We start from the raw sequence: 142984 nt of genomic DNA, 5'->3' as shown, positions 1-142984 counted from the left end.
AGGGCCTTGGGGAGCTCCTGCAGGGGGAGGGGCAGGGGAGGAACTATCACAGCAGCCAGGGCCCAACACCTACTGCTTCCCAGGGGCTGTTTGGAGCCCCCTCCACAGCTGGGCCAGTGCCTGGAAGCCCAGATCCCCGCTCTTGGCCTACCGGGTTGGACGTGTCCAGCAGGGAGACATGGAGGGAAATGAGCCCTGGGAAGCTGGCGTCTGGGAAAGCCAGGCCCTCCACATAGAAGTCTGTGCTGTGATGGCCACCCTGGAGCTCCAGGGCGTGAGAGGGACGCTGTGGCCCCAGGATCATGCCATACCTGGAGGGCTGTTTGTCTGCTGGGAGAGAGCAGGGGAGGCTCAGGTCTGCGTCCCTACTTCTGAGACCTTGTCTTCTTGGTGTGTGATGCCTTCCCAAGGCCGTGGCATCTCACCCCTAAAGATTCCCCACAGCTGGATCTGGCACGAGCCTCCCCTTAGGAGGAAGGGACTAAAGGCCCCACCCTTGCCCTCCCGATGGAGGTCCAGGAATGGAGTGATGAGGGTGCCTGAGTCATTCACAACTTTACAGAAAGTCCAATATACATTATAGTTCATTCATTCATTCATCCATCCATGCACTCCCTATCACCTGCTCTCAGCTGACACCTGGAAAGACCAGGGTGACAGTCACTGTCCTGGTCCCCAGGGAGTGCACAATCTCCTGGGTAAGTAGGGAGGAGCAAAGACAGTCAAAATTACAGATAGTAGTAAGTTCTGGAAGGTCAGGGAAGGCTTTCTGGAGGAGGTGATACCGCCACAGAGGCAAGGAGTTGGTTTGTGGCCAAACCAATGTCAGTCTAATCGCTGTGGTTTGAATGGAAGTCAGATCAAGTTGCGCCTCTGCACAGCCCTCAGATGGCCCCACAGTCATTTCCTGCCTCCCTGACCCAGCCCCTTCCCCTCTGGCCTTTCTTCTCCACCCTCATCCCCCTGCTTAACCCTTGCATTATGCACTTCAGCCGAGCTGGCCTCCCTACATTCCTCAAGCCCATGGGCACATCCCACCTCAGGGCCTTTGCACCTGTGATTCCCTCTGCCAGGAGTGCCCTTCCCCTGAGTGTTCCCACACCTCTGTCTGCTCAATGACACCTTCTGGGGGAAGCCTTCCCTGGCCCCCCTTCCCCACACCCCTCGTTCTCTTCCTCTTCGCTGTTGCATCCTTCTGTGTAGCATTTAATGCCGTCTGAGGCACTAGACACTTTACTTAATGATTTTACATATCATTGCTCTCAACCCGCTGAGATGACATGAAAGTGACATGAGGGCAGAGACTTTGTTTTGTTCTTTGCTCCGTGCCCTGTGCCTAGAACCGAGCCCGGCACTCAGTGGCAGGTGCTCGCAAGCCGCTGAGAAGTTACTGATGTCTCTGATCACCAGGTTGTTGGAGAACAAATTATTACATATTAACAGTTAGTATGTGCAGTCAGCTTGGATTCAAAAACCTCTGTAAACAGCAGTCCTCTGTGTGTGTGTGTGTGTGTGTGTGTGTGTGGCAGGGACAGACACACAAAGAACAACTTCAACAGTCCTTGGGAGGGAGGTCATTTCCTTCTCAGTGCTCATCCAGCACCAGACATCACCTTGTTTGCCTGCATTGTGTCTGTGCCCTTTCTACAAGGTAGTGGGCAGAGATGTCCATCTTGCTCACTGCTGCATCCTCGGTTCTTAGAACCTGGCACAGGGAAGGTGCTCGGGAATTATTCACTGAAGTGTGTGTGAAGGGGCTGAGTGCCATTGGCTGGGCTGGGAAGGGAACACCAAGGTGACGGCCAAGGGCGACTCACCGTTGGCTCGAAACGCCCTGACTTTGTCCATCTCAGATTTGGCCACATGGAGCACCAGCTGGGGCTTGCTGAAGAAGTCCCTGGGGGTCTTCATGCTCAGGGTCACCAAGGACATGTCCTTCAGGTCTGGAATGAGAAGGGCGTGGCCTGAGATGCAGGCCCCTGAGACTACACCCCCCCCACCAAGACCACCCTTCATCACGTCACCTGGCTTTATTTTCCTTATGCTCTTTCCAGTATTTAAACAATATTTTTCATTTTAGAATGAAAGGAATTCAAGGTTTTGGTCCTCTCCCACTAGGATGAACTTAGGATGTAAGCTCGCCAAAGCAGAAATCACTTTTATCTTGTTTGTTGCTCTGTTCCCAGCTCCGAGAAGCATCTAGAACAGTGCCTAGCACAAAGCAGGTGCTCAGTAATTATTTGTGGGGTGAATGAGTGCAAAGGTTTCTCCCCGGGGCCTGCGTGGGAAGTGAGCCAACCTGAATAGTGGCTAGCAAAGGCTTGGGGAGATTGAAGCTGGACGAGAGTCAGAGGCTGGACAAGAGTCACGTGGTCAAGGGCACTGGAGTAGGCGGGGTTTGAACCCTGGATCTGTGTGGGCTTGGGGAGGTATTTCAGCTCTCCGTGCCTCTGCTTCTCATAAATACACAGGGCTAAGTGCAGAGCCCACACGGAGGGAAGGGTGCAGTCATATGTGTAAAGTGCATATTACAGCGCCTGGCATCCTGGGAGGGTACATACGGGCTGTTTGATTATTACTGTGTGCCAGGCACCATGTAGAAGCTGCTCCCTGGCATCAGGCCAGGCCAACTCCACGTAACTTTAAAATGCATCCATTTCTAGGCCATTCTAGCAACTCCCCAGGAAGGTGGCAGCTGCTGCCCTGGCCAAATGATCCTGCCCCACTCAGTGCCCTCCTCCAGTGCAGGTCTTCCACCCTCGCCATGCCTCAGAGGTGTGCCAGCAGGGACCCTGCGCCCAACTTGTGCCCCTAAACCTGCCCTGGTGTTGGGATGCCTGGGTTCAAATCCTGAGCCTGTGACTTACTAGCTCTGTGACCCAGAGCAAATTGCTTAACTTCCCCATACCTCAGTTTTTCCATCTGTAAAGTGGGGGAGAGGACCATACGTACTTCTGAAACTTGAGCTGAAGGATCAAATGAGTTAAGAATTCTGAACTGGTCCGAGCAGTGCCCAGCCTATGGCAGGGGCTCAGGGCTGCTCTGACGTGAATTTGGGGCTCTAGTCAGGCTTTCATTTTGAATTATTTTGGGCCCCAGGTTTGATCCAAGCACAGAAGTTTGGGTTGGTTAATGGGCTGGGGTTGGAAATTGGGCCCTGGAGGAGGCATTGGGAGACTCAGCATTGCTCCCAGCTCTTCCCTGGCTGCTGTGTGACCTTGGGCAGCTTACTTGCCCTCTCAGGACCCCTGTCTATTCCTTCACCTACATAACAGGCATGCTAAAAAGAACACGCTTCCAATAACCCTGGTTTCTGAGGGTTGTTACAAGGCTCAGGACAACAGGCTTCACAAAAAGGCAAAGCTCTATTCCCATTGGTTTTTGGGGGGTCTTTACCTTTGCTGTCAAGCTGGTCATCCTTGCAGTCCACAGTGGAAGACTTGGGATTGTCTCTGTCACAGTTCACTATCAGGATGGCGCCCTGCCCATGCGGGCCCCAGGTCCAGGTCCTCTGTGGACACCCAGCAGAGATGGGGCACACTTAGGAACCTGTGTCTGTCCCTCCAACTCCTGGGAAAGCCCAGCCACCTTACCCTAGCACCTCGATAGCCTTGCATGATTTACACATTTCGTTCCCACATCAGGTAATTTTTTGGTCCCAAGAGTGGATTTTTGCCTGCCCCAAAAGTCATAAGCAAATTCCATTCATCCACTTAAAAAAAGGAACCGAAGAGAGTAAAATTGATTTCAACAGCTTTTAAAAACTGTTGGATTAGCAAACCAAACTGAGCTAAATATTTGTGTCTAGATTCAAATCTAAATAGCTCCTCTTCTGAGAACCCTTAATTACTCGTTCACCAAAGTGTGGGCACTATTCTTAGCAGCCGCTTACGGTCTGCCCAAAGATGAAAGCAAATTGAGCAGCCCCTCCCAGCAGGAATCTAATAGTGATGACATCTTCTGTTTGTAGGAGAGCATTCTCCCCCCGGGGAATGACTGCGTTTTGGGAGGGACCCAAGGATGAATTCCACTCCGAGAGCTGTAATCCTTCCCCCCACTTTGACCCCACAAGGGGATCTTAATTTTTGACAGGTCATATCATCCTAAAGTGCACACCAGCATATGGGGAATTCCCTGGCGGTCCAGCTAGGACTCGGTGCTTTCACTACCCGGCCAGGGAACTAAGATCTGGCAGGCCACGCAGTGTGGCCAAAATAATAAAAAACAAACAAACAAACAAACAAATAAAATAAAATAAAGTGCACACCAGAACAAAAATGTGCAGGCAGCTTTGGGGTTTCAGGGACACCCTGAGGTTTATCCACGGACCCCAGTTAAGACGATTCATCACCTGTGTACCGCAACACCCTGTATTTCTGCAACATACATTCCCTTCCCCCACCTGGCTCCCTCCCTCCTCTACCCCCTGCCTCTTTTCTTTATTATTCACCCCATGTGAACCTCTCCCACCAGTAGCTAAAGTCTAGTATAGGGGATTTTTTTGGCCGTGCCCTGTGCTTGTGGGATCGTATTTCCCCGACCAGGGATCGAACCCGTGCCCCCTGCAGTGAAAGTGTGGAGTCCTAACCATTGGACCGCCAGGGAATTCCCCATAGTATAGGGGATTTTTGAGCCAGAGTTGAGACCTGCCTGCAAATTTTCTCTCTGCTGTGCATGAACTGGGTGAGTCTAGTTTCCAGTTTGTGGGAGAACCCATTCTCTGAACCCACAATCGTGAAAATCTAGTTTTGTAGAATAGATGGGACCTATGTAAACCAAAACGGTAATGGTATTCGTGATTTTAATTTTCTTTTTTTTCCTGTTCTTCTTAAATTTGTGTTTCTTTTACTATTAACATGGATACATGAGACAGATCGCTGTTCACCTCATCACCACCAGGGGGCGCGCTAGGAGAACCCAGTGGAGTTACGGGAGCGGTCGAGCCATACCTGGTCCTTCCTGCCTCCGGTGGACTTCTTTTGCCAGTGCGAGTGAAGTCCGCGCTCAAGGAGATTTCTGAAATCCCGGGGAGTAAGAGGAGAGAGTTAGCGAGGGTGCAAGGTGGGAGCACTCAGTCTGGTCCCAGATGGACAGTCCTTTCCCCAGGAGACCTATCTGCACAAAGGCTTCTTTCTCACCGGTTCAGAGGAGACACAGGTTCTAAGACACCCCCATGCCTCCCAAGAAGAAGTCTGGCTGCAATTCTGACAGCAGAGCCGGGGCTTCTAACCACACACATTCTCCTCTCATGGAGGACCTGCCACAGCTGTGATGCCAACCAGACCCTGCATGTCTGGCCACCCCCAGGGGTCTCAGAAAGAGTTCCCGGCCACCCCAATGGATGTATGGTACGAAGCCCCTGCAAGGACACCTTGCCAGGCTCTCAAAGGCCTCTGGCCCCAACTCCAGCCCCCAGTGACTTTGGGGTAGCGGACACAGTGGTTATTCCAACCCAACCTGGCTCTCCATTCTGTGTACTGTGACTGCACTGGGGACAAACCACAGCCCCAAACATACCCTGCTCTGTCCAAATGGCATGGCTGAGAAAGCATATGTTCGCTTCTGAATCCTTCCCCTCTCATCAGAACGCATGACTATATGGTCATTCCAATGACATTGTGTAGCGACCTCGTGAGCTCACAGAATGAGATTGACCTAGATGACATTTTAAACATATCCATAACCATGTATCGATGTTGGGCCATAGAGCATAGCGCTTGGTAGCCAGAACTTCCTGGCTCCTCTGCTAACCAGCTGTGTAATCTTGAGCAAGTCCCTTTACCTCTTGTACCTCAGTTTCTTCATCTGTAAAATATGGTAATAATAGTGCCAATTTCATTGGATTGTTGTAAGGTTTAATGTAAAGTCTTGGCACCCTGCCTGGCATAGAGTAAGTGCTATATAATAATAACAACAACAATAATAATTATTATTATGAAAATGTGTATTAATGAAATAAATGAATGAAATTCATTAATGAAAAGAAACCTGAAGCTTTCACATGCTGTTCATATATTTAATGTATGTAATAATAATATTATGATATTATTGCCCCAGATGAGGTCAAGTTAAAAATGTACTTTATTTAAAGAAGAATACTAAATAAATATGAGTACAAGCAGATCACTGATGGGGCAAAAATGGTGAAGATGGGATGTAAATAATGGAATTTGGGGAACACTGGTCTATATTATTGTGTAAAACAGTCTCATCATCTACTTTTTCTCATAAATATTTGAGGTTTCAAAAATGGATAGAGACTCGTATGTTGAAAATCCACGTACCACTTCCTAAGCTGAGAAATAAAATATTGAGATGTAATTGAAGCTTCCTGCAAATGCCCTCTCTCCCCAGCTGTATTCGGGGTTCACTGATTGGGGGAGGAATACTTATGAACTACCAGATGCATGACTGGCTAGAAATTATCCTTTTCTCTGCTCAGTCTAAAGTAAGCTTCAGGGTGTAGTTTCTTCTGGAGAGCTGCCTTGCATGGGTGTGTGTGTGGAGGGAGAGGGGTGGTGCTCCAAGATCCCTGGCGTCACTTACCGATCCTAGTGATGTAGAGCAGGGCTTCAGCTGGAGTGGTCTCGGGTCCATAGTATGAAATCTGAACCTATAGGATAGGAGCCAACCACTAATGATTTCCCTTAGTCATTCAACAAACACTAACTGGCCTGCTATGTGCCAGCTCAGAGCAGGGTGCTGAGGAGACGAGGATCAGGCTCCCAGCCTGTTAGGAACACGCCAGCTGGTGAGAGTGGAAGGGGAGCAAAACACTCGAGTGACAATGATGTGTAGAAGAGGGTCCTTTGGGAGACCAGGGAGGCAGCGGCTTCCTCTGCCTGCATGGTGTCAGGAGTTCAGCAGATGGGGGTGTGGTGGAAGAGGCATTGGAGGGAGAGTGGCAACACCAACCCCCACTGCCCAAGGTTAAAAATCCAGGAAGAACCCATCTGATTGGCCCAGCCTGGCCAGAGGAGGGCAGAGCGTCAGGAACCACACTTCTAAGCGAGTTGACGGAGGGGAGTTCCCCAAAGCAAAACCAAAGAGCTGCCGCCAGAAGAAGGGAGCTCCTGAGGGTCGCACTGAGGTGTCTCAACCTGTCCTGCAGGTAGTGGGAATCCAGGGAAGTGTCACAGCCACTGTCACCTTGCATCTGGACCACGGCATCAGCCTCCTGACTGGTTGCCCTGCCCCCAGTCTGCTGCCTAGATCTAACTGACTCACTACACTGCAGCCAGTGGGTCTTTCTAACATACATATGTGGTCTTGTTACTCCTGGATGAAAGGTTTTCATTGGCTTCCTGTTGTCCTAAGAGAATGAGGTCTCTGATGCCAAACCCTCTAATACTGACTCCCTCTCTCCCTCACCTTCCCTTCTACCTTCCTTTCTTTCCATACAGCTCTTCCTCAGCTTCCCCAACACACATCTCACCCTCTCTTATCCAGAGTGTGCACACAGGCCACATCCCCTGTGTAGAGCGCTCGCTTCTCTTTTCCTCTCTTAAGCAGGTCATTGATACCATCCATCAGCTTACCACTTCTTCCAGGAAGCTTTCTCTGATTGCACCCTTGCTGACCGGCTTTGATGCCCAAGGTCTGTATTCTTAGAGCAGGCAACCACTCTGCCCCAGGAGGTATCCTGCTTGGCCTGTCCTGCCGGGAACAAGTGGTTGTTGTCCCAGATCCCTGTGGGAATCCTGGAGGGTCCTGTTGAGTCCGTCTGTGGTCAGTGCGGCTACAGTGGGTTGAATGGTGATTCCCCAAAAGATATGTCCACGTCCTAATCCCTGGATCCTGTGAATGTGACCCTATTTGGAAAAAAGATCTTTGCAGATGTAATCAAGGATCTTGACATGAGATCATCCTGTATTATCCAGACAGGTCTTAAATCCAATGACAAGTGTCCTTATAAGAGTGAAGCAGAGGGAGATTTGACAGGTTGAGGAGGAGGTAACAGACCACGGAGGCAGAGATCGGAGTGATGTGGCCACAAGTCTAGGAATACCAGCAGCCACCAGAAGCTGGGAGAGACAAAGAACTGATTCACCCCAGAGCCTGCAGAGGGCTGGGGCTCTGGGTCGATTGAGTGGCTGACCTGTTATGACCTGCTGACCTCCTCCTACACATCCCAACCCACGGCTGCCACACTCACCTCCGGTCACCTGTGCTATCGCTGACAGCTCTCATCTTCAGGCTCACCTCCAGCCCAGGGTCCAGGGGCCACTCGGAGGAACCTGTGAGATTCTTCTTGGCTGGAGGCCAGTGGGCAACATCTAGGACCACTCCTGGGGAAGCATTGATGCTAAAGGATGTGCAGTCCTTGGGGGCAGAGCTGTGGAAGAGACAGATGGGTAGGACAGGGGGACACGGTGAGGCTGTGCCTGGCCCACTGCTGCTCTCCTCAGTGTTCTTCCTTTTCCCACCAGTGTGGACACCAGAAGGCAGCCAGACTGACCCTGACCATGGGAGTAAGTACTGGTAGGTTGTCAGGAGGTAGTGAGAAACAGAAAGAAAATCCCCTGACCTGGAGAGGTTACGCTTGAACTAGGAAAAGACACACACACACAGACGTATGCATAGAGTGATGTGTGTACCCAGAGGTTTATATTACACAAACATGCACACACAGTGTTGTGCATATATGAAGAATCACACGAACAGTACAAACAGAACTCTGAAGGACCTTCCCCTTACAAAACGACTGGATCATGGTTAGAATATACCTATTTATTTATTTATTTATTTATTTATGGCTGTGTTGGGTCTTCGTTTCTGTGCGAGGGCTTTCTCTAGTTGTGGCAAGCGGGGGCCACTCTTCATTGCGGTGCGCGGGCCTCTCACTATCGCGACCTCTTTTGTTGCGGAGCACAGGCTCCAGACGCGCAGGCTCAGTAGGTGTGGCTCACAGGCCTAGTTGCTCCGCGGCATGTGGGATCCTCCCAGACCAGGGCTCGAACCCGTGTCCCCTGCATTGGCAGGCAGATTCTCAACCACTGCGCCACCAGGGAAGCCCTAGAATATACTTTTCAAAGCATTGCTGAGATGTGAAAAGTAAGGGAACTTGCCAAGAATTCCCTTCTCTGCATACACACACATACACACACACAGACACACACACATACACACACACATCTCACTGTGGTTAAGAATACCAAGGACAAACAGATCTTAAAGGTATCCAGAAAGAAGAAAAGTCAGGTCACCTATAAAAGAATAATAATTATCAATAGATTGAAAGTAGACTTCACAACAACAGTAATGAGTTGAATAATATCTTCAAAGTACCTTGAAACAATAACTATTAACTTAGAATTGTGTACATAAAAAATTATATTTTAATAAAAACATTTTCAGATGAAGAAAAACTGATATTTTAAAACCAACACACTTTCACTAAAGCAACTTCTAAAGACATACTTTAAGAAGAAGATACCTAATGTCAGAATCATCTGGATGCAAGAAAAAATGATGAACAAATAACATGGTAAATATTTTGGTAAATCTAAAAAATATTGTCTGTATAAAAAAAGTTTATAAAAATATCAAAATTGTGAGATTAAAAAAAGAGCAGAATGTAAACTGGGAGAGGTAATGAGAGTTAAATTGATATGAGGTCTTCAATTGAAGAGAGAATTAAGATAGTGTTTAATTCTAGAAATGTAGAAGTATTCACCAAAAGAATAGAAATGGAGGGCTTCCCTGGTGGCGCAGTGGTTGAGAGTCCGCCTGCTGATAGAGGGGACACGGGTTCGTGCCCCATTCTGGGAAGATCCCACATGCTGCGGAGCGGCTGGGCCTGTGCGCCATGGCCGCTGAGCCTGTGCGTCCGGAGCCTGTGCTCCGCAATGGGAGAGGCCACAACAGTGAGAGGCCCGCATACCGCAAAAAAAAAAAAAAAAAAAAAAAAAAAAAAAAGGAATAGAAATGGAGTTCATAAATTTCTATACATGGAGAATGCAATAATTTTTATTTATTTATTTATGGCTCTGTTGGGTCTTCGCTTCTGTGCAAGGGCTTTCTCTAGTTGCGGCAAGCGGGGGCCACTCTTCATCGCGGTGTGCAGGCCTCTCACTATCGCGGCCTCTCTTGTTGCGGAGCACAGGCTCCAGACGCGCAGGCTCAGTAGGTGTGGCTCACGGGCCTAGTTGCTCCTCGGCATGTGGGATCTTCCCAGACCAGGGCTCGAACCCGTGTCCCCTGCATTGGCAGGCAGATTCTCAACCACTGCACCACCAGGGAAGCCCCAATAATTTTTTAAAAGAATGGATAATTCCATTCAAAAAGGCAATTACACAGAAAAAGGCAACATAGAAAAAAATAGACAACTAAAAACTAAAAAGCAAATGGTAAAAGCAAACTCACATATATAAATGATCAAAATAAATATAAATAATGTTACTAGTTAAAAGAGAGTTTTGGACTAGATAAAGAAAGAAAATCCAGCTCCATGCTATTTATAAGAGATGAACCTAAAATACAAGGATCCAGGAAAGATGAAGTTTTTTAAAAAAAGGAAAAAAAGATACATTAAGCCAATATTAGCCAGAAGAGAGCTGGGATGGATATATTAACATCAGACAAAATTAATTTTTAGACAAAACCCACACTATTAGCATATAATTTATATTAGGAAGAAATACTGTAAAGTACCTAGGGTAAACCTAACAAAAGATGTGTAAGGCTTTTATGGAGAAAAATGATCAAACCTTATTGAAATCAATTAGAGAAGACCCAAATTAGAAGAAAGAAATACCATGAACATGGTTAGGAAGGCTTAATATCATCATGGTATGAATTCTCTCCAAATAGATTCATATGGTCAGGGAAATTCCGGGGTTTTACTTGAACTTGGCAAGTTGATTCCAAGGTTTACTTGGAAAACCAAGGAGCTAAGATAGTCAAAGTACCTTGTAAGAAAAAGAAGCAAAAGGTGAGGGACTTGCTCTACCATGTATGACTTACTGTAAAGTCACGGATTGCACTGTAATGGCTTAGGTAAAGAAAATGACAGATGCAATTTAAGAGAGATTCTACTTGATCTATGACAGAGGTGGTCTTGCAAATAACTGGGGAAAGTGAAGATTGTGTAATAAATGGTGCTGGGACAATTGCTTATCCATATGGAAAATGAATACATTGAATAAATAATTAAATTGATCTCATCCTCACATCATATACTAAAGACTTAAGAAAGACAGAATTTTGCATCTTTTTTTAAAAAAATAGCTCATTTTCTAGAGAAGTTTTAGGTTCACAGCAAAATTGAGAGGAAGGTACAGAGATTTCCCATATATCTCCTGCCCCAACTCATGTATAGCCTCCCCTATTATCAACCTCTTCCCCCAGAGTGGTACATTCATTAGAATTGATGACCCTACATTGACACATAATTATCACCCAAAGTCCACAGTCTACATTAGGGTTCCCTCTTGGTGTTTTACATTCTGTGGATTTGGACAAATGTGTAATGACATATATCCACCATTATAGTACCATATCAAGTAGTTTCACTGCCATAAAAATCTTATGTGCCACATCTAAAGACGAGTTGGCTATATCTATGCGTGACCATTTCTGGTCTCTATTCTATTCCATTGTTTCATTTGTCTATTCCTTTGCTAATACCACATTGTCTTGATTACTGTAGCTTTACAGTTAAGTCTTTTTCTAAAAATAATTTTTATTAGGGTATAGTTGATTTACTTTACAGTAAGTCTTGAAGTCAGGTAGTGTCAGTCCTCCAACTTTGTTCTTCTTCAATATTCTGTTGGCTATTCTGGGCTTTCTTTTGTTTGTTTTGTTTTGTTTTCTTTGTTTTGTGTCTCCATATAAACTTTAGAATCAGTTTGTTGATATCCACAAAATAACTTGATAGGATTTTGATTGGGATTGCACTGAATCTACAGATCAAGTTGGGAAGAACTGACAATATTGAGTTTTCCTACCCATGAATATGAAATATCTCTCCATTTTTTTACTTCTTCTTTAATATCTTTCATCAGAGTTTTGAAGTTTTTCTTGTACAGACTTTATACATATTTTGTTAGATTTATACCTAAGTATTTAATTTGGGAGGGGTCAAATGTAAATGGCATTGTGTTTTTAATTTCAAATTCCATTTGTTCATTGTTGGTATACAGGAAAGCAATTGACTTGTGTCCTGCAACATTGCTATAGTTGCTTATTAGTTCCAGAAGTTTTTTTGTCAGTTCTTTGGGTTTTTCTACATAGATGATCACGTCATAGGTGAGCAAAAAAAGTTTATTTCTTCTCAGTAGGTATCCCTTTTATTTCCTTTTCTAGTCTTAACCATTAGCTAGGACTTTCCATATTGTGTTGAAAAACAGTGGGGAGAGGGAACACATTTGCCTTGTTCTTGACTTTAGTGGAAAACTTCAAGCTTCTCACCATTAAGTGTGATATGAGCTGTAAGTCTTTTGTAGATATTCTTTATCAAGTTGAAGAAGAGCTCCTCTATGCTTAGTTTACTGAGACTTTTTATCATGAATGAGCATTTGTATCTTTCAAAAGATGTTGGAGACATCTTGATGCCCATAATTAAATAAGACACAAAATCTATAAACAAGAAAGAAAAGATTGATAAATTCAACTAGATGAAAATAAATAACTTCTGTTCATCAAAAGACTCTATACAGTGAAAAAGCAAGCATAATCTGAGAAGAAGATATTCACAGCATAAAACCTACAAAGGCTTAGCATCCATAATATTTAAAGAACTTAGGCTACTCAACATGAAAAAGACAAACAACTCAATAGAAAAAAAAAAAAAAAAGCCCAGGGCAAAAGATACAAACAGGCATTCACAGAAATTGAAACACAAGTGGATGATAAACATCTAAAGAGGTGCTCCACATCACTAATAAGTAAGGAAATGAAATATTAAAGCCTTGAGACAGGGTTTTACACCTATTTGATTGGTAAAAAAACATCATAGACTATATGGTTCAAAGGCAACTTTAACACACCGCTCATGGGAGTGTCAAGTTAAGCAGTTTGTAAAAGAACTTGCTGTTATCTTGTAAAGTCAAACATTAGCCCACCCCAAACCCAGCCATTCCACTCTTGGAGAATCTTTTGCACATGTACACCAGGAGACACGTTCAAGGATGTTCAGAGCAGCCCTTTCTGTGACAGTGAGTGACCCACAGACAGTGAAATCCTCACAGACAGAAGGGCTCATAAATTGGAGCAGATTGAAACCATAGTGGAAGCAACTTAGAGAGGCAGCCCTCACTCCATGATGTCACAAGACGTGGATTTTATGATTACACTTTTCATTTTTATTTTTGTAATAAAGTTCTTTGTCTCCATATCAAAAGCTGTAGAGAATTAGGAAAATACGGGAAAAGTACGTGGCAAGCAGGCTTCTGAGATGTCTCCAATAATCCCCACCTCTGGTGTTCATGCCCTTGTGTAACTCCCTCCCCTTGTGTGTAGGAAGTCTTCCCAGAGACTTCCTTTCAACCAACGGAAAATGGCAAAAGTGATGGGCTGTTACAAAAGACCTCTTCCCCCACCTTTTTCTTTCTCTCTCCTCTCTCTCTCCCTCTCTCACCTTCGCTCACCTTGATGAAGCCAGCTGCCATGCTGTGAGCTATGGAGAGGCCCACATGGCAGGGAACTGGGGGAGGCTTCCTGCCAGCCACATGAAGGGAACTGAGGCCCTCAGTCCACAAGCCCACGAGGAGCACAATCCTGTAAGAGCCACATGACTGAGCTTGGATGCAGGGCTGCCCTGGTCAAGCCTCAACATGACTTTAGCCCCGCTGACACCTTGATTGCAGCCTTTGAGCCCCCAGGGCAGAGGGCCCAACTAAGCCACACTGGATCCTGACCCACAGAAACTGTGAGATCGTAAAAGCTATTGTTTTGAGCCAGCACGTTTTGGGGCAATTTGTTACATGGTGATAGATAACTAATACAGGATCAGTCCTTGACAAAGACACCATTCCACTTCTGCTAAACTCTAACAGCAGGTGTCCCTGTGTGTCGCCTGGTGCAGGCACTGGCTTTCCTACCTGCCCCCAACTGCTCCCAGCACAATAGTGGCCGGGGAGCAGGATGGTTGGGTTGTCGTCCCTGGAAGGCACTGACTGTCTGGGTCGGGGAGACAGCCAGGGTCAACGTGTCCGAAGTATACAAACTATGCCTGCCACCACATCGAATAGCCCAGGGGCCAGTCTGTCTACACCAGCTGGCTATGGCACATGCCTGTGGATGTGGTGTCTGCAGCCGGCTGGGACTCTTTGTGATCAGACACTTGCCTGCAGACTAGCAGGGATTCAGGGGCTCAGCTGCCCATGGGAAACCTCTCCCAGGCCAGCCCAGGAACAGCAGGCAGCCTCAAAGGGCTGGAGAGTGGCAATGGGCTTGGGCCACTTCTGACAGGCTGTGTGACCTTGGCCTAGGCACTGACCCTCTCTGGTCTCAGTTTCTTCCTCTGTAAAATGGGAATAATGTTTACTACGATGATGCTTTCTACGATGTTGTGCAGATTGAAAGGCCCACGTGTGGTGCTCGCCCCTCTTCAGTAGCTAGGTAATAATGTCAGAAATGAAGGGACATGAGGGTAACAGTAATAATAAGGAAAGCGTGGCCCTTGCTGGAGGAGAGTTCACGTCCAAGGGATGGTACAGCAGAACCAGTGCCCCTCTGCTCAAGTGCCTCAGTTGACCCTACACCTCCCTGGCCAAACCAAAACTTAAGAAAGGCCCTGGTTTCTCTGCCAAAGCCTGGAGGCCCCTTCTCTGCCCCATGCGCAGCTGTTTGCCTTTATGCTCACAAAGCCGAGGTGGGAAGCCAGGCGTCCCCAGCTGCTCAGGTGCTGGGGCAGGAGGATGGGGATGGGAGAGGGACACGCCATGTGTCTGTTACAACAGGAGAACGAACCAGCGGCTCAAAGAACAAGGGGGAGACAGAGACTTGGAGACAGAGACAGTGGGGGACAAAGCGGGATGCAGGACCTGCCCACGGGGCGGTGCCCCCCGGCTCGCTCTACCTGGCATGGCTTCCTCTCCAGAACCAAGAAAAGGGTGTGGACAGATGGGTCTGCTCCCTGCTGGGGCTCTACAGCCATCCTCTCTGCCAGACGGGAAACCAAGGCTCAGAGAGGTGAGGCCCTGCTGGGAAGTGGCACCACTAGGATCTGATTTAGGGTGCGTGTTCTTTCCTTTGGCTGTTTTCCAGACCCTCTCAGGTCCTAAACGAGGGACTTTCATAAACACACAAGGGTTTTGACTGTGTTGGGGGCTGGGGGACCCGTGTGTGCTATTATAAGATAACCCAGAGCTGAATCTTCTAGTAGCTTCCAATAGCCTCCATAGAGGCAGCACCAAGAACTTGAGCCCCAGACAAATGACATCATTCCTTCAGCTCCTGCGTCTAACATTTCCTTACAATGACCACCAGATGGGCAGCAGCGTCTGCAGCACTCTCATGTTCAACAACACATGCAGTCCTTACGGGAAAGGGGGACCTCTCTGCCAGACTCTTGGCATGCATTGTATAATTTAATCCTCACGGCAACTCAGCAGGGTGGGTGTTCATTTCCCCATTTTACAGATGAGTAAACTGAGGCTCAGAGACACTAACAATCTTGCCCTGTTCCCCACTGTCATACTGAGTGGTTTCCTGTTGAGAAGCCGGCGCCAGAGGAAAAGGAGCACCCCAGTGATTGCAGCTCCAGAATGCCCACGGTCCTCCGTGGTTGCCACCTCCTGGAACCCACACCCCCACCCCTTCTGGATCTCTCAAGCCCTCTGGAAGCTCTGGAAGCTCTACCAGCCAGGCAGCAGTGCCTAGCAAGGCCAGACCCACAGCACTGGGAGGCAGTGTGTGCTGGGGAAGCAGGGGGAGTTTTGGGGGTTCAAATCTCCTGGCTTTGACACCTTTAATTTGGGTGACCTTGGGTAGGTGTTTTCACCTCTTGAGGCCTCAGTTTACTCCTCTCTAAAATGGGCATGCCGATAGTGTTTACCTTGCAGAATTTCTGTGAGGATTAGAAACCAGGAACAGAAGGGCCTGGCACATGGTAGCTGGAGTCATGATCCCTCCCTGACTCCAGCTGCAAGCATCACAGAAAGCCCTCGACAGGTTTCAATATTCATCTCAGGTCAGCGGAATTTTGTTTGAATATGATCAGTGTATTTCCCATTGCAGACAAAGTACTTTCCAAACTCAGAATGAAAATCATAAGCAGAGCTTGTCAGAGCAGCTCTGGAAAGTCACCCATAGCCTGTGGTCTGTTCCTCTACAACCTTGTCTTTCTAACCCCTGGGACCTCTGAGCCCAGCTGCAGGGATACAGCTTGAGCAAAGGTACGGAAGCTTGTGCTGGGAGGGGGTCAAGGAAGCAGTGCTGGGGAGGGGGGATTGCCAAGCCCATCTGTGTTTCTGGAAGGGAATTCAGGCCGAGTGAGGGTGGTGGCTGCATAGGACATGGGTGCTGGCAGGGAGCTGCTGTGAAGTGCGGGAAGGGAATGTTTCTGGAAGGGAATTCAGGCCGAGTGAGGGTGGTGGCTGCATAGGACATGGGTGCTGGCAGGGAGCTGCTGTGAAGTGCGGGCAAGAAGTGACAGGAAGGGCTGGTCCAGGGATGGAGCGGGAGAGAGGAGGGTCTCAGAGCCAGGCTGCCTGGGTTTCAATCCTGGCTCCCTTACTAACTAGCTGTGTGGCTTCAGTGGGTTACTCAACTTCTCAGAGCCTCAGCTTTCCCTTCTGCAAAATGGGAATTACATCACCTCCTACCTCATAAGGGGGCTGAATGAGTTGTGTGTACCAAGTGTGATGTGAATATCAGCCATTATTGTGTGAGACATCACACATCACAAGGGCGCTTGAATACAGGGCTCAATGCCTCACTAATGGAAGGGCTCTCTCCTGGGAGTCGGGTGGCCTCAGATGACCGTCAGCCTCTTCTTCCTCTACTCCTCACCCTCTCAGTCTCTGCTGTTCTCCTACTGCTGGCTGGGGGCTGGAAGCGAGCGACACTTCCAAAGAAATGTGCCAGACACTCCTGTGGGCACCATTCTAGGATCACAGATGCTCAGCCTGGAACATCTGTGGAGCATCAGATGGAGGAAGCCAGGGACTGTCACTACTATTACTGACAACAGCAATGACCCCAACCATGCCCACCAAGAGCGTTCCTAGACCATCTTGTTTAGCCAGAGCCTGGCACAGGGCTTGGACATAATAGGTGTTCAACTGGTATTTGTTGAATGAATTAATTAATGGATGAATGAATGAAAAACTACCAGGGGTAGGCCCAGCACTGTGCTAAGTACTTAAACATTTTTATGGTTTTCACATTTAATCCCTACAAGCACCCTATGAAGTGGGTATAATCCCCATTTCACAGATGAGGAAACTGAGGCTCAAAAACTGAGGAAAAATCCTGACCAGATTTTTTCACCTAACAAAAAGGTATTTATCATATTACCATAAAGAGCTTGCAAGTTTCATATAATCCATCAAATGGAGGTACCACAATTTTCCTACCCATTCCCAAATGCTTTTACATTTTGACCAAGTGTTATTCTCATTTTCTGTTATTATGAATTCCAAATAAACATTTGTCTCTGAATAGGGTTACTTCCTTGTTTATTTTCCTGGAGGTAGAATTCCTAATATGTGAAACTGCTCTCCAAAGGATTATGTAAAATCACATCTATATAAGCAATTCACGCAACTGCTCACTTCATCCTGGCCTTCCCAGCAACTTTTGTTTTTGTTTTCATTTCTGCTATTTTGATAGTGGTATTTTGTGTTTAGTTCTTAATGAGACTGAGAAATGTTCCAGATGTTTGCCATCCAATCTGCCACCCATGTTCTCGTTGTTTTAGAGCAATTTTGATCAGGAAGGCTATTAGGAAGGGAAAGGACCAGAGCCAGGAGCCGGAGCCCTGCAGGCAATTCATCACGTCACAAGTTCATCACTTTGTTTTTTCTGGTTAGACTATGATTGCATCTCTCCAGCAGCAACTAGAAGTTTGAACCTGGAGCTACGTTAAAATAACGCTGCCATACAAACTTTTTTTTAATATAAATTTATTTATTTTTATTTATGTATTCTTGACTAGGTCAAGGGTCTTCGTTGCTGCACGTGGGTTTTCTCTAGTTGTGGCGAGCGGGGGCTACTCTTCGTTGCAGTGCGCGGGCTTCTCATTGCGGTGGCTTCTCTTGTGAAGCATGGGCTCTAGGCACGCGGGTTTCAGCAGTTGCAGCACGGGGGCTCAGTAGTTGTGGCACGAGGGCCCTAGAGTGCAGGCTCAGTAATTGTGGAGCACAGGCTTAGTTGCTCCGCGGCATGTGAGATCCTCCCTGACCAGGGATCTGAACTCGTGTCCCCCTGCATTGGCAGGCAGACTCCTAACCACTGTGCCACCAGGGAAGCCTTGCCATACAAACTTGAACCAAGCACTGGTTTAAAATAACACTGACACCTCACATTCTTCTCAGCCAGGCTTGGGTGATGATCTCTTCCCGGATTTGTTTGCTCAGGGGATTTACACCCAGCGGGGAAGCTGACAGGCAGGGCTGGAGAATGGTGTTGCCGAGGTCTAGGTAGCGCATGTCTGTTTGGTGACTGCCTTCTCTAGCACTCTTCTTCCTGGGTGCCCCAGACCTCACTGTGCATCCCTCTCACTAAGGAGGGCTGCCCAGACATCTTCAGCTGCCATTCAAGGGCCCTGTGAGTATAACATTAACATGCCTCTTTGTCCTATAAAGTCCAGGGCTCAGAAGCCATAATAGAGGAGGATGAGACCTGGGGCTGCCACTGTCCTCACATTTAGGGCTCTTGTCCTGTTTTCCACTGAGCAGGGCTTCCAGTGGCTGCATTATACTACCTGTGCACCATCCTTTCATGCAATTACTAGGCATTCACTATGTGCCAAGTCCCCTTCCCAGGTCTTAAGGAATCCAGGGAAAAAGCCTCAATTTTTCTGGGATATCCTGCTTTCAAGTATGGTATCCCAATATACGTCTTCTTAACTGCCTTTGTGCAGAGAATGTTCCAGTCCTGTGCTTCCAACCAATAGCATCAACTAGCAGGTCCTGAGCTCCAGGCAGGCGCCAGATGAAGTCCTTGACACACACCAACTCACGTGATCCTCATATCAACCCCAGAAGGAAGGGGTTATCACTCTCGTTGTGTAGGCAAATAAACTGAGGCTCAGAGAGGTTGAAGGACTTGAACAAGATCACACACTAGTGATAAAAGAAATCAGGACCTAAACCCAGATCGAGCAATGGCAAAGCCTTAACCACAAGGCTTCACTGGCCAATTAGGAGGGAAAATAAAAGACCCCAGACACACTGGTCTGCTGACTTAGATTCATTCACAGACATCTACTGAGCACACCTCTGTGCCTGGTGCTGTGCCAGTTATTAGGGACACAGAAGATAGAAGGGTCCTTGCCTTCAAAGGACATGAAACAAAAGTCAAAGAAACAGAACCAACAGGAGATTCTCTCTCAAAAAAAAAAAAAATATATATATATATACACTGTGTGCACATGAGAGAGAGAGACAGATTTTAAGGAATCAGCTCACATGATTGTGGAGGCTGGGGAGCCTCAAATCTGCAGGGCAGGCAGGAGAGAACCCCAAGGAAGAGATGATGCTGTGGGTTGAGTTTGAAGGCAGTCCGCTAGAAGAATTCCCCCTTCCTTGGAAGATGTCAGTTTTTTTTTCTCTTAAGGCCTTCAACTGATTAGATGAGGCCCACCCACATTATGGAAGGTGATCTGCTTTACTTGAAAGTCCACTGATTTAAATGTTAATCTCATCTAAAAATACCTGCACAGCAACATCTGGACTGAAGTTTGACCAGATATCTGGGTGTCATGGCCTAGCCAAGTTGACATGTAAAATTAACCATCACAGGACACATAGTTTAGGACAGCTGTTCCTTTTTTCTCCTTATCTTTTTTTTTTTTTTTTTTTTTTTTGATACGCGGGCCTCTCACTGTTGTGGCCTCTCCCATTGCGGAGCACAGATTCCGGACGCGTAGGCTCAGCGGCCATGGCTCACGGGCTTAGCCGCTCCGCGGCATGTGGGATCCTCCCAGACTGGGGCACGAACCCGTGTCCCCTGCATCGGCAGGCGGACTCTCAACCACTGCGCCACCAGGGAAGCCCTCTCCTTATCTTTTTTTTTTTTTTTTTTTTTGCATTATGTGGGCCTCTCACTGTTGTGGCCTCTCCCGTTGCGGAGCACAGGCTCCGGATGCGCAGGCCCAGCGGCCATGGCTCACGGGCCCAGCCGCTCCGCGGCATATGGGATCCTCCCAGACCGGGGCACGAACCCGCATCCCCTGCATCGGCAGGCGGACTCTCAACCACTGCGCCACCAGGGAGGCCCTCCTTATCTTTTAAAACAACTTTTTTGAACAGTAATTGACAAATATAATTGCATACATTTAAAGTGCACAACATGATGATGTGATATGCATATACATTGTAGAATGATTACCAAGATCAAGATAATTAACACATCCATCACCCGACACAGTTAACGTTTGTTAACTCTTGTGTGTGTGTATGTGGTAAGAACGCTTACAATCGACTCTCAGTAACTTTTAAGTATGCAATACTGTATTATTGACTATAGTCACCACGCTGTATATTAGATCCTCAGAACTTATTCTTCTTATAACTGAAAATTTGTACCTTTTGACCTAAATCATCCTATTTTCCACTCCCCCAATCTCTGGCAACCACCATTCTATTTTCCATTTCTATGCAATGGACTTTTTTTCTGTTTTTTAGATTCCACATGTATGTGATACCATCTAGTATTTAAGACAGGTGTTCTCCTTTTTTTTTTTACTTTTTTTTTTTTTTTTTTTTTTTGCGGTACATGGGCGTCTCACTGTTGTGGCCTCTCCCGTTGCGGAGCACAGACTCCGGATGCTCAGGCTTAGCAGCCATGGCTCATGGGCCCAGCCGCCGTGCGGCATGTGGGATCTTCCCGGACCGGGGCACGAACCCGCATCCCCTGCATCGGCAGGCGGACTCTCAACCACTGCACCACCAGGGAAGCCCCTATTTTTTACTTTTTTAAATTTTGAAATAGAAGATTCACAGGAAGTTGCAAAGATAGTACAGAGAAGCCCCATTCATTTACCCTTAAACAAGTTTGTCCCAATAGTCACATCTTGATAGTCACAATATCAAAACCAGGAAATTGACATGAGCACAATGTGTGTGTATTTAACGTTATTTTATGACACGTGTAGATTACTCTAGCTATCACCACAATCAAGATACAGACTATTCCTTCACTGCAAAGATATCCCTTGGTGCTATCTCTCTACAGTCACACCCATCCATCTACCCCTCAACCTTTGCAAACTGCTGGCAACAACTATCTGTTCTCCATCATCATAATTTTGTCATTTTGAAAATAGGACGGGTGTTCTTAACGTATATGGGTCACTTACCCTTTTGAGCATTTAAAGGAAGCCATAAAGATGCCCTTAGCTTTCCTTCCCTTGCGGATGGGGAAAGTGAGGCTTGGGGAAGAGCTGTAACCGGCCTAGGGTCATGATCAAGTTGGTGCAGAACCAAGATGGGAGTCTCTCTTCCTGACTCCCCGTGAGCGTTCTTCATCTTCTTGGGGCTTCTTAGTTTGGGTTACCCCAGGGGAGATTCTAAGACAAGGATCTGAGTGTAAGTCGTTTATTTGGGAGGCGCCGGGTACACTGGGAGGGAGTGGGAAAGTGAGACAGGGAGGGAAGAATCAGTGAAGGCATATTAGTGAGCTGGTCACCACCTGCAGGCGACTGGAGCTTAACTCACCGGGGAGCCCTGGGAAATGGTGTGGAGCTCAGGCTCCAGAGCGAGCCCTCCCAGGAGAGGCTGAGCCAGGGCATTAATACACCCAATCCCATCAGTCGTTGGTTAAGGGCTGCTCCTGGGGAGGGGCGTTAGTTCCCTGCACCTTGATGGGCGGGCTCTGGTGGCCAGAGAAAACCTCAAGCAGAGTGCTGGCCCTCGCGGGCTGGACCTCCATGAACTGAAGAGGGAGGGGGTGGGGGGCACCGACAGCATCTGTTACAGGAGGTGGGCCGTGTCCTCAGCCCTTCAAGGAGCAGGGCACAGCTGGGGACACATTTCCCCTGAAAAATACATATGGAATATTTTGCCCACAGTTTGATGGGTTCACAAACCCCTGGGGATTCTGCTTGATGATCTCCATCTCCAGTGACTCTTTCTTCCTCTCCCCCCACCCCCACTCCCCACACCCTCCCCGACCTGGAGATGGTCAGGGCTTTACTGACAAAGCTGTCCTCTATACACACACACGCGCTCAGGGACTCTTCCGGGGAAAGGGGGCTCAGGGATGACATTGTAGTCTGGTCACCCGTCTGTGGACGCCCTCCTATTCACTGAGCTTTGGAGCAGCTGGCCTGCTTGCAGCCCACCCCCAGAAGCCCTTCCCGAGGGTTGGCAAATCCTCCGCCATCTGCCACTGGAGGCGGGGTCTGCTCTTGTTCCGGCCAGTGTGAGCCATGTTGATGAACTTGAGTCACTCATGAACGCTTTCCGTGGTTGCCTTTATATCCGTGCGCACTTCTTCAAACTGCACAATGTATCGTGCATTCGGAGGAGCCTGTAACATGCAATCATTTTAAGGAATAACAACAAAGTGAACACCGTGGAAACACCACCCAGGTTGAAGAATAGAAAGTCTTCAGCACCTTTGAAACTGTTTGAGGACACCTCCCTCCCTCCTTCCCCCCAGTTGAAGAGCAAACAATGATGCACACTTTTGCCATCATCAGTCTGTTGCTTTTCTTTATGGTTTTTGCTTTATTGTTTAGTTTTGCCTGCTTTTGGTCTTTACGTAAATGGAAGCACACTTTATTCCTTTGTGATTTGCTTCCTTCCCTTAACGTGGTGTTTGTGAGATGTGCCCATGTTGATGCGTGAGCCATACATGGTTCATTTTCATTGCCCTCTAATATTCCACCATATGAATATACAGCAATTGAGTTATCCATCCTACTGGAGATGGGCATTGTTTCCAGTTTGGGGATAATTTGACAAATGCTGCTATGAATAGTCATGTCTCTTCAGGTACCAGAGCAAGAGTTTCTCTAGGTATATACCTAGGGAGTCAAGTTTCTGGCGTAGGGTGTGGGCATTTTTAACTTGCTGGGTAGTAACTATTTTTCAAAGTGGTTGTACCAGTTTTATCCCCATCAGCAATTTATATACGAGGGTTCTGTTGTTCCATATCCTCACTAACAGTTTTACTTAATGTATTTATTTATTTTTGCCCATCTGGTGAGCATGTAATATTCTACCACTATGGTTTTCCTTCATATTTTCCTGATTACCAATGAGCTTGAATATCTTTTTCATCTGTTTATTGGAAATCTGTGTTTTTTTTTGTGAAGGGCCTCTTCATAGTTTTATCCTATTTTTCTAGCAGTTTGTTTCCCTTTTTCTTTTTCTGATTTTTATTGAATGGTAGGAGAGGTTTATACATCCTAGATACTGGTCCACAAAGAACAAAATGATAAAGGAAAGGAAGGATAAAATTAGTTACACTAAAGTGAAGAACTGCTATTGACTAAAAGATAGATTAAGAGAGTAAAATGAAAAGCTACAACCTGGGAGAAAATGTACCTGTAATACATGTAAGTGGTGACAGATCAGTATATAGCCTTTATAGACAACTTCTACCATGCAATAATAAAATGTCTGGCCCTCTGTTCTGTGTAAATGGTCTGCCTATCTCTGCATAAATTCTACATTTTTTAATTTACTATGGCTTTATAATAAATCAACACCTGGTAGAGCAAGTTTTCACACCTTGTCACCTTCAGGAGTGACTTAGCTATTCTTGCCTCTTAATACTTCTATATACATTTTATAATCAGCTTATAAGTTCTACACACACATACACTGTAGCTATTCTAATTGGGTTTGCATTACTTTACAGATCTTGAGGAGAATTGGCATTTTTTTCAATATTAAGCTTTGAATTTATAAACATGGTAACTCTCTCCATGAATTTAGATCTTCTCTAATGTTTTTCAGTACAGTTGTATAGTATACTCCATAAAGGTTTTACACATCTTTTATTAGATTTGCTCTTTGGTGTTTTATTTTGTTTTGCTTTTTTATTGCTATTATAAGTGATATATTTAAATTAAAATTTTTTTTCTATTTGCTGTTGGTATATAGAAATACAATTGATTTTTGTATTGGTTTTATAATGATAGCCTTGCAAAACACTCTTATTGGTTCTTGTAGCTTGTAGATTCTTTTGGATTTCTACATATATAATCATTCTTTTCTGATCCTTAAAACTTTTATTTCTTTCTCTTGCCTTACCTACTACATGAACTTTCTTTGTTCAGTGCTGAATAAAAGTGATGATAGCAGAACCACTCTTGTCTTACTCTGATCCTAGAAGGAATGGTTTCAATATTCCATCATTAAGTATAGTTTTTGATGTGGGTTTCTTGGTTGTCAAACTCTACCAGCACTAGAGTTACCTGGAGAGCTTATTGAAACGGACTACTCCCTCACCCCAAACCCCAGAGTTCTGGATTCAGTAGGTCTTGGTGAACCCTGAGGGTTTTCATTTTGGACAAGTTCCTTGGCACTGTTGATGCCCTTTGAGATCCACCGTGATAGATATTCTTTATCCGGTTAAAGAAGTTCCTTTCTATTCTTAGTTTTTTATTTTAAAATCATAAATGGAAGCTTTATCAACTGTTATTTCTGATTTGTGGAGAAAATTGTGTAGTTTTTTTTCTTTGACCTGTTAATCTATTGAACTGATTTCCTAAGATGAAGCTTGCCTTCCTGGGATCCATTTAATTTGAACTGGTTTTGTATAATCGGATATTGTATCCTTTTTGAATGCAGTTTGCTAAGAGTTTTACTTAGAATATTTTTGTTTCTGGGTTCATTGCTGTGTCTATAGGTTTCCTTTCTCATGCTGTTCTTGTCATGTATAGTACTTAGCTCAGATTAAGTGCTAAAAAATGGAAGCCATTATAGTTATTATTATTATATGCCGATTATTATTATTATGCCCTTATAATCGTACTTAACCTGCCAGGTTGCCATTGTCTGTTTGCCTCGCTTCTCTGCTGATCTGTGAGCTCTGTAAAGGCAGGGTCCACATCTGCTCATTCGCTGCTATATCCCCAGAATCTACCACTGAGCTGGACACATAATAGGGATAATTGTGCCCATATAAAGTAGACATGAGGATTAAATAGCTAGATAATAAGGAACCAATAACTATAGGAAGGCGCTAATCCTGTGGGGAGTAAGTTGGAATAGAAAGTAAAGAAATGAATTTTGGTTGGGTGCTTACTGCTTGCCAGGGGCTGTCCTAGTCCTCAAAGAACCCAAAAAGCAAGCAGTGCTCACATTTTACAGATGAGTAAGCAGAGGCCCTGCCCCAGGCAGTCTCTCATCAGGTTTTTGCTGTTACAAGGTCGTCGAGGACACTGATTCCTCCACATCATTTTACAAAGGTCTGTGTGTGGCAGGAATCATGTGGCATGTTGCCTTCCTTCTAGTAATGAGAATCAGGTGCCTAACTCTGGTTCCCTTCTTGCATGGGCTGCTGGGAAGCTCAGATCCTAACTCTGAGCTTAACCACAGGTGCTAGTTCGATCCTCATGGTCATAGATATGTTTGTCCTTTCCCACGGCCTTTATGTCCAAGATTTTTCCTGCTTTGATGTCTTTATGTTTCTCTACTTTTTAGTCACCCGCTTGTTGAATATTTCCTTATTATAAGTGGCCTGGAATCCCTTGAGAAATGTGTCAAGGAAATAAAAAATTAAAAATAGAGAATAATAAGTAATAATAATAACTAAGTATAATAAGTAAGTAAGTATAATGACTGAGCTGTCCAGGAGCCTCTTGGGTCATGTTACTCACATGAAAACTCCTTTCTGAATGATTCCCTGCCCAGCCCTGCTCAGATCCCTGCTCGCCAGAGCCCTGGAAACTGCCCAGGACAGCTATAATTTCTGCGATTAAGGTAATTAAGATGTTCCAACTGATATAATTAACACTGAGATGCTGTTTCTCAAGATGCTGAGACTCATTTAAAGACCCAAGACAGGTTCAAAAAAGAAACTATGGAACTAACTTTACTGCTGGCCTTAAACCCTTCAAAGACAGCTCTGCTTCAGGGAGTTATCAATCGCGCTTCGTTTGCATGCACTGGCTCATGACACACACGTCAGATGAGCACCCACACCAACAACGCTCACCTTCGGCTTTCCAAGCATGCGTTCCTTTCTAGGAACTCCAAGGGTGACTCCTGCGCCCTGACATCCTGTCAGCAACCATCCCAAATCCTTGCTACCCAACAAGGAGACCCAGGACAGGTGCCCAGAACTGATGGGGTGGACTTGGGGGAATAGAGTCCAGCCCCTCTCCCACCCTGAGCCTCATGAAAACCTGCCCAATGTTTGTTTCAGCTTCAGATCGTAAGGGAGTGGCCACTGGCACATCGCAGTGGGCAAACGGGAGACACCACTGCCCACCCCCAGTGGGCAGCAAGTGCTTACACTTGTGGTCTTAATGAAGGCTTTGCTGGCACCTGACTTCTTATGTGTCCGGCTTCTCTTTTTTTTTGGGGGGGGGTGGCGCTGCATGGGGTCTTAGTTGCTGCACTCAGGCTCTTCACTGGGGCACGCAGGATCTTTCACTGCAGCGCGCGGGCTTCTCTCTAGCTGTGGCACACGGGTTTTCTCTCTCTGGTTGTGGTGCACAGGCTCCAGAGCACGTGGGCTCTGTAGTATGCGGCACGCGTGCTCTCTCGTTGAGGAGAGCGATCTCAGTAGCTGCAACACGCGGACTTAGTTGCCCTGCGGCGTGTGGGATCTTAGTTCCCTGACCAGGATCGAACCCGTGTCCCCTGCATTGGAAGGCGGATTCTTTATCACTGGACCACCGGGGAAGTCCTTGTCCGGCTTATCTTAAAAAAATATTTATCATCAGAAAAAAGCAGGCAAGATTGTTGGTGGGAATGTAAGTTTATACAGCCACTATGGAGAATAGTATGGATGTTTATTAAAAAACTAAAAATAGAACTACCATATGACCCAGCAATCCACTACAGGGCATATACCCTGAGAAAACCATAATTCAAAAAGACACATGTACCCCAATCTTCATTGCAGCACTATTTACAATAGCCAAGATGTGGAAACAATCCAAATGTCATCAATCAACATATGAATGGATAAAGAAGATGTGGTACGTACAATGGAGTATTACTCAACCATAAAAAGGAACGAAATTGGATCATTTGTAGAGACGTGGATGGACCTAGAGACTGTCATACAGAGTGAAGTAAGTCAAAAAGAGAAAAACAAATATCGTATCTTAATACATATATGTGGAATCTAGAAAAACGGTAGAAATGAACCTATTTTCAGGGCAGGAATAGAGACGCAGACGTAGGGAAGGGACATGTGAACACGGTGGGGAGAAGGAGAGGGTAGGATGAACTGGGAGATTAGGATTGACATATATACACTACCATGTGTAAAACAGATAGCTAGTGGGAATCTGTTGTATAGCACAAGGAACTCAGCTCAGTGCTTTGTAATGACCTAGATGGGTGGGATGGGTGGGGGAGTGGGAGGGAGGTCCAAGAGGGAAGGGATACATGTATACACAAAGCTGATTCACTTCATTGTACAGCAGAAACTAAAACAGAACTTTGTAAAACAACTATACTCCAATAAAAAAAGAAAATTAAAAAAAAAGAAAAAAGCAGGCAAGAGACTCCTTAGGTGGCAGTGCAGAAAAAACGAGGCTTTGTAGCCAAACATACCTGTCTTTTTAGCTTACTCACGTAAGTTACTTCAGGTTACTTTCTCCCTGTCACTAGGCTGCAGTTTGCTGAGTGCCAGGCCCTATGCCCATCACCTACCTGGATCTGTCACACTGCTCACAACACTGCCCTGAGATGGGTACTGTCACTATCCCCATTCTACCAATGAGCAAAGTAAAATTCAGAGAGGTTAAGTAATCAGCCCGAGGTCACACAGTGGGCAGTGGTAAAGCTAGGAAGCACACCCTGGCAGCCTGACCCCGGAGCCCAGGCTCTGAACTATGCTACAGTCACTGTCACTTATTGCCTGGATACATAGTACGTGCTCAACAAATATCCACTGGATTAAATGAAAATATGTTTGAGAGTCCAGTCCTGTTTCTTTCCCATCTACAGAGCTCTTCCGCATGAGCAGTGGCAGGGACAGTTTCGCAGATAAACCTCAACCTACTTCTGTGTTGGCACACCAATTGCTCCATGGCCACAAATAGGGAAGCAGAAAAGACAGAAAGAGACACTTCCCAACATGCTTTCCTCAGTCCCCAGGCCCTTCCTGAGGCCCTTTGTCAGCTTCCCTTGCAGAAACCCTTGACTCATTAATCTCTCTCCAGGAAATCCTGCTTACAGTGGCTGTTGCTCAGCGAGCGAGACCCAGAACCACAACACGAATGGGCCTGGGATGGGGTGAGGGATCAGAGAGGGACCTACAGGGGTGGGCCTGTGCTGTCTGGCCACCACTGTGAGAAGAAGGCTGGCTCTGCATCCCTAAGGGTAGGACACGAAGTGAATAAAACTGAGACTTGAGCCGAAAACTGAAGGATGAGCCCTGGCAAGCTTCTCGCCATGAACGAGGTTTTTCTCCTGGCCCAGTCTCCTTCTCCTCTGGGTTCGGGGTGGCTAGGGGTCAACAAGGAATTCCTTCCCCATCATCTGTAATGTGGACCCGACGCTGGAGGTGGCTGCCCAGCCAAAGACCACATTTCCCAGAGTCCCCTGCATCTACACGTGGCCACTGAGTTCTCCCTGTTGGACTGTAAACGGAAGTGATGTGGGGCCCTTCCGGCCTGAGGTGGTTCAGATACTGGTGTGCTTTCTCCACCCTCTCTCTTCTCTTTTCTGGGGGCTCAAGGTCAATGCCCAGAGTGAAGCCAACAGAACCTCCATCAGCCTGGGTCCCTGAGGGACGGTGTGGGGCAGAGCTCCCCCACTCCACCCAACACGTGGACTTACCATTCAGACCTGAACCACCTCAGACTGCTGGCCTGAGCAGGAAATAAACACATGCAGTGTCTGAGCCATTACACATTTGATAGTCTATGTGTTAGAGCAGCTGGCCTCCCTGGATGCTTACTTCCTCCCAAACTGCTCCTATCCCTTTTTCCTCCACAGCATCACCATTCTCCCAGTTAATAAAGCTAAACACCTTCTAGGAATGTATTCTAGAGAGATTCATGAATGTGTACACCAGGAAACGTCTCCAAGAATGGTGAGAGCCACATTGTTATAGCAAGTGTAGGAAGAACCCAAGACACTTTGACAGAAAGAGGTATAAATAAATCTCATTCACAAAATGGAATACTACACAGCAGTGAAAAGGAATGGATTATGGTGACCAGCAACATGAATGAATCTCACCAACACAGTGGTGAGTGAAAAAAGCAAGTCACAGAATAACACAACAAATATTGTTCTATGCATATAAATTCTAAAAACAGGCAAAATGCAAGAGTAGGTCGTTCAGAGATACTGAGATAGGTCGTAAAATTATACAGAGAAGCAAAGTCATGATAAACACAAAATTCAGATTAGCGAGACCCCTGGGTGTAGGAGAGGGGTGGGAAGGCTCACCCACAGGACTGTGGAGAGGTTTGGAATGTTCTCTTTCTTAAGGAAATCAGTGCTGAGTACACAGGCTTTTCACTTCCTAATTATCCTTTAAATCATTCAGAAACATCATAAAAACTTTTTTGTACCCTTGATCTACTTCATAAAAAAATCAATAAGTAATAAGTCTGGAAACCTGGCAGCTGACCCCGCCTCTCCCATTCCCACCTCCTGTCCATCAGCAAGCCTGCTGCTTCCTGTTTTCACACAAATGGAGAGTTGAACAGGGTCACTTCTCTGGCTGAACTAACGTGCAGCCCTCTGACCTGTGTCTTTGCTCCCATCCCATTCCTTACCCTCAAATCTCATGCTAAGCTGTTCCACATCTAGAACAATCTTTTAAAAAACGTAGACCAAATCACATCACACCCTGCTTAGTGGGGTCCCCACTGCATCAGAGTGACAACCAAGCTCATCACTGTGGCCTACCAGACCCCAGAGACGGGGACCTGCCTTCTCTTCTACCATCACCCACGTCACTCTCCTCGTTCCCTACGCTTCCCCCTAGAGGCCTTTGGCCAGGTTTTAGAACATGTCAGGCCAGTCCCCACTCAGGGCTTTGGCACTGTCTTCTCTCTCCACCTGGCTCCTTCCCAGCCTTCCAACCCAGTCTGAGATGCCACCTCCTCAGAAGGCCTCCCTGACCTCTTGCTAAAGGTAGATCCCCTGTGGCTCCCAGCCCCATGTCCCATTTATTTCCTTCCTGATCCGAGTATCACTTGGTGCTGGGTCACTGCGGGCTCCATGGAGGAGAGGGCTCCCTGTGTGGTCTGTACTGTGACAAGGGCTATCTTGTCCTTTATACTCCCTCCAGGACTTCGACCTGGACTTTGATTTCCAAGGGTTGCCACGGTCTTTGGCCCAAAACACAGCTCATTTTTATTTTTTTATAAAAAGCTTTTATACATATACACACCAATGTAATTAAAATAAGTAAATCACATGTGTGGCCAAAATACACCTTACTTTAAAGGTTTTTTTTTTTTTTAAGCCATTGCCTGTCTGCTTGGCTTCTTCCTGTTCTGTGCCACACCCATGCTAACATCTAGGGTGGACTGGTCCACGTTTTTTTCCATGATCATAAAATCATCAATCGATATACACACACATACACACACGGGGGCGGGGGGGCATGGCTCCGAGGTCACAGTGACCACACTGACATCATAATGCACAAACTATTTTGTGTCTTGTCTTTCTTACTCGATACTTGGTGGAAATTTCTCCAAGTCAGTTGGGATACTTCCTACTCCTTCTTGTTAAATGACAGTGTAACAGTCCAAGGTGTGAAATATACCAGAATGTGTTCAAAGACACCCTCTTGATAAACGTTCACTTTGTATCCAGGAGTTTTTGCCACGATGAATAGGAAAGAGTTGGGGTTTCAACCCAGGTGCGCATCAGAGCCATCTGGGAAGCTTTACAATATACAGTTGCCCAGGCCCAGGGATTTGGCCTCGGGAGGCCTGGCTGGAGGGGTTAGGGGCCCAGGAATCTGTATTTTTAATGTCTCTTCCAGGAAATCTTGTGTGCACTCTGTTTAAGAACCTCTGGCCCAGCAAGAAAATTTGACTGTAGCAGGAACTGTCTGGTTGTTGAAGGTGCCACCACAGCCTGAGTGGCTGTCACAAAAGGGGAACCACAGCCCCCTGAAACTGCTGATTCCAGACTGGGGGAGGGGTACTGGGGCAGGGGAAGGGCAGAGATGCTTAGGAGGACAATATGGCAGGGGTCGCTGATACTCCACGCTGGCCATAAGGCACGATCACCAGGCAGCTTTTTTTTTTTTTGCGGTACGCGGGCCTCTCTCACTGTTGTGGCCTCTCCCGCTGCGGAGCACAGGCTCCGGACGTGCAGGCTCAGCGGCCATGGCTCACGGGCCCAGCCGCTCCACGGCATGTGGGATCCTCCCGGACCGGGGCACGAACCCGTGTCCTTGCATCAGCAGGCTGACTCTCAACCACTGCGCCACCAGAGAAGCCCCACCAGGCAGCTTTTTACAACATCCCAACATCCAGACAGAATCTCCAAGGGGGAGGAAGACTGCTAGGTTTTCATTTTTTTGGAGGTGGGGTTTTTGTTTTGTTTTGTTTTGTTTTTTGGCCACGCTTGTGGGATCTTAGTTCCCCGGATAGGGATTGAACTCTGGGCCCTCGTCAGTGAAAGCACGGAGCCCGAACCACTGGATCGCCAGGGAATTCCCTTTTCTTTCTTTTTTTTCCTGCTAGTTTTTAAGAGCCTTCCAGGTGATTCTAATTTGAGAACCACTGGAGTGGCTGGTTGAGGACCCAGGTTATGGAGGTCACCTGTCCAGGCTCAGACCTGTCTCCCCCACTTCATAGCTCTGTGACCCGGGCAGTTTCCTTCATTTCTCTGTGCCTCAGTTTCCTTGTCTATATAGTGGGGCTAATAATTGCAACTACCTGTTAGCCTGTCATGAAGAGCAAATGAGATGATACGTGTAAGGTGTCTCTGGTACACGCCCAGCACACGGCTCCCACTCACCATCATTCCGCTGTAGGAGATGTGGATGACATTGACCTACAGAAAATGACAGTTCCATTGACTCGGTCCAGTCATCCAGAATTCCTTTCCGGCCACCCTACCCTGGAGCCCCAGCAATCCCACCTGACACTCCCGCCCTCCGGGGCTGCCAGCGAAGGGGCAGGAGACCACAGGGTTGGGCAACCTCCTGCAGTTACTTATTCCTAATTCTAAATAAAGCATGAGTCAGGCGGGCCCAGTGCCGCCCAAGCTGTAAATCTCTACAAGAAAGACAGGCTCTCACTCTGGGCAGGAGCCTCCCCCTGGGTCAACCTCATGCAACTGAGCCCAGCAGGATATGACCTGAGAGTTGCCAGGACAGCCTTCCCTTCCCTTCCTCCCAAATCTGACCTCTGGGTCTCAAAGGGTCTTTGTCCCCTATTTGAATGCAGAAATTAGGAGTATATATGCAGAGCCATCACTTGGGGATGGTCCAGGGGGTGTTATATAACAACAGTTATCTTTTATCAAGCACTTACTATGTGCCAGGCACTGTGCTACTAGGCACCTCACTTAAACCCCACTCAAGCTCTGTGAGGCAGGCACAATTATCATGCCCATTTTACAGAGGAGGAAACTGAGACTCAGAGAGGTTACGTGCACAGCTGAGAAGTGTCAGTTCAGCATCGGGTCATCTGACTCCGAGGCATGTGGCCTTTTCACTGTGCCATATTGCTTTGTCCAGGAACTCTGTTGAGCGGGCAGAGTGCCTGGGCATGCTCTACCCTCTCCTGCCCACCCCTGAGTCAGACCCTGGAGAGGGGGAGTGGAGAGGGACAATATGCTTCGAGATGGGCGTAGTAGGGCTACAGGAAAACAGGCCTCCTCCTTGTCTACTCCCTCCACACCCACCCCTGTCCAGGGCTTTTGGTCCTGCCTATGCTGCCTGTGCTCCCCTACTTCCAGGCCTTGGCACAGCAGTTCCCAGTGCCCAGAGCTTGCTCCCCTGCTTACCCGCAGCTCGGTGTCATCCTCCAATCTCAGCTCAAATGTCATCTCCGTTGAGAGGTGACAGTTATCCTGCTGAAGCAAGTCCCTAACCCCTTTATTCCCTGGCCCTCACTTCCTCCACTTAATGGCACTTAGTTATTTGTGTTTCTTTTCTTGCTACCTCCCTAGATGTAAATTCCTGAGGTTAGAGATTTTTGCCTGGCAAACAGTAGATGCTCACTGAATATTTTTTGAATGAGTGAGGAATTAACAGAGGGCGTTGAACAAGCTTTTGCTGGGGTATAACAACAGCCCAGTCTAGCAGGCTTCAGGCTCCCTTAGGACCTCCATCCTGACCTCCCCAGGGTCAAGGCTAACCTCTGTGTTGAAGGAACCATAGTAAGGGGTGGGGGGCGGGGGTGGGAAAGGAGTCACTCCAAAAAAACTCAGGCCTCATCCTGGTCTCCCTGGGGGTTTCCAGGCCTGAGAACCAGGCCCTGGAAGGGACCAAATAGTGCAACACAGGCAGCCTTCTGAGAAGACAGTGGTCAGTGGACGGGACCCTTGCTCCCAGGCTTGATGAGACAGCCCCCAGTGCTTTTCGCAGCCACCCAGCCTGCACCCATGGGATCCCAGATCTCAGCCCAGTGTCATCAAGGGTCCAGGACTGACTGCCAGCCCTGGAGGGAGAGTTCAATGATGGCATCTTTCTCCTACTGACTCCGTGACACTTGTCAAGAGGCCAAGCTGGATTTTAGAGGTGGCAGGTGTGGTCCAGATCATGGAGGCCAGAAAGCCCAGTCTGGGCCTAGTTGGACAGAATAATGGCCCCCCAAAATTGTCCACATCTTAGACCCCAGAACCCATGAATATGTTCCCTTACGTGGCAAAGGGGAATCAAGGTTGTAGATGGAATTAAAGCTGTGAATCAGCTGACCAAGAGATGGTGAAGGATCCTGGCTTATCCAGGTGGGCCCAGTGTAATCGCAACAGTCCTAATAAGTGGAAGACAGGGCCAGAAGAGTCAGAGAAATATTTGAAGATACTACACTGCTGGCTTTGGAGAGGGGAGAAGGGACTGCAAGCCAAGGAATGCAGGCGGCCTCTAGAAGCTGGAAAATATAAGAGAACAGATTCTCTTCTAGAGATGCCAGAAGAAACACAGCCTTTCACACTTCTGACCCCCCAGAATTATAAGATAATAAATTTGCATTGTTTTAAGCCACTAAGTTCGTGGTCATTTGTTACAGCAGTAGAGGGAAAAAAATACACTGGTTATAGCCTTTGCAGTGTGGACAGGTGAACGGTGTCTTCAGTGGCCCAGATGAGGACTCATTTTGCTTCCTCTGCATTGGGGTTAGGTTCCTGGGCTGCCCATTTGTCTCACTCACATCAGCCTGGACCACAGGAGGCAAACTTGAGGTGTGAGAAGTTTCCAGGACTTTCTGCTGGGTCCACCCAGAGGTCGCTGGCCAGTCCAAGAGCATCCGGGGGTGAGAAAAGCCTGCTTGGAAACTCATCCCAGCTCTTCCACTTTTAGGCACTTGCCTTCTTGCCTTCTATGTACCCCAGCCCAAACCCTTTCAAAAAATATGATTTCGGGCTTCTCTGGTGGTGCAGTGGTTGGGAGTTCCAGAGATTCTAAGTAAAACTTGGCCGGGAGGGGAAGTTGGGGAAGGCTGTGGTATCTTCTCTGACCACCCAGAAGTAACCCAGCCCTAGGGCCAGCTTGAGTTTTTATGGGTTTTGTGTCTCCAGAGAGAATACGGGGCTTGGAAGGGACAAGCAAAGAGCATGATTTCCTGGGGCTCTAGAGCAAGCCCGCTGGGGCCTTTATGGGGTGCTCATGGCCTCCCCATGGGCAGGAAGGAGGACGTCGCTGAGGGCACATGGCAGGCCTCCCCATGCTCCACATACACTGGCTTCCCTCACTGCCACACTCATGATGCAACCTTCCGGCCACAGCCCAGACCCTCACCCCGCCATGCTCACTTCGTCCTGGCAGCCTGACATTTGACCCCTGGGCTTGCATTTATGCATCCGTATCATTGCAACTGTCCATGGTAGCCCTAACTCATCCTGTGACCAAGATGGAGCAACCTCACAGTCTTCCCAAAATTTGGGCTTCTCAGCCTCATCTTCCTGGGGGCCAGGCAAGCAAATACTTCAGCCGCAGAAAAACTTCTCTGTTCTTGCTGTTGTGTTCTAAGCCCAAAGAAGGGCCCAAATTAGACTCAAACCATCTGTGTTTCTGTAGCTTTATTAGCCAGGGATGGAAACACAGCTGGACCCACACAACACACATGTAACTGACACATATCTGGAGAAAACCACCCAACCCCTCCCCCCACTCCCCTGCACTCAGAGCGCTTCATTCCCAGAGTTGCCACCTTGTGAGCCATCTTGGTGGGTCCGGCCCCACCAGGCCCCCCTCTCCTGAGGCGGAGCAGGATATGGAAATATTGACCAGGAGTCAACAGAAAGCCTAGGACTGATTTTACCAGGGCTCTCCCCTCCTGCAGAGAGGCCCCAGGGCCACTGACACACTCCATGTATTATGAAGGACATTTTTCACCCTTGCACCCAGTCTTGCCAATCTCCGGGAATTCCCCAGATATTTTCATCTCCAAGAAATTCCGGGAGGTCTTAGAACCAAGTCAGGTTTCTGAATGTCAGATGATGAGATGTTTCTAAGGCTAAGTAAGGGGTGACTACCATTGCTTCAACATGCATCTAGAAGCACCTACTATGTGAAAGCTCCTGCTGGGCACTGGGCAGGGGGTGGAGTTCAACATCTGGTCAGGAGCTTGGGAGTTGGAATGCTGGTCCCGCCTCTGCTTCTTTCCTGTGGGTGAGGCTATGCACTGAATCTCTGTCCTGTGACTTTAGGACGTTAGTTCCCCTGTAGCTCGAGAGGCAATCAGACCAAAGCTTCCTCTGTTAGGACACACAGGCCAAGAGGGCAGAGGAGATGCATGGATGTTTCTAGACCCCAAAGTGAATTAGGCCCCACACAGAGGATTTGGGGGAAGGGAGGGAGGAGGATGTTCGGAGGAGTCCCCATGGGTTACGTTGATCCGCATGAGAGGCCACAAGAAATGAGGCCCTTCTTATTGGGAGGCCAAGGGGAATCAAGGCTGAAAACCAAATGGGTTGCAGGTGAGGCGTGAACACTTCTAAGGAAGAGGCTTCCAAGAGGGTGTTCCATCTGGAAACTTGGGAGTCTCTTGACACTTATTGTTCAGGGGCCTGTCTCAGTCTCCATCACCCAGGCCGACATCCCACCCCAGGGGTAAAGGATGGTGGGGGGATGGGCTCAGGGCACCATGTTCCACCACCTGAAGGAGAAGGGCTGCCGGCGCACGTTGGTGCCGCAGTGCACCTCCCCGTGCAGCTTGTGGTATAGGGTGAAGTCGTCAATGAAGGTGCACTGGAGGCCCAGCGGCTCCAGCAGGGACCGCACCTTCTCCAGGCAGCAGCAGCCGTTGCTGATGGGTCCGAAGGGCTTGGGGATGCCCAGGTGCTTCCCCAGCACCAGCATGTCCACCTACAACAAAGGGGGAGCCCAAGTCAGGGGCAGTACTTCATCATCGGCTCCCACCCCAGCACCCTCACTATACCCGGCAGGACCTGGGTTTGTCTTTGAGGCAGGCTTGCAAATAGCTACTCGCTTCTTCAGGCAGGGGGAGGAGAACTTGGGCTGGTAAGAAATCTGGCCAGCTGTGCATTGCCATGGGCACGTCTGCAGAGTTCACAATGACAACTCATTTCTCTGGTGACTGCCCTCCTTATTGGTGGATCATGGTGGTTGCCCTGTCTGTGCTACAGAATCCCAAACTCCTAGGCTGTAGCCAATTGGACCAGGGTAGACATATGACCCCAGCTGGATCAATCAGGTTCTCTCCTTGGGTGTTTGAAGTTGATATGGTGGGAAAGTTGAGTCAGTCTCTGCTTGTGTCTATACTTATATGTGGCCATATTAATATTCATCCCCAGGGACAGAGAAGCAAAGGAAGCCAAGAAATGGAGGAGGAGAAGCAGGGGAGGAGAGGGATGAATGATGTAGACGCAGAGACAAGAAATGGTTCCACGTGCTCCTGATGTCCCCCACAGCTGCCCCTGGCTTTCCTGGTGTCCTTATACTAAATCTTCTGCTCTAGCTGAAGCTGGCTTGGGTGGTCCTCTTTCCTGCAAACACAAGAATCTGGACCAATGCACAGGCTTCTTGGGGGCACAGACATAACTGCAAGGCCTCCTTAGAGATGCAGGAAGGAAAAGGAGAGATGAGAGGCTTTACAAGTGGGGAAATCAAAGAGGGCAAAAAGCCAGAAAGGGGAAGGTTAAAAGGAGGGATGAAGTGATGGTGGTGTGGACAGGCTCCCTGCAAGCCTCTGATGATGGGCGAGTCTAGTTCCTCTGGGGGCTGGAGGTGTAGTGGATTTGAAAGGGTAGGGGAAAGAAGAAGGAGGAAGCCGGGTGATTGACAGCAGTGCTGCTCCAAGTGTGGTCCTCAGAGAGCAGCAGCAGCAGCATCACCTGGATGCTTGCTTGTTAGAAAGGCAGCAGAGTCTCAGGCCCCTGCTAGATCAGAACCCCTGGGGTGAGGGCCCAGTGGTCCAGGTGTTCCAGATGCAAGTTCAAGTTTCAGAGGCAAAGCCCTCAGGGCTCAATCAAAGGCCACTTCTTCCATGAAGCCCTCTTGGATCTCCAGTCCTACCTCTTGGGCTGGAAGTGCTTTGTCCCATCTCTGAACTGCCACATCACTTTATTATACAAAGTAGATGGTTGGGACATATCCTCAGAGAGGTGAAGTGAGTTTTCCCCTGAACAGATTTGACCGGCAGCTCCTTGGCAGCAGGGAGCAGCCTTAATCATCTGTGTATCTCACACAGGGTACCCTAAATATGTGGAGGATGGTGAACAGATGTTTGCTGGGAGAAAGGGAGCAGAATGGGCATCTGAGCTTCCAGTGGATACTACATGCTTTGCATGCACAGCCTCATGCAATCTTTCATTCACTCCACAAATAGCAAGTGGGTCCCTGGGAGGAGAGAAGAGCCCTTCCCTGATGGCCCCTGAGCAAGGGCTTGGCCAATGAGCATTTCATAGTGACCTTGACAATCAGCCAAGAAGAAGTCCTTCTGCTGGGCACCATGGGACCTCTGATTCTTCCTGCCACCGCTACCAGCCACCACAGTCCCAAACGTGGCAGCGACCAATCGTCTTGCCCACCGGGGAGCAGAAGTTCAGAGCTTAATTTGATGAAACCCTAAGTCACGGGTGGTGCCTCACCAAGTCAGGGAGGAAGGCCACCGCCTTTCTCCTCTCCATCTGGAAGAGCTGGGGGACGTCGATGATGTCACCATCGGTCAGGCCCCGCTTCAGCACCTCCCGGGTCCAGTCGACGCAGCTCTAGGAGAGGAGGAAGGAAGAGGTAGGAGACCTTGCCCGTATTGGAGGGAACCCCAGGGGTCATGTCTGGTTAAGGACGGGAAGGACGCCCAGAGATCAACTCTCCACACAAACCTTCTCGTTGTGCCCTTTCATCAAAATATACCTGCCCCGTGTCCTACCCCTCATAGCCCGATCCCATTAGCCAGGCTCAAGTGAGAGTGTTCCAGAGTGTTCCATCCTTGACCCTCTCCCTTCTCTAGATCCTTCTCTCCTTAGGGGATCTCCTTCAGTCTTTTTTTTTTTTTTTTTTTTTTTTTTTTGGCTGCATTGGGTCTTAATTTCGGCAGGCAGGCTCTTTCGTTGTGGTGTGCGGGCTTCCCTCTAGGTGTGGCACGTGGGCTTAGCTGCCCCTCAGCATGTGGGATCTTAATTCTCCGACCAGGGATCGAACCTGCGTCCCCTGCACTGGAAGGCGGATTCTTAACCACTGCACCGCCAGGGAAGTCCCTCCCTTTCAGTCTTATGGTTTAAAACACCAGACACTGACAACTCCTAAATTTCTATTTCCCAACCGCTTTATAAAGCCCAGCTCAGACGTGCAAGTATAACCAGCACTTTGCATCTTTACGTGGATGTCTAACGGGCACATCATATGTGACGGGTCCAAAGACGACCTCTTCATTTCCACCCATGCCCCCGCCACGTTCTTCCGCTCTGTGAATGGACCCATTGCTCGGGCCAAGATCCTTGCGGTCATCCTCCATGCCTCCTTTCCTCTCACTCTGCATCCATCATCAGCCAGCCCCGTGGGCTCTACTTCCAAAATAGACCCCCGAGCGGACCCCTCCCCACTACCTCTGCCCCTTCCACCTGGGGGAGAGGCCTCCCCGCCCGCCTGGCTGCCGGCAGCGGCCTCCTCACTGGCCTCCTGGCTTCTTCTGGTCTCGCTCCATGTGGGGGCCATGACAATGCTCCTTGTAGACCTCCAGCCATGGGAGTGGAATTGACCGAGGGCCCAGCTGCCCAAATCCAGCTCTGAAATCCTTCTTGCGCTGGAGCCCGCCCGAGGCCACGCCTCCCACCAGCTGCTAACAGCCAATGGCTGAGCTCCGCAAGGATACTCAGGCAGTTTCTGGGAGCCGGGACCCTCTGATGGCTGATTGGCTTGCAGAATCCCGCAGTTTGGCCGAGCCTAACTTGACTGTGTGGCAGTAAAGGATGCATCCACCCTTCCTTCCCTCTCCTTCCCTCAGGACCAGCTCGCCCAGCCTCCTCCAGCTCCCTTCCTCTTTCCCTCCTGCAGCGTTGCCCCTAATAAAATCCTTGTATGTTTAACCCCCATCCTGTCATTTGCTTCTTGGAAGGCCCCGTGCTGGATATTCTGTTTGCTCTTCTGGACCCACTGTCACCCATCTTATCTGCTCTGTGCCCTGGGAGGCTGACCCTTGGGAATCAGGGGCTCCCCTACCCACAGGCTTCCGGTTGGGTTCAGCCAATGGGGGCACTGGCAGAAGGGGGGGGGCGCTGGTAGGAGAGTGCAGCTGGGATCTTTGTTCCCCCAGCTCCCTCCCTGTCAGGTCACTGTGGGTTGGCTGTGAAGTCCCAGCTGCCGTCTCTTGGCCTCTCTTCGTAGTGACCCCTCCAGGTTCCAGTAGCATCTTCCTTGCCTAATTCCTCCAGGCCCAGGGGTGGTGACAGTTCCCCTCTTTCTACCCTGGGGATATGGAACAGGCCTTTGTTGATTTCCTCAAATCCTCCCTATGTCTTTGTAAATATTCTCTTTGTTAAACTTTTCTACAGTTATCCGCTTCAAGTGCCATATGTTTCCTGCTGGGACCTCCTGTCAGCACTCCCCACCCCTCGCCATAATAGAAAATAAATCCTCAACACAGCAGCAGAGAGATCATTTCAAAGCATAAGTCCTCTGCTCAAATTCCCCAGTGGCCTCCAATCTCACTCAGAGTCACAGCCAAAGCCCTAGTGATGCCCTACGAGGCATTGTGTGACCTGTCTCCCCGCATTCCACGTGGGCCTCCTGGCTTGTCCTTAAACACCCCAGGCCCCTTTGTTCCAGCTCAGGGCCTTGTCTGTGCTGTCCCCTCTGCCTGCAATGTTTGTCCTCCTCACATGCACTTGCTTACCCCCTCATTTCTCTCGGGTCAAAGTCAGGGTTTGGAGGCCCTCCATCTGGGCCAGTTCCAGCCTGAGCTTTCATGAACTGCGAGCTTCAGACCCCCGTCCCCATCCCGGTCCCCAGCCATGCCCAGCTCCCACTCACAACCCATAGCCCTGTACCTGGACAAACTTATTGCAGCTGATGAGGTTTTCATTGGAGAGGACCTGGTCGATGGAGATGGCGTTGACCTGCTGATTGCCTGTGAAGGAGAGAGAGACAGGAAGGGCAGGGCGAGAACAATGCCAGCAGGGAGGGCCCCCTGCTCTGGGAAGCAGCCAGGCAGAGGCCAAGTTCGCAGGTACTGGTCTTGCTGAGTCAGCAGCTCCCTGGCCTTTCCGCTTGGCCACTGTGCGAGTCTGGGCATGTGAGGACGGCAGGGGCAGGTGGCTGCAGTGCCATGAACTTCAGACCCTCATCTGAGCACTTCGGAAGTGGTGACACCTTTTATTGGAAATGTACAGCCTCCCCCACTCCCACCAGGGCACTGGGTGATGATCGCTCTTTTTTGGCTAGTGGTGGGGCAGGGAGCTGGGTCACCCACCTGCCACCAGTGCCAGCCCTGATGGACACCCTTGGACCCTGTCCCTGACCTCCAAGAGGTGACTGCATGGCAAAGGGGCTCCCCCAGGCCCAGCTTTCCTGCAGCCTTGATGAGGTGCCCGTGGAGACGGGCATGACAGGGGAGGTCAGAGCCAATGGCTCACAATCCTCATGGCTGCCACTAATTAAGCTCTTACCCTGTGCAGGCCCAGTGCTCTACACTCAGCACTTCATTTAGGCCTCGTGGCAACCCTACAAGGTACGCATCATCATCCCCATTTTACAGATGAGGAAACTGAGGCTAGAGAGGTAAAAAGACTTGCCTCAGGTCTTGCAGCTAGGAAATGGGGGTGCTTGTGATTCAAACCCAAGCCCAGTGCTCATGAAGGGCACTTGACCAAGGGAAAGGAGAGGGCTTGCTGGCCACCCCCCCCACCACCACAGGCTTGACATCCCCCCCACCCCAGTTGGAGTCCAGACCCAGCTCCACTGCATTCTCGCTGAGGCCTCTGGGCCAGCGACTTCCCCTCTCTGAGCCTCATATTCTGGCGTGTGAAGCAGAATGACAGTAATCCTCACAGGCTTCCCTGAGGTCAAATGGGGTAACCTGCATGGACCACACAGCCTGGGGGCTGGTACACGGTAGGTGACCACTGAGGTGTGCTGGGCCTCCACGGCCACCACCCTGGGTATCAGCTCTCCAGAGCCACACAGTGGCTATGTGTGGTCTGACAGCTGTGAATTCCCTCACTGTCCTGCTCAGCCTCTTTCTGGGCCTTGCTCACTGTAAAGCGGTACTTCTAAGAAAGATGAAGATAGCTTTCTCCCTGCCTGGTACATGAAATTTGGATTTGAGGATTTTTTCAGGTTTCATCTGAGCTCAAAGGAGTCTATTCATGGTCCTTGTGGGAGTGACGGGTTTGGGGGAAATTGTGTTTCTTCCACTTTATAGCTGGGGCTTCGGGGTGATGGTAGTGAGGGCTGGAAAGGGGACGTGGGAAGTTATACTTGGGAGCTTCTAAGTTCTATGGAAGCTTTTCTCTCAGAGAGAGGTGTGGTCCAGGGTGGGACTGTTCATGAGCCCAGGCTCCAAGCCCCCAAAAGTTGCTCCACTGATCAATCAGATTTCGCTCACAAAACACAAGTTATTAAGATTTTCAAGACAGTGACGGGCAGAGCATCAAATCCCAAACGCTGGACCCTTCTGAGCGGAGGGTCCCGTATGACGGCCCTGGTCACGTGCCCACAAAGCCGGCCACATCTCCACCCTGTCCACACCCACCCCAAGCCCAGCATCCAGCACAGAGCTCCCTGCCAGCTCTGCCCCAGCCATGGCCAGTGGTGTCTGGTGGAGCAAGAGATCTCACACCTGGGCGGACAGCCCTGTTTTAAAATGTGCCCTTCCTCTCTCAAGCCACGACGTGTCTTAATTTAGGTGACGGGGGTGGGAAAGCTGTGATGAGGGACACAGCACTGGTACCCACCAATAACCCCTTGGAACAGGAGGGCCGTGCCGTGGCCCTGCTTCTGCTTTTCCTGGAAGAGCTTGAAACAGGCACTAGGGCTGGCCAGGAGTGTCCGGAAGCCCTGTGTGGAGAGAGCAGACTCCTTTGAGCTCCCCGGCCTCAGCAGGGCTCCTGGGAGCTCATCCCTTAACCCAGAGCTGTCTCCCGAGTCCTTACCTTCCCATCGGGGGCAGGGACAAAGCTCAGAAACTCATCCACATGGCCCACGGCCAACCAGCCCACAAAGAGCTCCACAGGGGGCTGCACCTTCTGCGCGTGGAGGAAGTCCCGAACCACCTGGGTGACCCTGCAGCCCCTTGACCTGGGGCCCAAGGGGTTAAAAAACAAAAGTTAACTAAAAATATACATATATGCAGAAATGGAATGACAAGAGTTCAAGATTTCTGCAATATCTGCCCAAAAAATGCATTGCTTTTGTAATCAGGAAAGACAATAAATAGATATGTATTTAAGTTACACTCGGGACTTCCCTGGTGGTCTAGTGGTTTAGAAGCCACCTTCCAATGCAGGGGACGCGGGTCCGATCCCTGGTGGGGTAACTGAGATCCCACATGCCGTGGGGCAACTAAGCCTGCACGCTGAGACTCCTGAGCATGCGAGCCACAGCTAGAGAGAAGCCCATGCCCAGCAACGAAGATCCTGCGTGCCGCAACGAAGACCCAACGCAGCCAAAAATAAAAAATAAATAGGCATGGACTTATATACACTACCAAATGTAAAACAGATAGCTAGTGGGAAGCAGCCGCATAGCACAGGGAGATCAGCTCGGTGCTTGTGACCACCTAGAGGGGTGGGATAATGAGGGTGGGAGGGAGACGCAAGAGGGAGGAGATATGGGGCTATATGTATATGTATAGCTGATTCACTTTGTTATAAAGCAGAAACTAACACACCATTGTAAAGCAATTATACTCCAATAAAGACGTTAAAATAAATAAATAAATATATATATATATATATATATATATATATAAAATTACACTCCAGGTGAGTTCTCGATGAGGCAGACACAGGACAGGTCAATCACACCAGGTCAGTGACCCACCCAGGTCTCACCATCCAGGCAAATCCTCAGAACCACCCTCAGACCCCATCCTCACACTCTCTAAGAGACTGATTTCACCCCCATATTCAGTCACCGGCTGGGCAGTTCTTTGTAGAGTTTAACTTACATCTCTCTTGCTGCGGCCTTGCCTTCCTGCATATCAGTGGGGGGAGAGGGTGATCTTTTCTCATAGCCCCGGCGTTTTATGTTCATGAATTTAAACCCCATTCTTCTCTTGCCTTCTGAAAAAGTATCTAATGGCATGGCCCCAACGTCCTCTTTCTGTGAGATCATGTGTTTGAGGGCAGGTAGTCCCCTTCAAAGCTCCTTGTTTCACCTGTTATCTGATCACAAGTCTGTTCTAACTGCTTTGCTGAATTTGGTTGGCTCAGTTTTGGTCTATTCCATAGCAAATAACCATTATCATATAATTCCTTTTCTTTTTCATCAGTACCCCTGTGTCACATATTGAACAAGACATAATCAGTTACTCTCTCTCTTTGTGTCACTGTTGGCTCAGTTTTCACGTCCTATACCTCCCTTTTGCTCTCAGGTCAAGGTCTGATATCAGTCATTTACACCATAGGATGAACAAGCATTGATTTAAATGTAATTTCTCCTGGGACTGCTGAGACTTAAAACTTTTTCATCTATAACTATTAATTGATGTCAACATCTATTTATTTTCTGAATCAGAAGACGTAAGTCTAGGCATAACTTTGCAGCCTGTGTGACCTTTCCCAGGTCACTCACCTTCTCTGGGCCCACTTATGAAATGAAAGGGTTGGACTGAATGATCTCTTACGTCTCTGCTTGCTCCGGTCTTCTCAAACTCCCTGAGGTAAGTGTGGACAGTGTCTGGAGAACAGTCTTCTTCTCCCACCCCACCACATCCAGGTCTACAATTTCATCACTGATTTTTTCTGGTTCTCTTCCAGGAGTAGAATGGCCCCTCCCCCCAGCCACCATCATCACCCCACCCTCAGTCTCCACCCCAGGAACACCTCTCTCACCCAGGCAGGTTGCCACCAAAGAGGATCCTCCCCAAGGGGTATTCCTTCCCATTGGCCACCACTGGAGAGCTGACCTCCAGGCTCCCAAAGGAATCCAGGCCACTCACAGAGTTGTCTTGGGGTTCTCAAGTCACGTAGCCGAAATCTGGACCCTGGTAGGGGAAATTGAGTCAGGCTGGGAGTGGGGAGGCTCACCAGGAAGAGCTTGAACTTACCTGTTGGGTTCTAATCTCCTTAAAGATAGAGTGGGAGTGACCACCCATCCTTCAGATGGAAATACTGAGTCAAAGATGGGGATCTGACCTAGTGGTATTTTATTCACGCCTGCCAAGGTTGGGACACACACAGCCCACTGACTGGCTCTGCTGCCATATTAGAGAACGTTATTCCCCATGGTGATGGGAAAACAGCAGAGAGGGCCCTGGCTGCTCCAACACTCCCCATTAGACACTGAGCCTGAGGCCACGGCCTCCCCCTTTACCCTCTGCATGGCCTTCCTGCCAAGTCCAATCCATGGCAGTTATCTGGCTGCTCTAAAGTGGCCTACTTTGGGGACAAAAAGGCTGGTGATGACCTGCTGAGACTCAGTTTTTCAACTCTGGAAAAAGGGAGAACTTCCCAGGGCCATCTCTTAAAAGGAATTTAGACAATATCGAGGGCCAGGGGAGAGCTCCTCACACCTCTGTGGTCCAATAAGGTGTTGGAGAAGTCTTCCGTTCTCTTTGGCACGAGGGAATCTCCCCTCTTTTCTCAGGAGAGGTCGATTAAGACACTTCATTTTTTTATTTTATTGAAGTTTAGTTGATTTACAATGTTGTGTTAATTTCTGCTGTACAACAGAATGACTCAATTTTACATATATCTCTTCTTTTTCATATTCTTTTCCATTATGGTTTATCACAGGATATTAAATATAGTTCCCTATGCTAGACAGTAGCACCTTGTTTATCCATCCTGTACGTAACAGTTTGCATTGGCTAAGCCCAAACTCCCAGTCCTTCCCTCCCCCACTCCCCCTCCTCTTTGGCAACCACAAGTCTGTTGCATCTGTTTCTGTTTCATAGATAAGTTCTTTTGAAGACACCCTCTTTATTACCAATAATCATACGAGCAAACTATGTTGTATGCTTTCTTCATGTAGGCATGGAGAAGCCTCACAAACACCTGTGAGGCCAGGGCTAACATATTTTTACTGATGAGGAAACTGAGGCTCAGAGAGGGGAAATTATTCATGCAAGTTCACACAGCATGTGAGTGACAGAGCCAGGCTGTCTGACTCCAAAGCCTATGTTCTTAACAGCTACACTGTCCTGCCTCCCCTGCCCATCTCGGGCTGCCAGATTTAGTGAAAAAAGATACAGGATGCTGGGCTTCCCTGGTAGTGCAGTGGTTGAGAGTCCGCCTGCCGACGCAGGGGACACGGGTTCGTGCCCTGGTCTGGGAGGACCCCACATGCTGCAGAGCTGCTGGGCCCGTGAGCCATGGCCGCTGAGCCTGCGCATCCGGAGGCTGTGCTCCGCAACGGGAGAGGCCACAACAGTGAGAGGCCCGCGTACCGCAAAAAAAAAAAAAAAAAAAAAAAAAGATACAGAATGCCCAGTTCAATTTGAATATTAGATAAACAACAAATATATTTTTAGTATAAGTATGTCCCATACATTGCATGGGACACACTTATACTAAAAGTTACTCACTGTGTAGCTGAAATTCAGCTTTAACTGGGCATCTCCTATGTTATCTGGCAACTCTACTCCTGGCCCTAAAGAACATAGTTCCCAGTCTGGGGCTTCCCTGGTGGCGCAGTGGTTGAGAATCTGCCTGCCGATGCAGGGGACGCGGGTTCGAGCCCTGGTCCAGGAGGATCCCACATGCCGCGGAGCAACTGGGCCCATGAGCCACAACCACTGAGCCTGCGCATCTGGAGCCCGTGCTCCGCAACGGGAGAGGCCAGAACAGTGAGAGGTCAGCGCACCGCAATGAAGGGTGGCCCCCGCTCGCCGCAGCTAGAGAAAGCCCTGGCACAGAAAAGAAGACCCAACACAGCCAAAAATAAATAAATAAATAAATTTATTTAAAAAAAAAAAAAAAAAAGAACATAGTTCCCAGTCTGGTCCTTGGGGTAATGTCTCTCAGCCCTCAGGCCTAGGCTGTGGCCTTGACCACTCACCAGGATTCTTTTGTAAGGGAAGTCCTGCAGTTCTCCATTCCTGGGGGAGTCAAAGACTACTGGGAAGGTCTTGTGCGGTGCCTGAATGTAGCCCAGCTCCATTGCATCCTGCAAACATGAGAGACGCCAGCTGTGGACGGTCCACAGCTTCCCCTGCTTGCCTGGCACTCAGCACCTTGGGGAAGACTGTTCACGGGAGTTCTCTGCCTCAGGCCTGCTTTGCCCTTGGTGGGGAGGGGCCATGATGTCTGCTAGCTGGAGGAGGGGCTGGAGGCTCAGAGAGGGGGTCCACCTGCCTAGGGTCACACAGCAAGACAGGTCAGGAATGAACGAGAACATGGCCTTGGGGTTGTCCCTGTGCTGGGTCAGGGCAGAGTGGATACAGAGACGGGTTCGGGTGGCCTGTGATGGACAAACAGGCTGCTGGGCATCAGCCAGCACATCTGGCCTCCGCACGTGGTCATGAGGGATTGATGGCTGGACAGGGCTGAGGGGACCTGAGGAGGTACAGATCTGCCTCGTTTTCTTTTTTTCTGCCACGCTGCACGTGGCATGCGGGATCTTAGTTCCCCGACAAGGGATCAAACCCACGCCCCCTGCAGTGGAAGCTCGGAGTCCTAACCACTGGACCTCCAGGGAAGCCCCAGGCCTCCTTTTCAAACACGTAAACACACCCAGGTCAATCCTGAGCCCTCTGGTTCCGGAGGCAAAGATGACCCATCACTGATGAACTATGTATCCAACAAGAAGCTCACGATTATGGGCCCGGCCCCGCCCTAAGCTCTTACAAATATTAGCTCCATCAGTCCTCATGACACGCCTATGTGGAGATGCCATGATTACCCCATATCACCGATGAGGAAAGTGAGGAACAGAGAGATCTAGTTATTTGTCCAAGGGCACACAGCTAGCCCTCAGCCTAGCCAGGATCCAAACCCAGCCTGTCTGGCTCCAGAGTCCTGCTCTGAGCCACCTCACTGGATGAACCTCCAGTTGAAATGAAAGCTTCTTAGCTTGGCCTTCAAGGCTTCCTACCTCAACTCTTGCCCTTCAAAGAAACTGGGCCCTGGCCAAAGAGAATAGGTGACATCTCTTCTCATGCCTCCCACCTCTGGTCCTTTGCACATACCAGTCTTCTGCCAGGACCACCGTCCATTGAGTCTCAGCACAGCCCTTACCAGATCTGTGGCCCTAGGCGTTTGCTCCCCTGAGAGCTCCTTCTTTATGGACAGGGCATTGTCAGGAAGATGAAATGATGCTACACACGGCCAGCCGTGAGTGCTCGATAAACAACACAAATCATTATCCACTCGCCAAACCTGGTCCAGCTCAGATGCCCCCTCCAGGCAATCTTCACTAATCCCCCAGACAGAGGTGACGACACATGCCTCCAAACCCTGCCGGCACTTTGCCAGCACCACTGCTACATCTTAGACTGTTGGATTTCTGTCGCAATCATTCTCTACATCAGGGCTTCTAGCCTCGGCACTCTTGACACTTGGGACCAGATAATTTTTTGTCGTGGAGGCCGTCCTGTGCACTGCAGGATGTCTAGCAGCATCCTTGGTCTCTATGCACTGGAAGCTAATAGCACCACCTCTCTCAGTGTAACAACCAAGTGTCTCCAGATGCCGCCAAATGTCCCCTGGGGGGACAAAATCACCTTCCATGGAGAACCACTGGGTCAGGTTGGTGAGGGCAAGGAGCGTGTGCCCTGTACCTCTGCCATCCCCTTCCGGTTCAGCCCAGTGCCTATGCCAGATCCTATGGGTGAATGGATGTCAAATTCAATGTCAGTGTGCTTGAGCCTCCAGAAGGTTCTGGAGAGAAGGGGAGAGCTCTAGGTCTAGAATTAGAAAGAGCAGTGCCCTGGGGAGGACGAGCACAGCCCCGTTCCTCCTGGATATTCCCAGCAGCACCCGTGTTGGGATAGGCCAGCCTCTCCCTCCAGGCCAGTGTCGGGTGAGGTGCTGCCCGGCGGCCGTGGTACCTGGATCCAGCGGTCTTTGCGGTTCTCGGCCTGTGGGCAGATGGTCAGCTTGCAGCCGGCCCTCCTGGCCATCTCCGCCGCTGCATCCACAAAACACGTGTTGTTCCTCACACTGCAGACAAGCCCAGGGGGAGTGGCTCAGGACAGAGCCGGGCCTGGGGGTGGAGAGAGGGGCCACCAGGGTCAGAAGGACACCCAGCACCCCCCGGACTCACCGGCACAAGTACACCTCCAGGGGCGGCAGGGTGCTGGGCGTCATAATCCAGGGCACCACACAGAACACCACGGTGTCAGTGAAGATGGGGGATTCAGAGAAATCCTGCAGGGGAAGACCAGAGGGAAAAGAAACTGGCCTCAGGGTCCAGAGCCTGGATGGTTCAAGGACCACCGTGGACTTGAGCAAGCCGCTTGCTCCTTAGTTTCTAGGGAGGCACCAGCGGGGTGGTCGGGATCTTTCACGCCAGCGTCAGGGAAGGAGAGGCCCTCTACGAAGAAGCACTCCTCGTCCCCGTGGAAGCGGGGCACCTGGTACCACACCTTGTTCTGGCCCAGCATGTGCCTGTAAGCCTCGCATGAGTCCTCGGGACCTGGGAGGGGGCAGAAGGGGTGGCCGTGGCTCCCGAGCGGGCCTGGGGAGCAGGAAGGGCTGTGCAGCCTCACCAACAAAATGGAAGCCAGACAACAGCTCGTGCCTCTCACCTCCCACTGGCAAAGGAGAGAAAGATGCTTAATAACTGGCATGGGCAAGCCTGGGTGAGGGCAAGGGAGTGCATTCCTTTGTAAGATCAGTGCTCAGATCTTTCAGAGGGCAATTTGGTGGCATCTAAGAAGGTAATGTTGGGACTACCCTGGTGGCGCAGAGGTTAAGAATCCGCCTGCCAATGCAGGGGACACGGGTTCGAGCCCTGGTCCGGGAAGATCCCATATGTTGCGGAGCAATGAAGCCCGTGCGCCACAGCTACTGAGCCTGCGCTCTAGAGCCCATGAACCACAACTACTGAGCCCATATGCCACAACTACTGAAGCCCGTGTGCCTAGAGCCCCTGCTCCGCAACAAGAGATGTCACCGCTATGAGAAGCCCGCGCACCGCAATGAAGAGTAGCCCCCACCCACCACAACTAGAGAAAGCCCGCGCACAGCAACGAAGACCCAACACAGCCAAAAGTAAGTAAATAAATAAATTTATTAAAAGAAAAAGAAAAAGAAGGTAATGTTTACCCCTAACCAGCAATTCCATGGCTAGGTATCTTTCCTAAAAAATCCATTACAAGCGTGTTCACTGGTTAATTATTCATTCATTGAATAAATATTTACTGAGCGCCTACTATGCACCTAGGAGGCATAGTTCTGGACTCAGGATATGGCCATGAGCAAGGTCCCTGCCCGCCAGGAACCTAGATTGTTGTAAAATCAGAACACTGCAAAAACTGTGTCTTCAGGGGACCAGATAATTTACAGCACCTCCATGCTTTGGAAGACGATGCAGCTGTGGAGGAGAGTGAAGCACAGCTAAATAAACACACAGGGAGATGTGTAGGATGCATAACTCAATGAGAGAAACCATTTGGAAAGCAGAGTATGTACACACACACACTCACGCACCCACACACCATGCACACACACACACCATGCTCATCTAGTGCACATAGAGAAAAGTCGGGAAGAACACACGCCAGATTGTTAACAGTGAACATATTTTAAGAGTCAGGTTTTGGGGTAGGGATAGCAAACTCTCATTTTTTATTTTACATACTTCAATATTTTTTAAATGACCATATTATTACCTGTATACATTTGTATTTTTAAAATGTAAAAAATTTTTATATTACATACTTTTATTTGTGATAATGGAATTGTGGCTATGTAAAGCAATAGTTCGGAGGGTCTTTTTTTGGGGGGGCGGGGAAATACAGACTGAATTATTATAGAGGCAGACAGCCAGGGTGTCTGGGACTGGCTTTAAAATACTTCAGCAAACCGAAAAGGATAGATGAAGTAAGAGAGGCAAAATAGTGATCACTGTTGAATCTGAGTGGGTGGCACATGGGGGTTCATTACACCGTTCTCTTTACTTTTGTGGATGTTTGAAAGTTTTGATAATAAAAATTTCTAAATGTGCTTAGAACATATATTTAATTTTTTAATAAATTTATTTATTTATTTATTTATTTAGGGCTGTGTTGGGTCTTCGTTTCTGTGCGAGGGCTTTCTCTAGTTGCGGCGAGTGGGGGCCACTCTTCATCGCGGTGCCTGTGCCTCTCACTATCGCGGCCTCTCTTGTTGCAGAGCACAAGCTCCAGACACACAGGCTCAGTAGTTGTGGCTCACAGGCCCAGTTGCTCCGCAGCATGTGGGATCTTCCCAGATCAGGGCTCAAACCCGTGTCCCCTGCATTGGCAGGCAGATTCTCAACCACTGCGCCACCAGGGAAGCCCCTAGAACATATTTTAAAAGTTCAGTCATCCAATAAAACCACCTGAGGCACGGCTGTGCCAGAGATGCCAGCCGACCGGTTCTGGAACTCTCTCATCTGACTCTTCTTCCTCTGACCCCCAAGGCAGCCCAGGAGCCAAAGCAGAGCCTGCCGTCTCACCCCAGGTGGGGAAACTGAGCCCCCCCCTGGTAGGGCAGGATGGGCATGAACTCACCGCAGGCATGGAAGACCCGTGCCCACTTGGCGTCACAGCTGGAGGTGTGGAGGATAAGTTTGTGGTCGTCGAAAAGGGCGGCGGGGCCTTGGGTCCCCAGGACCATGACAGCCATATCTTCCAGGTCTGGGGAGCCAGACACAGGGCGGCAATTCAGGGGGCCTCCAACACCCCAGCCCCTCCGACTCCTGCCCGTGCCCTCCCCAGGGCAGAGGGTGCCAAGACCTGGGTGTCTCTGAGCCCCAGCTCTGCCCAGCTTGTGGAAGCACTGGGAGCCATCAGGAACAAACCACGAAGATGGCTGTAAGCATGTGACATGGTGAGCTACTTCCTACCCTTTCTGAGCCTCGGTTTTCTCATCTGCCCAGAGAACCAGGAAGTATAGAGCGGCCAGCCCGGTGCCTGGCACACAACAGGTGTGCAGGAGAAGCATGTGGGGTACGAAGGTGGGCGGCACGAAGGTGAAGGCCCCTGTCTCAGTCCCAGGATCGCTTGCTGCTGCCCTGGGCCAGCCCCTCCCCGCCCCAAAGCCTCAGCCTTCCTGTCTCCAAAACAATCATGCCAACTTTTAGAGTAGCATGGGCATCTCATGTGTGAAGCCCCTGGCCCACACCAAGGATGCTGCTGCAGCATCCTTCACGGGGCTGTGCATGTGGTTCAGGATGGACTTAAACGTGGGGCATCTCTGAAACCCAGACCAGCAATGCCAGGGAGGAGGAAGAGGCTGGATTTCGGGTTGGAATAGGAGGACTTGGACCTGCCACAGACTGGCTGAGTGACTTTGGGGATCTCCTGACCTCTGAGCCTCAACGTCCTTGTCTCTAAATTGGGGTGATGTTACCCTCCTGCTTTGATGGTTAAACGAGAATCTGGGTAAAGAGTCTGGCATATGGCGGGTGCTCAAATAATGTTAGCACCCTCTACTTCCCTGGAGGGAGAGAAAGGTGAGTCAGCTCCTTTCCAGAGTTCTGCCCCAGCATGCGAGTGCCCGCTGGCCCTGAGGATGGGGAGAGGCAGCTGCCAGCCTGAGACAGGTTTTAAGGAACATCAAGGTGTGTCTGGGAGCTGAAACTCTGGACCTGAGCTCTGCCTTCAGAGCTGCCTGTGTGGGTCAGAATCCCTGCAGGGTAGCTGAGCAGTGACCCTGGAAACCCAGGGACACAGGCTGCCCCGGTGCCCCCTCATCTTGCAGGCAGCGCACGTGCCTGGTCATCACAGTTCAGATTGTCCCTGTCACAGTTCACCAGCAGGATGGCTCCATACCCACTAGATCCCCAGACCCACTGCCGCTGCCAATGGCAAAGCACAGCTGATGACGGGGGCTCAGACCAGACCTGTGCCTCCCTCCTCAGCAACCTCCTGGCCAGCCTCCTAACCCCATCCCTTCCTCTTCACCCTGCCCTGTGATGATAGGTCCACTCCTGCTCAAGAAACGGCAATAGCTCCCTACTGCCCACGCCATCAAGTTCAAATGACACAGCTGTCTCTCATGGCTGCCTGTGTTATGTCTCCAGCCAACATCCTCTTTCCAAGAGGCAACTTCCTGATAAGATCCATTCCTTCCTCCAGGCCTTAGCTCCTGCTGTTCCCTCCACCTGAAATGCCCTCCCTCTTGCAGCACTTTGGAGCCCAGCGCGGGTGGACTTCAAGGGAAGTCTTTCTTGCTCACAAAGCCCACCTTGCCCTTCTCTGAACTCCCAATGCATTAAGCGCCACCACAATTCAGCCCAAAGTTCTTTTATAGTTTCAGCCTTGGTAGATTTCCCTCTTCACCTAGATTAGGGGGTCAGCATACTACTGCCCATGGGCCAAATCTGGCCCACTACCTGTTTTTTTAAATAAAGTTTTATTGGAACACTGTCACATCCATTTGTTCCTGTACTGACTATCTCTTTCATCCTACAATGGCAGAATCAAGTAATTGCAAGAGAGACAGAATGACTCACAAAGCCTAAAATATTTACTATCTTGCTCTTACAGAAAAAGTTTGCCGACCCTCAACCTAGATTGAAAATCCAGAAGGACTTTTCCCCAGAAAGGAAGGCCTAGCCCAGGGCTGGGCACATGTGTGCTTGAAAACTCTTGGTGATGATTTTTCTCCCAGAAGATCCCCAGCCACGCCTGGTTCCTATCTGGCTCCACTGGCCTTGACATCAGCTGGGAGGCAGGGGGGTACCTATAATGGTCTCCCTCCTCTTAACCCAGCCTAGAGCAGCTCCAAACTCCATGCCCCTTTCTGGGCCCAGAGATAGCCTACCTTGTCCACAAAGCCCCTATCCTGTCTGCCTTCACTACCTTGTCCACAAAGCCCCTATCCTGTCTGCCTTCACAGTTCAGGTCACAATCCAGGGTGATATCTGCAAGGAGAGGGAAGAAGGTAAGTCACGACAGTGTTTCCAGGGGCCCAGCACAGGCCTATGGCCTCCACATTTTAGCCTCGGTCTTGGCCCATCTGGCAAATGGAAGTCATTTCCAAGGAGACACTGCCCAGAGGTGGGAGCATCTGGAGCCTCCCTCCCTGGGCTGGGGAAAGAGGCCTTGGAGAGGAAGCAGGGTCAGAGCAAAGACCCAGGTCAAATGCTGCCCCCTCCAGGAAGCCTTCCCTGAACTCTCCCTCTCCTGCATCTCTACAGCCCTCGCTGTCTGGGGCACACCCTGCACTGTGCCCGGGTTGCCCTGGACATTCTTGGTCTGTATGAAGCTGCCTTGTCTCCTTGGGATGGGGCAGTGAGCCTGGACTTCGGTGTTAGATAGTCATGGATGTGAATCTAGGCTCTGGCACCTACAGGCTATGTGGCTTCTCTGAGCCTCAGCTTTTCCCTAAATCCCAGCCTCCATCCCACTGTCTTAACCTTTCTCCCTAGAAAGTGGGGGAGATTTTACAATACAAATGAAACCTTCAAGGGAGAGAGAGAGAGAGAATTTGAAATGATTTTTAAACATGTGAAAAAACACCCACCCACCATGCAATAAGTGCATGAAGCTCACAAACCTAACATGGGGCAAAACAAGCCCAACTCCAAAGGACACGTACAGTATGATTCCATCCAGAGAGAATTCAAAGATAGGCAAAAATAGACTATATTATTTGGGTGTGCCTGTTCAGATGATAAAACCATAAAGAAGGGCTTCCCTGGTGGCGCAGTGGTTGAGAGTCCGCCTGCCGATGCAGGGGACATGTGTTCGTGCCCTGGTCCGGGAAGATCCCACATGCCGCGGAGCGGCTGGGCCCGTGAGCCATGGCCGCTGAGCCTGCGCATCCGGAGGCCACAGCAGTGAGAGGCCCGCGTACCGCAAAAAAAAAAAAAAAAAAAAAAAAACCATAAAGAAAAGCAAGGAAATACTTACCACAAGGTAGTGGTTACCTCTAAGGGAAGGAGGGAGCTTTGATCAGAGAGGGGCTCAGTGGCGGGGGGCACTTTGGGGTGTTGGCCATGTTCCTTGTTCTATTTCTTAACCTGGGTAATGGTTGCTCAGGTGTTTGCTTTGCAACTATTCCTTAATGTGTGTGTACTCACACCCATACTCTCACACACACATACATACATATGTACTTTGCTGTATGCGTATTTTCCAAAGAAAAGGGTGGGTGTGTGCTCAGGGAGAGGAGGCGGGGAGGTCCCCAACCTCAGTCCTAACTAAAGGGAGGCGAAGTAAAGCAACAATGAGACAGCGACCTCTCAGAATGGCCAAAAACGGAAAAGGCTGGTAATGTACAGTGTCGGCAAGGCACTCCCATACTCCCTGCTGTTGGCAGGTGTATAACGTGGTACGGTCTTTTCGAAGAGCCATTTGGCAATATCTATCACAATTTAAATGTACCTTCCCTGTAACTCAGCAGTTCTGCTTCTAAAACCGCCTCCTGCAGACAAAGCATTTTCAACTTTCTTGCTAACTTTCTTGTTCTCCAAGTGCTTGTACCAACGCAAACCCCACTCCCGGTAGAAGGAGTTTCCAGTTCCACATCCTTCGCAGATAAGTATCTGCTAAGATAAGTATCTTTTCATTTGAGTTCTGATGATTGGGGCTTTTCTCATCTGTGATTTGCTGGGGTTTTCTTTTTTGTTTTTTGCTGTTATTGTTGTTGTTGTTTTGCCTATTTCTATTGTTTGGTTTTTCTTTCTTATTGATTGGCATTCTCCATTACCTATAAGCACTGAGTCAGCTATATGCATTGCAGAGCTCTTCTCCATAGTCTGGCTTTGTACTTGTCCTCCATTGTACAGAAGTTTTCAATTTTAATACAGTCTAATTTATCAATCTTGCCCCTAAAGTCCTGTGCTTTTGTTTTGCCTTGTTAAAGAAAACTTCTGACTGCTTTGAAGTTGAAAAGATATTCTCTTCTAAAAGCTTTAAAATTCTGACTTTCACCTTGAGATTTTTAACCCATCTGAAATTTATTTTGGAGTATGGTGTGCAGTAGGGCTCCAAGTTCATTGAGTGTCACATGATAATCACATGAGCATGGGTCTGTGTCTGGTTCTCTATTTGTTCCGTTGGTCTATATTTAACCCCGCACCAATTTCACACTGCCGTTGGCTGAGGCCCCGGACTTACCCACACAGGTGAGGTAGAGCACCGCTAGGCCAGAGGCTCTTGGCCGGAATGGTAGGAAATCTGAACCTGTAGAGAGATGGGCCCCAAGGTCAAGTTGGCTGAAGCCAAGAGCCCTGCCCCAAAACACAGGTCTTGGGGGATCTGGCAAGGAGGGGAGGAGTTCCCAGGAAACTCTGTGCACTAAAGTTGAGTTTACCAACCCAGCTCTTCCTTTAGCCTTCTCTGTGCCATTTATTTTTCCATGCCTCAGTTGGCCTATCTTTAAAATGGGAACAATTTGTGAGGGATTCCATGGAGACATGTGTCCCGGTGCTGCCAATGACTACTGTGTGCTTTTGGCAAGCCCCTGCTCCCCTTTTGATCTCAGTTTCACCATTCCTAAAATGAGGAGTTTGGACTGGGCAGGCTTTAGGGACACTCTCTTAACTCTGGGATTCAGACAGGCCTAGACTTGAGCCCAGCACCTCTGGGTTCTGTGACCTTGGCCGAGGCCCTTCACCTTTCTGAGCTACCTCAGTTTCCTCATCTGCAAAATGGGCTTTATATAGGTCCCTACCTCAGAGGATTGTAGTGCAGATTTGAAACGATCCATGTAAAAGACTAACCTTATAGGAAATACCCAAGAAATACCAGCTATTGTTATTAGAGGGCAGGGGCTATGATGTAAGAGTCAGTGCAGAGCTCTGGAGTCAGATGTCCTGGGCTCAGATTCTGGATCCACCATGCGAGAATATCCTGGGAAAAGTTACTGTCCTGTCTGGGCCTCAATTTGCTCAGCTGTAGAATGGGGATAATAATAGTTCCATAGGACTGATTATAGGCTATGAGGATTAAAAAAGGAAAGCACGTGACATTCTTGACACAGTGCTCACAGCACACACCCAGCAACTGTCAAAGGTGAGGCTGAAGATGGTGATGATGATAAAGCAATTCCAGGCTGATGTATCAAACCCCTTTGACCCACCGCCCTCCACTTGGACCTTCCCTTTTTGGTTCTGATGTTCTCAACTCAGCCAGAAGGTTCAGGATTTTATGGAGACCCCTCACCCCTCCGTCCTGGGAGTCCCTAAATCCTGCAGTTACTGATCCCCATGTGTCAAGCCCCAGCAATGATGCTCACCTCAGGCATAAAATTACCTGGATCCCGGGCAAAGGGGGGGAGGGGAAGTAGGGGACACTCTGATGACCCTCCTCAGTCCCTGCGGTCCTCGGTGCCAGGGAGCTCAGAATGGTGAGGTATCCACACAGCCTCTGGCTCAGTGCAGGACACCCAGGAGTGGCCCCTCACGGGATGGCTGGTCCTCTTGCCCTGCTCCGGGGGCCTCTGTCCTGACTCTCACCAACTCTGCTACTTACTAATCATGTGACTTCAGGTAAGCCACGCCCCTTCTTGGTCTGTTTCCTTGTCTGTAAAATGGGTTCATTGAGTCCTGCCCCACCTGCCTCACGGAACTCCCTGGATAGGATAATTCAGACACATGGATGGTAAAGATGTGGGGGTGATGGAGGGAGCCCATCCCTGGGTGTCGGGCAGCTCTGACGCCTGAATTCTAGCCTTCCCACTGATCAGCTGTGTGGCTCCAGGACAGTCACTGTGAACCTTGGTGGCCCCACCTGTGAAATGGGGATCAGACCCTGCCTCTCAGGGCTGCTGCTGGGGCTGGAGGAGGTCACGGCCGCCCCAGGCTAGGCGCATGGTCAGTGCTCCTTAAAAGGCCAGTTTCCCAAAGTATCGCTCCCTACATGGAGTGGGGACCTGCCACCCACACGACAAGGCCTGGTTCCCATCACCCCTTTAGGGGGCGTCCCCTGTGCCCTGTGTCAAGGGACACCTGACTTCTACCACTTTTTAAATCCCCCCCTGCCCTGGGGCCAGAACACTGCCTCCAGCTGGGTCTTGTTAAACTCAAACTTAATGGGCAGAGAGAGGAGAGGAAGGGGAGGCATCCGGCCTGTGAGAAGTGAATGGGGGTCGGGAAGAGAGTGGGTTAGGGGAAGGTGAGGCCCCTGGGGAAAGGGGTCTCCCCAGGCAGCGGCTTCCCTCCCCCACCTCTGCTTTCTCTCCCTCATTCAGAGTATCAGAGACCATGAGTCAACCCTCAGCCTACAGATGGGGAAACTGAGGCCCAACACAGAAGAACTAGGACAACTCCTCCCTTCACAAGGGGTCCTGGGAAGCAAGAGAAGGAGCAAAGGCTGGCTCCTGTTCAACACTAGGCGGAAGGTGCTATGATTATTCCCATTTTACAGTTGGGGGAACTGAGGCCCAGAGCGGTGATGTGACTCCCCAGCAGACTCACAGTTTGTGTTTGTAAGTTGCAGAGCTGGCTGGCTCCAGGGCCAGGCGCTTACCCACTGTGCTACCCTGCACTCTGGATAAAGAGAGGGCGCTGGGCCCTTGTGGAGTGAGATCACTGCCTCCCCATCACTCCCTCAGACCAAGGGACCTGCTTACGTGACTGTCATTGAGGTCGTTGCTGGGAGAGTTCATGACCACGATGATCTGCAACCCCGCATCAAAGCACCACCGCCTGGTGTCTGCACGTTCCCGGTCCCTCTCCACTCCAGGAGAGATGTAGATGTCCACACCGGGGGTTCCGTAGACCTCAAACATCTCTGTTCCCTCAGGTACTGACCTGGGAAGAACAGGGAGCCATGGGAAGTGCTAGAGGGCAGCCCTTGTTCAGATGCTTGAGCTCTGGCTCAAACTCTTGCTTCCAGGAAGCCTTCCCTGACTACCCCAGGACTCTCAGATTCTCACAGCAAGCTCCTGGAAGTCAAGCCTGGACCTTACACACAGATAAACATTCTCACATTCTAAGGTTCTGTGTTCATTAACATTTCCCTTGTGAGTTCTCCAGGCATTAATTGTAGGGTTAAAAATTCCATGCTGTTCTGTGGCCCTGGGACCTCATTTCCCCGACTCCAGCTAGTCTGGGTGTCCTGTTTGAAATCAGTCTGTTCATCCTCTGATTGTCTGTGGGGTGCCTACTGTGCATGTTGGCACTGCTGGGCTGAGGAAGATACACCCACTGCCCCCGAGCCTTCAGTCTGGCTAGGGAGCTGAGGACAGCACTGCCCAGGGCAGCCAGATGGGATTCAGGGTGATGGGGTCAGGGGTCAGTGGGATCCCATGTAGGGAGAGACCACTGTGGGCCAGAGGAACCGGAAGGCTTCCTGGAGGAAGCAGCACACACATCCAGCTGGGGGATAACAGTAGCTGACTTTGGTGGAGCCCTTGCTAGGTGCCGGCCCTATTTGAGTTTCTTTATGTGCCTTATGTCATGTAATCCACTCAAAACCCCAGGAGGTAGCGACTATTATTGTCTCCCATTTTACAGGTGGGAAACTGAGGTTAAGGTAAACTGTCCAAGGTCATGGAGCTAGTTAGTGGCAGGACTGGGGTCCAAACCCAGGCCTTCTGGCTCCTGAGTCCACATTCTTACCCAAGAGTAATAATAACAGTAATCATAACCCCCAGGGCTCCCATCCCCTGAACACTTACCATGGCAGGCTTGGCTAAGACTTTCCGAATATCAGCTCATCTAATCCTCAGCACAGCCCCAGGAGGAGGGGATCATTACTCCCACTTAACATGGGGAAACTGAGACTCAGGATGGGCAAGAGGCTTCCCCAAGCTTGCACAGCTGGCCACAACCACTACCCAGGCCCTTTCCCTTCCCTGCCTCCACGTGGAAGAAAGCAGACCTCCTCCAAAGCACCCTCTTCACTCCTCTGCCAGCATGAGTCTGACACTTCTCAACATGCCTTTCCTTTAAAAAAAAGAGAAATAAATGAAGCCTAACTGTACTCCACCAGGCGGGCCCCACTCCAGTGCTTGGCCCTACCAGGTGTCTTCACCAGGTGGGAGGGGCTGACACACCTGTGTCTCCTTCCAAGCAGGGCTGCCAGATTTAATAAAATACGGAACACTCAGTCGGACTTGAATTTCAGATAAACAACAAACAATTGTTTTAGTATAAGTATGTCCCATGAAATATCTGGGACATAGTTACACTAAAAAAGTATTCATTGTTCATCTGGATTTCAAATTTAACTAGGCATCCTGGATTTTATCTGGCAACCCTACTCCCGAAGCTGTAATTTCCAGGGCTCTGTCCTATTATGCCCTGGGTGTGTGAGAATCTGGATAGAGAGACATGGGGACACAGAGACGGCGATAAAGGGACATGAAAAGATATGGAGAGACCGAGAGACAGAGACTCATGGAGATAGACCCGGGTACGAAGGGCCCCCAGCATCCTCCCCACAAACACAAGCTAGAGCGGAGCGTCTTGGATGGTCCTCCTGGTACGAAGCCTGCCCAGTTCCCAGGCCCCAGCCTCTGGTTTGGGGTATCTCAGCCCAGCTCCCCTGCACCTCCCTGGCCCAGGCCTTGTGTGAGGCACAGGGGACCCCTGATGAAGATAGAAGTGCCCCTGCCCAGGAGGGGCCAAAAGAAGCTGAGAGCTTGGTAGTGCCAGGACCAAGGTCAAGAGTCAGATTCTAGACTGGGCTGGGATGCCCATCAGCCAGGTGACCTTGAACAAATCACCTAGCCTCCCCGGGCCTGTTACCTCACCTGTAAAGTGGGATAATGACACCTACTGGGCCAACCTCACAGGCAGTTGTGAGGCTCAAGCGTGATAATAGGTGGGGAAGTCTTGGAAAACCACCGGCCCAGGACTGGGGAAGGGGTTACTAGGGTAAATTAGGGCACAGGAAATGGGTGGATGGGAGCAGCTGGAGAGGGTGTACTGGGGTGTCTGGGGAAGGCTTCCTGGAGGAAGGCAGGTAAACCGAGGACAAGGAAGAGACACATCTAAGGGGAAGGGGTTTCCACTGCAGAGCCTTAGGAGGTCAAGGGCAAACTCAGGCTGCAACGAGCTCATTTTCATTTCACCCCTATGTAATGGGAAGCCAGCGATGGTTCCTGATCAGGAGAGACAACACAGTGGAACCGTGGCGAGGTGGTTAAGCCTGTGGACTCCGGGGGCAGGAAGCCTGGGTTCAAATCCCAGCCCCACCACTCACTAGCTGTGTGACCTTGAGGGAGTGACTTGGCCTCCCTGTGCCTCAGTGTCTACACCTATAAAGTGGGGTGATGAGAAGACGAAAGGAGTGTGAGTAAACACTGGGGATGAGTAAAATTTGGAGGCACCTGAACTCATGCCCTCATTTCACTGCTGGGGAAACTGAGGCCCAGAAGAGGAGAGACTAGAAGACAGAGCCCTAGACTCCCAGTCTAGTGCTCATGCTCCATCATGCAGCCGTGAGTTAGGAAGATCAAAGGGGAGGCTTCTAGGAGGACAGCCTGCATCAGGTACAGGAGGATCTGGATTCCCCATTTCCTGGAGGACAGGGAAAGCGGCCAGAGGCTCACGTGGATGAAGTTCTTCCTCCAGCCAGGCCACCCCGAGTGCAGCATGCTGCTCTAGACAGCATCCCCAGCCCAGTCCTGGGGGCACTTGTGGCTGGGGGGCCTCGTCCTCTCCCAATGAGTAGGACAGTCCAAGACCCTCCCCAGCCCTGAGCCCTTCTAGCCAGCCTAAGGGCCCAAATGATCCAGTGGTACAGCCAGCCTAGGAGCTGGTGCACAGTGGGGAAAACATGATGGAATGACCAACAATTCTGGTTTGCCAGGGACTGAGGCATTTCCTGGGGTACAGGACATTCCATGCTAAAACCTAGAAAGTCTTGGGCAAACTGGGACAGCTGGTCACCCTCACAGTGGTCAACTTCAGATCTAGCTGTTGAAAATGCAGATTCCAGAACCATAAGTTCTGCAGTCAGAACTCAGGAACCTGCATTTTAAACCACACTGGTGCCCAGTGAAGTCTGAGGACCATGGCTAAGGATGGACTGTCTCAGAAACAGTGATCCCTAGTCCTGCAGGAGTGTGGGAGTGACTCAATGTGAGCTCATGCCCTCCTGGAAATCAAGACAGGTCAGGTCTTCCTTTAGAGTCGTGCCACCCCTTCAATGGTGAGGATGATGGTGGCGACAAGGGTGATGAAGACGGCTCTCCTAGTCATAGGACGTCAGTACTACTTCCCCCACTTTACAGATAAGAAAACTGAGGCCCAGAGATGACAGGTAACTTGCTCAGAGTCACACAGCTGGTGAGTGACAGAGCCAGGACTCACAGCCAGCTCTGTCCCCACTCCCTTGCAAACAGAAACCCACTCTCTCCCTTCAAGGGCTCAGGGCCTCCACCTCTGGGAAAACAAAATCAGACATTTCAGAGCCGGGAAATTGACAGCAAAGGTCTTTGTGGCTGAAAACAGGAAAGTTGACAAGATGACCACCAAGGTCCCCAGCAAGTTGGCCCATAGGAGCCAAGGAGACCAAGGCCCACACAGCTCAGGCTCTGGGTACCAGCTGCCCCTCCCTCTTCAGTGAGGCTCCCAGAGCCCCGACTGCACTGGCCTCACCAACAGAACACAATTCAGGAAGTCACTGCCCTTCCTTAATTCTACGTCTTCCTGCCCCTGGAAAATGACAGTCACACAAACACTTCTTACAAAGTCCAAATAGTTAAGAGAGTTAAAGATGCGTCCACCTCCCAGAGCCCAGCTCTCTGCACAGGCAGGTTGGAGCTTTACATCAAACAAAATCTGGTAGAGACAGAAGGGGAGGTGCTTTGTCAAATCAGGGAAGAGGCTCAGAGGCCTCCATGAGCAGAGCTGGAAATCCACTCTTCTACGCCAACCTCCTCAGAGTACATATGGGGAAACTGAGGCCCAGGAAGGAGCAGAAAGTTACTCAAGATGACCTAGCAAAGGGTGAAAGAAATAGGGCCAAAACTCAGGGTTCCTGGCCCCCGGTGCCCCAAGCCTTTTCTTTCTATTAGACCGCCTCTGCTGAGCAAGGGGTGAGCTGTTTGCCCTTCCAGCTAGGGCAGCGGTTCTCAAGCCTGGCTGCACCTCCAGTGCGTGGCTCAGCACACCTGTGTATTACCCGTGTGTATTACCCTTCCTTACCCTCCTCCCTAAGAATCCCTATTCAGGAAAGCAAAACCCCCTTACCAAGTCTGGGCCATCTCCAACTCAATGGAAGGAAGGAAGACAGGGCTTAATCCACTAGTGATTAGAGAGCCCCAGTGGTCTTGCTCATCCTGCAAGGCTCTGGTTGGTGCCCTTTCTCCAGGAAGCCTGCCCTGACTGCTCAGCCTGTGTTGATTTCTCTTTTCTCATTTCCTCCTTCTCCCAGTATGGCTCAGAGTTTGTTCCCCAGCCATCTTTTTTTTTTTTTTTTTTTTTTTTTGCGGTACGTGGGCCTCTCACTGTTGTGGCCTCTCCCATTGTGGAGCACAGGCTCCGGACGTGCAGGCCCAGCGGCCATGGCTCACGGGCCCAGCCGCTCCGTGGCATGTGGGATCTTCCTGGACCGGGGCACGAACCAGTGTCCCCTGCATCGGCAGGCGGACTCTCAACCACTGCGCCACCAGGGAAGCCCTCCCCAGCCATCTTGTGTATGGCAGTTTTGGGGACGCTTGAGGCTGTCTAGAGAGCCAGGAAGGATACTAAAAATGATGATGGGGCTTCCCTGGTGGCGCAGTGGTTGAGAGTCCGCCTGCGGATGCAGGGGACACGGGTTCGTGCCCCGGTCTGGGAAGATCCCACATGCTGCGGAGCGGCTGGGCCCGTGAGCCATGGCCGCTGAGCCTGCGCGTCCAGAGCCTGTGCTCCGCAACGGGAGAGGCCACAACAGCGAAAGGCCTGTGTACCGCAAAAAAAATGATGATGATGGTGGTTATAATGGTAGCAGTTACCATAATTGAATGTTCACATGCCAGCCTTCGCCTACGTGCGCTACATGCACAATCTCATTCAATCGTCCCAAGAGCCCTTTGAAGTGAAGGCCAGAGTGCTGGGGCTGCATCCTGGCTCTGCCTCTCCTCACTGGTTGTGTGACATGGGGCAAGTGACTTAGCTTCTATGTGTCTCAGTTTCCTCATCTCTGCAATGGGGATGAAGACAGTACCCATCTCACAGAATGGTTGTGAGCATTAGTTAACATATGTTAAGCCTTTAGGGGAGTGACTGGTATGGAGCAGCCTCTAAGTATCATTGTTGATATTATGATGACCTTCATTCTATAGACAAAGAAAGAGCAACTGGAGAGGTTAAGTGACTTTCCCAAGGTCAGACAGCTGCTAGGTCACAGAGCCAAGACTGAGCCACCACGCCCAGTGCCCTTTCTCTTGTTGGCCCACAGTCTGAGCACAAAGGATTACTAAATCACTGTATCTCCCAGCCGGAAGGGACTTTAGAATTAGTTCAGTCCCCCTCCCCTTGCAAGACAGGAATCTTTTCCACAGCACCCCTGCAAGGCGGTCCAGCCTCTGCTAGAACTGCAGGATAGGGTTCTCAGAGGGCAGGGACCACACCTGCTTGTTCACCATTGTGGCCCCATGCCTGGCACGCACTAGACCCCCCCAAAAATACTTGAAATACTTGATGAATGTGTGAAAGAACAAACTAGGAGCTCTCCCCCATCCCCAGTGTGGTCTGGTACATTGGAGGCCCGAGAGTCGCCCGTGTGAGGGTGCCAGAGGCTCCATCCCCCACCCTGTGACTGTCCCACCCACAGCTCCTTTGCAAACCCCAAAGTGGCCCATCTACCCACAACAGCCCAAGATACTGCTGCCTTAGCCTCTCATGGCCCCAATCCTTCCTCCATCCTCTAGGAAGGTCTGCAGGGAAGGAGCCAGCCCCGGGCCTCCTGGGGCAGGTCAAACTAGAGACACATCTGCCCCATGGGCGTGAGGAAGCCAGGGCACGATGCAGCCATGGGCACACAGCCCTGGAGGAGGCGGTGGTGCCAGCCGGCACGGGTACACCTCCTCCCTCATCACCCCTCTGTGGCTGCCCCCTGCTTCAGGATCATCTGAATCCCCTTCCCACTCCTCACTGCCCACCCACCCTCAACTGGGCTTTAGCTCCTCCTACTAGCTTGGAGGGCTTGCTCCAGACTTGGTTCCCTCCCATGACCAGCTCCTCACCCCCTGTCATCTAATGCCCTGGGACAAACCCCATCTCTGCTTCTAAGTTCACTCCAATTTTTTTAAAATTAATTAATTAATTAATTTTATTTTTGGCGGTGTTGGGTCTTCGTTTCTGTGCGAGGGCTTTCTCTAGTTGTGGCAAGCGGGGTCCACTCTTCATCGCGGTACGTGGGTCTCTCTTGTTGCGGAGCACAGGCTCCAGACACGCAGGCTCAGTAGTTGTGGCTCATGGGCCTAGTTGCTCTGCGGCATGTGGGATCTTCCCAGACCAGGGCTCGAACCCGTGTACCCTGCATTGGCAGGCAGATTCTCAACCACTGCGCCATCAGGGAAGCCAGATTTTTAAAATCTTAGTCTGAGACACTGGTTCTCAGCTAGGGGTGATTTTCCCTCCAGGGCACACTTGGCAACATCCAGAGATGTTTTTGGTTGTCATAAGTTGGGGGTGTGCTACCGGCATCTAGTGAGTAGAAGCCTCTCTACCCCCATTCAGTCTCCCACACTTAACACCCCCTAGCTGGGGCTCTATAAGAAGCCTGGTTGAGAAAGACGAGGACCCAAGCTTCCATGATTGGCAGCTATGCCAAGGCCAAGGCTCAGGAGAGGGCAGCCAAGTCAGGCCTGAGCCTTGAGGAAGCCCCACACAGCTCGCAGGGAGAGCCCAAGGGGTCAGCACCAGGGGCCTGCAAACCCCCAGTCTTCTGGCTCTTACCCATAAATGTCCACGAGGGTCTCCACACCAGCCACACACACGGTGCTGGTGAGGTGCTCCAGGGACACTCGCACGATCCTCTGCAGAGACGTTCTAGCCTTGGGCTGGGCTTGGGCCACAAAACCCCTGGCATGTGGTTTAAAAGCCTTTGTTATAAAGCAGAAACTAACACACCATTGTAAAGCAATTATACTCCAATAAAGATGTTAAAAAATAAATAAATACAAATAAATAAATAAAAGCCCTTGGCCTTTCCCTACCAGCCCAAGAGGCTAATTCATTGGCTCCAGTCCTGGAAGCCCAGCCCCTTCCCAGAGCCAAGAGCTCAGGATTGGCTGGAAGGAACCCAATATTTGCATAGGAACCTGTTGCTCCCACCTACGCGCAGAGGGAGTTAATTTCTCACTTTAAGGGGAGCAAGTAAGTACCTCGCCAAGGCACCAGGACCTTGGGGGGCATGCAGAGATGCAGGGTATGGATCAGGGGAGCAATGAGTACCTTGCCAAGGCACCAGGACCCTGGGGGGCATGCAGAGATGCAGAGTATGGATCAGGGGACCTTCCTTGCTTTCCACACTCAGCCTCTTCACCCCTTTTTCTACATTTTCAGAGATCATGGCTTTAGTGGGGAGTTTCTCTATCCTGATGGAGGAACTAATGAAAACGCAGATTCCCAGGCCCAGCCTCCAATTTGATAAGCAGCCTGGCGTCTGGAGTCTTTTTTTTTTTTTTTTACAAGCACCCCTAGAGCATTTTGAAGCACTTTGAGGAGCACCAACTTCTTTCTTAAGAGCATGGATTTTGCAGGCAGGACTGGATTTCAGCCCTGCTTCAATTACATCCTGACTGGGTGACCAGGGGCAAGTCACTTAATTGCTCTGTGCCTCACTTTTGGCATCTGAAAAATGGTTGTTATGAGGGTTAAAGGGGAACACGTGGGTAGAGCTCTAGTGTGGAGCTCAGTATTATTTTATTAGGGATGCTGTTGTTATTGTTATTACTGTTAGATGCCAAAAGCCTCTGGAAGGGGTTAGTGATAAGGGTGAAAACCCTCTCTGGTCAGGAGGAGCTTAGAATGTCAGAGTAGGAAGGCTCACTCGTTAGGTGGGGAAACTGAGCCCAGAGGGGCATTCGGTCACCTGAAACAGAAAGAGTGAGGGCTCTGGGGAGAGGAGTCTCGGGTTTGGACACAGACGCCACCAGGCACTGGCTGTGTGGCCTTGGGGGTTATGTCCCCTCTCTTGCAACCTTGGTGTCCTCATCCGTAGAAAATGTGGCTACTCACCAGCCCTGGCAGAGATAATGGTGGGACACACCCTGTCCAGCAAAGGCTCAGAAGGTGCTGAATAGAGGTTTCCTCCCTCTTCCCTGGTGATGCTGACAATCTGAGGCAGGGTGAGGACCAAGATCTGCTCCCCCAGAGTCCCTGGCTAGTGCATTCACACCAATTCAAGGATCTCAGCAAGACTCTAAGATGGGCACCCCTATATCCCAGGTTCTGGTAAGGATGTTCTTCTCAAGGAGAGCTGCTGGGCTGCTGGGTCCAGGGACACCTTCACTTTTTTGGCTGTAAAACGGGCTCGGGGGCTGACTCAGCTCTGGGTAAGAGTCAGAGTTCAGGAGGAAGCCCCAGGCAGGCTCCATAGCCTGTTTGTGGGCACAGCTGGGGAACAGATACAGAAGCAGACGCATTCCTCTGGGCACTGGCCCACTGTGATGGCGACAGGATAGCCTCCAGCTCAGAGCCCTGGATCTCCCTTTGGAGGGAGACTCATGCTTTCACTTCTCCCCAATTACTACCTGCCAGCTTTTAGAAAGAGATGGGTGATTCATTCAGACTAAAGTGTCCATGACTGATGGGCAGCGACTTTTTGCCCCTTAGTCCACAACCAATCTAAAGTAAAGTGAATGAGTGAGGAGTGAGTGTCAGGGAAGCACTCTGAGGCAGCACCAAGTATGTAGGATGAGAGGGGTGATCATTCCGGGTCCCTGAAATCCGACCACTGAGGCTGGGTAGCTTAGTAGCTTTAGAGGCAGGAATGCAAGGGAATTATATTGGCCTGTGGCTCTGGGCACCAGTCCTGCTGGGGACTCTCCCACTCTGCCAATAGGGCCCAGCCTGCTTGCCCTCTGAGAGATGGAGGAGATAGCCCAGGGAAGGGAGAGGGATGAAGAGATAGGACCCACCCTCCCCCGATAGCCATCTCAGCAGGGCAGGCAGCCTCACGGCAATGGCCGTGTGCCAGCCATCCTGCTGCGTCAGCCTGCCTGCCTGGCACTGGCCCTGGGGGCTCTCCCAGCTGGGTAGGAGCTGCCCATGGCCAGTGGAAGTTGAGCCAAGGAGCTGGTAGCATAGTGGGTGGAACTGAGAGCACCTCTCCCCCGCCTTCCCTCCCCTCCTCCCCACGGCCCAACGAACAGAAGCTAAGGAGGCAGCCACTTGAAGAAATGCATGTTGACATTTTTATTAATCAGAAAGGAGGCGACCATTCACCTGGAACATTCTCACAGGGAACATCAGCAACACCCCCCCACACAAACAGCCCAACAGCAATTCCAGAGCTCCCCGCACTCAATGCCACTCCCTGCATTCAGTGCCACCACCCCCGTCTCTCTGCAATGCCCACTCCCCTCCCACCCGCAGTGCTTTCCCTGGGGAACCCCGGCTGCACACCCTTGGCCGACGAAGAGATTCCTTCTCCTCTTGGCTCAGTCTAAGGGGCATCATGATTATGAGCAGAAAGTGCACAGGCTAGACCAGGGGCTTGCAAACGGGGTTCCACGGAACCTTCTGGAAGGGGAGGATCCTCGTACACCACCCTCGCCACCTTAAACCAGAGCAGTTCTGTTTTCATCAGTTTCACATGCTGGGTCTCCGTGGTAGCCTCTGATGGCTAAGTGTTGCACAGCTAAAAGAGTTTAAGGGCAGATGGCTCAATCTAAATCTCACCGAGAGCCAGGGAGAAAACCCAGACAGTAGAGGCCCAGAGGCTGTGGGAGAAGAAGGCCGGCTGGTTCCCTCCTGCCCATGCTTGTCTGGGGCAGGGGCCACCTCTCACCCTGCTCCGGCCAAGCCAGCTTGCCTGTGCATGTCCCGGTGACCTCAGCTGGGGCCAGGCTATTAAATTCCCATGGCAGCTCTGCCTTGCCTTCTGTGGGAGGGGACACGGGCCTGCCACGGGGCTTTACTCACAGGTGAAACCCAAGCTACATGCAGGGTCTCTGAGCTGCTGAGAGAGACTGGGCGAGCCTTCACTCCCACTGCCGGCAGAACGAAGGGGAATAATTAAAGACTATTAAAGGAAATTAAACCCCACCCTCAAAGATAACCTAATGACCCCCCCACCCTCTTCTAACATCTGGGCCCCCTCTCCTTGCTGCATCTAGAACAGCCAGACCCCATCACACCCAGAGTCCAAAATTTAAAGCCTGGGAGGCCTAGGGCACAGAGGCCAGGTCCCAGGTTTTATCCCCGTGCCTCAGCGTCCTCTGCCATCCTGGCCTCCTCGCCTCCTGCCCAGCCTTCCTCCGTGTGCCCTCCTCGGACCTCACTTTGGCCTCTCAGCGTTTGTGAGCTGGAAGCAGCCAGCACGCGTAACTAAAGGCTTTCCAAACAGGTAACAAGCACCCTTGAGGAGGGAGTCAGGTATTAAAGGGCGTTTGTTGCTTTTTCTTTTTTAAAACAGTAAAGCAATTATACTCCAATAAAGATGTTTAAAAAAAAGAAACAGGCCATCAGACGCTGAGTTTTCCTGTCCTTATTTGCCTATATAAATATGGCTGAGGAGTGCTAGGAGACCACAGCCTGGGGGCCCCCTGAAGGAGAAGATAGCCGGAAAAGGAAAAAGGGGGCCCAAATCCCCCTTCCTGATCTTACAAGAGCCACCGGTGGCCTAGACCCAGGGCCCTCACCCCAGGCCCCAGGCCCTGTAGGCCACGCCAGAGGTGAGGATGTGCGGTGTCCATCCCTGTATCCTGGTACCCACAGTGACCAGCACACTTGCAGGCACACAGGGGGAAGCGTCCAAGGCTCCCCCAAGAGGATGGAAGCCCGGTGGAGGTTCCTTATCCTGGCGGGATTCCCTGGCAGGTGGGGAGAGAGGATGACGGGTGGGGAGCAGGCTCAGGGCACCATGTGCCACCACTTGAAGGGAAAGGGCTTCCGGCGCACGTTGGTGCCGCAGTGGACCTCTCCAAGCAGCTTGTGGTAGGACAAGTAGTCATCGATGAAGGTGCAGTGGAGGCCCAGAGGCTCCAGCAGGGACCGCACCTTCTCCTCCAGGCAACAGCAGCCGTTGATGATGGGCCCGAAGGGTTTGGGGATGCCCAGGTACTTTCCTAAGACCACCATGTTCACCTGTAGAAGAGACAAGGCAAGAAAGAGACCCGGTTAGCTGGGGATGCTCTACACCTGGGGCCCCTTCTGGGTTCTGGCTCTGGCAGACCCATCCCCAGGGCCTGTCCCATCTTTGCCAGCATCTCCGGGCCACTAAGGCTGGCACTCGCTCAAGAACTAAGGTCTATGGAAGCAGAAAAGACACAGATCCGTGGTTGGAAGAGAGCATTAATAACGGGCAGGGCTGCCAGTAACATACATGGTAACTTCACATAAATAAAAGTCACCCCTTCCTCCAACACTTTCCTCCACCTATCAGAAAAGTAGATTATAATGACTGTTAGAACAAGATTTTACCGTTATCTGCCAAAAACTTGTACAGCAAATGTATCCACCTACAAGGTCCACGGTGTGAATGTCACAGGTGTGGTGTGTTTATTTGTGCAGTACACACCAAGCTCAACCGTTCCTGGAAGCCCTGATAATACTTACCGTTTATTGAGCATCTTCTACATGCCAGATATAGCATCCGTAAACCTCACAGCCTCCCTCCGAGGCCATAGCTTGGACCGGTTAAGTAATATAATTAAGGCCACACAGCCAGAGAACAGGGAGACTGAAATTTGACTCAGATCTGACTCATGCCACAACTCATGCTCTTTCTACTCTGCCAGAGTGTAGCACTGTGGCTGCCTGGGGTGCTAAGGAGTTGGGGCAAGTGGCTGGGAGCCCTTAGGGGCACCTGGGTTTATCTCCAATGACACTTCTGCTTCCCTGGCTGGGGGACCTGGCAGGGGCGCCTAACACCAGGGAAGGGAAGTCTGCCCAGGGCAGGGTATGGAGGCTTCTTAGAGGTAACTTCTGGCCTAGTGGATGGCCAAAGGAGCTGTCCTTGGTGTTCAGAGGGGACACTCTGACTCACTGGGTCATCTCAGTGTAGGGTGGGCTGCCCTTACACTCTCCACGTCCCAGCCCCTCACCCTCAAGTCTGCCCCGCAGGGCCGTCCACGGCTGGGACCAACATGGAGCTGGAGGGTCCCGTGGGGGTCAGTCACATGGCCTTGGCCCTGACCTGCTTGGTTGCCCACTAATGGGCCAGAACATGGCGGGTGGGACTGGGGCACACAGAGGGACAAAGGGCAGGGAGAGGAACAGGGAGCGGTATTCAGGACCATTGTCAGCCTGGCTCTGCTTCCTCCTAGATGAGGACTCAGGAGACCGCAGGTCGGTCCATTTGCTCGCTGGAGACCTCAGGCAAGTCAACCACGCTCCTCCGAGGGCCTCTCTCCCCTTCTGACAAACGAGGGGTTAACTGAGTGGTCCCTAAGGGCCCTCCAGGGAGAACATGCTGGGATCCTCTAGCTGGGCCTGGACTGGAGCTGGGAGATTCCCACGGAGGGTTGTGTGTTGGCGAGGGGCTCCCAGCAGGGGAGGGCAAGGCCGCAGCCCAGGGCTGACCACGGTCATGGGCCTTGCCCCATGCTCAGCCAGAACCAGAGGCAGGTCACCCCTTAGAGCTTCACTGTCTGATACAGTAGCCATCCGCCCCATGTGGCTGCTGACATTCAAATGAAAGTAAAACTTCCGTTCCTCAGTCACAGTGGCCACATTTGAAGCACTCAGTAGCCACGTGTGGCGGCAGCCACGTCATACTGCACAGATGTAGAACATTTCCATCACCCGAGAAAGTTCTGACAGCACCGCCCTAGAGCAGTGGTTCTCAACCTAGGGCGATCTTGCCTCCGGGGCATTTTGCAACCATCCTACGAGGCACAGGACAACCCCCAGAGCAAAAGATTCTTTAGCCCCAAGTATCGGTAGAACCAAGGTTGTGAAGCCCTGCCTGCGAGGTCTCTGCAGGGACCTTACAGCGAGGGGTCAGGGGAAGCCCGACCCTATCCACTGGCCTCCAATCAGGACCCCAGGATTCACTGGCTGGTCCAATGACAGGGATTCGAGTAAAGGCCCCAGGCTGAAGAAGGAGGGTCTCCCATCCTAGGGCACCACCGCTCACTGCAGCCAATGCCCCGACATCCTTTCCCAAGGGGTTACTGGGCACTGTGGGCAGGGCTGTACCAATAGCATCACTCAGACCCCTCCCAGGGGCCACACTGGTGACATCACATCTGCTCATCTGCTTGTCGGGTGCCTGAGGTAATGACAGCCAGGGTGGCAGCTGCCACCTGCCACCCCTGCCCAACTCAGGATCCCTCTGGGGAGCAGACAGTGGGGTGCCAGCCTGGGGAGCAGAACAGGCAGCTGAGACCCAGAAGCGAAAGCTTGAAACATTGGAACCCAACCACGCTTCCATTTTCCAGTTTTGGGGGGGAAAGCCCTTAGTTGTGGGGCTGCCCTGTGCACTGTAGGATGTTTAGCAGCATCCTTGGCCTCCACCCACTAGATGCCAGCAGCACCCTCCTCGTGTGGCAATCAAAGTGCCCGGGGCGGGGTGGGGGGGGAGGAGAAATCACCCTGGTTGGGGACTACCGATGGAGATTTTCTATATCTGCCCCAAAAAGCAAACACTGGCGAGGTCCACAGGGCCCTTCCCAGCCTCCTTGCCAGTCTGCCCCTGGATAGGGACGGCTTCTCCTCTGGACCTCCAACTGACCGCCCAGCAGGACCCCGCCAGGCACCAAGGATGGAAATGACCTGTCCTCCCTCCACGCTCTCACCATGTCAGGGAAGAAGGCTTCTGCACAGAAGTCCTTCAGGAGGAAGAGCTGGGGGATGTCCACAATGTCCCGCTCAGTCAGGCCCAGTTCCCGCTTCAGCACCGCCCGGTTCCAGTCGATGCAGCTCTGAGGGTGGGAGGAGGGGCACAGGTACCCAGGGAGCCAGGAAGAATCCAACGTTTCTTAGCACCTGCTACGTGTCGGGCCCTGTGCACCCGACACGTAGGTGCCCTCTGCACCCTTTAGCTTGTTTGATCCTCACAACAGCTTTGTGCCATTGCTACCGCAGATGGGGAAACTGAGGCTCAAGTGACCTGCCCAAGGGCACAGAGCTAGGAAGTAGTGGACCTGGGGTTTGGATCCAGGCAGCTTCTGGTTGCAAAAAGTGCTTGCCGTCACCACACACTGTCCCAACCACAGCCAGGCTTATGCTCCTGCCCAGCTCAGCTGTTTAGGAGAAAAGTGTCGGGCACCACTGGGGAGAAGCATGGGGCCTCCTCCCATCTACGGAGCAGGACTCCATGCCAGGCCTACACCGGGCACGTGGCAGGCATTAGCCCCGCCCCTTCCTGGGACCTCCTTTCACCCCATCTCCTCACCAGGTCACCCTGATTCCCACCCACCCCAGCCCTCGCCCCTACAGGGCCCCATTTCCCCACCACATCTCTCCCATCTCCCCAGACTTCTCAGGGAACTCAATTCTACTTCCGCTGAAACCCATCATTTCCCCAGAATGGGGGCAAGATCTCCCCCACTGGACTGGCACGGCTGTGTCTCTTCCATCAGACTGTGGGTTTCCCAAGAGCAGAGGCCCTACCCAACCCACAGGTCTCAGCAGCCCCCAGGAGAGTCAGAGGCCCAGGGCTGAACCCCTCATCCCCACCCCGGCAGTTCCTGGGGCTGCTTCACCCTCCACCCCCCTCACCTGTGCATAGAGGTTGTCATTCCTGAGTCTTTTGTCTTCCAGCATCTCATTAATGCTTCTCTTCACCTGGTGCTTTAACCCTGCAAGAGAAAGAAGACCACAGCCAGCTCAGGGAATACTGCCTGGGGCCACCTCAAGCCTGGGCTGCACAGAATCCGGGCCAGGATTTTTCTCCCACCTCAGCGTCAGGGTCTGAAGCAAAGACAGAGAAAGCCAGAGACTGGAAACCCTGATGGGACCAAGCTCTGGCTGCAAGTAAATCCTGGTGATGGATTATAAACTCCTTGGGAAGGGACGCCTGAGCTCAGAGCCTAATAATTACAGAAGAGCTACCGTTATTGAACACCCACTGTGCTCTGGGCCTCCTATCATATTTATTATTGATCTCTAAAACAATGCTAGGCCAGGTTAGTTATCACCCCATATTCAGAGAAGAGGAAATGGAGGCACTGAGAGGTTCAGAACACATCCTTGATCTCATAGTCAGCAAGTGGCAAGACCAGGATCTGAATCCAGGTCTATCTTTGCTGAAGGCTATGCCACATCCCTTCCAATGCTCCATTCCTCAGGTGAGAACACTGAGATCCCTGGTGGGGAAGGGGGAGGTGCTCAAGGGGGCCAACCAGGCCCTTAGAGGGTCTGTTGATTCCCCAAGGAAGGTCCACAGAGGGGCCCCAACCACCCTCCTGGCTTCTCACCCCTCCCTCTCTTGAGCCCCTGGTCCTGCTGCTCCCTGCTGTGTAGCCCTGGGCAAGCCGCTTCCCCTCTCTGAGCCTCAGTTTTCTCCTCCATGAAAAGGGATAAGGAGAAGGGCGTGAACGATCTGATTGGGCAAGAGCACGAAAGCGCATGCGCGGACAGGCACGTGGGAAGGCTCACGGCTTCCTGTTCCTTTCTTCCCCTGCGGTGTGGCCAGGAACAACCCAGTGTATGGAGGAGGCCACCCAGGCTTCCATCCCTGGCCCAAGAAAGGGAGAGCCCTCACCCTTTGCTCCCATATAAAGGTGCTGGGAAAATCAGTGATGGACTCTGAGCTGAGAGCTGGCAGGCAAATGGCCTGTAAACAGAGCACAGCCATGCCAAGCATCAATGGTGCCCAGGGCTGGCAACGAGAGGGCATGGTCTGGCAGGGGGATGGGCTCACTGGCACTCACCGTCAAACTGGGCCGCCTCCCCGTAGCCCTCCTGCTTCTTCTTTTGGAACAGTCTGAAGCAAGCGCTGGGGCTGGCCAGGAGCAGCCGGAAGCCCTGGCACAGAGGATGGGAGGGCAGCTCAGTGGACAGGTTCTCCCCCGATGCAGGAAACCCCAAACTCAGGAGGGGCCTGAGTTCAGAGGCCAGACTGCACATGGCACTCCCCCTCAGCCACAAAGGACTGTCTGCACTTCCCCCAATCCTCCAAGCTGGTTCACACCTGCAGGCCTTTGTCCATAACCTTCTCTTTTCCTGGAAGACCTTCCCCACTTTGTACACCAGGGAACTCAACCACTGGTCACTGGGAGGCCTCCCCTCCCAGGCTGCCTGCTCCCTGCGGGCTGTACCCTCCCTGATCACCTCTGCAAGGTGGTGAGGGGTTGACATTGCTGGTCCCGAGCCCACCATCTTGGCCTGAATTTTACCCTATTAGTTAATTGCCCTTCTGAGCCTCGTTTTCCTTATTTATAAAATGGAGGAAATGATAATAGGACCCACCTCATGGGATCGCTAGAGGATTAAATGCATTAAAACACATACGTCTCACGGGTACTCAGTAAATGTTTCCAATTATTACCAGTGTCAGTCCTGGGTCTTGACTGAGAGGTCTGGATCAGAACAAACACCCAGTAAGTGTGAGAATGAGTATATGAGAAGTGAGCGAACGAGTTCCCTCCTGGGCTCTGACCTCCTCCAGGAAGTCCCCCCTGATTAACACCACCTGGCCCAGAGGGTACCCTGACTCCAAGCTCTCTATGGACAGAGGTGGTGAGCTAGTTTCAGGTGCCTTTGCCCTATCCTCACCCATCAGGATAGGGAGGGGCCGAGGTAGCTCAGGCAGGAGGAGAGGGGATGTACCTTTTGGTCGGAGGTGGGCACAAAGCTCAGGAACTCGTCCACATGGCCCACGCAGAGCCAGTCAGAGTAGAGCTCCACGGGCGCCTGCACCTGCTGGGCCTTCAGGAAGTCCTGCACCACCTTGGCCATTCGCCGCCCGCCAGACCTGGCCAGGGAGGGAAAGAGCAGGGTCACCTCGTGCGTGTTGTGTGCTGGTTCCCTGCAGGCACTTCCTGAGCCCCTCCCTGCCCACTGTCAACCCTCTGAATGGCTCTTCTATGGTCCCTGCTTCCTGGCCCCAGCGCCCAGGTGCTCCCAGGAACTCGCTGTCCATCCTGAGTATCGCCCAAGAGAGTCTGTCCCTCCCTCACCTTAAAGCATCCTCCCCAAGGCCAGAAAGGTCCTGCCAACCCTTCTTGCAAAAGAGAGTCAAATGAGCGCCCTCCATCTGCCAAAGGGAACTGAAGACCCTCATCTCAGTTCCTGGGATTCAGAGAGGTTGACTCTTTACCCAAGGCACCAAGGTTTTTGTTCAAAACGTGACTGGGACCTGGCAAGCCACGCCGCACCCTGCTTAGTCCAGTGTTTCCCAAAGTGTGGGAATTGTTGCCCACTCCCCATGTCCCTCACTTTCTTCAGGTTTAACTCAAATGTCACCTCTTTCTCTATGTGGACTTTGGAAATAACAACAACCTCTCAACTCCTTTCCCAGCTTTATTCTTCTTTACAGCATTTGGTACTATTTGGCATACTTGATATCTTGTTTATTGCCTGGCAGCCCACTAGAATGTAAGCTCCAGGAGGGCTGGGATTTTTCTCTAGGTTCACTGCTGTATCCCCAGCACCTCTTATAGAATAGATGCTCAAACATATCTGTGAATGATAGTAAGGCTTTTGAACAGCTGTGTAAGAGTCCACAGTCTATATAACAACAAAACTAGAAGGGAGACCCAACAAGCAGTGACACAAGACAACACTAATTTGATTCAGGGGATGGGAATGTGGAAAATATTTTTCTTGTATTTCTGTTTATTTTAATATAATATTTTAATATTTAATATTTAAAGTTCTGTTATTTTAAGTCCCTCCTTGGGACTCTGCAGCCCTCTGCCTGGAGGCAGGGGAATGGACCAGATGACTCCAGCCTTGAGAAGCATCAGACCTGGTCTCTGAGTCACATCAAAGCTGCCACCAGGAGGCAGAATTGTTCCAAGATCGTTTTAAATGTGGGGAGCAGCGCTTGGAGAACCCAAGATAGTCGAGAACGGAGGGGGCATTTGCTGAGCACCTGCTGTGCGCCTGCCTGAGGCTCCTCACACTGGGTGTCTTGTTTTTTTTTTGTTTTTTTTTTTTTGCGGTATGCGGGCCTCTCACTGTTGTGGCCTCCCCCGTTGTGGAGCACAGGCTCCGGACGCGCAGGCTCAGCGGCCATGGCTCACGGGCCCAGCCGCTCCGCGGCATATGGGATCCTCCCAGACCGGGGCACGAACCCGTATCCCCTGCATCGGCAGGCGGACTCTCAACCACTTGCGCCACCAGGGAGGCCCCTGGGTGTCTTGTTTTAATCCCCAACAGGTCCATGTCATGATCTGAACTCTGCGGGACCAAGCTCTCTGACCTCATCCCCCCACACCGCCTTGTTCCCTCTGCTCCAGCCCCACTGGCCTCCTTGCTGTTCCTCTAATGTCTCCAGCACACTCCTGCCTCAGGGCCTTTGCACTAGTTGTTTCCACTCCCTTGCACATCTTCCTCCCAAGTAGCCACATCTTTAACTGTCTCATTTCCTTCAGGGAAATGTCAGCCTCTCACCAACGCTTCTTTTACCTAACATACTAGATGATTTACTTATTTATTATGTTTGCTTATTGTCTGTTTCTCTCTGCTAGGATGTATGTAGGTTGTTTTGTTCACTGCTAAGGTCAGAAGCCAAGACAGGAGCACAGGACAGCAGCCTGGATGTTAAATTTTAATTCGGGGTCCAAGGAGGAGATCTGAATTCTGACTATTCCCCTAACTTGCTGTGTGGTCCTAGGCAGTAGCTGTCCCTCCCTGAGCCTCGGGGTTCCATTTGTCCACCAAGAGCTTTGTTCCTGGTTTTCAACACAGTAGCCAATGGAGTGAGGCCCAGCTCTGCTAGAGACCCCCCCACACGTTCCATCTGGGGTCCTTGCTCTGAGCCTGGGATTTTCCAGAACATTTCTTTTATCCCCAGCATGGGGCCCCGAACCTGGCATATAGGAAGTCTCAATAAATATTTATTGAATTGATAAATGAATGCACGAATTAGTGCATTCACTTCATTTATCTAAGCCTCAACTTCCTCATCTGTAAAATGGGGATAATAGTCATCTCAACCTCATAGGGCTGTTGTAAGAATTAATGGAGGTAACCTGGGTAAAGCACCATGTTCATGGCATGTAGGTGATCAATAACTTTTATCTGTTGAGTTCCAACCTACTTCAAGGCACATCCACTGCCAGGCGTCCAGCTAAACAATACCCAAACATTCGGAAGTTGGTTAATGTGAATCCTTTATCCCCAGTAATGGCTATTATATAGCTAGGACAGGGATTTTTTTATAAGCCCATTTCACTGAGGAGGACACTGAGGGATGACATATAAAATAATTTGCCCATTTAATAATGTATCTTTGTCACCTGATGTATCCCTAGTACCTTCATCAGTAGGCATGCAATAAATATTTCTAAATGAATTAATCAAGCACCTACTATGTTCCAGGCCCTGTGGTAGGCGCTAGTTAGGTGATGTACCCCAAATCATGTGGCCAATAAGTGGCAGAGGCAGGACTCGAATCCAGATCCATTAGATTTCAAAGCCTGTGCTCGTTCCTCCCGGATCCCTCCCGGAAGCACAGAATGACTGCCCAGAGGTCCCAAGGCCCTTCTGCCCCCAGAGCTGTGGGCAGGATCCAGCCCCAGAGTAGTTCTGCACATGAGTCAGCAGCAAGGTGAGTGCACTCCTCTTGTCCTGGCCAACCTCAGCCCCAGGCACCCAGCCTGGGCACCCGGCTTCATGCCTGGGGTTGGTGCCAGGAAGCCTCACCTCACCTGATCCAGAGCCGTGAGGCCACCAAGGTCACCACTTGAGCCTGGGTAACCTTCCCAGCACTGCCTGGCTGCTCTGGGCCCAAGACCAGATAGCCAGGGTTTGGGGACGCCAGCTGGGGCATGCCTGGGCTCCATGCCAACACCACACAAACCGGAAGGCAACCTCCAGGGCCTGGGGTGGGTTTAATCTTTAGGCAGGAAGCAGGGGATTGCACTAGGATCCCTGTGCTACACTCCCCATTCTTCGACTGCCCACAGGCTGGGTGGGGACCCACTAGGGAGATTTAGCAGATGCTGTCATCTGTCTGAGCTCGAAACCCTAAATACCTTGTTTCCTCCTAGATGACAGCTGTCCAGGGTAGGACCTGTCAAGTTACCTCTGTCAGCCTCGTGGTGACAGCCGCACCCTTTCTAGCTGTTGCTAGGACAACAGTTATTTTGATTTCCTCGCTGGAGAGGTCAACGGATCCATCTCCTACTTCAGCCCTGGATTACACATGACCTCCCCGCTCTTCTGATGTTTCAAAAGAAGTCAGAAATCTGGCGTTTTATATGAAGCCTCCTGATATATGTATATTCAATGTTGGTGATGAATTATGCTCATAAAATACTAGGCAGGGCAAAAGAACGTGGGCCAATAGTTTGTTTTTTCCTAAGATTCTGTGATCTTTTCTGTGATCTGTGACTCTAGAACTCTATTCTAAGATTCCATGCAGGAACTTAAGACCACTTTTCAGACTGGAGAATTGTGTCTGTGGTGGAGGCAGCGGGTGTTGGAGAGTGGATGCTGCCTTGGGTCCCCCGAGCCCTCCCGTGACCTCCACCACCCTCCTGCCCTGGTTTCTCACCCGGGGAAGCTGCTGCCAATGAGGATTCGGCCCAGCGGGTACTCCTTGCCCTTCACTGTGACTGGCGGGCTGACATCCAGGTTGCCGAAGGCGTCCATGCCAGAGGCACCAGCGAACTGGATTTCCCGGGTTACATATCCAAAGTCGGGACCCTAGGGGAAAACCGTCGAGAGCACCCACCCCCAGAAGGAGGAGTCAGTTAGAAAAGGAAGAGACAGCTCTTGGGGTAGGGGAGCGAGGGGTGCTCCTGGGGGAATCCCACTCCCTGAAAAACGACCGCTATTCACTTTTCACACATCCTCCCGGTGCCCTGAGCATTGTGCTGTTAAAGCCGAAGCCAATAACAGAACAATAACTAGAAAATCCCTGAATGTTTGGAAATGAGGCAACATACTTCCAAAGAACCCACGGGTCAAAGAAGAAATCAAAGGGGAGGTTACACAGTATTTTGAAGTGAAAGGTAAAAACCACACAGCACGTTAAAACTTGAGGGGATGCCAGTAAAGCTGCACTTCTAGGGAACTGCCGCAGCTCTAAACACATATATTAAGAAGAGAAAGGGTTGAAAAATCTTAGCTTCCGTTTCCAGCTAGGAAAAGAACAGCAAATTAAACCTAAAGAAAGTAGAAGGAAGGAAATGATAAAGACAGAGCAGAGAACAGTGGAAAAGGCGCTGGCCAGGTCAAGCCCAGGTCTTGGGGTCAGGCCCTTGTTGATGCAGACTCACCCCACAGAGCTCACTGTCACCTCCCCAGGGACTCTTCCCTGATCCCTCCAGGCTGGGGTAAATGTCCCTGCTCTGTGTGGGCATGAGTTCCTGGACCTTCCCCATCATATCCCCCACCAGACCCTGGCATTGTCCTGGAGGTGGGGGACAGGGGCCAGTAAACAGGCAGAGACGTGAGTTCTGGGACCCGGACCCACCTCAAAAGGCAAGTTAGCCTAGCGGTAAAGTTCAGGGGCCGTGGAGGCAGCCCCTCTGGTTTTGGTGCCACTGCTAACTAGCTGTGTGGCCTTGGGTAAGCTGCTTAACCTCTCTGAGCCTCAGTAAAGAGGGAATAATAATATCCATAGGAGTATGGATATCCATACTTATCCATAGGAACCCACGTGGATTAAATGAGCAACTGTGTAAAGCTAGGAGGGAGGGTCTGGAACTCAGGACACGGCTGCTGGAGTGGCTCCTGTCGCCCTCCTGTGTGTAGAAGCAGCATTGTGCCTGGCACACAGTAGGTGTTCAGAAAACATTCGTTACCTGAAGAGAGGACCTGGCTCACAAAAGCAAGAGCCATGAGGGCTCACTAAGGGTGCGTTGCCCTCAAAAGGCAGTTTGGTTTCCCCAGAGCTGACTCCTTTGTTCACTCCCCCTTGGGGGAGAGGAAGGACCCCAAGGAGGAGTTTGCTGGCCTGTCCCTCCCAGAACAGGGGTGATTTGCATGAGATTTGCATTTCATTTATGTATTCCTCCCAAACCTCCCACTAACTCCCCATTTGCCAGAACCCACCACCTGTGTCCTTTTGTAGCCCCTAAAGGACTAGGACCAGGCAAGACTGACTGGAGAATCCTATAGGAGGAGCCACCCACGGTTTCCCCACTCTGCCCTTTGCCACATACCAGGATCCTCTTATAAGGGAAATACTTCAGGCCTCTGTTTCGGGGGGAGTCAAAGACCACTGGGAAGGATTTGTGAGGGGCCTCGATGTAGCCAAACTCCAGCTCGTCCTGGGAGGGGAGAGAAAAAGACCACAGTGATGGCCTCAGTATAGTATTACGAATGGGTTAATCCCCCCAGGCCCGGGGCGAGGCGGGGCAGGACAGTGGATCTTCCCCAAGACCGGGAGGGTGCAGGGGCCAGGGAACAGAGGTGGAGTGAGGCGTCTCAGGACCGCAGCCAGCGGAGGACTCTGCCTGGGATCAGAGCACTTGGAGGGAAGCAGGAGAGACTGGGGCGATGCAGGCAGTGGCGGGGTGGGGGGGCGTTCCCCTAGACTGCATGCCCCTCACCCTAAGTCCTGGCACCCAGGCCGGCCTGGCTTCTCTAGGGAAACGGAGGCCAGTAGGAGCCTGCGCAGGCCAGCTTCCCCAAAGCCAGTGTAAAGGACAGGGTTCAGGCCTCCCGGGCTGCCCTCCTCTCCCAGGATTGCTCCCGCACCCACCTGGATCCAGCGGTCATTCTGATTCTCAGCCCAAGGGCAGACGGTCAGCTTGCAGTTGGCTTTCAACACCAGGTCAGATATGTCTTTCAGAAACTTCTCATTTGAGCCATGGGAATCTACGACACTGCGAAACACAGGGAGGGGGGAGCAAAATAATGACCACTGACCGTGGCCTTGGCCTCAGGGCCGGGAGGCAGGGGATAGATGGGGTGGCCTTGATGCGGTCTGTGCTAGGCCCCGTGTGGCCCCTGGGCACAGGGGTTCAAACCCAGTCTCTGCACTAGAGAGACTCATGGGCTAATGACAGAGACAAATAATGTCCCCAGATCACATCAGGTGGCAGGTGCAAGGGGAGGGACAGGCCCAGGGCTGTGGAGCCCAAAGGCAGGGCACCAAAGTCCTGGAGAAGGTGACTGGGGACTGAATCTCACTGGTTAAGGTGGAAGTGAGGGGGCAGGTAGCCCCATCTCCCCCTGTTTCTCACAACGGGCCTAAACAAAGGAGTCAGGGTGGTGTTACTGAGCAAACAGAAAGAAAGAGTTCCCTTCTGCACACCTGGGCCCAGCTCAGCAGAGCAAACCTGTTTGGCCACACCCTTCCTGGCCGTTTGACTTATGTTCCAAATCATCTCTGGCCCTTTCCAGTGGTCTGACCTCTGATGCAGGGGCCCGGAGTAGCCTTGCCCATCCAGGCTCACCTGCCCATCAAGGGGCCTGACAAGGATTCTGAGACATGGCAGAAGGACCAGGGACCCGGGTTGGACAAGGGCTCACAGAGGATCTTGGAGTTTGGGTCCCGAGTTCTCTGCAGGCCCAGGAGTACACCCACAGCTGAGCAAGGCTGGGTCTCCTGCAGCTGCCAGCAGTCTGAACGGGGCCTGGCCCCACTGCCTGGAATAAATCCTAGATGTTCTGGGGCTGTTACATGCAGGACAGGGTAGGGCAGGTGTGCTGGACTTGAGCCATTGACCTCAGCCAGGGCCTTAGCTGCTCAGAGCAGGTGGGGCTGACAGACCCAAGCCAGCCTTCTGCTATCCTGTTCCCAGCTTGTGTCCATGGGTGCCTACAATGAATCCGTCCAGTATGAGTGCAGGGCCAAGCCTGGCAGGGCATTCTGTTCCTATCTCTATGAGTCCAGAGACGGTGGGAGAGCTGCAGGAGGCCTCACCTGCACACATACAGCTCCAGGGGGCACTGGGTGCTGGGGGTCATGATCCAGGGGGCCATGCGGAAGGTCACGGTGTCTGTGAAGTAGGGCACCTCAGGCAGGGTCTGGGGGGAAAATGAGGACTCAGTGGGCCCTGCAGGGAGCCCCCATCAGGCTTCAAGACCCCGCAGCCCCCAGCCTCCCAGCCCTGGAGCCTCCACGCTTGTCCCTGAAGCCCCTCATTCCCTATCACAGCCCCCAGAGCCATACATACCTTGGTGTCCACCAGGCTGACGCTGAGAGAGACCAGCCCCAAGAAATCAGCATCGGGAAAGGTGAGCCCCTCCACGTAGAAGCTGATGTTCCGCTCCCCCGGATGCCGCTCCACTTCGTAGAACAGATGCTTGGGCCCCAGCACCTGCTTGTAGTCTGAGAGAGAATTCCCACCTAGGGGGAACCAGAGTCAGCAATGGGGGCCCAGTGCTGGGACAGGGGTGTGGGGCTGCGAGGATGTGAGGACAGGAAACCCAAGGCCAGGAATGTAGAGGCAGAACCACTGTTGTGTTAGATCTACCTGGACTCCTCTCCAGCTCTGCCATGTGCAAGCTGTGTGACCTCAGCTCAATGACTCAACCTCTCTGAGACTCAGTTCCTCATCTGTAAAATGGGCTAATATTACGTTTCTCATGCGGTCAGCATAAGCTTTAAACTAGATAAGGAAGTAAAAGCAGCTGGCACAAAAGGTGAAAACCACCTAAATGTCCATCAACGGATGAATGGATAAACAAAATGTAGTATGTCCATATGCTGGCATGTTATTCATCCATAAAAAGGAATGAAGTATTGATACTTGCTACAGCACAGATGAACCTCGACATTATACTAAGTGAAAGAAGCCCGACACAAAAGGCCTCATATCGTATCATTCCATTTGTATGAGATGCACAGAATAGGTACATCCATAGGGACAGAAAGCAGATTAGCTGTTGCCTAGGGCTGGGGGTTGGAGGATGGGGAGTGACTGCTAATAAGTACAGGCCTTTATTTGGGGGTGATGAAAATGTCTTAGAGCTAGAAATTTTGTGGTAGTTACCCAACACTGAGAATGTACTCAATGTCACTGAATTATTCACTTTAAAATGGTTAATTTGGAGGCTCCCCTGGTGGTGCAGAGGTTAAGAATCCACCTGCCAATGCAGGGGACACAGGTTTGGGCCCTGGTCTGGGAAGATCCCACATGCCGTGGAGCAACGAAGCCTGTGCACCACAGCTACTGAGCCCGTGCTCTAGAGCCTGTGTGCCACAACTACGGAGCCCACGTGCCACAAACACTGAAGCCCACGCGCCTAGAGCCCGTGCTCTGCAACAAGAGAAACCACTGCAGTGAGAAGCCCGCTCACCACAACGAAGAGTAGCCCCCGCTCACCGCAACTAGAGAAAGCCCGCGCCCCTCAACAAAGACCCAATGCAGCCCAAAATAAATAACTTTATAAAAAAATACATAAAATAAAATGGTTAATTTTATGTTATGTGAATTTCATCTCACTTTTTTTTTTTTAATCGCCTGGCACATAGTAGTTCTGGCCCATAGCCTTTTGCCCTCCCTTGAGGGTTGTCTGGGAAGCGCCACCCTGGCACGCTCTTACAGCATGAAATGTTGTCAGCCCACTTACGGAGACTTTGCTTATGTTCTGGTATCACAGTAAGTGTTTCCAAGCCGGACTCCTGGGTAACCTGCCACCATTGGAACATTCTGGTCCCTGCCAGGCTCATTTAGCTGGGACAAGTTCTGAGTCAATTTGAACAGAGGAGGATGACGAGGAAGAAGGAAGGGGCCGGAGAGGTCTCTTGTGATTTATGAAAATGAGTAAGGACACCTCAGGGTTAAGGATTAGTGTTTCTGCCAGGGTTTTTTTGTTTGTTTGTTTTTTAATCCACAGACTTTGATGAATGAACTGTCAGAACAACTGGATTCTGAAGGCAGGCCTGGGCCTCAGCTTTGCTAGTCCCTGCCTCCACCCCACCCAGCCTGGACAGTGCTGTTTTACATCGAGAACTCATTCCGTGCTAACCGACCAGAGGAAGGATGGGCTCAGGAGAAAGGGCAAGGGTAGTGGAAAGAAGAGGGGCTTTGGTGCCCAAGAGACTGGCTTTGAATGCTTGCTCCATCCCCAACTGGTTGTGTGACCTTAGGGCAGTGAATTCACATGTCTGAGCCTCAGTTTTCCCCTCTGTAAAATGGGTCTAGTTTGAGCACCTCTTTCTTGGGCGATATGTCGTGTCCTGATGGAGTGGCTGTTTGTAAGTGGTAGTGAGAGTTACAAAATGATGATGGAAGGAGGGAGAGAGGTGGATAAGAGAAGAATGGTTTGGGAAGCAGAAGATGGAGCAGGGAGGGAAGAGATCCCTCCAGGCCACTCACCCCTAGCGCAGAAGACCCCCACTCTCCTGGAATCAGAAAACGGCACGTTCAAGACCAGCTTGTGGCTGTCAAAGAGCTCATCAGGGCCATCGCAGCTCAGCACCATTGGGGACATGTCCTGCAGGTCTGGAGAGAGTGGTGCCCATGAGACAATCCTGCTCCATCCCACGCCATCACCCTGGACAACCCCATACACCCCTTCTGTTGCTCACCATCCAGTGATGTCAGCTGGGTGCTGCTGAGGTCGATCTCCTTGGAGCTGAGACAATCCCGGTCACAGTTCACCAGCAGGACAGCCCCATAGCCCTCAGGGCCCCAGCTCCAGGTTTTCTGTGGCAAAGCAAGAGGCCTTAGGGTCAGTGAGACCCAGGGATCTCTGGGAAGGGGTTCTGGACATGGCTAGAGCCGTCTGCTTTGTTAACTTGGAGACTTTTGTATTCTGGGTTTGCTTAAAGATTTATAGAGGGATCATAGATTTGGGGAGTGGAGTTCCAGGTCCCTACACCCAGAGCCAGTCCACGCTTGTGCAGTGAACAACAGCTCCTCCCAGCCATCCCACCGGAAGAGGAAGGGTGATGGCGCCAAACCCAGAAATGGCTTTTGCCAGTCTGCTGAGCTTTGGTCCTGCCAGCAGACTAAGACTGCCTCGCCCTGACCTTGATGGGGCTGGAGAATTCCTGGGAGACTCTCCCCATGCCAGTCCTCTCCTGGGGCCTGTCCCACAGTTTTCTCTGACTTTCACTTGAGATCCTGCAGGCCCTGCAAGATAGTCTGGGCTGAGAGGTGGGGAAGATGACTGGAACCCTGCCTCTGTGATCAAAGCTCTTCCCGCTGTGCTTCTTTTTTTTTCTTTTAATTTATTTGCTTATTTACTTTGGCTGCGCTGGGTCTTAGTTGCGGCACACAGGATCTTTGTTGCGGCATGTGGGATCTTCAGTTGCAGCATACACACTTCTTATTTGCGGCATGCGGACTCTTAGTTGCGGCATGCATGTGGGATCTAGTTCCCCGACCAGGGTTGGAACCCCAGGCCCCCTGCATTGGGAGTGCAGAGTCTTACCCACTGGACCACCAGGGAAGTCCCCTTCCTGGCATGCTTCTACTTTATCCCCACCAGACTGTGCAAGACAGGGCTTATTTTCCCCATTTCACAGAAGAGGGAAAAGAGGCTCTGGGGTGTGAACCCCAAGTCACATAGATGGGATTCAAACTTGGGTCTGGGGGACCTCACAGGACAACTGCTAACTTATATGGCACTCTTGTTCACCCCTCTGGGTAGATGCTTCTCTGTACCACGGCCCAAGACATGATTTATATCATAGGCCCCACCCACCACTTTGCCCAAGCAACCTTGTGCAGTGAACAACCTGCACAGCCATCCGTGGCAGCCCTACCCCATCTTGTCCACAAAGTCTTATATATGATTCAGGCTTCCTCTGTGGGGTCTTTCCCTGCAAATCATATCTTCTACCCTCCCAGGATGGCTTTCAGATAGATCCGGTGGGATAATGCCTTGAGCCCACCCCATCTTGGTCCTCACTCTTCAGGATCTGTCAGTTGCTTGACAAGTCACCTACCATGCTTGGGGGTCTAAATACAGCCCAGGAAATAGAAAAGGCCTCAAGAAAAAGAACTAATCCCAGTTCTAAGGTGGCACAAGAGAGACCCAGAGAGGGTAAGCTGTTCTCCAGGAGACACACAGCGTGTTGATCACACAGTGTAAGTTAAGGCCCATTCATGCTGATTTGGGAGTCCTCAGATGGCTTCCCTATACTGTTGGATACCACAGACCCTAGGAATCCATCACCCTTCTGGAGGAAGAGCCCACTCCACCCCAGGACCACACCCAGGTTTGCCTGTCAACTCTGCCATCTTGGGGTAACCAGGAGAGTCCCACCTTGTCGCCGTGGCTCCTCTTCACCTTGCCCGTGCGGCCCGTGTCGACATCGAGGGAGATGTCTGCAAAGAGATGTAGAGGAACTACCAGGGCTCCCCAGTCCCACCCTCGCACCATAACATCCAGGTTGGGGCAAGCTTCGGCCCCTCCACAAGCCCTTGAGAGCCAGGAAGCCCTTTTCTGGGGACCACATCCAACACCTGAGAGGCCCTTGTAGCAGCCCCGTGTGGTTCTGGGTGTTGGAGGGACCCAAGGCTTTGGCTCTTGTATTTCTGACTCATCTATGTGGGCTGAATTGCTAGCTCTTGGGGGCCATGACTCTGGAGGTCGGGATCAGGCCTGAGGTTCTAGGTGCTGGTTCTGCAGTTCTCAGGGCCACCTGCCGGGGTCTGGCCGAAGGTAGCATGTGGCTCTCCATGGTTTAGTGATGTCTTGAATTTCCAGTGAGTGTGATAGGCAGACTCTGGATGAAGGAGGCCTATTGTGGGTCTAGCTGGTGACCCATGGGCAGTGCAGTTTCCAGATTCTTATGGCCCTAAGTATGGCTGGGACTCCACCCCTGAGGCTCTAGAGTGGATGAACCGCCTCTGAAGAAGCCAGGCTCCCCGATGGGGGAGGAAGATGTCCATGGGCCTTGCACTTGGGGGCTCCCCTAAGACCCTCAAGCAGTCAGCATGGAGGGGTGGATGTACGGAGAGCCAGGGAGGTGGGACTTACCTGCGCCAGTGAGGTAGAGTACACTTTGGCCCAGGGCACCATCCTTCTGCAGCCCGAAGTAGGAGACTTTCACCTGTGGGGACATGGTCAGCCCTAAGCCAGCACGGCCACTCCTTCAGAGATGGCTGTGACGGGGGAGTGAGGGGACACTCCGACGGCCCTCCTTAGAGGTAGGGGAGGCATGGGGGGCCCAGCTACTCCCTGCTGCTGAAGGCCCAAGGCCCACGGGCTCCCGGCTTGGATCCAGAGCCCCCTTCTCCAGCTGGAGAGGCTGTGGATGCCTCCTCAGCTGCCAGGACTGGGCTGAGGGGCAAGGAGGGCCACACGGGGTGCGGGAGGATCCCAGAGGGAGCAGCTGGACCCTCAGGAACCCATGGGGATGTCAGAGAGAAAGAATGAGGGAAGGAACAGCTGTCACTAGGGACAGGCAAGTTATTCAACCTCTCTAAGCCTCTGTTTCTTCATCTGTAAAATGGGAACAATGACCACCCCCCACCCCACCCCATAGTAGCAGCCCAAGCTCACAGAGCTTTCCCCATGTCCTAGAACCCATGGCCAGGGCTCCACCCGGGCCATCTCAGTGAGCCCCCAGGATGACCCCAGTAGATGGGGCTCAGAAGTAGGATTTGAGCTCCAGGGCCCCTACTCTCAACAGCTGCACAGTCCCCACCTTTTCGGTGTCGTTGGAGAAAAGGCTGAATCAATGAATCGGGGGTCACTGTGTGTGTGGTGGGTGCCTGAGGGTGAGTAAGAAGGGTCTCCTCTGTGAAAGAGAGGCTTCCTGCTTCCTTAGGTGGGAGACACACACGCTGGTATGTACCTGTGTCCACGTGCGTGCACGTGTGTATGGGTGCTGCCGAGAACTCCTGTCTGCACAGGAGTGGGGGGCTTGTTTGGAGTCTGTGTGGAGCTGTGTTAAAGGGGGTGTTTGTGAATTGAGGGGGCGAGCAGGAAGGCTGTGCATTTTTTGTTTTTTGTTTTTTTTGCGGTACGTGGGCCTCTCACTGTTGTGGCCTCTCCCGTTGCGGAGCACAGGCTCCGGACGCGCAGGCTCAGCGGCCATGGCTCACGGGCCCAGCCGCTCCGCGACATGTGGGATCTTCCTGGACCAGGGCACGAACCCGTGTCCCCTGCATCGGCAGGCGGACCCTCAACCACTGCGCCACCAGGGAATCCCGAAGGCTGTGCTTTTACGGGCACATTCGTGTATGTGTGCGTGTGACGTTGGGGCATTGGGGTGGGTTTGCATGTTTGGGTGTCTGTTGAGTTGTATCAGGATGTGTCGCGTGGCTGTGGGTGGTAAAGCCTTGTGGGGTTTGGTCGAGTGGGGGAGATGGGTGAACGGGGTGTGCTTTGTGGGGGGCTCTTACCTTCTGTGGGGAAGTAGCCTCTTACCTTGAGATCGTTTAAAGCCTTACTGGCTGCATTCACAGATATGATCACGTCCACGCCGGCATTCAGGGGCCAGTAGGGCTTACCTGTGGGCTCTGTCACCTGTGCTGTGTTGTAGACCGTGAAGACCTCCACCCCGGAGCTCCCAGAGACACTGAAGGTCTCAGCGCCCTTGGGCACATCACTGGTAGAAAGGAGAGAGGAGAGCATCCGGGGGCTCAGGAGAGAGACCGGTGGGGTAGTGGGCTGGGGCTACCCGGCTATGCAACAGCACCCCCTAACAGCTGGAGTGGGGAGCAGCGGGGGGTGAGGGGCCTACTGGCCAGGAGACCAACCTGGTTGGGCCCCAGGGCTCCCTCCCAGCTCTCCACTGATTCCCATGTGACCCACCCTGGGCACGTCATCCCCGGGCCTCAGTCTCCCCATCTGCAACATGAAGGGCTTGGATCAGAGCAGTGGCTGTTGAGCTCTGTTTTAGTGGCAGAGCCCTTTCAGTGGACCTCGCGTGGAACCCCAGACAGAAGAAGGACAAAAGGGAGAGGGGGGTGGTGCTGAGCCACGGTGTTTAACCCTTCCACTCCCACTGCGGCCCATGAGGCTCCAGAGAGCAGAGACTGAAAACCTCTGGACATCCTCAATCCCTGCCCTCCCCCAAAGCTTCCTGATTTTATGCTTCCAAATTCTCTAACCCAACAAGAAATCCATTCGAGACCACCTCTCACCTCCTCCACTGCCACCCCTGCACGCACCTAGAGTGCTGAGCAGCTTCTTAAGCCCACCTGGGCCTGCTCCAGTCTGTTCCCCACTCAGAACAGATCACGTTGTTCTTATGCTCAGAAGCAACGGTTCCCATCACACACAGCAAAGTCCTCACAATGGCATTCAAAGCCCCTCCTGATTTGCCCTCTGCCACCCCCCAGGAACCTCCTCCACCCCACTAGGCTCAGTCCTCACTCACTCTGCTCAAGCCACACTGACCTTCCTGATGTTCCATGAAGCGGCCAGGCTGTCCTGCCTCAGGGCCTTTGCACTGGCCATTTCCTCGGCATAAAATGCTCTTCCCCCAGATATCCACAAGGCTCACTCCTTTACCTTCTTCAGGGCTCTGCTTAAATGTCACCTTCTCAGTGAGCACCCCCCGCCCATCACTCTATTTAATGCTACACCTTGTCCTACCTTCTCCCACACTCTCCTTATCCCTGCCACTCTGCTCTGATTCTTTTTTGTTTGTTTGCTTGTTTGTTTTTAACATCTTTATTGGAGTATAATTGCTTTACAATGTTGTGTTCGTTTCTGCTGTATAACAAAGTGAATCAGCTATTCGTATACATATATCCCTCTAACCCCTCCCTCTTGCGTCTCCCTCCCACCCTCCCTATCCCACCCCTCTAGGTGGTCACAAAGCACTGTCTGCTCTGATTCTTAATCATACTGTTAGGTATTGTCCGTCTCTCCTGCTAGAAGGTCAGGTCCACCAGGGCAGGGAGTTTTGTCTGTTTTGCTCATTGCCATCTCCCAGGACCTATAACAGTGTCTGGCATGTGGTCAGTCTCATAAACACTTGTTAAATGAATGAATGGATTCATTTGCCCCTAGTCTGCAGGGGAATTCAGGCCCATCTGCACCCAGTGGTACAGAACTCGACTGAGGCCATACCCTGCACATTTCTCCCCGTCTACCTGATATACCACATCCACCCAGTACTCCAGAGCTCTGGGCTCCAGAAAAGGGGATCAGGAAGCCCTCCGTCTGCCAGGCCCCAGCCAGGGGCACCCATCTTCTGGGCCTCCACGCTACTTCTCAAACCACCAGCTGCTTCCAGCCACAGCAGGCAGGGTCCAGCCTTCCTGGGCCGTAGACTCAGAGAGGATGCTCTGCAAACTCGGGCTACAGGGCATCAGGAGCTAAGTCAGCAGGGCCTCTGGGGGCACTTGTCCTTCTTCAGCCCCTGAATAAACCTGAGCTGTGTGCCTCCCTGTCCCAGCCCTATGATGGGCCCCAGGGTTCCATGAGGCCTTTGGCCATGTGGAACACACACCCTGGAGGGGAAGTCGGACGAGGGAACTACATGTCAGGGCTCCCCACTGCCGTCCCCCAGGACAGAGCCGTCAGCCTCAAGGCCACCACCCAAGGTCAAGTCAACTTGCAAACGTCCACCCGACTGCAAAGATGCCAGGGCCAGAAGGGTCCTTTGATACATCCCCCTGCCTTCATCGTTTCCTGTACCCCTGAGAAACCATGCAAGTATTAAAGCCCCTGGAGAAACCAGACACCCCTCCCAGATCCCTGCCGTGGTCACTCAGTCCCCACAAACAACTGCCCTCACTGACAATGGTGGTGATGGTCATAGTTACAACAGACCCAAGTCCCACTCAGGACCTGGCTCTCTGATACACATCATGGCCCCATAAGGCAATTATTATTCTCGTTTTAAAGATGAGGCTGGGGTAGAGAGGGGCCCCTGAGCCCTGCAGGCTGCTGGCAGGACCCACAGGTCCTCACCCCACTCCTGGCCTCACCGTCCTCAAGAGGCACTTTCAGGCATCTTCCCACCTTACATGCCCTTTGCCATTGTTTAGTCAGTTGCCATAGGAAACTAAGGCTCCCAGACCTAGAACCCCCATTTTCCATCTCCAGACTCAAAAGCTGTCCTTTGAACATCTCTTTAGGGTGTCTAACAGGTTTTTTCCATTTAACGTGTCCAAAACGAAACTCTTAGCTCCCCACTTCTGCCCCGTCCAAACCTGCCCGTGTCAGGCCACAGTTACCCCATCATCGGATTCATCCTGGCCTTCTCCCCTTCCCTCGAGCTCACATCCAGTCACCAGTCAACCCTGTCAGCGCCCCCTTTACAGCAGCACCTGCTGACATTCACATCTCTTCCACGCCTAATGTCCTGGTACAGGCACCAGTTTTTTCCATGTGGATTTTCACAATAGGCTGGTCCCCCTGCTTCTTCTCCTGCTGCCCACGATCTGGTCTCAACACAGCAGCAGAGGGATCCCCTTAACACAGAAGTCATTCAGCATCCCTTCTGTTCCCAGCCTTTCCCCGGGGGCTCTGCAGCCTGCGCGGAGTTGGCTACGCCCTCCTCACTCCTGCAAACCCAGCTCTTGCTCTCCCTCCAGTTGCCAAACTCCCTCCTGCCTTCGACCCTTTGCACCTGGGTTCTCTTCGTTCACAATCTTCAGCTCCCGAGCGTCCGCTGGGACCTCCGTGCCTCCTTTCCTTCTCAGAGGTCTTCCCTGACTGCCCTCTCTAAGGCTGTGTGACATGGGTGACACCATGAGCCCCACACTCCTTAACCCCATGACCCAGCTTCATTTCAACCCATGGCACTTGTCACCTGACATGTCATGTTTATTTGACATGTTTTTCTATCGTCTGTCTCTCCTGTTTCTCCCTCTAGAATGTGGGGAATTTTCCCATTTTACTTTCACTAAAACTACCGTCATCTCAGCACTCAGCGTGGTGCCTGGTGTGGGCAAGGGGTACAAGAAAGCCCTGTTTTATGGATGAGGGCAAGGCAACCCAGGAACGTGGAACTGTACCCGAGCAAGAACCTATGGACCTTCCCGGGACAGATCCCCCCACTCCACCATGTCTTCTGCCTGCCTCTTGTTTGTAATTTTAGCCTCCTAGGCCTTCCCCCAAGTTCCAAAGAAAAAATTTAATCAGAAAAATGAGAAAATGCAGAAACAATGGAAAACAGCCAAGCAAGACAAAATAATAATAGTTTAGCCATTAAACAAAGTCAAGGATCTTTAGTTCCTCCTTAAGGGCTATAGATAATATTGTGAGCCACGGCCTTTGAGCCCTTTTGCAGATACTGAAGCCCCCACCAGGTGGAAGAAGTTAATTATATGCTGCGCATAAGCACATAGATCCCAGACCGGTTGGAACCAGAAGGTTGATGATGTTGACTCCCAATTACCTCACCACCAACCAATCAGAAGAATGTCCACGAGCTGATCACACACCCTGAAACCCTCTCCCTCACCCTGTCTTTTTTTTTTTTTTTTGCCGTACGCGGGCCTCTCACTGCTGCGGCCTCTCCCGTTGCGGAGCACAGGCTCCGGACGCGCAGGCCCAGCGGCCATGGCTCACGGGCCCAGCCGCTCCGCGGCATGTAGGATCCTCCCGGACCGGGGCACGAACCCGCGTCCCCTGCATTGGCAGGCGGACTCTCAACCACCGCGCCACCAGGGAAGCCCCATGCTCAGCTTTTGATGCCTCATCCACCCTTCACAACAACCCTCGCAGGAACATGTTGCTGTCCTCATTTAGCAGATGAAGAATTCTTCTCAGAGAGGTTAAGTAACCTTCCTGGTAAAGGATGGAAGGAGCAGCAGGTTTGTCTTCTATATTATGCTGTCCCGCTGACTTGAAAATGAATGTGTGTGCCCTGAGCGTGTCCCGGGCGGGGACCGGAGGAAGGAAATGGTCAGGGAAGATGTAGGAAGGAAAAAGGAAAATGTTGAAACTTTGCAACACAAGCGCCTCAGTATGATCCCGTGGGAGCTGGCAGGATGTGGGGCACGGAGGCAGGAAAGACCTCTTCCCCCTCCACGCACCTGAACTTGGCAGGGGTGAAGTCAGTGCAGACCAGGAAGATGGCACCCATGACCTTCTGGCCCCTTTCTGCCCTAAGACAATGAGACTGTGGAGTATCTTCATAGGCCTTGGGTCAGAGAGGGGTCTCAGAGGTCATCCTGGCCAACTCCTTGCCCATCACAGAACTCTGTGCTTGAACAGGTCCTGTGACAGGCAGCTCACTACCTTACAGCCCCTCTGTGCTTTGACAGCTCAGGTAATTAGAAAGCTTTTCCTTTTACTTGGCTGCAACCTGTATCCAGAAGCTTCCTCCCACTGGGGCTCCACAGGCCACAGCTTATCTCAACTACTCGGAAGTTGACCACCTGGTCTCTAGGGAGAAGAGAAACACAGCAGTCATGGACTCCCTCCCATGCCGTCTATCCTACCTGCTGCTTGGATACCACCAGCCCCTAGGGACGACCTCAGGGGTCAGGGGACCCCTCTGCCCAGCGTAGGGTCTGGGCAGGGAGGGCAGGGCGTTGTGCTGGGGGAGAGGCGAGGGCAGAAGGGAGAATAATGCAGAACTGGATGGAAAGGCTGAGGAGCAAGCTGGCGGGCAGCCCTTGAGCAGACCAGGCCAGCCAAGCCTGTGACTCCCCCTTCACACTTGATCAGCCACCTGCCTGCCCAGAGCCCCAGAGGTGCCACTCTCCAGGTGTCCTGGACTTGACGTTCCCTGGACTGAAGCCACAAGAAATGCCCTGGGACCAGCAAGCAGGACCTGGCAAGTCCTCTCAGGTACGACCAGCTCTGTGGTCGCTTCTGCCAGGAGCCGAGAACCACTGTGGCCAACAGTCCCACGGAGCTGGCCAGACCCCCACAGGCTCCAGCCCTAAAGAACGTCAGCTCCGGGGAGCACACGGAATCCTGTTGGTGCTGTCGGCCACTCTGCCTCAACATGCATTTCCTGAGCACCTACTGTGCCACGCTGGGCACCAGGAAAGAAGAGATGAGTCACCCCTGGCCCTGCCCTCATGGCATCCACCCAGGGCAGGGACATCACGGTCCCTAAAGTGCTTTTACTCCATTCTGCTTCGATTCCCACGGCCCCTGTTTGCTGAGCACAGCAGTTATTCTTCTTCTCCCCATTTTACAGATGATGTGAAATTCAGAGGGAGGTCACAAGCGGGGCGACAACGGAGAGCTGAGATGTGACCCCACTCAGGGTCTGACTCCAAAGCTCATCCTCTGCCCTGCCTCACCCACCCCTCGCGCCAACCCAACAACGTAGAAAATTCCCCGATAATGGGCTCTCCTGGGGTTGAGCTCATAGAATTTGGGATCAGGCAAACCTGGGTTCAAATCCCAGCTCTGCCATTTGTTGGCTGTGTGACTTTGGGCAAGTCTCTTGACATCTCTGTGTCTCAGTTTCCTTGTCTGCAAAATGGGGATCGTAGTAGTCACTACCTCATAGGCGTGTTGTGAGATTTAATTGAGATAGTACAGCAAGCGCTGTGAGCTGAAGATGGTGCTGTCGCCATTATCATTACTGTCACAAGCGGCATGGGGAACAGGCAGACCCTGGGGAATAGGATTCCTCCATCTCCCTTCACTCCAGACCTGCCCCCAAACCCGGTTAGCGATGCAATTGTTAGCGTCCACATCTGAAGGTTTTTTAGCTCCCAGACTAAGAGGGGAGCCCCTCGGGGGTGGGGGTGGGTCGTATCATCTCCAGGTGCCTCAGCCCAGCACAGAGCTGAACAAGGAGCAGGTGACCAGTAACGTTTGTTAAGTGACCACAGTGGGGCAAAGGTCACAGAAAGTTCAGGCCCCCGTGTGGCTTCCTCCTTGGTCCTCCCTGGGAGCTGGCTGTGGCCAACAGAGGTTGGGGAGGGCAGCGGCTGACATCACATCACAGGCAGATCCCACATCGCAGGCAGGGATTTTCCCCTGAGTGTAGAATCACACAGGCTGTAGCTATGTCCTCTCCCTCTTTCCTTCCTTCCCAGAGATAAGAATCACGGGTGCCTTATGCCCTGTCATTGCTCAGCTAAGGCCACACCCAGAGAGCCTGCAAGGAGGGCCGGGCTGGCCAGGCCTTCTTTCAGTGGACCCCTGCCTGCCCAAGGATGGAGGCTAGAGATGGGGGGTGGCAGCTTTCCACCCCGGGCCTTCCCAGCAGGGGCAAACAGGAGCTGGGGGCCAGAACATCCTTAAGAGAAGAGCCCTGAATGGAAAGTCAGAATCATGAGTCACTTCTCCCCTCTCAGCCTCAGTTTCCCCATCTGCAAGATGGGAAATTGTATGGCTGTGCTCCGTGGATTATGCAATTCTCATCTGTAAAATGGGGGCCAAATTCACAGGTACAATTAACGGGTGATATTATCCTCATCTAGCATGGGAGGAAACAGGCTCAGAGAGGCTAAGTAACTGGCCCAAAGTCACACAGCCTGCAAGGACCGGCCTGACCCTAACTGGTGGTTATGACTGGTTACCAGCCATCTTGTTCTCTACAGTCATCGAACTGACTCTCAGAGGCCCCATCCCAATGGAGCTTCCTCCTCTGGGGCCCAGGCTGCACAGAGCCCAGCCTTCCTTCTCATCCAGGTCCGGAAGCCCCAGCCCACCCTTTCACTACATCTGGCAGCCTGGCTCAGACCACACCCTCTGCAGGATCCTCCTGAGGAATTTCTGGCCTTCCCTTTGCCCACCCTCCCAGCACGGCAATGGAGACCCAGGTGGGGGTAGGCAGGGTCATAAACGTGGCAGGGAAGGTGTGCTGGAGAAGCGCTTGACAGGGCTTCAGGTGGCCTTGGTCTCAAATGCAGGGTGACTGGGTTCTCTGCTCTGGGGCCCAGGGTGCATTTGGAGACCCAACTCAGGTCTGTACCTGCTGCGAGGCCAGGCTCCTGAAAATTTCCAGCAGGTCCCAGCTCCCTCGGCACCCACCCCTGGGTGGCAGCATTTGGAATCGCCCCCACTGCTCCCAGCCCACAGCTGAGGTCCCCCTCCTGGGCTCCCCACATGGCTGAGGTCCTTGGCTGGGTGTGGATTTGCCAGTTCCTTCCAGCCTCGCCCCCACCTCCCACACATCTTTGAGCATCAGGACCACTTGGCAGAGCTGAACAGCTGCTTAGAAGCCACAGCAAAGGGAATGGAAGCTTCTCTGGACATAGCAAAGGAGAGGACAACACATCACAGGGAAAGCATTTTTGGGGTCAAAGGGGCATCTACATCACGGATGAGCGATCACCCCTCCATTCCCTGCATCTCAACTCTTTTCTCGGGGTCCGCTGCCTGGCCCCGGGCCCTCCACCAAGAGAGGAAGGCGGGGATTGGGGGGAGGAGAGAGAAGTGGAGTTGGAAGTGATGGGAGCAGCAGGGGGAAGAGGAGACAGTCAAGGATGAGGAGAGGTTCCAAGACCAAAATGATGGGAAGGAGAAGCAGAGACAGGGAAGGGGCTATAGGGCCAGGAGAGGAGAGGGAAGAGTGACTGAATGGATTCCCAGGTCTCAAAATGGGAGTTAGCAACGAGGACCAGGGAGGAGGGACATCTGTAGACTTAGGGGGCGTCTGACCTCTGGTACCCTCTCTGATGCCAGTATTTTACGTTTCAAGAACTCACACTACCCCATTTCGCATCCAGATCCTGTAACTCCCTGGCCTCTCCTGGCTCCGTGGACCTTACAGGGGACCCCGGCCTCATAATCGCCGAGAACCCTCGAATCTAAACATTAACATCACTTCCAATGAAGGAATGCGATACAGCAACGGGACGGAACAAGTAGGAGAGGAGATCCTCACCCGGCTTTAAACCCAGGTCCCAGCCCGGCTCTCGGAGCCTGTCACTCATCATGAATTAGTATTGGCATCAATCCTGTAATTATCCCGCAAGGAGCACAATTATGTTTCATTGTACTTCTTCGCAAGTGAAAAGCATTAATTTACTCAATGTAAACATCAAGAATATATAGGTCAGGACTACCCTGGTGGCGCAGTGGTTGAGAATCCGCCTGCCAATGCAGGGGACACATGTTCGAGCCCTGGTCGGGGAAGATCCCACATGCCGCGGAGCAACTAAGCCAGTGCGCCACAGCTACTGAGCCTGTGCTCTAGAGCCTGCGAGCCACAACTGTTGAGCCCGTGTGCCACAACTACTGAAACCCACGAGCCTAGAGCCCTTGCTTCGCAACAAGAGAAGCCACTGCAGTGAGAAGCCCGCGCACCGCAACGAAGAGTAGCCCCTGCTCACCTCAGCTAGAGAAAGCCCACGCACAGCAACGAAGACCCAGCACAGCCAAAAATAAATAAATAAAATAAATTTATTTTTTAAAAAAAGAATGTATAGACCACAAGTTTTACAACTCTGTTTTGGCATTTTGGGTTTTTGAAATACAGGGAACCCCAGAAAAGAGAAGTGGTCTGGGTCTTTTCTCTGGCTCATCTGAGAGGCCCTACAGAGACCCCCTTCCCTGTGCTCCTGGAATTCCAGTCATCTTGGATCCAAGAGTCTATTTGGCTTTGAGGCTTGTGTAGGATTAGGGGAGGCTTAGAATAAATCCAGGAGATCATCCCCGGCCCCACCCAGCTAGCCTTCTCCTCCATCCCTAAGGATAAATGTTCATGTGATCTCCAGCCTGGGGCTCTGATTCTGGCCTCTGGGTAGCCAGGGAGTGCCAGGCTGGACCACTAATGGATTCCCCATGCCACACCCCCTCTTTTTTGGCATAAGTCCTCTGGGGACCACCTCCAAGAAAAGGACAGAGACAGCCAGGGCCGTCTGGCCAAACCCAGGGGGCGGCGGTGGAGAGCTAGCCAGCTGGGGTGAGGGTGTAGGATCTGCAGTACATTTGAGTCAGGGGATTTCTAAGTTTCCTTGGGCTGGGACACCCTGGGGCACACAATTACTCCCAAATAACGAGCCTAGAGAGCACATGGGGGAATTAATCACATCCCATGACGTCACCCCCACACGCCCATCTCCACTGGCTCTGGAATGTTGGGAGTCTGGGCAGCTCAGGTGACCAGCACAGGTGACCCTCTTCTGGGGGGCTTCCGCCTTCTACCAGCAAGGCCAAACAGAGGCCCCTTGCTCGGCCTCAGCTGGAGCCAGGCAATTGGCACTGGGGGTGGGAAGGCCCCAAGTTCATCATCAAGTACAGCCCCTTCATCCTAGCCAGCCAAGGCCCTGGAGTGAGCTTCAGGCTCCTCTTAAACCTTCCCAGGTTGTCAACACACGGCCCCCTTCCTCCACCTGTCTTGACAATTCTACATCGCCTTTCTCCACCTATCAGAGACCTCAGTGGCTGGAAGTTCTTCTTTAGGTCTACTTTTAAACCAACTTGCTGCAGAATAAACTTCTGTTTTCTAGTTTAGAGATTCTCTGTGGCTATGACGCTAGTCACTACCAACATCCAGGGTGAAGTTTCTTTTTTCTTTTTTTTTTTTTTAACATCTTTATTGGAGTATAATTGCTTTACAATGGTGTGTTAGTTTCTGCTTTATAACAAAGTGAATCAGTAATACATATACATATGTTCCCATATCTCTTCCCTCTTGCGTCTCCCTCCCTCCCACCCTCCCAATCCCACCCCTCTAGGTGGTCATAAACCACCGAGCTGATCTCCCTGTGCCATGCGGCTGCTTCCCGCTAGCTAGCTATTTTACGTTTGGTAGTGTATATATGTCCATGCCACTCTCTCACTTTGTCCCAGCTTACCCTTCCCCCTCCCCATATCCTCAAGTCCATTCTCAAGTAGGTCTGTGTCTTTATTCCCGTCTTACCCCTAGGTTCTTCATGACTTTTTTTTTTTCTTAGATCCCACATATATGTGTTAGCATATGGTATTTGTTTTTCTCTTTCTGACTTACTTCACTCTGTATGACAGACTCTAGATCCATCCAGGGGTGAAGTTTCTTGAAGGGCTCTTGGGTACAGGTCCCTCACGGTGCTCACTCAGGACCCCAGAGCAGCCCCCTCTCCCAGAGTCAACCAGAGCACAGCAGCTACAGACAGCCAGGCAGCTTCCCCTCGGCTGGGCCACGGCCCACACTTGAGGATGCTAAAGCGCTTGGTGATCCCAAAGGCGTTTACAGATGGCATCGCCCCGTGTTCCCACCACACACCCGCTGATCTGTCCTCTGCTCCTGCCACCCTCTGAGACAGGATGGGAGGAACAAATAGTGGAGGAAAGGGAACCCACAGAGCTGTCAGAGCTGTAAGCACTTCCCACTCTCGCAGAGCCAGGGGCCCTACAGGTGCATATGCTCACGTTCATCCTCCCCCTAAGCCATTAACATCAGCGCTATTGCTTCCCCATTTGTCAGATGAGGTAAGAGGCTCAGAGAAATGCAGCAGCTTGCCCGGGGTCCCACAGCCACCAGTGGATCTAGGATGCGAACCTGAGTCTGTCCAAGTCCAGAGTGTGGGTGCTTTACCGCCACGCTAAACTGAATAGGGGGCTCAGTTCATCCTGCCAGGGCCCAGAGAGGGCCAGTGGCTTGGCCCACGCCAGACAGCAAGTCAGTGACAGCGCCAGAACCAGAACCTAAGTCTCCTGGCTCCCAGTCAAGTGCTTCTGTCCTCAGTCAGCAGCACAACCTACCAAGTAGGGCCTGAGGTTCTGAAATTACCTTCCAGAAATAGCCACCCCCTGGGATGAGAACAGGGGTCTGGAATCGGGAAGATAGGGGCTCACAGAGACCTCTTCCCTACTTTTTTCTTTTTTTTTTTTTTTTTTTTTTTGTGGTACGCGGACCTCTCACTGTTGTGGTGGCCTCTCCCGTTGTGGAGCACAGGCTCCGGACGCGCAGGCTCAGCGGCCATGGCTCACGAGCCCAGCCGCTCCGCGGCATGTGGGATCTTCCCGGACCGGGGCACGAACCCGTGTCCCCTGAATCGGCAGGCGGACTCTCAACCACTGCGCCACCAGGGAAGCCCCTCCTCCCTACTTTTGATGTTAAAGCAGAGTTACCAGATAAAGTACAGGATGCCTAGCTAAATTTGAACTTCAGCTAAACAGCATTAAAAAAAAAAAAAAAGTATGTTCCATGCAATATACTAAAAAAAAGCATTTTTAAAAATCTGAAATGTAAACTTAACTGGGTGCCCTGTATTTTCATTTGCCAAGTCTGGCAACCGTATGATAAAAGGGCAGCAGAAAATGGGATCTCTGTTGGCCACCCAGATGCAAGAGAACCAGCCCCACGCCAGGGCCCCCAGCATGACTTAGAGCCGAGGTCTGGCCTCCCAGGGCTCCTGGCTCTCCCTCCCCAGCCCCAGGCCACTGCCCCAGAGAGGGAGGCAGGGAGGTCTTCTGGGGCATAGGCTCCCCTGAGGCCAGGTGAAGCTGAGCCCAGCTCAGATCCCACCTTATAAGAGACCTCAGCCCCCACCTACTCTGGGAGGGAGACTCCCACCTTGACTGCCCCCTGCCCATCTGCAGGGGCTCTGGTACCATCCAATCCAGTAGAGATGGAGCTCATAGAGAGTGTGTCGAGTTGGAAAGAGCCCCAGAGACCCCCAAGACCAACTTCCTCAATGGCCAGGTGGGGAAACTCACACTGGGCCAGGTCCCTGGACTGCCATCTGGGTAAAGCCAGGCCCGGGAGCATTGGGACCAACGGGGGAAGCCGATGCTTCCACTGCCCCTCAGGTGCCATCAGTGCTATAATCGCCATCGTCCTCCTGGCAAACACAAGCCCCAGGCTTGTTCCAAGTTCTTTTCCTCTATTAAAAAACACATTGAAACATAAGCCCAGCCTTATTCCAGTTCTTTTCTTTTATTAACACATTGAAGCATTCCCTAACCACTTCCTCTTGATCTCAGTCGCCCTGGCTGGCCTTCTAGGATCAAGCTGCACCACACACACTGCCCCTCCCCACCTCAGAGAGATGGGTCATTGGCAAGAAATTGAGGGCAACATCAGGGGAGGCCAGTCCTGTCCCCCATCTTGAGCAACAATTCATTCTGATGCTCCACACAAGTTCCACTGGGATGTCAGAACGCAGAACCCAGACCCTAGACCCTGGCCCCAGGGCTCAGAGCTGGAACCCTCATCCAGTGGCCAAAGACTTGACCCTGGTGCCAGGAGCCAGAGCCCCAAGATGGACCTGATATCCTAGTCCCTCTGCTCTGCTGTCAAAACAACCTCTTGTCAGCATCCTCCAATACGCCCCATTCGTCCACCAGGCGCCCACCCCGTTGCCGCGGGTCCTCCAGCCCAGCCCAGCCCTCTGCAGCCAGGTGGGTGCTTTCGGCTCTCACCTGTGAACATCCACGTATGTTTTGATTCCCACCACACACACAGCGTAGGTGGGCTTCTTCAGGGACAGCCGCACCGCTCTCTGTGGGGCCATCCTGTACCCCGGGTTCCAAGGCTCCATGCACCCTGACTTCCTAGCTCCTCTCCGAAGCACCTCGTTGCCAGGAAGGAGCGTGAGTTCTGAAGGTTCGGTGCTTTCCTCCTCCCTTTTAAAGTCACACTATGACCTGATTAGCCTGCCTGAGCCCGGTCCCCACCTCCTGGCTCCATGCCCATTCCTCCTCACTCGGGCCTGTCAACCCAAGAGGCTGAGGGAGGAGGCACCCAAGGCCTCTCTGGGGGATGGGGAAGAGGGGACCCCTGGTGGAGCAGGGCTCATCTGTCAACAGGAGACAAGCTCCCCAGCAGCCCCCGTCCCCCTTTCTCTAGCTTCACCTCTATCCTCAGACTCTCAGCGCCTGAACCCACACGGTAATTAAGTCAGCATTTTCTGAGGGCTCTGTGCTGGCTAAGTGGCTTGCAGATCTTATGTCATACATTAAGGGATCAGCTAGCACGTAAAGGCACGGTGCAGTCAGACTGTTCCGGCTCTGCCACTTACAACCTATGATCTTAGCAAGTTCTTCAACCTCTCCGTGGCTCCGTTTCTCCACGGAGAAGAAGATGACAGTTGTAGCCGTAGTACCTGTTCCACTGGGTTGATGTGGGGATTACCTGAGCTATGTGTAGAAGGGTTAGCACAGTGCCTGGCACCTAGTATTCACTAGAAGAAAGCCTGGCAACTATTACTAGTCTCCTCATTTTACAGGAAGAGACTGTATGAGGGGACACAGTCCCCACCGCCAGAAATGCCCAGCCTGATTAGGGAGATGGGAAACACAAAAATGGCATAGACTTTTACTTGGTTACTTTTGATTTCGAAGATCTTCCTGGCATGATCTTTCTTACTGCCAACATACCTGATGGCAAATGTTCTTGATCTGCAAAGTTCATTACACCCAAAAGCACTGAGGCAGAGTCTAGGTTGGCCACATGGATACGGAACCCAGCAAAACAGCGCTTCAAGGATGTGCAATGATTTTGATCCATCACTCTCACCCCTCCCCATTAACCAGCACCTGAGCCATTTTGTTTATCTGTAATGTAATGTGGAGTGGATAAAACAGGCTCCTGAAGAGCATGTGGGGATATTCCCATTAGAGAGGGATGGATGGATGGGTGGGTGGGTGGGTGGGTGGACAGATTAGAAAGAGGGAGGAAGGTAGGTTGGTGCATAAAGAGCTGTCTGCAAAGATGATGATGATAACGGTGATGCCACTGGTGATGACGATGATGGTGATGATGATGACAGGTGATGATGAGATGCTAGCAAACGCGTCCATAGCCCTCACTGTGTGCCAAGCACTGTTCTAAGTCCCTTCCATGGATTTACTTATCTAACCCTCACGACAATACTAGTTGACAGGCACTGATTAAGCCTGGAATCCCAAGTTCAAACGGACGACAGCCTGGGTGTGCAGCATGTGTCTTTTATGGGTTGTGGGCAGGGCAGGGGCCTGGGCAGGTCATGGTGTCTTAAAAAGAAATGTACTCAGAGCTGGAGGAGAGAAGGAGGCAAGAGCAGAGAGCGGGCAGAGAGCCTGAGAGGAACACAAATATCCCCATTTTACAAGAAGAAACCGACAAGTTTACAAGAGGCACCGACAAGTTAAAGACCCTCTCAGGATCCGTAGCTGGAAAGTGGTCAAGCCAGGACTCTAGCCCAGGCCATCTGACCCTAGAGGGGCTTGTACTGTGGAGGCTTCTACCTGGGAGGCTTCTACATGGGAGGAAGAAGAGCGTGTCCTTTTTACCTTTTCCTCATGCTTCTGTGTAGTGTTTGCTCAGTTTTTATAAGCAAATATTTTTACCTTGGAAAAAAATAAAGTCTCTCTTGGAAGAAAAATAAGAACAGTTTCCTGTTCTCGGTGTCCCTGCCCACCCTCTGCAATTTGCTCCCTTCCTCTAGTTTCTTCTGGTTCTGAGAACACTTAAGACACCAAGACCTGCCCAGACACTTGCCCTGCCCACAACCCACAAAAGGCACCTCCTGCACACCCAGGCTGTGGTCTATTTGAACTTGGGATTCCAGGCACGATTGGTCAGGTCTGGGAGGAGGAGGGGTGGGGGAGCCAGATGACATCATGGCCCCTCTCCCTTCTGGCAGGTAGAACACAGCTGGGTTTGCCTCCAAACACAGCGCTGTGCAGGGGCAGAGGCCTGGGGGTTGCTGGGTGACCGTGAGATTCCAGCACAACTCCAGGACGTCCCTGGAACCACCCAGGGAAACTGTAGCAGGGAGGGGGTCTGGGGCTGGTGCTACCATGCCCAGCGCCTCACTTTTCCCATTCTTCAACAATTTTTTTGAGCACCTACCATGTGCCAGGCATTATTCTGGCACTAGGGGTACAACAGTGAAACCAAGTCCCTGCCCTCATGGGGCACACAGAGCAGCAAGAGGGACAGGGAATAAACTGGGAAGCTAGAGAGTGGGATGTCAGGAGGTGGTGAGGACAAACAGAGCAGGGTACGGGACAGAGAGGATAGGGGTGCTGCTTTGATCAGGGAAGGTCTCCAAAGTAATGATACTGGGATCGAGATCTGAAAATGAGACCTTCGTGATCTCAAGGGCTCTTCCAACCTCTAGGTCATCTAGGATTCCATTCTCCCTGCTCCAGTCTCCCTGTCCACAAAGCAGGGCTGTTGATCGAGCTCAGAGTTTCCAAATGCCTTCAGGGGTCAGGCAGATAACATGTGTGAAGCTACCAAGTACAAGACAATAGGGACAAGTGGCAACTGTGACAAAGGGAATAGAGCCTGCTTTGGCCAATGTATCGAAATTCAATGTTTCTTAAAAAGCAGAACACTATGGTTCAAGCAAAACGAACTCATTTGTAAGTCAGACCTGACCCTCGGGCCTTTAGTTAGAGACCCCAGCACTGACTGTTTATGAATTGCTGGGTAAAGAGGGTATAACTCTGGTTGGGGAAGTCATATGATGCCCATGGGGATAAGCTACCTGGGCCCAGGTGAGCCTTGGCACCATCGGGGCATGGAACCTGCCTGTCTCAGGCCTTGTGACCAGTCAGAGTGGGCTCTGAGCTGTTCCCATGAGAGCTGACACCAGCTGTGGGCTCTTCCACTCTGGGGCAGCTCCCCCCCGCAACCAACACACACACACAGGGTCTGTGCCTGAGCTTTCCTAGGACAACAGTGGAGGGAGGGAGGGAGGGAGGGAGGACCTGCAGAGCTTAGCTCCTAGACACCCTGCCCTATGGCCTTTCTCCATGCCCCACGCCCCTGAGCACCACGGGGACAGTTCCCTCTGCTTTCCAGAATCCTCAGCTTCAAGCTGGAAGGGTCCCTGGAGACCATCAGACCAGCTCCTCCATTTCCCAGTTGGGTGAGCCAAGGCTCAGAGAAGAGCAATGACATCCCTGAGATGACACAGCAGTCACTGGATCCAAGGTTTTCCTTCCTTCCTTCATTTCTTCATTGAAAAAACATCTATTGGGCACTTTTTGTATATAGGTGCTGTTCTAGAAATCAGAGTTCTCACCACCTGTTGAGTCCTCTCAGTTTCTTATATGGACACACCCCTCTGGGACCTCCCAGGTCACCCCCAACACCCTTCTGTGCCCCTGATACCCAGAGCAGGATCCTGGACCCCCAGGTGGATGGAAGAAAGGCCCCGAGGGCTCTTGAAACCACTAGGTGGCATTTGGGGGTGCTCCGAGAAGCCCCGGTTCTTTATGTCTCAGAGCAGAAAGAATTCAGCAAGAGGCAAAGTGATAGATAAGAAGTGATTTATTAGAATAGGACGCTTGTGAAGCTGACAAGCGAATGGGCAAGAGGGTGCCATGCCCCGAGAACTTAGTGGGCTACAGTTTTATAATCAAAGGAAAAGTGGGGAGGAGGAAATGACCACCTTCTTCCTCATTCTTGAGCAGAGGTCATGCTTCCATCATCAGCTCCTCCTCCAAGTTGGGCCTGGGAGTTTTCTTGTTCCTATGTGGTCAAGCCACGACTGTGTATGATTGATTTTATGTGTGCAGAGAGCATGTCCTAGGGGTCATTAACTTATTGAGCTCACTGAGCAGGATGTGGGACTCATGCCACCATTGTTTTACTGTTTTGGGCTATGTCTCATGCTTCTGTTGAATTGCTTCAATGTTAAGCAAGCTTGCTTGCTTTTGTGGCTAAGCAAACCTGTTTTCTTGAGTGCTCATTAACTTACAGAGGTCTCCCATACTTTTTTCTTTACTTACAATCCCCTAGTGAGATTAACAATTTAATTTGTCCCTTTACTCTCTCCCTATTACTCTGACTCAGCCATTGTGAGAAGGCAGGATACCCACTAATTCCTGCAGGGCCAGAGCTCCTGGGGCTAGCAGTTCTAATGGCAGGAAGTGGTGGGGGCCATGAGTCACCCAACTCGATCCACACTGTCCCCTCAGGACCCCGAAACCCCAGCCCAGATCACCAGGGACCTTCAGGAATCACCAACTCCTTCCTCGGCTCTGGGACATCTATGGCTCCACGTGGCAAGGTCAGCAAAGCTAATGACACCGCTTGGGGGGCTGGACTGGGCAAGGTCCAGGCCTGGGGGGCTGCAGTCAGGTAGGATCAGCCCCACCTCCGCAGGTGGCCGACTCAGCAGCCGCTGCAGCACATCTTCTCCTTCCCCACCGCCAGCATCGGAAGTCACACCACCTGACCCGTCTGCTCTCCCTCCCAAATCTCTCTTGACCCCACCCCATCCTCTCTGTCCCTACCCTCATCCCCGTTGCTGCCCTGGTCCCAGCCACCATCATCTCTCAGCAGAGATCTGAGCTGCCTCCTGGTCCCCCAGACCCCAGACTGACTGCATTCCATGCTGCAGGCAGCAGTGATCTGTCTGAAACCTACATCTGATGACATCATTCCCTGAGAAGCCTTCCACAGCTCCGTATGGTCTCAGGATAAAGGAAGGTGGGCAAAGCCTACGGCTGGGGGCTGCTGTCTGGGGTTCCAGTCTGGGCTCTGCCATTTCTTAGATTTCAGGACCCTGGGCAAATGATTTACCTTCTCTGAGGCTCAGTCTCCTAATTCATAAAGCCTGGAATAATGTAGAAATTATTAAGGACATATGTAAAGTGCCTGGGGCAGAGTGGATCCTCAAAAAATAGAAATTTAGGAATTCCCTGGCAGTCCAGTGGTTAGGACTCGGTGGTCTCACTGCCAGGGCCCCGGGTTTGATACCTGGTCGGGGAACTAAAAGCCCATAAGCCACGCGGTGCGGCCAAAAAAAATTAGAAACGTAGCCTGGCATTCAAGGCTCCCAGACCAGGCCCCTGATGATCCTCCTTCACTCAGTACCTGACCCCTATCTTGATCATTTTCCTCTGGGCTGCACTCCTTCCCCTCCTAGGGGTTGCTCCCTGACCTGGGCTTTTCCATGAACCTCTGCCCATCAGCAGCCTTCCTGCTCTCCCTTCCCCATTTCCACCTCTCTTCCTCCAACATCCACTCTACAGGAAGACTCAACACTTCCACTTCTTTCATGGATTCACAGCCCACATCCTAATAAAAAGAATTTGAGATGGCTTACAAAATATATCCAGGATGTGATTGATTTTTTTAAGTGAGAAAATGAAGTCAAAGAGTAGGAAAGAAAGAAAAAGACAGGGAGAGACGTCCTATCTGGTTGGCAGACTTAGCTGTGAGTGTCCTGGTGGCCCAGGAAAAACGGGAAATGCAATCAATTCTGTGAATCATGGTGCTCAGAAGTTAAAACTAAACCAGTTGAGGAATAGAAGCCTGGCTCTTCCAGGCCCTGAGAACTGTGAGAAATGCCCCCACCACTGGGTGTAGTTTAAAAACTGGGGGAAGGGTGGAATATTAAATTAAGTAATTCACAACATCGTTATGGTTGGGTTTGGCTTGATTCACAGATAGATTGGGGAAGGAACTGTCTATAGAAATATGTGCTTTGTATCCTTCCAACTCTCCTCCATGAGCTTCCTTATTTTATCCAAACCTTTGATTAAATAGGGAGTGGCAGAGAATTTGGGGGTATCCTCTTTGATATTGGCTCTTCCTCGTGCTGAGAAAGCAGAGATTCAACACCTTCGAATGTCAGCCAACCTGTCTACCGCTGACGTCCCACTGTGAGAATAAGCCTGGATTCAGCACCTTCTACCGGCTTACCCAGAGCTGGAGAATCATTCTTGGAAAGGGGCTTGGGGACAGGAATGTGTTAGGGGGCGTCCCCTAATGCTGAACTCCACATCTAGGCAGGCCCTTCCAGAAAACTTGGTCTGCGGGCCTCACAGAACACAGAGACTGAGAGGTCCAGAGAAGGGGAGTGACTTGCCTCTAAAGACACAGCCAGGTGGAGGCAATGTGGAGTAAAAGAGAATCAACCTCAGAGCTAGAAACTTGGATTCTCAAGTCGTCTGACACTCCATCTACATCTGACCTGTCCAACTGCTGTTCTCACCAGCTTATGTTACTGACGAGACATCATCAGCCAAGACTCCCACTGGAGAAACCATTGTACAGAAGGGTTCAGCATCTTGCCAAAATCAGTCACTCATTTATTCAACAAACATTTCTTGGGCATCTACCATGGGCCGGGCCGTGAATAGATGAGAAAGACCAGATCCCAATTTGCCTTATAGGAAAGCATGGTTTATGGGGAACGTGGACGTGTGAACACGTGGTCACGAGGACGTTTTGTAAAAGCCACAATAAGGGGATGTGCAGAGGACCAGGGATGCAGGCACGGAGGGAAGGGAGGGTAAGAATGCGAGCCAGCGCTGACTGAGCACTTACAACGTGCCAGCTAAGCGCTTTGCAGGCACCATCTTTTCTTCTTGCACCAAACCTGGGAGACAAGCTCTGTTGTTGCCTCTGCTTTGCAGAGAAGGAAGTCTAGTCTCAGGGAGTTTAAGCAACCTGTCCAAGGTGTCCTGCTAATGAGGACAGAGGCAGAGCTGCAGCCCCATCCGTGGGACTCGGAGACTGTGTCACCATGTTCCACTGCCTCCAAGGAGGATGAAGCCAGGCTAGCTCTTGTGTTGTTATAGGCTGCAGGGGCCACTGGCCTCAGCCTCTCCTGTTACGTCACATGCACCCCCAGCTCCTGCCCTGGGAAGGGCGAGACTGCCCTGCGTCTGGCCTGCTGGTCCCAGAGCAGCCTCGATCCCAGACCCCCGCACAGAGGCCTGATGGCAGGAGGACCCAAGAGATACCAGTTCCCAGCCGCCTCACACCATTAAGGTCTTTTGGACACCGGCCACCCAACTCTGGCACCCCTTCAAGCCCTGGAGCCTCCCAGGACAGGGACCCAGGCCATCCGGCCCCTGCTGGCCTTGGCCTGGCCTGAGTCCTGGGGTCGGGGGCTAGCCTGGGGGCGGGGGGGGGGCCTGATGGCTGGGGTAGAGGAGTCGGGGTACATACGCTCCTAGAAACTCAGGGAAATAGGAGGCTTTACAGAGAACCTGGAAGTGCAGGAGGCCACCGTTAAAACAGACTAAAGAGCAGACCCTCAGGACCAAGCAAGGTGGGGGCTCAAAGCCCACATGCTCACCCCCTTCCCCCTCCAATAGGCCCTGCAGCCCTGGTGCGGGGGCCTGGGGCTCCTCAGACCCTCTCAGAAAGCCACTGGTCTGATTTGTCCCAGGTGATATAGCCGGAGAGGGTCAGCAATTGATCCAAGGCCACACGACCCATTCTCTTTACCCCACGTCCAGGGAGGGAAGAAGGGATGCTGCGGGTACAGGGGCGTCAGCAGCTGGGGAGGCTGTGCGAGCACCGCACACAGCATGGGCCCAGCCCTGCCCCGCCGTTCGCTGGCTGCATGACCACGGGCAGCCATTTGACCCCTCTGGGGATGCTTTGGCCTCATCTGCAAAAAGGGACTTGTTATGTACACACCTGGTCCAGGTGCCGGTTTTACAACACACTCCCCTCGACATCTTCCAGGTGGTGGCTGTGCTTATCCCCACTCTGCAGAAGAAGAAACCCGTGAGGTTACTAAAGCACCCAGCACAGTGGACCTCCCCGGTGGTCCAGTGGCTGAAACTCCACGCTCCCAATGCAGGGGGCCCGGGTTCGATCCCTGGTCAGGGAACTAGATCCCACATGCTGCAACCAAGAGTTCACATGCCGCAACTAAATATCCTGCGAGCCGCAACTGAAGATCCTGTGTGCTGCAACTAAGACTCGGTGCGGCCAAATAAATAAATAAACATTGAAAAATAAATAAATAAATAAAGCACCCAGCACAGGCTGGGCTCCCGGGCCTATTAGGCTCCCTCCGGGTCCCTCATAGACCACCCCCTCCAGGAAGCCCTCCCAGATGGTTCTGGTTTCCAGAAGTGTTCTGTTCTCTAAGTAACCCACAGGCTCTGCCCTGGGAAACCACTTGCTTCAACCACATTCTCCTCGTCCCTCTGACAAGACGTCACATTTCAGAGGGACAGGAAATGGCCAGGCCTTTGGCTCTGGGGGATCAGGAAGCTGGCTTAAATGAAAATATCCAGACTCACAGTGGTACAAGTGTTCTCAACCACCCATCCCATAGATCCCGTAGCCAGTCAGAAGCCCCCACGTTCCCCAGGCAGAGGTTCCAGCCATCCCTTAACAGAGCTCTTGGGCTGTCTGGCCTTTATCTCCTTGACCCTGGCACTGAACTGAGCATCCTCAGGGACCCCAGTGTCACCTGAGAGCAGACCTTCGGCCTTCTCCCCACCCTAGCCTGGCCAGGCAGTTCAGTGAAGCCAGAGGGCCTCCAGAGAGGAGCGAGAATGGGAAAGGGAAGGAGAAAAACAGAAAGAAACAGGCTGAAAAACAGAGACAGAGACAAAGAAGGCCCAAAACAGAGAACAAAAGGGAGAGAGTGAGGAGGAGGAGGAGAGACACAGAGAACAAAAGGGAGAGAGACAGAGCGAGATGCAGAGAGAGACCGAGACGGAGAGAGACAGGCTGAAAGACAGAGGGAGAGAATGAAAGGCACAGAGACACTGAGGGGAGAGGAGGAGGGAGTCCTAGAGCCCCCCAGATCCTCTCTCAGCTTCCCGCTCCCCCAGGGTCCGTTCCTCCAAGCCCCCTGCTCCCTGCACTCGGACAGGTACTGATCACCTACGGCGTCCCTGGACTGGGTGCTGAGGGGACCACCCCCTTGACATCTCCCAGGTGGTAGCTGTGTTTGTCCCCACTCTGCCGATGAAGAAACTGAGGCTGGGAGCCATCAGGCGACTCAGCCAAATAAACTGGATCCGCCAGCACTAGGGCGCAGGCAGGAAGATCACGGACAGGGAGACTGAGGCCCAGAGATGGGTGGTGACTGGCTCTGGCTCACAAAGCAGCCAGCCACAAAGCCGAGGCTGGAAGCCAGCTCACCTGGCACCTCACCTGGCTCTAAAGAAAACAAATAAATCTCATGAAGTCTTTGGCAAGGAAGCCACAGGGCTTATCAGATGGCCAACGCCCTAGAAGCTGTCAACACCTCCGCCACATCCTGCTTGCCCACTCACCTCCCACTGTCTTTTCTGGGACCAACTGCTCAAACTCGGGACCTTTGCTGCAGTGCTTGCACATAGACAAATGTCTCCTTGAGCAACAAAATACAAAGTAACTATAAGGGACTAAAATAACGGCGGTGCATGTGCAGTTGGGGCAAATGATGGACAACAAGATACAAAAAGACCCAAAATCCAACTGCCACTTCTGAAGAGCCGGGAGCAAAAGCAGGGTACCACGCATGCCCCCTGCACACACCACCACCAAAGGGGAGGGCAGACCCCCTAAGCCACCCCTCCGGCCTGACCCCTGGACACACCCCTACCCAGCTCACCCCTCCTCAGGGAGCCAGCAAGGGAACCTGTTACTTGTTCTCGTTCCCCCGTGCTGCAGCAGAAGCCCCAATAAAGCCTTGCCTGAATTTCTTATCTGGCTTCTTATCAATTTCTATTGATTGGGGGAAGGCCAGGAATGCTGATTGGTAACACCAAGAACCAGGTCCCTGGCAGTGGCATCTCCAGCTCCCCACCCCCTGCCCTCCAACCTAGCCTCCCATGCAGACAAGAGGCAGGGTGGCTATCCCTACACCCCTAAGTTTTGCTGACATCAGCAAAGTGTGTCCTGAGGCTCCCCCAAAGTGCCCGGCCCCCCTGGAGGAGGGGAGGGAGGCCACATGCTGAGACTCTGCTCTGAGCACTCACCGCAGCTCACCGTGGTCCCTTGCACCCCAGAAAGGCAGTTACAGGTGAACAGAGCATGGCTCAGAGAGGAGCAGATGCCTCCCGAAGTCATACAACTCATTCAGGACAGTTGTGACTCTGAGCTTGTGCTCCTGCCGTCACCCTGGCCCCCAAGGCTGATGGCTCTTATGTGCTCTGCATCCATCCCTGTCCTGGGGTACGCTGGGCTGGGAAGGGGGAAACACCCCCAGACCGGTCAGAGCCCTGATGGGGTTTTCCTATCTGCGTGTGTCAGGGGGCAGGGGATGGTCTGATGGTCTCTGAGGGTCCGCAGGCTTGCCTTTCATGAACCCCACCTTGCCCACGTGCTGTCTGGGACCCGAGGTCCTTGCTTCCACCCTCCAAAGTGGCTGTGATTCCTCATAAGCTGATCCCAGGATTCCCAAGTCTTCAGGACACAGCACCCACAGTTTCTGGGGGCAGGGGGCATATAGACACGAGTGTGGTCGTCTGCCTGGTCCCCCTGCCCCTGCCTCCTGACCCAGGGAGGCAGAGGGTGCGGGGGCAATAGCTCAGGGGCTCGAGGCTGTTCACGGGGGCACCACACACCCCCATAGTGCTGCCCCGCCTTCTGTGCTGGGGTGGGACACAGTCCGTGCCCTCACGGAGCTCTGGGGGCCTGGGACAGTCTCAGGCAGATGCAGAGATGACAACACAGGTCTTATAAACAAGCAGAAAGAGATGCCCCCAATTCCACGGGCTCCTGGTCCAGCACGGGGTCCGGAGCCTTCCGGTCAGAGGTATTGCTGGAGCCTCCCGTGCAGGCACTGGGTTTTCCCTCCCTGATTCAGACATGCCTCTTGCTTCTCTGTCTTTCCTCCGGGCTCCCCAAGGAGGGAACGTGATCCAACGTGTTCACGGTCCCTCCTTCCCAGTCACGCTTCAGAGAACATCGGAGCCGGAGCCGTGGAGGCCACTTCACAGATAAGAGAACTGACGCCTCCTAGATAAGAGGGGAGTTGGCTGTTGGCACGTGGCAGGCCAGGAACAGGGCCCGGGCGGGAACCCAGGCCTCTCTGCCCTCCTCTGCCTACCGTCACACTTCTGGACACCCTGCCCCCAGCCCGCCAAGGCCCCACCGTCCGTGCACCGGAGGGCCGTGGACGTCTCCGTGGCCTGGGCTCACTTCCATGCCAGGCCCATCCGACCAGCCTCTTCCTGCCCCCTTTGCTCCAAGGGTTGGCCTCTGCCCATGTCCTGCTCGCAGCCTCCCGAGTCCCCTTCAGGGCTGGCAGCCAAGGGTGAGAGTGGAGTCTGGCTTGGCGTGACATGGTACCCACTGACCCCAGGACAGGTGAGGAGTCCTAAACTGGACCCAGCTTTGCAGAATATTCATGGGGCCTGACCCCACCCCTGCTTCGCACACTCCCAGGCCGCTTGACTCACGTCCCCTGAGCACCAAGAACCAGGTTCCAGGGTTGAGAATTCGACCACATCCTGGTGAAGCCACCCAAAACCAGGGCAGAAACCAGGGAAGAGGTCAGGGGTTGAGTACACATTCAGCCAATGGGGGGGGCTTGTGGAGTCAAGGAAGCATCTAGAAGCAGCACTCACTGCACAGGATTTAAAGACCCAGCACAGAAAACAAACACGGGGAAACCTTTCTTTTCACCCTGGCTGGATTCTGAAGAAAGTTTTGATAAAACTTTTGTAAAGAAAATCCTGTTAGCTTGGTGAGAGAAACCGGCCTTTCTTTCTTCCTCATTCTAAATGTCTGTCTCTCCTCCAGAGATGTGCTCCCTTTGAGGGCAGGGGCCACATCACATGCATCTCGGAACCCCAGCACCCAGCACAAACAGGGCCTGGCCTGTTCATTATTTTTTTTCCTTATTTTTTTAATTGAAGTATAGTTGATTTACAATGTTGTGTTAATTATTGCTATACAGCAAAGTGATTGAGGTATACACACACATATATATATATATATATTCTTTTCCATTATCATAGGATATTGAATATAGTTCCCTGTGCTATACAGTAGGACCTTGTTGTTTATCCATTCTATATATAATAGCTTACATCCGCTAACCCCAGCCTCCCACTCCATCCCTCAGCATCCTCCCCCTTGGCAACTACCAGTCTGTTCTCTATGTCTGTGAGTCTGTTTCTGTTTCATAGATAGGTTCATTTGTGTTATATATTAGATTCCACCTATAAGTGATATCATATGGTATTTGTCTTTCTCTTTCTGACTTACTTCACTTAGTATGATCATCTCTAGTTGCATCCATGTTGCTGCAAATGGCATTATTTTGTTCTTTTTTATGGCTGAGTAGTATTCCATTGTATATATGTACCACAACTTCTTCATCCATTCATCTGTCGATGGACATTTAGGTTGTTTCCATGTCTTGCCAGTCTGTTCATTATTGATGCTCCTGGAATGAGCTGATGACTTAATATTCCATGTAGAAGAGAAGATACTCATAATCCGTGTCTCTGACAAAGGACTCACATCCAGAACACATAAGGAATGTCTACAAATCAACATGAAAAAGATAAACCACCAGCCCTGCATGGTAGAGCAGAACTCAAAACGCACACACGGCAACTATTAAGCAGGAACGTTCAAGGAGTTTCTGTGCTCACAGCTAGCTTCCCCAGCTGCAGCCCCAGAGTCCCTCCAAGGCATGTATCTGGTTGTGCCTTTGCTCAGAGGTAAATTCTGGAAAGTATCAGGCTCAGTGTCCTGGGTAAGAGGGGCTGGGAAGTCTTTCAGACAGCACCCAGATTTGTCTCTGGGTTATCCGGGCTCAGGGCTAACAGTGAGCTTGTCGGGGGCTGGGGGGGTGTTCTATCCACCCTCAGATGGGAGGAGAGGCTCCCTCAGAGCACAAGCTGAGTTTCCCCAAGAAGTAGGCAGGCAGAGTGGAAGGGGCACTGGGCCAGGAGTCAGAGCCTTGGGTTCCAGGCTCAATGCCCTGCAGACTGGCTGGGTGGCCTGGGCACCCTCTCTATGACCTTGGTCTTTACAGCTGTACAAGGAGAGGACTGAGTAGCTCTGATCCGCGGACAGCTGTCCAGCACTGACTCGGGGACACTAGGCCAGGTCTGCACCACCTGCTACTCCTCCCTCATCTCGTCTCCAACAGCACCCCAGTGCCGCCAGCCTCAGCGACCCACTCCCACTCCAAAAAAGCCGGTGAGGCCAGGTGGGGTTGGGCTGAGTCTGAGAGCCAACCAGCCCCAGGGCAGGCCTGAATCACCCAGCCCGACCCTGGCCCTCTGTCCTGAGCTCACAGTGCCATCGCGGCCTGGCAGGGCGGGCGCCTCGCTCCGAGCTGCTGCTTTGCTTTAATACACGCTTCCCTCTCCACTTCCCCTCGGTCCACGTGTGGCCTCCTTTCTCCCTGACGTCCAGCGCTGGTCCCCAAGGGCCAGCCCCGCACCCAGCAACCGTCCACAACACAGGCCTTCTGGGCCCTGGCTGGGAAGGAGAAACATAGAGGAGGACAGTGGGGCCCCAGTCTGAATGGGGAGGCACAGCCCATGCTCTGCAGGACCTCCAGATTGAGAGGAGAGACACACTGCCCGTCCTCAGGAGCTTCCTCTCTGAGAGGAGAGGACAGCCCCTACCCTCGGGAAACTTCCCATCTGCTGGGGAGGTATAGCCCCTGATGACACAGATCACCTAGTCTGATGGGGGAAAGACAGGCCCTACCTTACAGGAGTTAAGGGTTAGGCAACGCCCCTCTCTCCCTCTTTTATGAAACTTCTGATCTAACAGGGGAAGCACAGACGCTGTCCTGGAGGAATCTCCAGTCTGATGGAGGAGCCCTCAGGACACTGTCTTCCTGTCTCTTCCTGGAAGGGAGCCGCTCTGTCTTGAGTGTCACTCTTACACAACACATTTGCTCTGTTCTGGCAAAGGGCTTTCACACGCTGTCTCCCTTAAGTCTCAACACCATCCAGGAGCAAGGCCAGCCAAAGACTGGCCCCCCTGTTTGACAAATGGGGAAACTGAGGCCCAGAAGGAGAAGTGACAGGCCCAAGGCCACACAGGAAGGCAGGACTAGAGTCCAAGTTTATGTCCAAAGGGAAGGAGGGAAGGAGAGAGGCAGCAGACAGGGTGGATGACTCGGGGAGCTGGTTCCGCACACCCTTGGGCTGGGAGGGCTGGGCAGCTGGATGCCCTCTGCACCACTGCCCCTGTAACAGCCTGACTCAGGGATGCCCAGAGCCAGCCTTTCTCAGCCCTGTTTGGAAAACACTTTTTATCTGAGGGAGGCCTGCTGCCTTGCCAGACATTCACGAGCCCCCGTTTATTGGTCTGGCCCAGGGAGCCTGGGGCGCAGCTCCTGCGTGAGCCAAGGAAAATGCCTGCTGGGGTGCAGCCCTGGTCCAGGCCACTTCTCTGAAAGTCACAGCTGGGTGGAGGCTGGAAATCTCCAACAATCAGAGCCAGAGGGACCCCAGAGCTGAGTGGGCCCAATACCTGTGTTTTACAGGAGGGAACAGTAAGGACCAGAGGGAGGGCAATGACTTGCCCAAGGTCACACAGCACATCAGCAGCAGAGGTTGGACCTTCCACTGGTCCCCTGATCCTTGACCATGGCTCTAGCCTGCACTGGGGCCAAGTGGAGCAGCTCTACACCTCAAGCTGTCCTTGGGGGGACAGCTCAGGTGTCAGAAAGATTGCCTGTATTGGGGGTCTTCAGGGATCACCTTGGGGCTGGATCCCCCCTCCTGGCTCTGCACCCCTGCCCCTGAGCATCCCCTAAGGAGGCCGACTCAGGTCCTGGCTGTGGTAGGAATTTGCCACTATGGGTCGTGGGGCTTGGAGGGTCACCTCGCCGCTCTGCCCACCACTACGCAGTCAGCTGGCAGGATGCCCTGAGCAGGGGAAAGGCCCGGCTGAGATAGCTGCAGGAGGAGAGGAGCTTGCTGTTTATTGAGCACCTGCTGTATGCCAGCCCAGAGAAAGCACTTGAACATTACCTCATTCGAGCCTCATGCCATTGAGCTGGACATCTTTATTAGAGGAAACAGAGGTTCAAAGATGTTGAGACACTTTGCCTAAGGTCACGCAGCACCTACGTGGGGACCTGGATCGCCAGCCTGGCTCTGAGTGCTTCTGAAGCCCACGCTTTATTTCTCCATTGTACCCGCAGCCTCCGGAAGGGCCCCAGGGGATGCCCGCCTCCTCTGGGGAGTGTCCAGAACCTCCTGGAAACCTCACCCTGCTGACTTGGTCCTGTGGGAGGTGGGCTCTCCCCATGGCTCAAAGCTGGCCTTGCTGACCCCCACCCCCAGTGGTAGCCCTGCTCACGGGGCTCCCTAGGCTTCCCGAGGGAAGCAGTGAGGACAGCCAGACCTGGCCTTGGTGTATGCATGATCCCATTGGCATCCCCAGGCCAGCACAGGGCAGCACGAGATGCCCAGGGGCCCAGCTGAAGCGGGTTCATGGGCCAGACTCAAATTTGCACAGTTCCAAGACCGGGATGGGAGGCTTAACTCCCAGTTGAACTCTGCCATATGCTGCTGTGTGACCTTGGACACGTTGCTGGCCCTCTCTGAGCTGCAATTGCCAGGAGCTGGTCACTGACATTCTGTGATGCATGAGTCTACACATGCCTGGTTAGGTTCAAATATTCAGACAGGACCATTGCTCAGTCACAGTCCGCAGAAAGAGAGCCAGGCCAGGAGTGGGTGTGAGTTCCTGGGCTGCCCCTCTCTGGCGGGACCCTGCCAAGATCATCCCTCACTAGCGGCAACATCAGCAGCTACCAGAGTGGAGGGTGGAGGGTGTCTTTTGCTCATTTGCAGCAAGACATGGCAGGTTTCCACTTCTTGTGTTAGAACTCAGCAGTGTGCTGGTGGCTGCCTCTGCACTCAATGATGCCATATTGGTAGCTTGAAACTGGCTGTGGTGGGAATATTTACACCACAGAAATTGGTAAACGCTACAAATGAGCAGATTTTGTTTGTGTGTGTATGTGTTTGGTTGGTTTGGAAAGTCAACTGTTAAGCATTTACCAGCACACTGCTGGTTGTGTGGATGTTATATTTTTCTAGAAATTTGTCCATTTCATCTAAGTTTTCACATTTGTTCACCTATATTTTCTTTTCATTTAAATTTAGTTTTGGGGCTTCCCTGGTGATGCAGTGGTTAAGACTCGCCTGCCAATACAGGGGACACGGGTTCAATCCCTGGTCCGGGAAGATCCCACATGCCGTGGAGCAACTAAGCCCATGTGCCACAGCTACTGAGCCTGCGCTCTAGGGCCCGTGAGCCACAACTACTGAAGGCCGCGTGTCTAGACCCGTGCCCTGCAACAAGAGAAGCCACCGCAATGAGAAGCCCACGCATCACAATGAAGAGTAGCCCCCGTTTGCTGCAACTAGAGAAAGTCCACGCGCAGCAGTGAAGACCCGACATAACCAAAAAGAAATAAATAAAATAGATAAAATTTTTTTAAATAATAAATAAATAAATTTTGTTTTAGCAACTAAAGAAAAAATAAATTTGATTTCATCAAAGTTTTAAACTTTTGTGGGACTTCCCTGGTGGTGCAGTGGTTAAGAATCCACCTACCAATGCAGGGGACACGGGTTCGAGCCCTGGTCCGGGAAGATCCCACATGCCGCGGAGCCACTAAGCCCATGTGCCACAACTACTGAGCCTGAACTCTAGAGCCCACGAGCCAAAACTACTGAGCCCCTGTGACACAACTACTGAAGCCTGCGTGCCCAGAGCCCGCGCTCCACAACGAGAAGCCACTGCAATGAGAAGCCCTCACACCACGACAAAGAGTAGCCCCTGCTTGCCACAACTAGAGAAAGCCTGTTCGCAGCAAGGAAGACCCAATGCAGCCAAAAATAAATAAATAAATAAATTTTTTTAAGAAAAGTTTTAAACTTTTGTGATTCAGAGGACAATATCAAGAGAGTGAAAAGACAATCCACAGAATGGGAGGAAATATTTGCAAAGCTTATATCTGATAAAGGTCTAATATTCAGACTATATGAAGAGCTCTTACAACTCAACATTAAAAAGAAAACCCTATTACAAAATGGACAAAGGATTTGAGTAGACAGTTCTCCAAAGAAGAGACACAAATGGTCAATAGCACACGAAAAGATGTTCAACGTTATTGGTCAGTAGGGAAATGCAAATCTAAACCACAGTGAGATGCCACCTCATACCCATTAGGATGGCTACTACCAAAAACAGATTACAGCAAGCGCTGGTGAGGATGTGGAGAAACTGGAACCCTCATATGGAGCTGGTGGGGATGTAAAATGGTGTAGCAGCTTGGAAATGCAGCTTGGTGCAGCCTTGTGATAGTCTGAGAGTTCTTTCACCTCTCAGGACGAGGCGAGTGAGGAAGGAGGTATGAGAGGAAGGGACTGTGACCCTGGAGACTTTCTTTGGAGAGGTAGCAGGCACCTCTCTGGAGGCCTGGGCTCCTGTGTGTTTGCATGTAGGAGTGTGAAGTTTGGCTTCACAAGCTTGGCTCCCAGAAAGATCATAGGACATGGGTGTCTCCCCCTCTTGGGGTCATTCAAAGGCCAGTAGATCTAAGATGGTCTCTATCTTCCCATTTCAGGCACCAAGGGGGTTTCCTTGGGTTTTCTATGTACAGCTTCATCCTCTCCTGTGCCTGCCTCATTAAGTCCCTTTGTTTATGCCTTTCTCTTTTCCCCCAATGAATCTTGTCAGAAGTTTGCCTGTTTAATTAATCTTTCTGAAGAACCAACTTTTGGAATTTTAAAACTCCCATTTTTTTTTGTTTTTACCATCTCTCACTTTTACATTTACCTTTCCTTTCTTTGGGTCTATCTTATTTTTCTAACTTCTCAAGCTGGGTGCTTAATTCATTGATTTCTTGCTTTTCTTATTTTCTACCCCAAACGTTTAAGACTATGTTTTTGTTCTAAGAACCACTTTAGCTGAGTCCCTGAGTTTTCGTATGTTGTCTTTTTTACTATTGCTCAGTTCATAATTTCCATCAATGTTTCCTTTGATCAGTAAGTTCTTTAAAAGACTTTTTAAAATTTTCAAACAAATAGGATTTTCTTATTATCCTGACTGAGTTCTCAGTTAATTGCATTAGAGTCAGAGGATGTGGTCCAGACGATACAATTTATTTTGATTCTGTTGAGACTTGCTTTGTGGCTGGTACCCATATAGTCAGTTTTCACATATGTTCCCTGTGCTTGAGAAGAATGAGTATTTGTCCATGCTTGATGGCCGGTTACGTGTATGTTGACTGGATGGAGTCGTTATTTGTGCTTGTCAAATCTTCTATGGACTACCGATTTTTTTGTCTGCTCTATCAGTCAGTGAGATGTGTCAAAATCTCCCAGTCTAGTAGACTTTTCCAATTCTCAGAGTTCAATAGACTTTAGTTTCCTATATTTTGATATCCGAGTAATACTGGCTTCATAAAATGAATTGAGGAAGGACCTCTCCTCTTCAGTTTTCTGAAAAATATTGTGTAGAGTTGGTGTTAATTCTTCAAATATTTGATAGGATTTTCCAGTGAAACCATCTGAGCCAGGAGATGTCTTTTTCAGGAATTTCTAAATCGTGAATTCAATTTCTTTAATAGATACAGGGCTATTCAAATTACCTATTTCGTATTGGGTGAATTTTGGTTGTTTGTGTTTTACGAGAAAGTGGTCCATTTCACTTAAGTTGTCCAATTTATGTGTGTGGAGCTGTTTGTAGTATTCCCCTATTATTATTTTGATGTCTGCAGGTCTGTATTGATATTGCTGGTTTCATTCCTGATGTTGATAATTGTGCCTCTCTCCCCACTCTGTTATTTGATCTTTTCAAAGAACCAGCTTTTTGTTTCATTGCTTTTCCCTGTTGTTCTTCTGTTTTCAGTTGCGTTGATTTTGCTCTTATCTTTATTTTTTCCTTCCTTCTGCTTTCTTTGGGTCTCTTTTTGCTCTTCTTTTTCTAGTTTCTTAAAAAGGGTGCTTAGAATATCAATATGAGATGTTTTCCCCTTTGTTAATGTCAGCATTTAATGCTATAGATTTCCCTCTCATCATTGCTTTCATTGTGTCCCATGTATTTTGGTATGATGTACTTCTATTTTCAGTTTAATGTATTTTTTATTTCCCTGAGACTTCCTCTTTGACCCATGTATCATTTAGAAGTATATTACTTAATTTCCAAGCTTTTGGATATTTTCCTATTATCTTTCTATTATTGATTTTTGTTTACATCTCTCTGTGGTCGGTCAGAGATCACACTCTGTAAGTTTTCAACTTGTTTACATTTTTTGAGATTTGTTTTATGACCCAGGATATGGTCTGTCTCGGCATATGTCCCATTGGTCTTTGAAAAGAATGTATATTCTGCTGTTGTTGGGTGGGGTGTTCTATACATGTTAAAATAGATACTGTTGGTTGATAGTGTAGTTGAGTTCTTCTATAACTGCTGATTTCTGTCTAGTTTTTCTATCACTTGTTGAGAGAGTTAAAGTCCCCAACTATAATTGTGGATTTGTCTGTTCTCTTTTCAGTTCTATCAGTTTTTGCTTCATATATTTTGTAGCTCTGTTGATTGGTGCATACACATTTAGGATTTCTATGTCTTCTTAGTGAAATGATTCTTTTATCATTATGTAACGTCTCTCTCTGCCCCTGGTAATTTCTTTGCTTTGAAATCTATGTTACCTCATTATTAATACAACCACTTATGCCTTCTTTTATTACTGTTGGCATATTATATCTTTTCCATCCTTTCATCTCAGCATTGGTGTATGGTGATTGTCTTTTCTCATTCAAGTTGAGATTGTCCTAGTTCTTGGTATAACAAATAATTTCCTACTGAAACCTGGATATTTTGGGTGTTATGTTATGAAACTCTGGATCTTATTTAAACATTATGTTACAGCAGGGCCCCTCTGACACTGCTCTAGTGGGGAAACAGGGATGCCACCTCACTGCTGCCAGGTGGAAGTGTGAGCACAGTTTCCCTGTTTAGCTTCTATTGACAACTGTCGGGAAGGGTCTCCTGATTACTGCTGTGTGTGAATGGCATCTTAGGCTCCCCGCTAGGCTGGGAGAGTCAGGGGTGAATTGTTACTGCTCCCTATGTGGTCTCTACTGCTACCACGGGGGTGGGGGGTTGGCCTCATTACCCTGGATGGTAGTGAAAGCCCTGACCCTCTTCTAGACTTTCTCTGACACCACGTCAGTGAGAAGGAGCCCCTCATTACTTCAGGGTGGTGGGAGACCAGGCCCCCTCACGTGGTCTCCACTAATACCACAGCATCGGGGAGGCACCTCATTAATACCCAGTAAGAATGAAAAGCCCAGCTCCTCAGCTTCCTCTGACACCAGCACAGCTGAGCAGTTGGGGCACCTCCTTATTGTCTGACAAAGGTGGAAGTCAATGTTGCTTACTCATCCTTCGCTGGCAAGGTAAGCCTGGGGTCACAGTCTTTTCTATGCCGTTTGGCCGAAATAGGTGGTTATTGTCTAAAAGCTTCCAGTCTTACTCAGCTGAGCTTTTCCTGGTCATTTGGTTAAAGACAGCAGGCTTTTGTGGGGTTTTTTTGACTGTGTTTTTGTCTGATGTTTCTGGGTTGCTGGCTTCTCTGGTACCTAGTCTGGGATATACAGGCAAAAAGAAAACTCAGGAAACTCAGCTTTGTATATTTTGAACTTACGTTATTAAACCATACAAGTTCAGAAGTATTCTAGCTTTCCAATGTATTGAACATTTTAACATTATCTGGTAACTGCTTTATTATATTTATTAATAATGTACATTTTCTATATTTATATACAATTATATTTATTAATTATATATTGTATTTATACATTAATATATAATTATATATATTAATATATAATTATATATTAATAATATAATTATATATTAATAATATATTACATTATTGCATATATAAAGTATACATATGTTATATATATGAAATAAAAATTCATATTCTAAGGCAAGTCAAGGAAAATTTAAACATAAAAATTTTTCTCTGCCCTTTGGCCTCCTCTCTCCCCTGTGCTGTGCATTGCCTATCTGCATTATGCATTGACGAAACCTCCCCACCGGCAGAAATACTTTATGCTCAACCGTAAAGAACATTCTCCTAGCACCAACAAGACAACTCCTTAAAAGACAGCATTCTTTCTTAATCTTGTAAGGGGTCATGATGACCTACCCCTCTGTACTTGTAGATCTGGATTGTGCCAATTATCTACGTCATTTAATGTACAGTCCTCTGTCTCAAAGGCACATATAACAGTGCTTTGACCTCTCATGGGCAGATTAGAGGAGATTTCCAAGAACTGTTCCTCAACTTGGCTCAGATAAAGTTTTCCATTTCTTTCTTAGATGGACTGATTTTTTTTCTTCGATAGTATATATAAATATATACTATATAAACATAATTACATGATTGTTTCCTAATAATATTTTATCCACCATTACTAATGCCACACCAGCTTCCTTTGGGTTGGCTTTTCTTTGGGTATGTCTTTTTCTATTCTTTTACTTTTCAACCTTCCTGTGATTTAGTCTCTTGGGACTTTCTTTAGTACAAAGGTGTGCTTTTTTCACCCATTCTGACAGTATATGTCTTTAAACTGGATAATATAGTCCAGCTCTAATTATTGTCGTTGCTGTCCCATTATTTTCTTCATCCAAATATTCAGCTGCCTACTATGTGCCTAGGTGCTAGGTTCTAGGTGCTAGGATTTGGCAGTGAACCAGAGAGCTGAAATCCATGGCCTCGGGAGTTCGAGTCTGGTTGAGGGAAACAGGCAATAAACAAATGACTAAAACATGCATTGTTTTAGTCATGCATGAGAATTCCAAGTAGTTTATGTAGATACTCTCCCCTCAAGGGGTAGAGCTTAAGTGTGGGCTGCACATAATGACTTCCTTCCAATGCATAGAAGATGGAAATTGGGAAAAGAATGACTTTATAGCAGTGTGTTGATTTCCTAGGGCCACCCTAACAAAGCACCACGAACTGAGTGGCTTAAACAGCAGAGATTTATTATCTCAAGTCTGGGAGGCTAGAAGGCCACAATTAAGATATCAGCAGGAGGGCTTCCCTGGTGGCACAGTGGTTGAGAGTCCGCCTGCCGATGCAGGGGACACGGGTTCATGTCGGGCTTCCCTGGTGGCGCAGTGGTTGAGAGTCCGCCTGCTGTTGCAGGGGGACACGGGTTCGTGCCCTGGTCCGGGAAGATCTCACATGCCGCAGAGCGGCTGGGCCCGGGAGCCATGGCCGCTGGGCCTGTGCGTCTGGAGCCTGTGCTCCACAACGGGAGAGGCCACAACAGTGAGAGGCCCGTGTAAGGCAAAAAAAAAAAAAAAAAAAAAAAAGATATCAGCAGGGTTGGTTGCTTCTGAGGGTTGTGAGAAAGAGATCTCTTCCAGGCTTCTTTCCCTGGCTTGCAAATGGCCATCTTCATGCTCACATGGTATTCTCCCTGTATGTGTGTCGGTCTCCAAACCACCCCTTTTATTATTAGGTCACCAGTCATATTGGATTAGGGCCTACCCTAATGACCACATTCTAACCTAATTACCTCTGTAAAGCCCCTATCTCTAGATAAGGTCACATCCTGGGATCCTGAGGACTTCAGCATGGGAATTTGGGTGGGGTACACCTTCAACCCATAACAAGTGGAGAAAACTAACCAGTTGGTCAGCTGGCTGATCAAGGCCAACATCAACAGTGAAAAGATGTGGTGATCAACACCATAGATCAGGGCAAGTTCGCTGCTTTATACAGGGGCCGGGAAGCCTCTCTAGCAGAGTGACACTCTAGCAGGAAATTGAAGGAAGTGAGGGAACAAGCAATGGGTGTATCTGGGGAATCCGAGTGCCAGGAAGGGGAACAGGATGTGCAAAGCTCTGATACAGGTGCTTGGTTGGCACATTCAAGGACCTGCTGGGAGACCAGCATGGGCAGGGGGTGGAGGGAAAGGGCCAGGGTACTAGGAGATGAGGTCAGAAAGGTAGAAGGTAGAATCGTGTTGACCTTGAGGCCAAAGGAAAGGTCCCACTCATCTGAGTGAGATGAGGAATTATTGAAGAATTTAGACAGAATCCCTCTGGATACCTTTCTGACCACAGATCATAGGGAGGCCGGAGTGGAAGCAGAGAGACCAGCTGGAGACGGTGTTAATAATCCCAACCAGAAACAAGCAGTGGAGCGGGAAAAAGTGGTCAGATTGAAACTATTTTTTGGAGGCAGATCCGACAGGGTTCACTGATGAATCAAACGTGGGGTGTGAAAGAAAGAGAGGAGCCAGAGATGACTCCAAGTTTGACTCCAAGTGTAAGTAACCGAAAGCATGGAGCTGGGACTGAGAATCTGGGGAAGGCGCAGGTTTGTAGGGCTGCAAAGCAGGAGGACAGTTTTGCAGGTGTTGAGACTGAGGTCCCAATTAGACCCTCAAGAAGTGAACCGCGGGAGGGGACTGGGCAATCCCTCTGGAGTTCAGAGGCAAGGGCTAGGCCGGAGATATGAATGTGCGAGTTGTCGGCAGTTTTGAGGCAGGAGACTGGGTGAAAGCTCCTAGGGGGTGTAGATAAAAGAGAGGTGAGGCCCAAGGACCACGTTGTGGAACCCTCCAATGAGTAGAGATTGGGGAGAGGAAAGGAGCTGGGAAGGAGCAGCCAGGGAGGTAGGAGGAAAACCGAGGACCTTGTCCCAGAAGAAGAAGTGTCTCCAGAAGGGGCATGATGAGCTGTGGAATGCTGCAGACGAGTCTAAGAAAGGGATTGAAGATGGACCTTAACAAAGCCTCCCAACCTTTTCCAAGTTATGGCACACGCAGAAAACACCAGTGTTTGTGTGACCCCCAGGGAAACTGACAAGGCTGTCAAGGATGAAGGTCCAACTTGGGACCTCTGGCCACCCAAGGCTCTGCCCAATGCCCCAAGAGTGAAGAGAACCCACATCTGGGCATGTGAGACCTTTCCATGCATGGGACTCCAGATGGAACACTCTGGACACCTGGGCTCAGCAATGTGGATGTCGCTGGTACCCTTGACCAGAGCTGGGACAGTGGGCCATGGGAACAAGTACCTTATTGCAGGATTTTGGGAAGAGGTGAGAGGCAAGGTGTGGAGACTGTTCATGTAGCACCTCTGCAGAGCTCTGCTGAAATGGAAGCAGAGAATCGGGCAGTGGCTTCTGCCATCCTACTTTGTACTTTCTATTTTCTTGATTTTTTTTTCTTTTTCTTCTTTCTTCTTCTTTTTTTGGAGGGGGGGATTAGTTTCCTCCTCATGCTTTTCTCCCCCTCTGTTTGTTTAAATATTATATCCTCTATTTCTGTTTTTTCAGTAGTTAAAAACTTAAAAGCAGGGGTCGGCAAACATTTTCTACAAAGTGCCCAAGAGTAAATATTTTAGGCTTTGTGAGCCATACTGTTTCTGTAGCAACCACTCATGAAAACAGCCATAGAGAACACATAAAGGAATGGGCATAGCTGTATGCCAATAAAACTTTATTTGTAAAAACAGGCACCGGTCTTAATTTGGCCCAAGGGTCATATTTTGCAGACCTCCATCCTAAAGCATATGTAAAAAATCTCTGTATTGGGCCTCCCTGGTGGCGCAAGTGGTTGAGAGTCCGCCTGCCGATGCAGGGGATACGGGTTCGTGCCCCGGTCTGGGAGGATCCCATATGCCGCGGAGCGGCTGGGCCCGTGAGCCATGGCCGCTGAGCCTGCGCGTCCGGAGCCTGTGCTCCGCAACGGGGGAGGCCACAACAGTGAGAGGCCCGCATACCGAAAAAAAAAAAAAAAAAAAAAAAATCTCTGTATTTACTCCCCTCCAAAATCATAGAGCAGCCTTAGAAAGCTTTAAACCTGATCACCCCTCTTGGCTTACCATGCTACTGTTGTCTGGTATTTTCACTCTACTATATTTTTTTAGGCTCTCAAAAAAGACATTATCACCACTAATTACAGATTTGGTGTTTCATTCGATTTAGTCACATGTTTGGCATGTTTATTATTCACATTTCCATCTGTTTAGACTTTTCTTCTAAAAGTATTTTCTTTCCTTTTGAATCATAAAGGATGTACTTTATGATTTCCTCTAATGTGTCTCATTTGGAGCTAAACTCTCAGCTTTTCTTGATCTGGAACTGCCTGAAACTCCCCCTCACTTCTCAGAGATAATTTCACTAAGTATCCAGTTCTGGCCAATAGCTATTTTTCTCAGCACTTTGAAGGTATCATTCTACTGCCTCTGATACAAAGTGAGTTATCAGCCGAATTGTTATTCCTTTGTAGGTGATCTGACTTTTCTAACTGCTTTAAAGGCTTCCTCTTTATCCTTGGTGTTCTGAAATTTCGATATAACTGTCAAAATATGTATTTCTTTTAAGTTTTCCTGGTTGAGTTTCTGAATTTGAGGATTCATCTATCATTAATTTTGGAAAATTCTCAGCCATTATCCCTTTGAAAAACGTTTCTCTTTCTTCTCCCTATTGTCCCTATCTAGAATTCTGAATGAGTTTTAGACTTTTTCATGTCATTCTCTTAATCTCCCTTTCATAATTTTCATCTCTTTGTCTTTCTGTGTTGCAGTCTGGAGATTTATTCAGCAATCTGTCAGTTCACTAATTCTCTTTCCAAACTGTGTTTAATCTACACTCAACCTATCCATTGTATTTTCTATTTCAGTTTTATGTATTTCATCTCTAAGAAGTTCAGTCTAAGTCTTTTTCAAACTGCCTGATAATTGCCATTTTAGTTTTGAATTTAACTTTACTGAGGTATAATTTACTGAGATGTAATTATATTGTCTAAATTTGCATACAATAAATGCATCACTTATAGGTATACAGTTTGATGAGTTTGACAAATGTGTACACTTATGTAACCACCACCACAATCAAAGCATACAGCCTTTTCATTATCCCAAAAAGTCCCCTGGTGTCCTTTTGCCATCAATCCCCTTCTCCACTCTTGGCCCCAAGCAACCACTAATCTGCCTTCTGTCACTATAGATTAGTTTCTGCCAGTTCAAAGAGTTCATATAAATCAAATCATACAGTGTGTACTCTTTTGTACCTAGCTCCTCTCTCTCCACATAATGCTTTTGAGATTAATTCAGGTAGTTGAAAGTATCCATAGTTCATACCTTTTTTATTGCTAAGTAGTATTCCATTATAGACCACAATTTGTTTCTCCATCTACCTGTTGATGGACATTTGTGTTGTTTCCAGGTTTTGAATATTATAAACTGTTATAAACATTCATATACAAATCTTTTCCAGGACATATGTTTTCATTTCTCTTTGGCAAATACCTAAGTGTGGAATTGGACTCATATGGTAAATATATGTCTAATTATATAAGAAACTGTTCCTGATCATTTTTAATAGTCTCTTGTACCATGGTGATTCTTCCAATACTTCCTTTTATTTGTTTAAATTATTTAGCACCTTTATTTCCCAATATGAATGCTCTAATTCATATTAGAGCTCAGGTGTTCGCCAGTCTGATTCTGCTGCTCGTTTCTATTAAAACTTGCTCATGGAATCTTGGGTTTTGTGTGTTTTTAAAATTTTTCATTGTAAGCTCATGATCATTAGAACTCTATCTGGAAATTTTATAAGGCTTTGATTGACATGTTTTCCTCCAGAAAGGATTTCCTCCAGTTTGTTTTTGCTGGACACCTGAGAGCATTACTCCCTAGGAACTACTTTAAATTCTCAGCTTGAAGTTTCCAGACTAAGCAAGAAGTAGGAATTTGGGCTCTGATCTCACCTGAGGGCTGATCCAAGAAATAGTTTATTTCCCCTTCCATCCTGAGTCAAAGCCAAGACCAGTCATTTTTCCTGCCATCTCCTTTTGGAAGACAGGTATTTTTCAAGTTTACCCTTTCACTAAAGATGCTGTCTACAGAGGTTCTGACTTTATGGAGGATCTCAGATCCCACTACCTGGTCAGCTCTTGGGCTTTGCCTCCTGCCTCGTCACACCTGTTAAAAGCAAAGGTCCACTTGCTGGCCCGGGAGGGGATGCAAAACGGCACAGCCACTTTGGAAGACAGTTTGGCAGATCCATATAAAATCAAGCATGTACTTACCATATGACTCAACAATCTCACCCCTAACTCTTTACTTAAGTGAAATAAAAACCTACACTTAAACCATAACCTGTACACAAACGTTTCCAACAGCTTTATTCGTAATCACTAAAAACTGCAAACAACCCAGATGTCCTTCAACAGGTTAATGGTTAAACAAACTGTGGTACAGCCCTACAATGGCATAAACTGCTGATATACACAACACCGAGGAATCTTAAATACATTATGCTAAGTAGAAAGAGCCAGACACAGAAGGTGACCTAGTGTATGATTCCATTTATATGACATCCTGGAAAAGGCAAAACTAGAGAGTCAGAAAGCAGATCAGTGTTTGCCAGAGGCTGTAGATGAGAAAAATGGTTAGAGGGACACAGGGAAATTTGAGGGGAGGTGAAATTACTCTATATCTTGATTGTGGTGGTGATTACACAACTATATGCATTTGTCAAAACTCAGAGAACTGTATACTAAAAAAAGGTGGATTTTACTCTATGTAAATTTGGCCTTCATTTGAAAACCAGTAAAGCTCTAGTTTACAAGAATTTTGGGGAGAGCTGCAGTTCAGGGCTCACATATCTCTCCTGACTTGTGCACACATTCTTTTCTATTTATTATTTTTTAATTTTTAAAACTTATTTATCTATTTTTTGCTTTGGAGTGCTTCTAATTTCTTGCCAGCTCAGTCACGCATTTTAAAACATTCTCTTAGATCTTTTGTCCAGAGGACCAGCCCAGTGAGGGAGATATCATCTTTATCCTCAAAGGGCTGGTAGTCCAATGGAGGAAGACAGAGCAGGCTAGCAAGGAAGAGCCTCCTCCCAAGCTTTATCCATGGATAGCAGCCCCCCCAGGCCTTTTGGGGCTTCCTGGACCTGCGATGGCTATAATTAACTGGAAGAAAAATGTGATGCACAGCAGGCAGCTGGCTGGGCTCACGGGCAGGGAAGTGGCACTGCGTGATTTACGGCGCTGCTCTGGGTACCAGCAGGGCAGGCCAGAGGGACAAGTGGCCTGACCTGGCTCCAGAGAGAGATCTGGAGAAGTGCAGACATTCCCTCGCACGGGCAGGCATCAAGGTACAGAACGCTGAGAATGGGCCTGACTCAGCCCTAGTCAGCGAGTTCCAGGGCCTGTGCTCCCTCCACAGGGGAAATAAATGCCCACAGTATCAATTTCACTGGCAACTCTTAGAGCTAAGTGCTCACCGGGGCCAGCCATGTAGCCTAGTCTTTCGCCAGCATTACTGCGTGGAATTCTTCGGTGCCCCTGTTTCAAGAGCACCTGTCTCATGTGGTGGCTGTGAGGATCCAGTTAGCTGCATTTGTAAAGCACTTAACACTGGGGCTGTGACTCAGTGAATGCTGGCCATTGTTATCACCATCCCCATTAAACAGACAAGGTAACTGAGGCCCACTACTGTTAAGGGACTTGCCCATGGCCACACAGCTACTAGGTTGCAGAATTGGGAGTACATGGCTCTAAAGCCTCACAAGACAGCCTTCCTGGAGCCAGGTCACAGCTAGACAGAAGTTTTCCGGCCTCAAGTGGGGCTTTCGTTAAAATATTCCAAAGAGGGCAAAATGGTTCCCCTGGGCCTTCTCCACCCAGCTCTTTGCATCTCTACCCTGTCCTCACTGCCAACCACCTACCCCTGCCTTGCATTTGTTTCCCAGCTCTAAACACCTCCTCCAGGGAGCCTTCCTTGATCTCACCACCTTCCTTCTCTCAAAGCACAGGATGGATTCTGTGTCATTTAATGAGGGCCTATTTCTTGCCAGGTACTGCCTGAGGCTCTGGGGATGTGAAAATGAAAGAGAGAGACAAGTCTCTGCCCCCGTGGAGCTGACATTCTCGTGGAGAGAAGAGATAATAAACAAATTTTAGGACAGTAAAGGTAATTGCAGATTGTGATTAGGTCTATGAAGGAATCAAATAAGGAAGTCTGAGATAGTCTCAGAGACAAGGAAACATTTAAGCTGAAACCTCAGGGATGAGAAGGCCCCAGACATTGTCATGAATAGAGTGTTCCGGGCAGCAGAAAAACAAAGGCCCCGGTGTGGAAAACAGCCTGGAGGGTTTAGGAAACTGCGATGAGACATCTGTGACTGGGAAGGTGAGGGAGGGAAGGGTTCGGGTAGAAGATGGACATGACAGGCGGGGGTCGGGTCATGCCAGGGCCTCCGTGGCTTTGACTCAAGGTGGGAATCACTGCAGGGTTCTGAGTGGAGGATACCAGGCAGGGAGTGGATTCTACGGAGGCAGGATGGGAAGAAGGAAGTTGCAGCGGTCCAAGCAGGGCTGATGGGGGCCTGGACCAGAGCAGCGGTAGTGAGGTAGCAAAAGGTCAACAGGTTGAATGCCTGAGGACCCAGAGCTCACTCCTCTTCAACCCTGCTGACCACTGGTGCCACCCATCTCTCCTCTGGATGTATTTCTCAACTGCAAACACCTCTTCCAGGAAGCCCTCCCTAATTCTCACACTTCCTCAGCTTGTATCCCAGGGACCCCTTCCCCATCCGCATCGCTGGCTGTTGAGAAGACCGTCCTGGAGCCGCACGCACCTCCTTGCCCAGGGCCACCACATATCTATGGGATCAACAGCTTCATCTCAGGATGGAGTCCAAGACTGGAGACAGTTCCTGAGACCAGAAGTTTAGGACGAGCTGTCTTCGGAGGGAATCTCTTTTCCCCAGATCCTTCTTTTTTAAAGAGTTTTATTAACAACTAATCAAGATGCTTTTTTTTTTTTTTTTTTTTTTGCGGTACGCGGGCCTCTCACTGTTGTGGCCTCTCCCGTTGCGGAGCACAGGCTCTGGACGCGCAGGCTCAGAGGCCATGGCTCACGGGCGCAGCCTCTCCGAGGCATGTGGGATCTTCCCGGACCGGGGCACGAACCCGTGTCCCCTGCATCGGCAGGCGGACTCTCAACCACTGCACCACCAGGGAAGCCTCCCAAATCCTTCTTAATACCCTTCTGCTCCAACAGAGGCTGCAGCTCTGGATCCAAAGGGTTTGGGAATGGATCTGCAGAGGGCAGAGCCTCCCAGTGCTGGTGGGTATTAACATGAGCCTCCCATATTACTACCCGCCTAGCACTTTCCCTTATACTTCCCCACTCCCCGCACGCCCCCCCGCCATTAGGGCTGGTCCTGACAACTCTCCCTGCAGGAACCTCACTCACAACTTTCCCCTCCTCATCACCCCCAGGCCGAGGCCCTGCCTTCTTCATTCTCCCAAGAAACACTTACTGAGCCCCTGTTGTGCACCTGGTTCTGAGCTGGCCACTGGGATCAAAAGTAGCCAGGGCACAGCCACGCCTCTCAGTCTGGGGGAGGCAGATGGCAAACTGATGATGACCATGATGGTGGGAATGAAGTGACAATGGGGATGATGGGTCTGATTTGTTGAGTGCTCACTATGTGCCCAGCACGGTGCTAAGCACATAACGTGTGTTAACTCACCTGGTCCTCATAACAGCCCTATGAGGTGACAGTAATTATTTTAATAATGGGTAACGTTTACCACTTACTAGTAAAGTGCCAGGCGCTGTTCTAAACGCTTTACGGGTGTCAGCCCATTGGAAGTGGTACTAGTATTACCCCTATTTTACAAGTGAGGTAACTGAGACTCACAGGTGTTTAATAACTTGCCCAAGGTCACATGGCCAGTTATCGTCAGAGCAAAATGCATTTGCTATGGCGGCTGAAGGTAGGGAGTGCTGAGGGGCACAGAGGAGAAAGAAGTCCATTCCTCCTGGGCAGATCAAGGAAGGGTTCACAGAGGAGGTGACTTTTAAGTCTTAAGGGAGTAGCAGGGGTTTGACAGGTGGGTGTGAGGGAAAGAGCATTCCAGGCAGAAGGTCAGTGGAGCAAAGGCCAGAAGCATGTTTAGGGGCAGGGTACGGTTCAGCTTGGCTAGAGTGGCGGGTGGGGAGGCTTGGGTTGGAGAGATGGGGAGAAGCCAGGTCACAGAGGGCCCTGGGGGTCAGGCTGAGAGGTCTAGACTGATCCTGAAGTCCCCTCCTCTCTCTCCTGACCTGATAAAACGAACTCCCAACACTGCTGGGCGCAGAAGAGATAAGCCTTCCTTAAATCAGACCCACACAGCAACCTCCACCTGCCACCGGGAGACTGTGGGCCCTGCTTCCCACCCTGTTCTGGTTACGCCCCAAAAGTGTTCTTGGTAGCCCTCAGGCCACTTCACTGCCACCCCTAATACCGTACCCAGATTCAGTGTATGGGTTTCACTCCACCACCACACTTCCCTTTACCTCCTTTCTCTGCCTGAATGCCCTCCATTCTCCTAGCCATCTGTCCACATCCTGTTCCTCCCCTGGGCTCAGCTGAGGAAACCCCTCCTCCAGAAAGCCCTCCTGGATCACTACAACCCAGGTGAGTTTCCGTCTTAACTCTTCCCCCCCACTTGCACATCACTTGGGACCCACATCATGGCTGGAACTATGGACTCTCAGCTTGCTTCTTACCAGTGCTGTGTCCTCAGTTGGAATGTGACATCCCCAAGGGTCAAGACCATATCCTACAATTACGTATAAAAGGTAGGCTCTGTTTTCTGAATGCTGCACACTGCGCCCAGCAGCAGGACCGTATGAGGCTGTGCTCTGTGCTCACTTGACCCCACAGTCATCCTGCAACTTGAGGAAACAGGCTCAGTGGGATGAAGGGGTTCCTCCACAGGCGCCCTAAGTCTACCTGGCTCCACACTCCATGTAAGCAGCTGCCTCTCACATCTGACCCACATCACACCCTCCCCACAGCAGATGCTCCGTAGAGAGTCAGAGACGGATCCAAAGGCTGCTCCAACCCCAGGAGTCGACTTCTGTGCCAGATCCTGCTTTAGCTCTGTTCTTTCAGATGGGATTCTCCCACAGGGCTCCTGGCTGCCTTCCCTGGTACTGCTACGGGCACTGGCCGACAACAGTAATGGGGTCTGGGTGGCCCACAAGTCCCCAGGAGCTGGAGGCTGAGACTCAGAGGTTCTGAGTTCCTCCATCAGATGCTGGCGTGGACTCACTCCAAAAGGCCATGGGCGGGACTCTGAATTGAGGCCCCAAAGAATCCAACAGAGTGACAGGTGCAAGCTCTCATCGCTTTGCTCTACCAATTTGCAGCCAGATGATAATAGTTACAGTTGGTGTGCGCTGGGCACTTACTGTGTGCCAGGCACTGTGCTAAGCCCCTCACAGGCATTTCTCACTTCTGATCCCAACAACCTTGACAAGTCAGTACTGTGACCATCCCCATTGCACAGGTGAGGATGCTTCATGCATTTATTCCACCATCCGGTCACCCGCCAAATCTACAAATATTTACTGAACACCTACTACACACCAGGCATGGAGCCCAGAACTGGGATACAAAAATGTGCAAGATGGGCTTCCGTGGTGGCGCAGTGGTTGAGAGTCCGCCCGCTGATGCAGGGGACACGGGTTCGTGCCCCGGTCAGGGAGGTTCCTACATGCTGCGGAGCGGCTGGGCCCGTGAGCCATGGCCGCTGAGCCTGTGCCTCCGGAGCAACTGGGAGAGGCCACAACAGTGAGAGGCCTGCGTATCGCCAAAAAAAAAAAAGTGCAAGATAACTCGATCCCCGCTCTGTAAAGCATACTGCCCGAGGGCACCTGGCTTTGGGTCGCAGGTACGAACCCTCCTGGGGGCGGGAGATGCAAAGGCTTCACTAATTGCTAATGGTGGGGAAGGGAAAAATAATTTAGCATGTCCACAACACAGCACGGGGAATTGCAGTGAGCCTGAAATCGTGCATCCTGTCCGGCTGCACTGGGCACCCACCCAGAGGGAGCGCCCTGGGAGTTGCTCTCACAAAGGGACGGCTGAGCCTTCCTGAGTGTCCCCATCTCCTGCACCCTGCCAAGGGCGGGGCAAAGGAGGTGACAGTCGGAGCAGCCGGAGGGGAACCAGGAAGCTGCCACGTTACCCAACCCAGGGAGGGTGCAGGTCATGAAATCAAAGCTGCCGTGGGGTCAAGGACTGACATTTGGCTTTGGCAGTGAGGACTTCCTTAGAAGGGGCTCTTCTGGGGGCACTGGGGGCTGAGAAGGAGTGAGGAATGGAGCAGGCCAGGACAGGAATCAGGGGTGGAGGGAACTTCAGGACCACATTTCCCAGACTGAGGGCTCCTGTGGGTCTGTGGCCTGAAGGGACTGAGCCATGGAGGGACAAAGACTGTCCAGGGCTATTCTCCCAATTGGCAGATGGAGAAACTGAGGCCCAGAGAGGACAAGGAGTGGTCCGGGTAACACAGCAAGTGGGAGAGGGGAGCGGCCCGCGCAGACGGTGGAGCAGGCCATGCACAACCCTGCAGGGTAGCTCCTGAGTCACCAGGTCCTCCACACCAGGCTATGTGGCTTCCTCATGAGGCCCCATCATGTCCTCGTGACTGGTTTCCTAGCCCCGGGGCAGTTACTCACAGGCTTGTTACAGAGGCCCCAACAGACAGGGGGAGGGGTAAGGCAGGAGAGACTGGCCTTGGCCTTGGCTGCTGGCCAACTCCCTGCTCCAGCTTCTCCCCTTCCTCAGGCGCTTCTCACTGCTGTTTCTTCCTTCCTGGGGCCTCTGTTGGTATCCAAGCTCCCCAGTGTGGGGAGCAAGGGCCGGGGCTAAGCCTCCCTCATTAGATTGGGGTCTCCTGCAAGGCAGGGCCTGTGTCTCTCCAGCCACACAAGGAGCCCCCCCAGGACTTCCCTCCTCAGACTAGTGGCTCTGCCTGGACAGAAGCTTCTCCAGAGTGGACCTGTGTCTCTCCCACGCCCTGGAAACTGCCGGGACTCCCTGCTCTGGGACACCGGCCAGCCCTGGTAAACTAATCCCTTTTCTATTTGGGGTCAGTAACTAGTATCCAAGAAGTGGCTGTTTGGGCAGCCGCTTCAGGACCTCATCCTGCTAACGGCCTTGGGGTGAGGGTTAACCTCCAGACTCAACATGACCTGGGTTTGCAGCCCGCTCAGCCATCTCCTCACCCTGGGACCTAAGGCAATTTACTAAACCTCCCCGAGCCTCCTTGCCTCATCTGTAAAACACAGACAGTAACAGCCGCCTGCCTCGTGGGGTTGGTGAGAATCCATGACATAATGCTTGCCAGGTGTTTCTAGTGGGGTCGGCACACCACAAACTGGTGTTATCATCATCGTTATAAAGAGAATCACGAGAGATGACCACACCTCAGAGGTGCCCGGTGCACGACTGTTTACAAAGCACTTCCATCTGTGGTCGCGCGGGAGCCTCAAAGGAGCCAGTGTGGTGACTTGGATGGAGGTTCTCAGCAGAGGCTCCAAAGGTCCAGACTCCTTTCCTGGAGTCACAGAGTCCATCCTCCTGGCTCTGGGCTCGTAATCCTGACCCAGCAGTTGCTAGGAATCTGTACTGCATCTGAATATTTACAAGCTGGATGCCTGGAGCACATTACTTCACCTCTCTAAGCCTCGGTTTCCTCACCTGTAAAATGGGGACAAGAGTAGTACTTCTCTCATAGGCTTGTTGTGAAGAGTAAACAGCATTACGCATCATCAAAGAACACAGAACAGGGTCTTGCAGAGTTAGTGATATCTACTATTTTTTTTGGCCATGCCTCGCAGCTTGTGGGATCTTAGTTCCCTGACCAGGGGTCGAACCAGTGCCCCCTGCCGTGGAAGTGTGGAGTCCTAACCATAAGACCACCAGGGAATTCCCAGTGCTATCTACTTAAGCGTTTATTAATATCATTATTTACTGAGCACCTGCTATGTGCTTGGTGTTTCACTTAAAATATCACATTTAATCCTCATAACCATATTGTTTCATTTTTACAGATGGAGGTAACTGGCTTAGAGTGCATTTGAGGTTGGGTTCCCTGGGAGGCAAACTCTGAGATGGAGATTTGCATGCAGATGGTTAACTGAGAAGTGCTCCCAGGATCAACACCTGTAGTGGGGAGGGGGGTGGGAAGTTGGCCTGGGTGAAGGGAGAAGCTGGGCTGTGATGCACTCACAACAGGGGCCTCAACCGACCCTACCACCCTACGGAGGCTCTGGAGCTGCAATGTCCCTGAGAGATGACCTACCTCGAGGCGAGGGGCGGGGCTTTGTACCCCACTTTGATGAATCACTAGATATGGTCTGCCCAAGGAAAGGGACATGGCCTTGGGCGAGGCAGCTCCCTTTGGTTAAGGGCAATTCCTGGAGAGGGACTCATCCAAGAGCAATCAGCCACCGATATTTCCCAGAGCTGGGGCACATGTTCTTCAAGGATCTTCTGTTTTAGCGGGGGCAGTGAGGGAAGCACGTAGGCAACACCCAGCAACACTAACCACACAGAATTTAAATGACTTGCCCTACATTTCCCAGCTAGAAAATGGCAAATCCAGAATTTAAACCCAGGTCAGATCCTCATTCTTCCTTCTACATCACACTGCCTCCCATCAAACAGGGAAGGAAAAAACACAGAAAAATGAAATCAATAATACAGGGCAGGATGATTTCACTAAGTATGGAAATATAAAGAGGAATACTGAAAACCATCCATGTGGCAGACTGCTAGATGCCCCTCCCCAGATCCACTCTCCCCTTCTTTAACAGTAAAAGCTTTAGCTGAGCACACGGCCACCCAGCTAAAGACTCCATTTCCCAGCATCCCTTGCAGCTGGTGTGACCATGTGACCAAGATAGGTCCAAGTCATGTGATAAGGAGTGATAAATGCAACTTTTGGATTGTGCCCTTAAAAAACAAAAGAAAGAAAGAAACCTGCCCTCCCTTTCCCCTTTCTCCCTTCTCAGTAGGTAGAATATAGATGTAATGCAGGCACCAGGGGCAGCCAGATTAGATCACGAGGTAGAAGCCAAGTATTTAGAAAGACAGAGCAACAAAATAGAAGGAGTCCGGGACACAACATGTCAGTCAGCTCCCATATCACTCCTAGACTGTGTATGTTCTTCCCGTTCCTCTCCTCTCTTGTGAAAGCCACTGCTTTTCTGGCCTTTGTTACAACTACAAAACCTAAATGCCAGATGATACAAAGCAGGGTAGCCCCATCAGAAGGGAACTTATGTTAACATTTGATTCTTTTTCCCTCGTATATCAATATATACATGAATACTTGTCTATGTATGTGGGCACATGTATTTGATAGGCAAAGGTTGTGGATTTCCCAGCCTACAAACTCAGGTATGAAAGAAATGCAACTTTGTTTTCCTGCAATTGAACACAGTTTATGTCTCAAGCTCCTTGTTTCCTGCTGGTGGAAACCCAAACAGGCCAATGGATAACCTCGGTCATTTCAGATTAATTTCAAGTTAAGGATTCATTTGCCTTGAGCAAATCAGGGTGAGTTCCATCAATTTAGGATTCTTCCTCCTCATCCCTCACCCCTTCCTCTTTCCTCAGTAGCATTTAAGTTCCAGTTAATAACTGAAATAGAGCAGCACAATATCATTGACCAGAGCCAGGCCATCTGGCATTTGGGTAGAATCAGAGGTGGACATCATGCCATGTGGCTAGTGACCGTTCTGAGGAATCTACATCCCTTTCTGGTTTCCAGCTGTGGAGTCTCAGCTGCTTTGACCTAATGTCAGCTTGTCATGATCCCACAGTGCCACTGCACAACTTGCTTGGAAGTTTCATATGCTCTACACCCCACTTGAGGTTGGAGAACTCAGGCTGCTGCTGGGCAACCCTCCCACATCACTGTTTCCTGTGTTCCAGGCTTCTGTTCTCTCTCTTCTCGGATTCCCAAACTTCTGTGGCTTCATCCCCTGCCCTCTGAGCTCCTCTCAAGGGAATGGGGGGAGGGGTGCAGTCTGTCTGTTTTCTTCTGAATCTCTTTGCTGTATACAGGGTGGCAGTTTTGCTGCTTTTGCCCTGATCCCCAGGGCCAGCTCCCCTGCCTTGGGCCAGGGAGGTCTCATGTCTAGGCCCGAATGCAGGACGGTCAGTGGGTTGAAAGGAAGTACATTGCAGGACAAGTTCCCTTTTAAGAGATGCTGCTCACCCCTCCCTCCACACTCCTGCCAGCACAGAGGACACAATCATGGTCCCCAGCAAGTCTGAGTTGAAAAATGACTCAGAAAAGTCAGATTCTGAACGGGAAGATGTTTGAGGAACATCTTAACTAATACATTTCACTTACATTTTCCTCTTAATGTGTGTATAAGACTGACACATATAAAGAACATTGCCTGAAAGAGCTCTTTTGGTAAGAATAAAATAAAACCTGGGAGATAAGGGAGCATCCTGTCCTAGTTTAATTGGTGGGCTCTTTTCTTTCTTTATGGTCCATAAAATATTGGTGTTGGACAATTGGTGGGAGTGTTAGATTTGATGAACTTTGGTTGCTTCTAATACTCTCCCCATATCGCAGATGAGCAAACTGAGGCCCAGAGAGGTGAAGTCAAGGTCATGCGGCTAGTAAGCAGGGGAGCTGGGACTTGAACAGGGGCAGTCTCACCCTAGCCATGAGGCCATTCTGCGTCCTTGAGGCAGCCTTCCCTTTCCCCTGTCCAGTTTTGTCCTCATGGTCTCATTTGCTGTTCACAAACATCTCATAAGGAAGACAAGGACTAAGGTGGGGATGACCCCTGCTTTTACAGTTAGGGAAACTAAGGCCCACTGAGAAAACATGACTTGGCCTTAGTGACCCAGCTGAGGGAGAGTGGAACCAGGTCTAGACCCAGGTCTCCTCTGGAGAGGACCCTGCCATTCCCCAACACTTGCAGACCCTCCTCTGCCACACATGCGCAACACACATGCCCAAATGCACATATGCACCCAGACATACACACACCCAGAACAGGGCTGGCTTGACCTCCTCCCGGTGGCTTCATCCCAGGACACAAAATCATAACCCGGCACTTGTGCTCTGCTTCCTGCTCAGGACAGCCGTGACGGGCTGCCGGCAGGGAAAGTGGAACCAGTAAGCTGTGATTGATTCTCCCTCCCAGTTACCAGCAATAGTTTGGGAAGGGCCTGTTGGCTCCTGGAACCAGGAAGAGCAACATCAAACACCGCTCCTAAGTCCACCAGACGGAAGTCTGGTTCATTAGCCAAGAGGTGGCTACCACGTGGGGAGGGGAGAGGCCATGAGTCTCAGCAGAGAGAACTGGAGGCTCGGGGTTCAATTCCCAGCTCCACCAACCTGTGGCACTGGGAATGTCACTCCCCACCCATGACTGGCTGGGGAGATCCCTCTGGCATTAGAATCTTTTAATAATGATAACAACAGCTTCTATACTTGGGAAACTCTGGGCCCCCTGTGTCAGGGATCATGTCTGTCTTGCTCATCATTAGAGCCCCAGAACTGGTCCTGGCCCATGGTAGGTGCTTAATAAATGGTTGTTGAATGATTGGATGGCCACCTCTTTCTATTCACACAAACTTTTACAAACCTCCTCTCATTTGATTTCATGCTGGGGTTAGTATTCCCATTTTATAGATGAGGAAACTAAGGCTCAGAGAGATTGAGACAAAGTACTAGCTGTGACATTAATTTCTGTGTGCTACTTCTCCCCAGTTTTATACTATTTGACCTTCATTTCCTCTTCCCCCTAACTTCTTTGTCATTTGAACACCCCTACACACACACACACACACACACCATGGTGTCCATAGGTAGAAACGTGCCCATTGTTCAGATTGTCACACATTACAAAGTTGTATGTCTTTACAAGGGGGACATGACGACGATGAGGAGGGTGATGCCATAGACTCCCCAGGATCCATTCTCCCTTCCTAATGGGACCCTGAATTTGCCAACCTGATGCTTTGGGAGGAATTAACCCCACCCTCAGCTTCAGAGGCAAGTGTCAATTAACTTAAGCCACTTAGCATGTCCCATTCTTCTGGCCACAGTTATTGACAGGGAGGTGGACAGATGACCCAAGGCAGATCAATCAAGACCAACAAGACCCCCTTCCAGAACTTTTTTGAGCCACCAAGTAACTTTCTCTTTTCTACTGCATTTGAATCTAGAAACACAGAGTCACAGAAACTTCTTCAGCCATCTTAGGAACACAAGGGGAGAGTCTGACTGAGCATGGAGCTAATGTTGAGGCGGTATTGAGCATGTATGAGCTGCTGGATCAAGCTGTACCTGAAGGTCAACCTACCTCTGGCTTTTCCGTACCATGAGCCAATAAATCCCCTTTATTGTTTGAGTTGGGTTTTCTACAACTTGTAGCTGCAGAAGAGTATCCTCACAACTATAAACAGTTTCAATAATATCCCCACAATAAACACAGTGACTGTTTTTATAGGTTCTCATCACCCCACTTGTTATTAAGGTAGATTGTAGGAGAACAGGAAGGGGGGCACGGCTCCTCCAGCTCCATCCATACTGCCACTTCTCTCCACAGTTTTGTTAAATAATGACCTCAAGGTTATACCCCCAAATGCAAATCTAGGGTGAAGCCCCAGAAGCTGCTGGATAAGCATGGAGGCAGAGCTGAAGAGCCCACAGCAGAGGACACTGGCCAGAGCCTGGCCAGTTTCCCCAGCTCCATCTGAAAGGAGCCGCGGCTCTCACAAACAAGTTCCTGTCTCTCAGGCAGCCTTGGTAGAAAGATGAAATTTCCAAGGGCAGCGTTGGCACTTAGGAAGTCCCACTCCTCCATCCCGTCTTTCCATTTCTGCCCTCAACTAATCTTATCGACTGAGCAATTACCTCCTGAGACATCTTAGTTTCTCAAATGATTTATTAATTTAGAAGTTCCCTGAAACCTTCAAACACCTCACCCAGTCAATAGAAGTTAGAACCAGAGTGGCAGAAGAACACGGTGAGAGAGGTCACTCGGATTTGGGACTTGGGGTTTGGGTTCAAGTCCTGGCCCTGCTGCTCCCAGGATGTGTGACTTTGGGTAGCTCACGTCACCCCTCGGTGAGAGGCAAAATTACGTCCCTTCAAACATGTCCACATCCTAATCCCCAGAACCTGTGAAGATGGCGAAAGCTACTTTGCAGACGTGATTAAAGTGAAGGATTCTGAGATTAGGGTAATCAGGAGGTTATCCTGGGTTATCTAGGTGGGCCCAGTCTAACCACACGAGTCCTTAAAAGTGGAGAACCGGGGCTTCCCTGGTGGCGCAGTGGTTGAGAGTCCGCCTGCCGATGCAGGGGACGCGGGTTGGTGCCCCAGTCCGGGAAGATCCCACATGCCGCGGAGCGGCTGAGCCCGTGAGCCATGGCCGCTGAGCCTGCGCATCCGGAGCCTGTGCTCCGCAACGGGAGAGGCCGAGACAGTG

General features: G+C 50.8%; 2 protein-coding genes across 2 annotated transcripts; both read right to left on the bottom strand.

Annotated features, from left to right (window-relative positions):
* Window positions 1-36531: 36531 nt before the first annotated feature.
* LOC132502533 (protein-arginine deiminase type-3-like) lies at window positions 36532-66610 on the bottom strand. Its single transcript, XM_060118398.1, is given in 19 exon segments — window positions 36532-36762; window positions 38508-38627; window positions 40905-40984; window positions 42810-42912; window positions 43008-43152; window positions 44910-45061; window positions 47077-47184; window positions 49067-49178; window positions 49282-49385; window positions 49475-49653; window positions 51716-51841; window positions 52513-52520; window positions 52913-53004; window positions 54011-54072; window positions 56273-56299; window positions 56302-56338; window positions 58728-58908; window positions 65995-66103; window positions 66493-66610. Coding segments are annotated over 19 exon segments (2094 nt in total).
* Window positions 66611-70116: 3506 nt separating this feature from the next.
* Window positions 70117-102503, bottom strand: LOC132477718 (protein-arginine deiminase type-1-like). Its single transcript, XM_060080223.1, has 16 exons — window positions 102412-102503; window positions 89611-89791; window positions 88216-88288; window positions 87499-87560; window positions 85814-85931; window positions 85602-85727; window positions 83454-83626; window positions 83201-83304; window positions 82034-82157; window positions 81492-81599; window positions 79877-80028; window positions 75982-76126; window positions 75084-75177; window positions 73930-74009; window positions 73005-73130; window positions 70117-70350 (listed from the first exon to the last, which is right to left on the bottom strand). Exons 1-16 carry the CDS (start codon window positions 102501-102503, stop codon window positions 70117-70119), a joined length of 1992 nt encoding a protein of 663 aa, XP_059936206.1.
* Window positions 102504-142984: the final 40481 nt, after the last annotated feature.

This window comes from Mesoplodon densirostris, chromosome 2 (assembly GCF_025265405.1).
Source record: "Mesoplodon densirostris isolate mMesDen1 chromosome 2, mMesDen1 primary haplotype, whole genome shotgun sequence".
Classification (NCBI taxonomy): domain Eukaryota; kingdom Metazoa; phylum Chordata; class Mammalia; order Artiodactyla; family Ziphiidae; genus Mesoplodon; species Mesoplodon densirostris.
This window is presented reverse-complemented; position numbering and strand designations above follow the sequence as displayed.

What these genes read in the sequence shown, in the direction of transcription:
- LOC132477718 (XM_060080223.1), bottom strand. Translation starts at nt 102,503, where the DNA reads ATGGCCCCACAGAGAGCGGTGCGGCTGTCCCTGAAGAAGCCCACCTAC. An exon ending in ACTCTACCTCACTGGCGCAG is followed by an intron (nt 87,561 to 88,215) that starts GTAAGTCCCACC and finishes ATCTCTTTGCAG; the next exon opens with ACATCTCCCTCGATGTCGAC. An exon ending in ATGACAACCTCTATGCACAG is followed by an intron (nt 73,131 to 73,929) that starts GTGAGGGGGGTG and finishes TCCCACCCTCAG; the next exon opens with AGCTGCATCGACTGGAACCG.